Source organism: Tachysurus fulvidraco, chromosome 15 (assembly GCF_022655615.1).
Source record: "Tachysurus fulvidraco isolate hzauxx_2018 chromosome 15, HZAU_PFXX_2.0, whole genome shotgun sequence".
NCBI lineage: Eukaryota > Metazoa > Chordata > Actinopteri > Siluriformes > Bagridae > Tachysurus > Tachysurus fulvidraco.
Window position 1 is genome coordinate 10,808,485 of NC_062532.1, and position 144,179 is coordinate 10,952,663.

A 144,179-nucleotide genomic window follows, 5' to 3' on the forward strand; every position below is an offset into this window, starting at 1 on the left:
ATCATTTGAAATGACACTAATGTGAAAATAATGCAAAAAGCTTTATGTCTCTCTTGCACAATTTACACAATCTGTCTAAAGCAGAAGCACTGTATTAAAATAACGCTGAGGTACAAAACTGGATTGATCTGGTTTTTACAGGCATTTAATCTAAAATAACAGAGCTATACAGTCAGGTCTATATGCGTTTGGACAGACTTTGATCATTTTTCCTCAGTACGCTAACACAATGGATTTGCTTTAACTCAAGATGCTTGAAAAAATATTAGGTTTGTCCTAAATTGCTCTCCTATGCTTATACTATTCTATAATGTTGTAGTATGAATATGAAAATGACTAAAAGTGTGTCATGTAAAAAGTGTAGCAGGAGAATCCGGAATAAATTATATATATACAGCACATGTCTTTGGATCAGAGGAGGAAACTGATGTACCTGGTGAAAAGCCCTGAAGTACAGGGAGAACATGCACAGTCCACATACATAGGACAGAGGTGGAAATCGAACATCCATGCCTGGAAATGGAATATTCACTTAAATTTAGGATTGTAGTACATTGTAGTACAAGAAAGCAGTGCATAATTTAGCAATTAAAATATATCGTATACTTAAAAATGATACTGCACTAACATTAAAGTTCCAGACAGCAATTCAATTCAGTCCAATTCAGCTTATTTGTATAGCCCTTTTAACAATACCCATTGTCTCAAAGCAGCTTTACAGACTTATAGAAATAGAAGAGAGAGAGAAAAGATATGAATATATATAATAATAATAATAAGAAGAAGAAGAAGAAGAAGAAGAAGAAGAAAAAGAAAAAGAAATAAATGAATACATACAATTAAAGTTTAAAATGAATTTAAAAATATGAATTCTAAATTTAAAATACTATATATTTATCCCTATCCCTGATAAGCAACTGATAGACTGAATACACAGCCAAGGATACCGCCAAGCTCATGATGGGAAACTGTTGCTGAAAGGAAGTGCCACAGAGATAAGAAGGTTTAAACTTCCTATTTTCCTTGGGTCTATTTGACCCGGCTGAAAGGTTTAATGAAAGTTTAATGTGACATAACTTGGGTTTTCTTCCACATATTTGCCTGAAATTTACCAGGATTATTCCAAATTATGAACTTTGCATGTAAAATTAATTTGGTCTATTTTCGTTCAACTATGTGTTCAGACCAGTATATACTATGCGTTTTGGATCGTTCTGGGTCATTTTGACCTGGCCACATTTAGTGGGGCAATAGGTCACACTTTTGCCCTTTTCAGCACAATGAACATACAAACAGACACAAAAATGCACACATAAAATGTCCACTAACACACGCACCCAAAACATACACTCACACACCACACACACACACACACACACACACACACACACACACACACACACACACACACACACACACACACACACACACACACACACATTGCATTGCATTTCATTAGGCGTCCAGAAAAAAAAAAGCCAAACATTTGTAAATATTTCACACTTTTGATATGCCTTTGCCTAGCAGAGGGCAAAACATGATCTACTGAAATGATGCTACCCACACACACACACACACACACACACACGACACAAACACATGACACACACACAGACACACACACAGACACACACACACAGACACACACACACACACACACACACACACACACACACACACACACACACACACACACACACACACACACACACACACACACACACACACACACACACACAGCCAAACACTGTTCAAAGAATTGGGCATTGCATTTCAGTTGGCCTCTAGACAAAACAAAGGCTATCAGTCAGTGGTTATCCAAAATAATATTGAATAATTTCTGCTTATTTTTCTCAAAAACATAGCGTAATTTCATAAGGTTTATCGGTCATAAATTAATTATAATAAAAGAGCATATGGAGTGTAAAAGAAGTTTTATTCACATGAAATTATGTCATGTTTGTGTGTGTGTGTGTGTGTGTGTGTGTGTGTGTGTGTGTGTGTGTGTGTGTGTGTGTGTGTGTGTGTGTGTGTGTGTGTGTGTGTGTGTGTGTGTGTGACATCAGGTTGGCAAAATATATATTACAAGTGTAAAATAGATATTACACACAGAATAGTGATAATTGTAGAATTTTTGATTTATATGCATTCAAGTCAATTTAGCCTGGAAAAAAACAGGTTTTATTATTTGCTGACATTAAAAATGGTCAAAACGGTTTCAAAACAATCTCCTGCCTTTGAAATATACCAGCCTGTAATTGTGCATCAACTTTTGTGACTCTATATTGAAAATAATTTAAAAATTCTGTTTTTTTTAACTAAAAAATGAGGCATTTTTGTATATAAATAAGGTTTATCATACCAAATATTTTTTTTTGCAAAATATATGTTAATATGTTGAAAACAAGTTAGACTAAAAAGGTGGAAAAAAAAGTGCCTATCATATATACTTAATTTTTTATAAGCAGTCAAAACAGACAAGGTCAAGTTGACCTAATTTGTATAGGAGGACAATAGGAGGGTTAATAACCTTTAATTTATTCACATTTATGTAAACTTATGTTTGTTAATTAAAATCAAAAGTCCAGGTAAATTGTATCATGTGAACACTTAATTAATTAACTAATTTTAATTAAAATGTGTAAAATTTGCTTGCTATTTACTTATTAACTATAATGCTTAGGGAACCTAGTTCAAAAGATTTGGATAAAAAAAATAGTGTAAATATTGTAAACTGTTTAATGTAAAACAATTGTGTAATTTGTATCTTGAATCACTGGGAGTTGTATTGCACCTGATGCACCCATCAGTATTTGTATTTGCAGTATTTGTACCTCAGACAACTGCAGTGCTACTAAAGTATGACTAAAGTATGCCTTAGGCTGTAAATGCACTCAGGAATATATGGAATGTCATTTGAGGCTGATATCAAATACATAAATGTGACATTACTAATGAATTAATAGTATCATCTCTTCAGACTCCATGGAAGGTTTCCTCCCCTCGTGGTCATTAAAGGAGACAGAAACTTTATTGACAACCTGAGTTTAGAACTTTTACAGTGTGCACGCAATTAAAAAAATACATATTCACGTAAATTTCAAGTTCAAATGCTAAATTAGTTTGTACACCTAGTATAAATAACCTCTAACTCAGCCTTATCTGGGAGTCCACAAATTTCATGTTTCTTTAAACTTTAATCAGTAATCACATCTACTATGTTCACATCAGAGGTACAGTAATCTTAAAATAATTCATTGAATTAGAGACAGATTGATTTCTACTTTGTCTAAGCATGATTCCAAAATCTCTGGTGGGTCACCAGTTTACATACACCAAGTCTTGAATATTCCAGGAATTAATGTGATGAATTTTACAAGCATGTGATTAGTCAACTGGCATAATTGTAAATTAAATAGAAGTGCGACTGTGGCGATATGATTCATATGAAAAAATCCATAAAATTCTTGCATGCATCCACGAGTCCAGTTTCTGCTTGGGAACAAAAAACTAAAGGTACCATAGCATCTGTAAACACAGTTGTATTCAGAATATAATTCCTGACACAAATGAACTCCCAAGGATGTACAAATTTTGGACGAAGAGATTCAAATGAACCCCCATACAAAAACAGCTGATCACCAGCTTGTTCTCTAGGCGTGTACTCTTGTTCTCTGTTCTCAAAAATAAAACTGTTTGTCAAATAATCATCGACTCTGTCAATGGAGCAAAAAGGGTGAGGCTTTAAATATGAAGGACACCATCACCACTGTGGAATGGTAGCATCATACTGTTAGTGCACTTCAGAATATAGTTGACATCATGAGGAAGATAGTTCATTTTGAAATACTGAAATAAAACCTCAAGACATCTGCCAGAATATGAAATGTCTATAGCAACTGGGTCCTCCAGCAGGTTCTGATAAAGATAAAGGTTCAGTAAGCTTAACTGAAATGTGGAAATGTGGTTCACCAGTTACAGTAAATTACACTGTCATGGTGAATGGGCAAAGCAGTGTGAGAAGGCTTCCTCATGCACTCGATTCAAGCTCAAGCAATTAAAGTCAATGTCAAATTTTGACCCATTGAAAACCCGACAAAGTAAATAAAACTTTTGTAGCTGTTATTTTGAAAATGAATACCTCAGCTACCCTAACCTAACCGAGGGAAGATATGGCGACATTAATTGTGTGGAGTTGTGAAGGATTGACTTTAAATGTCTCAATACGTACAAACTTTTAACCTCAACTGAAAGTAACACTTACTTACCTAAACTGATATTGCACAAGAAAAAATATGGAAGTTACATCTGAGGTCAGAAGATTGATGTGTACAATTTCAGTATGAACTCAATACTCCCCTACACTTACTTAACTCAACTCTGAACTCTCCCAAAGTGTACTGAAACCCATGGGCACTTGCTAGATTTATCCAATGAATCATTTTCTTAAATAAGACACCTCAAAACAGTAAATGAAAAGCATAATGGTACAGACGATATTACAAATACGATTTTATTTTTATTTCATTCAGATTTCTCATGCACATTTAGTATCTCGTGGGTTCAGAAATTATGTGATGATAGAAAAGATGATAGAAATAAATAAAATTTAAATAGCATTTTTGTGCTTTATAAGCTAAAGAGTGCTGAATCCATGTTGTTAAATTAAGCCACGTTTGCTGCCTCTGAATAATTTCAGCATCATATATATCAGTATGTCTTGCTGAACCCAGCACTGAATCCCCAGCAAACTATGAATAAGAAACAGATAAATAAATAGAGATGTAAAATAAATGTATATATACAGTATACAGCGGTCAGTTTGTGGTCTCAGACACAGAAAACAGAAGGAAGCAACTCGTCATTGCTCCAGTAGAGGGCTAACCAATCTCACATATCCTGCTTTTGTGTCTTAGCAACAAGCAGTAACAATAAAACACAGACCTGCAATTTTGTATTATAACAATTAATGCAATATTGAAGAGGGCAACCTATAATTTTGACGCATGTAGAACCTCTGTGTTCATTCCTCTCAAGATGTATGAAACATCACTAGTTAATGCCGACCGATGACACACAACCTCAGTGTCATTTCTCAATTATATTGCCACAGTCTTTCAAGATCTTTCATTATTTCCTGAAGTGAGTTCAAATATTAGTAATCGGAATACAGTGCAGTATTTAAAATGTTCATATGCACCCTATATTACTTAGAGAACCATGGTAAAGATGTACATGAGCTACCAGAGTGAAAATAAGTGCTGCCTTCTTAGAAAAAAAAATTTATGCACTAGAAATAAAAATCTGATTCAGTCTAAAAAATCCAATGAAAATATAGATTTAGGTTCATTATTGTCAACAGAAAGATTTATCCTAAAGTGTAATTTGGACCAAAAACACAAGAAACAAAACAAAATATTGCCGTAATAGATTTTACAGCATAGTACAATCAGTGTACTTTTCACTTATCTTTATATCTAAATGTCAATTACTGTGATTTCTGCATCTTTGTCAGGAGCTTTTTTTTTTTTTACAGTTCCCTTTCATACCACTAGAGGGAGCGCTGGCAGGTGTTTCACCATAACCTATTTTTTGTTTAAGCGTTATCCTCGTATTGTTCTGCCTTCCATCATTGTCACCAGTTTCACATTTACCCTAATGTTCTGCCCTGTATATTTTCTGTCCCAGCCCTTTTGTACCTTTCTATGTCAGTCATTGTTTTGTGTTTGTGTGGCACGGTGTGGCTAGTAGTTTGGTGTTTTTCAGGTATCCATGTTGTCCTCATTACTCTTCTTGTTCAAGTCTCGTTGTAGTGTTCGTTTAGTTTTAAGTTAATAAAACTGTAAAGCAGTGTATCAGTTTTTTCAGTATCCGGCATATGGGTCTACTCTACTCTAGAGATCTGAGTTCATTCTTCGAATTTTTCAGTGTTTTCCGACCGTTTAATTAACATTTTTAATCTGGAAAGATACATATTTGAAGAGCTGATCATTAATGAATAAATAAACAAATAAAAAGGAAAGTTGAATGTATAGTATCAAGGTTAGAAGGTATAATGTTTTTGTAAAAAAAAGTTCTGATAGTATAAATACATGAGCAATCCCTACACTGTAAAATCTGATGGGCCCATAATGCTATTCTGATCTTATTTCTTCTCTTTAACTTCATCATTACAAAAATTTTGTATACCAAAGTTTATAGGTTTGGAAAAGAAACTGTAATAATCCTATGTCTTGATACCTTGTGAGTTTAAACAAAGTTTACCTTTTTGTGTTTACACACATTTTTAAGGCAGCAAGTGAGCACACCATCTTGAGATATTGTATTTTTATAGAATAAATGTCAATCACATAACCTTTAATTTGTTTTGGGCTGATATATGTAACACACTGAGGTCAGACAGAGGAAGTGATTCTAAAAGTCAGCAATTTGTGAAAATGAGAACAAACAAGTTCCCAGAATATCTAAGTCTCCTAAAAGTGGTAGAGCATTTTCTTATTTAGCTCCCAAATTTTGGAATAGTCTTCCTGATAGTGTTCAGGGGCTCAGACACACTTTCCCAGTTTAAATGTACATCTCTTTAGACAGGCATACACATAATACATCCCATAATATCATGCACCAGTACATCAGACCTGCACATTTTTTGAACAGCAGATATGTTAATCCCTTTCCACTGCTTCTCTCATTGTACCCATCGCGAGGCATCCAGACACTGTACCAGCTCAGAACGTCCTCTGTGGGATGAAGCCTTTGGACGTCCACTGAGCCGAGGCCGACTCTAAGAATCCTGAGACATCTCCAGTTAGACTCTGTGATACTAAGGAGATCTGAAGTCCATGATCCTTACACCAATACAACATTTGATTGACTGTATATTACAATCACACCCCCAGTGTCACCCATATGAGGATGGGTCCCCCTTGAGTCCGGTTCCTCTTCCTTTACCAATTTAAGGAAGTTTTTCCTTGCCACTGCTGCCTGAGTCACCTCAGACTTGCTCATAGGGGGATAAATACATACAGATTGTGAACTATATATATATCTATATCTAATAATAATCTTGAATTTTTATTCTGCTAATTCTTTTCTTTTATTATTCCTTATTTCTTTTATTATTCCTTATTCCTTATGTTTACCTTCTGCTCTATGTTTATGTTCTGTAAAGCTGCTTTGAGACAATGTCTATTGTAAAAAGTGCTATACAAATAAACTTGAAATGAATTGAATTGAATTGAAAAAATATTAACTAAGAGTGATGACTAGATGAAAATATAAAGACTCATTATTGGATTCATTACCAGAGGTAAAAAATAAACTAAACACAAACAACACAAATTAGGAAACTAGTTGAGGATGTGTCCAGTTTTTCAAATAAATTACAGTATGCGCATATTTATCATATGTACATTTGTACTGTCAGTTCAGTCACATGGTCAGACTTTGTTGTATAATATAAAAAAACATTTAGAACCTTTACAGTTCCTGTGCCATTAGATTGTAGGGATTTTAAAGTAACATTGTATTGAGTGTTAGAAAATAGTACAATTTGACAAAACTATTGTACAATTACTTAATTAACTTAATTACCTAAAACTATTTATAAATTCAGTTAAAAAAGTTCCATATTTAGAGTCGATGTCACTTGGTCATCGCATACCTTGAAGTCAACCTCAGATAATGGACTATTCCATAAGTTACTATAAGTTACGCACGTTATACACTTGGGATGGAGTTTAAATAAACCAGAGATGTCTGGTTTGTGTTTAAAGGTGTTATCTCACTTTGGACACCTGTATTTAATAAATATGTCTGCAGAAATCTGACATACTGTAGGAATTTTTCATCATTTAGATGGTGCACCGAGAGAACTGACATCAGGAGATGTGTAACTGTTTTAACTGAACATGTGTAACCTTTCTTGTGTAAATAATGGGGGATCTTTGGACTTAAGTCACCAGCTATGAACTCCCAAAAATGCTTTAAGTGGACATTTAATATATGTATAACTTTATGTAAACAAAGACTGTATGTAAACGAAGTATTTTCATACTAGTAATGACATAAGAATCAACATCTAGTTTTACAGTGAAGACATTCACAGCGTTTACTACTATAGTTGTGTTAACATAAAGTGTTTGTACAATACTCTGGTATTAAATACACAAATTATGACCATTTTGTTTTTGTTTTATTTTTATTTATTTATTTATTTAAAAAAAAAAGAGAAATAATTAAAACTAAAATAAACCTAATTTTGGGAAAAAATATAATGTGAAATTTCTCAATTATGTGTTATACACTCCTATCAGAGTACAGAAATAATTTAATTTAAGTGCAACTGTCTCTGAAAAGGACAGTCTGTGAAAGTGTTGTGAATTTCAGTTTCTATTTTGACAAGTTGTCCAAGTGTAATGGAAGTTAATGAAATATGGTTCGGTAATCTTTTCAGTAGATCTTAGATATTCATACGTTTGCACACACTTGCTCATTGGCTAATAATATTCTATCAGGAACCACATAAGCTAAAGCAGCCATGCTGGGAAAATGCTTAGTACATCTGTTATTCCCTCTTCTGTTCAAAGTAATCACATAATAAAAGGGACATTTCTGTCTATACAAGGAATTGAAGTAAAGATAATCTATTAAGTTAATTTTAAACAAACTACTAAAGACAAGACAATAAGAACCATAAATTGTGGATACAAAGTAAAGAACATTCAGGCTATAAGTGATACTGCATCACACAACAATAAACAGCAACTACAACTAAAGACACTGAGACTTTTAATAAAGGCTAAATAAGTTCAGCTAAGAAAAGAACCCCTTTAACCAAGCCAGACCAATAAACCTAGGTAATATCTTCACAAACGTACTCACAAAAACTACAAACGTTAGTATGAAATTCTTGTCTAATTCTATGATTAAATCATATAATTTCACAATCTGGGAATGATGTTTTTTAAGTTTTCAAATTTTAAATTAAAATGACTTGTGACAGATTATTTACAAAGAGCTGTATTGCTATATGGCTGAGGATATTTTATGTAATATAGACTAATAACAAAAACAACACTGTTAGCTATGATGTGCAATAAACACTTTTGAAACAGTATTATACAACCACTTGAGCATGAATGAATTACCTACTGTACATTCGTATTCACAGGGGAGAGTATGGTTAATAGAGGAGAGAGCATTGCCTCTCCCAAGCCAGTTTTGGCTCTAGGTCTCCGGGTGGGAGCATCAAGAATTAAACTTGCAATCTTCAGACAGTAGGGTGGTATGTTGTGCAAGTCTTATGATAGCAGTACAATTCATAAAAATCATTTAAACACAGGTCAAGACTGTTAATTAATTAACACCTCAAAATGTGATCTCAGTAACTTTGACTGTGCCTTGTTTCTTGGTGCAAGATGGACTGATTTCAATATTTCAGAAACTGCTGATCTGCAAGGATTTGTGCTGACAGGAAGTCTGTGGTGACCCAATAGCCATAGTTTGTAGCCAGGTTCCACTTCTGTTAGTCTAGAATAGAAATCTTACACAGCAAGTACAGGCTCACTAAACAGAACATCTAATGATTAGAAAAATCCAGCTGGTTTTGTCCAATCAATGAAATGAATGAATAAATAAATGCTATGTAAATGTATGATGGCATAGTAGTCAGCACACTTTCCTCACACCTCCAAGGCTGGGGGTTTAATTCTGTCTGCCTTGTGTGTGGAGTTTGTTGTCCTTGTGCTCTGGGTTCTCTCTGGAGTCCCTCAGTCCAAAGACATGTTGTAGGCTAATTGGCAGCTTAAATTGTCTGTAAAATGAGAATGTGTGATTATGACCTGTGATGATGGTGTTCCTGTCGTGTGCCCCGAGTCCCCTAACCTTGTGTTAGATAAGCAAAACAGAAAATGGGTCTCTGAATGGAAATTCTATATTTTAGATATATGAATAATAACTAAATATAAATTTAATAGTAACTGCTATTTGTTAAATGTTGCACCTCTAGTCATTATTTTTTGAAGTGAGCCGCAGACCACCATTTTCAATATAACCAGGTTGGTTCTCTAAACCATTCCCAGACTCAGAAACAGCATTCACACTTCATCATACAGTACTTAACTCTGGGCGTCAACAGCCCCAAGGGTAAAAACCACATGATAAGTGCTATTGTAATCAGATATATAAACTTTTGATTGAGAAGATGATTTATTTCAAGACTTTTCATAGCACTTTTATAAATAACAAGATTTTATAAATAACAAGAAATTAAAGACCCTGAATATCTACCTAAATCCAAAAGCTGCTGTCTTTCACTCAAAAGAGAGACAATATTTGTCCCATTCCTGTTAATGTAAAATAATGTTTGTATTTATGAACCAAAGTGTTTTAAAAAATGTATGGTTAATTTTGAGAATTTATTTTTCAATATTCTCAGCCACCTTTCCACCTGTTAGACCTGGCTTCCAATTGTTCTTGTTCGGTATATGATCCTAAGGTTTAAAGTTTGTAGTGACCCTCATTTTTGACCTGGAATTCCAACCACATGTCAAAACCTGTCTTATGTATAAGCTCAGTGTTGTTTTTTAATAATTCTTTTTTGTATAGTGTTGTTTAATGTCCTGTTCACTGCATAATATGTTATTTTGTATTATATATTACTTTGTGCATATCAATTTTTGTATAAAACTTAATGGACATCTGTCAATTGGCCAAGTATGTAACAACTCAGTGATTAAAAAACATTAGTCAATCAACTTAGCAATCTTTAATTTTGAACATGTTTATTTTTTTCACAGTGACAGTGGAGAAATGTTTACTGAAAAACGGAAAGAAATCACTATCATTGGCATGACTATAATTTGATAGAAAAGTTAGAACAAAAATGGCAAACAGAGATCCACTAGTGTGCAGGAGAATGTAATCAGATGTACTCTGGACTCACAACAAATTTAAAGCTATAGTCATCAGGGCAGGGATGGGGCAGAACCATACTGCTGTTGGTGGGAAGTACAGCTTTGTCACTTTTAAAATCTTGGACATTGAACACAATGTTTTCAGACTTGCATGAGAGAATCAGCTTGTTGTTGAAGCGAATTGTGTTCTTATAATTACTTAGGCCATATTGGGTATAGAGTCTGGCTAAAGGCAAAGAGTCACAAATGAAACCTTGGTTAGAGCATTCCCAACTATTTTTAAAAATCTGTGCTATCCAACTGATTTTTTGTTCTTTGTAAGTCACACTGTTATGGGCAGGAGTCATAAATGAGACAGAGGGAAAATTACCATAGGGATAATGACGAGAGGGATAGTAAATGTTAGCTTGACTGTTTGAAGTGTAATTGATGACAGTGCTCCATTGCTCAGCAGTGTAAATCCTGGGAAGATATTCCTCAATGTTCTTAAAATGGTCTTTGATCTTTGAGAAAGGCAGTGTATTAAATTGGAAGCCTTTCAGCAAAGCACTGCTGTAAAATGCTTCATTGCTTTGGTACATGCCAGAGCTGAACTGAATATCATAAAGATTTTCAACTGGGATCATAGGGAAGCGAATGGAACTTAGTAGGCTGACCTTGTCTTCTAAACTAACTGTCTCTCCTTTCTCTTTGACTGAAGCTTCCAAGACCTGAAGCACAAAAAACTCATTTTTCACCACTATATCTGAACGAGACAGAAGTTCCTTCATCAAGTGTATGGAGACAGTTTTCCATGCTGGAGAGTCAACAAAAAATTCAAAGTTCCAGGAGAGATACTGAAGAACATTTTCCTGAAGTAGCATGTCCTTCGTACGAACACCATACTCGTACAGGGACACTTGGGTACGGAAACTACCGTCCTGAATTAAGAGCAAAGTAAAGATTTTGCCTATCTCCTCCAAAAGCTGTTGCAACTGATAAATATAAGAAAGCTGGTGTAGGCACTGGGCTGAAGAGAGGGTGATGTCAATCTTGCGTGTGTAAAGATACCTAAAAGGAATTGCATGTCATGAGATCCAAAAATGAAGAATTTTGCTGAATGGGTTAATTCAATCAGTAGAACTTACCTCAAGAAACTAGAGATATGGGGATGGCAGTTTTGGTCAATTTCAACTGTGAGGTCTTTCATGCTATCAGAGATATTAAACTGAGGGTAGAGAGATAATATCAGCCTATGGACACAAACTGTGTTCTGTTCAGCTTGGTCATCACTTGGGTCACGAACCACAATGCTGAAATCACAGTTGTCCCCACTATCAAAAAGTGTCCCAAGATCTTCAGACAGACCCAGGCTGTGGTCCAGTTGGAACTTATAGTTGTCCGTATATTTTGCTATAAATATTTGAAACAATATTAACAGACCTAACATTAATTCAAAAAAGGTTACATAACAGATTTATGGCAAGGGCAAATTTATGACAGAAATGGCTTACCACTTTCACAGACCACCCCTGCATCCTCTTTGTGAGAACAATCAGTAACACCCCAGCCTTTAAACTTACAGCTGGACAAAAAGCTCTCTGATCCCATGCAGCTCAGATCATCAAGCCAAATAGGACCAGAACCTAAACCAAAAGCCATCTAATTAATTATATTAATAATTCAGTAACTGATTTATCCTCACCAGGATCACAGTGAATATTATGTAATGAGCATCTCCACAATCACATTTAGAAACTTGCCTTCTCCATATGTTCCTCCTGAACTAGCTGAGACAGCTCCAGGAAAACCAAGCTGCTGGCACACTACTTGGGCTTCATTCAGGGTCCAATTATCATCACAGACTGTTCCCCACTTGCCATTGTGGTACACCTCCACACGACCTTTATTAGGCTGGTTGCCCCCCACCAACCGCAGTCCACCATCCTGGGGTGGTCCCTTTGTCTTGTTATCTCCAAATTGACATTAACATAGTAGTTCAAATTAAGAAAGTATAAATATTTTCAAAACAAAATTTTAATTTTGATTTGTGGATATGTAAATTGTAACATAATTCAAATGAAAATGCAAAATCACATATTACTCTTTGCATTTGAATACCCCTTCTGTTTCTGATTTACCTCATACGGACAACTTTAACTCCAGTAATTTATGTTAATAAACCTATTTGTTCTTTGTTTCCAAATGATATTGTCTCCACTCCAAATTGCATAGTTTACTAAAATAGAAATATATTGGAAGACAATCTGGACTATCTGGACTTTTTTAAACGTTAAAAGAAAGATATCTATCTATCTATCTATCTATCTATCTATCTATCTATCTATCTATCTATCTATCTATCTATCTATCTATCTATCTATCTATCTATATATATATATATATATATATATATATATATATATATATATATATATATATATATATATATCAAGACTAAAATAAGAAGGCTATTAAGAGAGTATTTGATAGTTCGGCAACAGCAATTGTCTGTTCAGCACATTTCCTTTGCCCTATAGTTTACTCTAAGCCCCAACACTGACTGCACGTTTCTGTACAAGTTATTGGAAATGCAAATGCAAAGGGATTTGTGATTCCATTTGAATTTTACCATACTCAGGAAGTAAAAGAGCAAAATAGGTAACTGCTATTGCTATTTGAACATGACATGGTTATAACTCATAAGATTGGGGAAATGCAATTGCAAAAAGACTTTGTGTTTTCATTTTAAATTTGCAGACATTGTGTGTTTATATAATAAAAAAATGCAAATGATATGCAATTATTTCACAATTCATCTATGCACAAATAGAAAGTACAATTGCAGATACATATCGAAATTCCTTTTGAAAAAAATGTTTTTTTTTAATTTAAAAATGTTTAAAACTGTTTGAAACATACTCACCAAATAGATTCCAGCTCTGTGTAGAGACATGAAGAGACAGCAGAGACCAGATGACAAAGCTAATTCTATATGACACCATTTTAGGAGAATCTGTAAAAACAAATATTAAAATCTCATGCATCTTAAGAACCTAAAAACCTTGTAATAGTACTAAGAAAACTTCAGATGGAACTATTTTTACATGAGCATATTCCTGCAAAAGGGAACTGTAGCTTACCTGTAGAGAAATAAGAAGAAATAATGAAACCTATGCAACAAGATCTCTTTATATAGGACCACTGGTGTTCAGTTAGAGCTCAGTGTTCAGTTCATTCCACAGTTTCATTTCACAGAAAGTCTAAAACGAAGGTGTGGTTAATGAAGAAATCTAGCACACAAAGTCCATTCTCCAAACAAAGTGCTAAGATCATATTACTTCCCTGTGAGTATAGAGGTTGGTGTTGTTCAAAACAGAACATGTTGAGACAGGGAACATTCATATCTTTTAATTTACTTTCAGGTTCTAAGCTTGTACTGAAAACACCTTCTACCCGCACGTTTAGTTTCTTGATTAGCAGTGCAGATATTTTTGTGGCGTTTTTGAAAACCCTTCTCAAATTTAAACAAAACATTTAGCCATATTGTGTCCAGAAATTCAGTTACTCATCATTAATGTCTTGTTTTTAGTACTGTATTGTAAACGCCATATTGTAGTCACAGTCGCATGAGCATGAGCGTGATTATATTCACTATTGGTACGGCTGTGATTTGCTATGGCTCTTGGTTGCAGCCTTGTGCCTACAGCCAAATTACAGATGTGCCAAAATTAGTATAACCACACTCATGCAATATTGGTTAAATATAGTCTCTTGGCTTTATTTATTAATTTATTTTGCATTTCCTAGAAAAATAAAAAAATTCTGTATTCAGTCTGCATTTTCTATCCATGATTTTTTTTCCTGGATTTTTAGAAATTGTTTAGTGAGTGGTTAAAATGCACAGCTCTATACACTACTTAAAAAATCTACAAATTATGTATGTGCAATGCTCTCTGATGGTACAATCCAGAGTATGTTCCTGACTTGATCTTATTTTTTTCTAGCCCAGGCTCCAAATCCACTATAAATTTGGGCAGGAAATTTAATACAATAAATGTTTTGTTTTTTTTTTGTTTTTTTTAATTTAGCCAGGTGAAAAAGCTGTTACTTTCCCTACCATGCAAATGTGTCACTATTACTCATTTTCACAAATTGAACTAGTGTGCACTCTGGTGGAGAAGGAACTGAAATAAAATGTAGCTCCTGCAGAAAGGCAATGGTTCCACCAAGGTTAAAAACATTGTGTTGCAGCACAACTGGCATGGAAAGCCATGGGGCTAAAAAATGGCATGCAAAGCCAAGACACCAGCTGGAATCACAATCCTTCCCCTTGTCAGTGGAAATAATTATCAGCTGCTTCAGTCCCAACTGATGGCTTATAAAGATAACTCATTACCAAGGTGTCCCACAAGAAACATCTTGGGTAAAAGCAAAGAGCTCTCTCAAGACATACTGTAAAAGAATAAAAAGCATGTTGAAGCTTGTTTAAAATTTGCTGCACAGCATTTAAACAACCCTGTGAAATACTGGGAGAATATAGTCTGGTCAGATGAGACTAAAATTTAACTCTTTGGATGCCATAATACACACCATGTTTGGAGGTCAAATGACACTGCACATCACCCCAAAAATTTTGCTCAAGTTTGTGTGTGGGACTGTTGTTCAGCATACTGCACTGGCAAACTTCATATAACTAAAGGAAGGATAATAAAAAAAATTCCGAGACATTCTTGATAAAAATCTGCTGCCATCTACCAGGATGATGAAGATGAAACCAGTGTGTTTGTGTCAAAGAATGGGCCAAAATCACACTTGAGCAATAACTTTTATCTTTTATTTTACGTTCAGTTTCTAAGCTCGTACTGAAAACACCTTCTAGGTCCACGTTCAGTTGCTTGCTTAGCAGTGCAGATATTTTTGTGGTGTTTTAGAAAACCTTCTCAAATTTAAACAAAACATTTAGCCATATTGTGTCCAGAAATTCAATTACTCATTATTAATGTCTTGTTTTTAGTACTGTAGTATAAATTCCATATTGTAGTCACAGTCACATGAGCATGAGCGTGATTATATTCACTATTGGTACAGCTGTGATTAGCTATGGCTCTTGTTTGCAGCCTTGTGCCTACAGCCAAATCTAATATCTCCATATATTTTGGAGAAGGTCAGTTCACTATTAGAGAAAAACTGAATTTTACTTAGACTATGGATTGATTCAGGGACAGAAAACATGTGTCTCTACTGGTTAAGCTAGAGCGCTTGCACTCCGTTTAGCATTTTGTGCATTGTCCTTTCTCTAATGAGATTTATTAAATACCTACTAGCCAGGAGACTTGAGCCTTACAGTGTTTACAGGCCCTGGCTTACAGGGTCACTGAAGGAGGTGGAGAAGGTTATAGTAATCCTGCTTCTGTAGCTTTGGAATTTGGTTTTATTATATTGATTCTATGAGTCATCAAGTCTTGAGATAATAAGGAAGGTGTAGACTGCCCTTGTGGGCCAACAAAATCGACTGTTCAATAGTTTTATAATTACTTCTAGAGAATACTGTAGGTTAAATATGACAAGAAAGAAAAAGTAAAGTCAAGTTTCCATGCAGAATGGGAGATTACATCCAGTAATATGTGCTTTTCATAAATGCATTATTTAAAAAAAAAAATCTTAAAATTATGTATTAAAATTTGAATAGAATGAAAATTTACCAAGCAGTAAATGAACTCAACAAAGAAATAGAAAATAGAGGATGGTGTAAAAAAGTTTATTTACACAGTTATAATAAAGTACATACTTCTTTGTTTTTTGTTTGTTTAATTTTGACATTTACTGAACTCTAAGGAAAAATCCCTGCTTTTTACCAACTACAATTCAAAACAGATGAGTTACAATAATGAACATTCTTCTAAATTGTGGAAGTAATAAATTGACCTAAACCAGTTTAAAGCAGTTGGTTTTTATTCCCAATATAGCAAAAACTGATTTAGCACTTCACCAAATTCTGTAATAGTCCAATATACAGTATGTAGCACAGTTCACAGTGATAACATTATGCACCAAGTTCGGTGATATATAAGTCATTCACAATCCGACTTTAGCCTTATCTCCTTACTCTAATCCATTCACACCTAAATTACATGCAGAGAGTCTACTCTGTATCCAGCACTTTCATCCATGAGTCTACAGACAGAGTCTGGATTCATGAACGTGGAGATGCCCAAGTCTGAACATAAAGCTGGCAACAAGATGGCAACTCGAGCCACAGGGCCTGGATCTCCACACAAGGGTCCACCGCGTTTCAAACAGAGATCCACTAGGCAGTTCAAAAGCAAACCACCCAAGAGAGGAGTCATTGGGTAAAGACATTTTATTACTAATATTAATATTAATACTGTTTAATATGTGGATTTTGTGTAAAGATTTGCAACTGTAACTGACATGTCCTTCTTTGTTTCCTACTTAACTACAACGTGAATCTTGTGAATTCATGCTTCAATAACCACATTAATTACATGTTTATGCATGAATTAAATGAAGCATGCTCTTTAAGAATGAATCTGATTTAATGTATAATTTCTGATTGTTTATATAATTTGTCCTGCACAGCTGTGTACAAATTAATCATCATTGGAAGGTTACTTTCATCATTTATGCTGACTATTTTAAATGCCTTAAAAGTAAACACCAATAATTCAATCTCAAACCGTTTCTTCATCCATTTCTCTTCAAATCCTTCTGCAGTACTAGTACATGCTCTAGGTGACTCAGGGCCAGGGCAATGCTCCTTTCTACATAAGAATGAATTTAATACGGTAACATTTGTTTATTTAATAGCCACTATTATCTTCTATAAGATTCAATACGATTCTATGAATATTTTGTGGTGTTTTAGTCTTTAGTCTTTAATGCTCTTTAATTTCTCTGACAAATATATAATAAAATGTACTTATGGTGATCATCGTTTATAAGCAAATATTAATTTAGGTATTAGGGCATTTGTGATTATTTATGTGTGTATTTTGTGTGTGTGTGTGTGTGTGTGTGTGTGTGTGTGTGTGTGTGTGTGTGTGTGTGTGTGTGTGTGTGTGTGTGTGTGTGTGTGTGTGTGTGTGTGTGTGTGTTTTACAGGTTTGGTGAAGAAATTCCTGGAATGGAAGGCTTGGGAACTGGTACAGTTTACATAAAAAACTCATAACTTCTTAAATCATGCTTCTTAAATCTGAACTTCTTAAATCATGCAACCATGTAAAGATTATAACAGACCTAAAAGTCAATATACAGATGTTGTTCTCTTTTGCAGATATCACTGTGATCTGCCCCTGGGAAGCATTCAGTCATCTGGAGCTGCATGAATTATCTCAGTATGGCATCATCTGAGAAAAAAAACAACCCGCCTTTGCTATGTAGTGTTCCAGCAGTATCTAGCAGTAATCAGACGTTTCTACATGACCTGTTTACCTGTTCATAACGTAGACAATGAAAAGGGTAACAAAGGGTAAAATATAAGTCGGAGAGTAATAAGCATTAAATAAATAAGTTATTATAGTATAATAAGTAGAGTATGTTTATGTTTCTTTTGGTACAGATTTCTTTAGGTACATATTCATGTGTTTTTTGACTACTATTTCGATTCTGAACACAAGAAAATACTTGTAATGGAAATGTTTCTGGTCATGAACATGTTTGATGTTTTAAACAAAGATTTCTTTGTGTTTTACAATCATAGTGTGACTCTCATGTGCCACTCTTGTTTAAAAGAGCAGCTCTGTCAGTAGTGGAAATTGTTCATTTTTTTTAATGTACAGTCCTGATTGAATTTGATTGAGCAGAAATAATTTTGCGTAGAAAATGCTTATTTTTATGTCTTAAGGCAGCCATTTGTGTTTTGTCTAAAATCAGTTGATTGCTGAGGTTGTTTTGTGATTAAACTTACAATCATTAGCAGTACTGAAATGACTTGAACACTGAATAAAGCTTATTTTGTACTTTTTAGGGAAGCCTAAATGTACATTTGTTTGTAACAATTATTGCATGAAGTAACTAATTCAATAGCTATGTGTATTAGGAATGATAGATTTGCACTTTCAAACTGAAACATTGGTGAAAATGAAGAAAAATTTAGAATAGGAAAAACGAAAAGGAGAAACGATTATTCACTTGTAAAACATATGGAACATAATGTGATAAATAGGAGTTATTATACAGGATATTGATACATGTCATATGTAATTTCTTGTACCTTGTGTTACTCAGAGAAGAAAACGTTTGTGCATCATGCATTTCTTTGCCATGCTTGTGTTTTGTTCCATTGGATCCTGTCCAGCAAGCATGTAGTAATGATCAGTGTGAGGATCTGAACTCCGAGCAGGACAGCTGTTACTATGCCAATAACCTCAGAGTGCAGGCTTATCCAGCGTGAAATACTGCCCAGACAACCCCCCAGGAAAATCACACTTTGAGCTGAGAACTCGTCCAGCTGCTGCCCCCTAAGGCCACACTGTGAATTCCACACTGTGCCATTTTCCAGTGGATCCACGCAGCATGAGGGAGGAACGCCACATGCCTGCACGCCAGGAGATGAGCAGTTAAAGTACCTGTAACAAAAAGGGACACAATTTACAAAGATGGAGGGTAGAAGTGGCTTTTAGGTCAGAAGTATGATTCTGTGCATTTATCCAAGTTGCCTTTTATGTACCTGCTTAAAATTAAATATTATTATGCAGCCATTTTCTGTACCACTTATCCTACAAAGAGAGGTGAGGAACCTGCAGCCTATCCTAGGCTAAAGGCAGGGAACAAGGTTGCACAAGGCAAGGGGCTTCCTGAACAGGCACAATCACACACACCCAATTCACAGACTACAGACAATTTGAAGATGACAATCAGCATAGATCGCATGCCTTTCGACCAGGGAGGAAATCTGAGTACTCAGAGGAAGCCCCTGAATTTCAGGGAGAACATGCAAACACTGCTCATACAGGGCAGAGGTGGGAATCAATCCTACAAACCTAGGGGTGCATGGCAACCTTGCTAACCAATGAATTACTATTAGTAGTAGAACTAGTAGTAGTAGCTGCTGTTGTTAGTAGTATTATTGTTGATTAGTATTGATTAATCACTCTAATCCCATTTCTGGTGATTGTGTACTCACTGGTTGACCTCCCAGTCTCGATAGTTATTCACCCCACAGCACTGCAGCCCAACCTGGATCTCATCTGTAATAAACCTCAGGTCCAGGTCGTCCTGGTAGCGTGTCATAGCCATCAGCATGGCTGAGCTCAGCAGTTCGATAATCCAGCCCTGCATGCTGTAGGCCACAATGGCCACCAGGAACTGAGCAGCTACAAGGACTAGAAGCATCGCAGAGAAAGTACGCAGCAGGCAGTAATTCTCCCTTAGTGCTCCCACACAACAAGTAAGACAAAGAAGTGAAAGCAGCACGCCAAGAAAAACTAAGAGCAGCATGGGATCAGTGCCAAGGCCATCCAGCTTCTCCTGAGCGAAGGACTCCTTGTTTGTAAGACCCCAGAAACCAGTTCCTAAGGTGACCAAGCCCAGCACAGAGAAGAAAAAGTTGCTAGTAAACAGCACATATTTCTGCAGAAAGAACGTCAGATCAGAGGGACTTTGGGTCTGTAAATGAAAGGTCCAAGAAGACAGCTTGGTTTGTTCATTATGATTTGATGAGCTTGAAACAGTTTGGCTCTCTGTGCTGATATCTGTGCCCTGGTATTGAGTGCCATTTCTATTGGTTACCTAGGAGATGTAATGGTTGTAAAATGTTAAGTAATGAAAAGTGTGTAATCGTCTTTACTTCATTGTTTGATAATAGATTCTAGGACATCATTTAAGACTAAGCTTCATGCACTGTTTGGTCTATTAAAAATCAATTAAAATCTGTACTAATTAACCTAATTAAGGTAAATAATAATAATAATAATAATAATAATAATAATAATAATAATAATAATAATAATAATAATAATAATAATTCACTGATACAATGTTACCTTTATGAGTGGTCTTGTCACATCATCTTGTATTTTGGACCTCCAGAAAAAAGGAACTCTCTTTAAAAGCCAAAAAGAGCTCATCTCATATTGCTGGTTGGGGACACTGCGCCCACTTGCATGCCGGTCAATACAAAAGAAAGAAGCGTAAAATAAGACCGAGCTGAAAAGAGTGTTTGTGAAAGAGCAGCAGTGTAAATGAGCATCGCTGAGATCTTGTGCATTCCTGCATCATGTGAGAGTCACAGTGCTGGGATTAGAGAAAGAATGAGTGTATGAATGAGATCCTGCTTAATTGCCTGGAGATACAGTAAGAACCACAGAAAACTTGGCCATGCAACTAAAAGGATTTGGGAGATTTAAATAATGCAAAAAGATGATCGAAAATAATCAATTAAATATGTAAATCGATACAAAACGCCTCCTACATTTCATCCCTGTTTCTGAACATACTCAGAACCAACTTCACACTTCAGATCCAACTTGACAGATTATTTTGGCAACAGTAAAGAGCAATATTTCAGTAAGCAGTAAACTGCAAAGCTACCAGTGTTGTAATGTAACGGAGTACAAATACGTCGTTACTGTACTTAAGTATAAATGTCACGTATCTGTACTTTACTTCGCTATTTAAATTTATGTCAACTTTCACTTTTACTCCACTACATTTCCTAGATAAAATGTATACTTTTACTCCGTTATATTCCCACTAAGCGTCTACGTTACTTGTTACTACAAAATAAAATCAGCAGAAATGTGTGTGACTGTAATAAGGGAGGTTTTGGCGAATCACTGCTCCTAGATTACATTACGCAGCTCCGCACGCTCTACGGAGAAGCACAGGCACGCGCAGCGTGCACGCGCAGTCAGAGCTGGAGGCGTTTATCTATAAAGCGGCAACCAAAAGCAGTGAAATGTCACTATTCATATTACCAGAGTTGTAGCACAAACAAAATATTAATGCAATATCAATACTAAATAAAAATAACATTTACTGATTTGGTCTTTGTCTTGTGAATATTTGTTTATTAATGACTGCATTAATTGGACACACTGTTTGTAGAGAATGCACATGAACTGATTTGATTCAAGACTGACATCATTACATCATGCATAACATTTTGGTGTCCACTTTTGCCATTTAATAATAGCATAACTTTTGGCTTACTATGTAGTCATATAATATATAATATAAGACACTTCTTGTTTTAAATTCTCACTGAGGGCTAAACCCCCTAAAGATGAAATCCTAGAACTGCCCCTGCTCTTATGCCTACCGAAAATCCCTTAAATTTTACTTTTTACTTTTACTTCAAATACTTAAGTACATTAAATATCAGAAAATTACTTTTGATACTTAAGTACAGTAAATATCAGATACTTTAATTTCTCACTCATCAGTATGCTGTAAAATCAGCTGTGACTCTTGTACAGAACATACACATTCACATAGTTAAGAAGAAAACCTCCAGGAAGAATCAGCTATTGTTCCACATACACTATATATGAGGTATAAATGAAAACTCAAAGCCCAGCTGTATAGATCACACTGTATAAATATAATATACTCTAATTTAATGTTTCATATTAACTGTATAAATTAATTTAAGCGAACTATTCTGAATGAGATCAATTTAGGTAATAGACCACAACGAGCCAACTTTATACAATACATGAAACGTGACAACTGAAACGATGCATGGATATTAAAAAAATGGTCAAAAACAAAATACGACACAAATTACAATATTAAACAGTGCTTTGGCATAAACAATTAGAGTCATAACATAATTAATTCATTAAATACTTTCTTACTATATGTAACATCCCTGTTCTTTTTTAATTTCAATCCATAGCTGTCTGCTTTCCTAAAATGTAATAAAAATGATCTGCATTTAATATATCTCACTCCGGACCTTCTAAGGTGCCAACTTTTTGCAGCTCCTATAAAAGGGAAAACATTCCACAGACGTCTCTCTGAAATGTATTTTATGAGCATTATTCAATACTAGGCACATTAGACAAATGTGTGAAATCATATTCGTTTACTGGAGCCGCTGGAGCTTTTAATTCCTAAACCTCCTGCCCACAAAAGCCAAATCAGATATATTGTGTTAAAAACACACTGGAAATATTTTGTATCGCATTATTTACATGGTCTTCAATAAAGCTTTTTTTTTACTTAGGCTTATAAAAACCTACTAAGAACTATAACAACTAAAACAACTTTGATAGTAAAAAGTGCATATTTCAGCAGAAAGACAGTCACATAAGAGGAACTGCAGGTCTGTAAATAGTGAAAGGTCCTGGATGACCGTTTGGTTCTGTGCTGATATCTGTGCCATAGTATTGAATGCCATTCCCAGTGGTTACCTAAAAGATGTAATGGTTGATGGTTTAATATTCAACATATTAAATAAATTTACAGAATGCCATGCAGTCGTGACTTATATCAGCACATGTGCCTTTTTCTTTGGCTAAATGTCCAGGCAGACAGGCAGGCTTTCCAGAGGAATCCAGGTCTTGGCCGTAGCCTCATATTGCACATATTTTGAAAAGGATAGATTCAGCATATTTAAGGAATAAGATGAACAAATGTTCCTAACTTCTAGTTCCAAATTTCTCAATCAATTTGATTGATTTATCATATTAAATGAATTCAGTGGATTAAGGTCAATGTTTCACAGTATAATCTATAGGATCTGATATCTTCAGTATTAAATTCCTTTCATAATTACATAATGCTAATTTTCTTTAGTGAAGTTTTTCCCGCTTGCAGACTAAATGGACGGTCCACTGGCAGGGTCCAATGCTCTCAATGCACTGGCCTAAGTTTGATTCCCAGGCAGGGAACTACCCAGCCACTGAAGAGCTAACACTCAGCGTCGGTCCGAAGCCTGGATAAAATGGAAGGAAGGGCATCCGGTGTAAAATCTGCACCAAATCCTAATGTTGCATCCCTAACATTTGGTCATGTACCATCTACTGTACCTTCAAGAAAGAAAGATCCATCAGACATCAGTAAATAGAGAACAATATCACTTTTCTCTTTTCTTTCAAAAATTCTTGAACGCATTATAAACTGTCTATCTATCTATCGCAGAACAGTCTGGCTTTAAAGCAGCACGTTCCACAGAGACTGCCCTTTTGGCTGTTTCTGAGAGACTACATGCTGCTAGATAAGCCAATGTGTCAGATGTCATCTGTTCTCATCCTCCTCAACCTTTCCGCAACGTTTGATACGGTGAAACACAATACTCACTTGTCCACCCTTAGGAGTCTTGAAATTGAGGGATGTGACAGGGGGAGTGACATCTACTCCAAGCAGACTCTCCACTGGTGTCCCACAGGGCTCAGTACTTGGACCTCTCCTTTTCTTCCTGTATACTCATGATCTTTGTAAAGCTATTTCCTCACATTGGTTCTCATACCACTGCTATGCTGATGACACTCAGCTTTTCTTCTCCTTCCCTCTATCACATACCATGGTTTAGCATGTTTGGGGGACATAACCAGGGATGACAGCTCATTAAACTCAATCCCAGTAAAACATCCCAAGTGATTCATCCCCAGGTCAGTATCTTGCAATGTGCAAAACTGTTCTTTTCCTGGCATGTTGCTAATGTGACACTCTTGTGTTGGTTTCTTCTCTACAACATCAGAAGGATTTGACCATTTTTATCCACACAGGCTACTCAGGCTCTTGTCATTTTAAAACTAGACTACTGCGACACACTGCTTGCAGGTTTACTTATGAACACAATTCAACCTCTGCAAATGATCCAAAATGCAGCTGCACAACTTGTTTTCAACCTGCCTAAGTTCTTACATACAACCCCACTGCTGCACTCCCTCCACAGTCTTCTGGTAGCTGAATCAAAACAGATTCAAAACACTGATGCTTGCCTAAAAAGCCAAAAATGGACCAGCTCCCTCCTACCTCAAAGCCCTTATCACTCCTCACACTCCACCTCGATGTCTCAGATCTACAGCACTGAACGATTTGTCCATTTCTCAGGGTAAGAAGTAGGTATACAGCAAGACTCGTTTTTGTTCTGGCATCGAGGTGGTGGAATGAACTTCCCCTAGATGCCCAAACAAACAAGTCATCTTCAAATGATGGATGAAGACCTACCTCTTTATGAAACACTTAAACTAGAACTGTTTCCTTTGTTTGTTCTATGTTTTTATTTTAAAAAAAAATCCCTGAACAGACATTAGGTTGATGGTGCCCTATGTCTGTGACCTAGTGAACCAGTGTTAATGTATTCATTAATGAAGACTTATAAGCACTTTTGTACATCGCTCTGGATAAAGGCGTGTGCTAAACGCTGTAAATGTAAATGTAAATCAAATGCAGATGATTTCCTGCGGTGATTCCGAACAGGGAGCAGATGAAAGAACAACAGATTATAAATAGACAGTGCACCAGATGTTTTTTGCTCTTACATGACATCTAGTGTAAGACTAGGTAAACCACAGAATAATAAATAAATCTTTATTGAACCACCCACGGCTGAATTATTACAACTGATGCAGAAGAAACCTTTGAAAGGAATCCACCCATCATTAATACATTAGTACAAAGCACAATTTTATTACATTTAAATGTACATTTAAATATTTATTACAATTAAATGCTGCTTTAAACTACTGATGTCATATGTCTACATAGGTTTACAAAACAATCCTGGAGGGACTGGAGAGGGGTTTGCGGTATCAAACATCACAGTTTAGCAAAACATAATGTGTCCAAACTGCCAGATCTACACCTACCAAACAGATTTATTACACAAAATCCCTAACAAAATAAATACAAAAATTATTATGCACAAGAATATACATACTTTGACTCCAGAAAGTCTTAACTGGTAAATAATTAAATATATAATTCAATTAATTTAAATATTTTTATTCAATTAAATACATTTGATTTTTATTCAATTAAATACATTTTACATTGACTATACTTTGGATAGTCCTTGACAGTAGAATCCTGAGAAACATAATTTCTTTTTAGAGTAGCTTTTATAGATGAAGCTTTCAAGAAGTGAAGATCCTTTAATTGTACAAAGAACCCTTCAGTTCCTAGTGGTCCTATTTATTTAGGTTCTTTCAAATGGCCCAATAGCTTCTTTTCATTAGCTTTCTTTTTAAAAGTTTGTAGGGCAGATTGTGCATTATTATATCTTGTAGGTTTGGAAATGTACCCTCTTCTATTTTTTTCATTCACAGTTAAACCCATCTGCTGAAGCTGTTGAATGTGTCAAAGTTGGTGCACAAATTCTAATACATTAACCTAGTTTTAATTCATTAATACACCACCTGAAATAACAGAAATAGAAGACAGAAGTTAAACTTTTATTGGCAGATCAGAAATAAATGTATTTACATATATGGATCCACATATAACAGATGGAGAGCAGATAATTGATTTGGCAGTAATTACTTCACCTGGATCTCTGTTATGGAGTTCAGAGATCTGGAAAATTGATTGTCCCAATAGAGTTTATAGAGCTTTTTATGTCATATTTTGGCATTTAATCCAAAATTTCCACTTCTGTCTTTGACGCGCATGCACTCATTTTTTCAGAAGGCATTTTCCAGTGTGGACTCTAATATTGTATTATATTATTAACTATAGTATATTTAGTTTTTCATGATCTACAATATTATAAAAGCTTCCAGAAAACTGCACACTGAATGTCATTGCTAAATGAAAGTACAAATATTAGTCACAAGAATCAAACTTCAAACTACTCCAACATGTGAACAATAACTGGCAGTAAAACTGTAGGCACACATGATGAATGCAACAAAATGAATGTTGAGATGCAGTCTAAAATGTTTTTAAAGCATTCCTGAAATTTGAAAGTCAGATTTTTTTGCTGCTTATCAAATAAAATGTGGCAAACATACAGTATATGACTGAAATTAAATATCTCTATTTGCTGCACTTATGCCTCATCTCAATGCTTCTACTCAGTGCTAAGATTCAAACTGATAAAATTAAGAATAAAAATAAAACAAGAACAAAAATAGTGTGTGAGTCTGCATTGACTTCGTGATGAGGTCATTCTTCCTCAAAGTTCAGGTTAGACTGGGTTATTTAATCTGTGCTTGTGTTAATGTGAAGGGTCACAACATAGAATTTCACATGAATCTGGAAGCAGTGTTACCCCTGGCAAAATCTTAGGAACAGTCTTGGTGCTTTGCTTCAGATTATTCATCATTCATTCTTCTCTCTCTGGAACAGGCTGTTAATCAGGAAAAATCAGAACTTAACTATTATAGCAGTTGGAATGTTAAAGTGTTTAGTTGCTTTGAGAACTGTTTTTTGAGTGAAGTTGCCCGAATGCGTGCTAGAATGCGTGCTGGTTGCTCTATAAATTAAATATACAGGAAGCTTTTGTTTGTCCTCATGTGTATCATGTAGGTTGCTCAATTGTGCTTAAGAGGTATTTACTTATTTATATAGCTAAAGGACAGGCCAGAGAATAAGAACTAGGAAAAAGGAAGCAGAGGACTTGCAGTCAGAAATTAGCTCTGCTGAATTCTGATTATTCATTTCCTGTGTTAGTGGACACATGGTGATGCAGAGAAAATGGTGCACAAACATGATGAAAAATATTATTTTAGTGGGAGAGGGGGACATAGCATTAAGCCAACAAATAACTGTACTTATGGTTTAAATTAAACATTAGAATTTAACATACTGAAGCCTAAAACAAACAAAATAAAATAATAATAATATAATGTCAAGTGTGAAAACTTCACTGAAGACATACTGTAGGAGAGAAGCAGTGATGAATTAATCATCCACATTAAGTGGGAAAATAGACTCAATTGTGTAATTGAAAGTGAAACACGGTCATTCTAAAGATTATCACAAGGAAATGTATTTATTAATACAAACAGATGTTGCCTCATTATAAGGCTGCTCTATTTGTCATGGGATATGATGCTGTGATCAGACATTTCCAGTAAAACTGAGCTGACAGAGTGCATACTGAATACTCTGCTGTTTGCATGGCTACCAGAATCATTTTCCATTACTTTTAAACTATTAAGTGTGTTTAAAAACAATTTGCCAGTCAGTTTAAGACAGTAAACCTTGGCTTAAACAGAGAAGCTGTAGAGTAACTCTAGATTAACTCTAGATTTTTTTGCAAAATGGATACCAGACTTGACAGAATGGCTGCGACTTGCTGAGGTGGCATGTGAAGAGAGTGACCTGTAACTTTATTTATCTTGCTGTTGTCTTTTTACTTTGACTAGTATTGTTCATAGCCTGGTCAAATTCTGTATGTTTGCACTTGTAAAAAAGAATTAGATCAAATAATGTGTAGATGATAGTGAGCAATGATTCATTTACAGGCACAGAAATAAACAGTAAATGTAAATATGTGGATCTGAATAATATTAAGGATAAACATAAATTAAGTAACTAAGCAACAAAACAAAACTAAGCATAATAAGAACTTGACAATGATAGAATGCCTGCAGTGGTGTTACCACAAGTCAACGCAAGTAGATGCATGACTTCATGAATAGAGTTGCTAGCTTTGTTCTAACCCTGCCTTTCTAGTGAAGTCACCCTGCTTTTTTGCTGCCATTTTAAAAGCCAAATAGGAAACTGACTGCATCAATGTGCTTGTGTCTATGCTTTATTATGAATAGTGCGGTGAATAAATAATAGTATGCTGCCTTGTACCTATGTTAGATAGCTAGCTTTATGGGATAACTGGTAAGCTTATCTTAACAGCTAAAATTAGCAAAAGTTAGTTAGATATCAATTTATCCTCCCTAATGACTGTTTTATCTCCTCATGACAAAACACCCTTACTAAAGTAAGGTGAATAAATAAATTAAAATAAACATCCATGATGCCACAAATCCAGGTTTGGCAGCAAAAGATAAAAATGTGACTAAAACTTAAATGTAGTCTGTTAGACGCATGTGTCTTTACTCAGGGTGTTGATTTGTGCAGTTAGGTTGAATAACTTACTGATCCATGATATAACCTCTTCTGAATGCAAGTGTCTCTCGGTGTGATTTTCTATATAATAGAACTGATACAGCTACATATTTTCTCCTGCTGGTCAATTTAAGGTCACATTTACCTCCTGCAAGTGTTTACAGATTTACTCATACACACGTTTTCTTTTTTACCTCAGCCTCATCTGCGGGATCACATGGTTATCTAAAAGCAAAATTACGAGGACAGAAATCCATTCCCTTTCCAATAGTACTACAAGCTTTTATTTGTTTCCACACTCCAGCCTTCATCCAAGTCCAACTCCTTTGAGAACATTATCCAAAACAACTTACCACACATTCACAATATTGTCATTACGTAATTCAAGCACAAAAGTTTACATCTGCATGAGAACAAGAACGTTTCAGAGCAAAACACTGGTTTCTATTTTGGTTTCACTCTTTAAAACACAGAGGTTTGTAAGTATCCATTCATCATGTCAACACTCTTGTTTGATGGAACATGTTCTTAAAAAGCTAGCCATAACTTTGTCAAAATATCATGTGCTAGGCATAATTTGGGATGCATTAAAAAAAAATCTTCTCTTTCTGTTAAGTTTACTAAAGAATAGAAAAAAATTGGAAACAATGTTAGAAAAGTAGAAAAGGGGAAACTCTAAAGAAATCCTTCAGATCACTATGTGGGTCTGAATGGTATGAATATTGATATAACGAACACACAACTCTTCTGCTATTCAGTCTCTCACACTGCCTTCAGACTCCAGTCACTCTCATGAACATTTTAATCAGACAATAAAATATTCAAATGGGGTTTTTCATGAAGTTTGTCAGTTACTAAGCTCTAGGTCTGCTTCTGTCATCTTTCCTGTTTCAGGCTGCTTGAACTCACCAGTAAGGCCCAGATGTTCAACAGACCATTACAATGAGACGCAGGAATGCAGGACTGGAATGATGCCCTTACATGAAGTTTTTCTGTACGAGAGCCGAGCATGACCTCTGCCAGGACTGATTTTTTAATCGCACCTCTGGATTGAGTCAATGCAACAGAAAATGGCTGTGGGTGGGATACGGATCGCTTTTGATTGTAGTGAGAATAGGGTGAGGCTACTAACTTAATGTCACAGAATCTTCCTCAGCTCCTGTTCCAACCCTACCACTGCTGTCAAATCCTTATCATATTAAGGACTGTTTCCAGGCTTTGACAAGCTTGTTATATGACACCTTTGAGACCTTTCATTTTAGAAGGAGAATTATCCAAATTTCACTGTTTGCCCAAATTAATACAAAAAAAGTAATATTTTCTTAATATACTTTCATGTACTAGTCATTTAACAGAACAACTGGTTAATCACATTTACATATTATTTGGGAACATATTTAAGGACATTGTGGGTGGTGCCAAGAGAAAAATCCACCTGATCTACATTTTTCCTACTGGATGAAGGAAAGGAATTAAAATCGTATTGGAAAGTAAAGCTGGTCTTTTGTTTTGACCTGTTTCTGGAAACGATTATACTTTTGGCTGTAATGGCTATTCTAACTGTGGTCTGACTCCTACATTGGATTAGACATAACTCGAAAAAAGATCAATTAAACCTTTATTTTTCTTTTTTGGTGAAAGGGGAAAGCCATGTGGACACAGGAAGAGTATTAAAAAACCCACAGAGACATTAGCCTGAGCTGAACATCAATCCAGAGGCCCTGGAGCTGTGCGGCAGCAATGTATAGTCAGATATGAGCTAGGCACCACTGTGTTTGCTAAGCAAATGCTATGTATTAAAACGTGCTATGCATAACATCTTCAAAAATAACAGGTAATATAAAAAGGAGAGAGGAATCAACTATATGGGTAAATGTGCCATTAGCCACTGTGAGTAACTATGGTGTGGTGCAATGATTCTTTAATATTATATTGTTCTCTCTCTTGAACTATTGCCGTGCAGTTCTGGAGGCGGGAGCAGAGGGATGGCTTTTAGGCTTTCGATGCTAATATAAGAGAGCAACTCAAGACATGTTGCTTCATCGTCAGCACACACAGTTGTATTAATCTAAACCTCGGATATCACTGACCACAAGAGCACAGTCATCACTCTAAGGTATTTGACTATGACCCAATCGTTTGCTTCTAGCATTATCATAACATTTATTATGTTAGTATATATATATAAACTGTTTAACAAATGCTTATTACATGCCTGGTGAGGTCAAAGAGAGGAGCACATGTAGGCTTTACACTATGAGACAGTGATACATCTGGTGTGTAGTTTTGTTAATTACTCAGCATATGATCTTTATGTTAGCAAACAGAATTGATTTATGTTGTTCACCGCATATCAATGACATACATTTATGCGGTTATAATACAGCTCTAAACCTCTGTGCCAGACTCCGCCTAACATTGTTTTGTCGAGGGGATTTTTTTTTTTAAATGTGTGAAACATATGCTATTGTTGAATGATCTGAAAGCAGATGAATCAAGGATGTTGAGGGTCATGTGTTATATTCGTACTGGCTGCATATCAAACGATTACACATTTTTAACCACATCAGTGTTGTGCTTCTAAGGATGATGAGATCGAAGAGGGATCTGATTCTGCTGATGCTCCTCTCTTTATGCGGTGCTCAGAAGAAGGGCACGCAGGAAACATGGGAGCACAGAGGTAACAGCTTTCTTTACTAGTTTATCAGTTCAGTAGAATAAACATGGATTCTGCAAACATGACATCATTCTGTGTTGTTCTCTAGTCCTTGTTCTGCATCACTGCAGAAAAATGCTGATTATAATGTTTCATCTTCCTAGTGTTTTAATTTCAGGGACTTTCTTTTTTAAACTTCTCAGCAAAAAAAAAAAAGTTTTCCGGTTTATACAGAAAAGCAAAGCTAGAAAAAAAGGACCAAATTACCAAATGTTGCCAATTATATGGGCACATACCACTCAATTGATTTATTTGGTATAATCTGTAAATGGTTTGTATAACTGCTTACTTCATAGACAAAACAAATGGCAAAAGCTGCTCAAACCTGACCCAAGTGCTGGACAACTGGAAATATGCCATCATGTATCAGGTGAAGGATCTGCTGGTCAATAATCATGCTTCAGTCTTACCTGAATATGTGAGGTGAGTAAATGGCTGAGCAGAATGCATATTTATTACAGAATATCATTGAAAGTAAGCTGACCAGTCAAGAACAGCATCAGAAATGTTACTTGATAATTGTATGTATTAAGTGAAATCAGGGCTACACTTTTTCTTGAGTCAATTTGTATAGATTACGAGGAGCCATGTGAGATCTATCTGAGCCATTACTTCTGCAAAAACAATTACTTTTAATGTGTGTGCTTGCTGTTTGGAATAACTATAATTTAATCTTACTACCTAACTTAACAAGGCAATTTTATTAGTTTGTGCAGACATGTGTTAAGTCGTTAATTTCTGCAGGCGCAGCTACCACTGGAATTGATTCAGTCAATATTAAAAAAGTGCCATGACTTGACTTCCATTACCTCATACAATCCCATATGAAAATACTGAAATGGCAAGGCCAATTCTTTTGTTTTTTTCTCTACACCAAAGACATTTGGGTTTGAGCTCAAAAGATGAATATGAGATGATAGATCAGAATTTCAAAGTTAATTTCCTGATATTTACATTTAGATGTGCTAAGCAAGTTAGAGCAGGGCACACAAATTGTTTTTACACTTTATGCAGTACTCAAAAAAAATAAAAATAAAAATTAAGGTAATGCATAAAACAATTAAATTAAACAATTAAATTAAAAAGTATTTACTTATGTACATTGTGTAATTTGTTGAGAACAAAATGATATAACAATGGAATCAATAGAAACCAAAATCATCAGTAAACTGAGGGCTGGATTAAAAATCACACCAAAAATCACAATAAAATTACAGACTGGTGAATGTCAAAAAAGTATCCATTTTTACCATAGCAGCTGTGTATGGCCCCCATGTGCCTGTATGCACTCCTGAAAATGCCTGATGTCTCATTCTCCTAAGAATAAGATAAGATGGCAGATGCTGTCCTGGGGGATCTCCTCCCAGGCCTGGTTCAGGGCATCAATGAGCTCGTTGGAGGTCTGTGCAATCTTCCAAATATATTCCTCCAAACACCATCGCTGATCATCATGATGGATAATATTCCCCAATGCATCTCCAGACGCTTTGAAGTCTGTCACAAGGAACAGAAACCAATTCTACTGCTCATTTGTTGCCATCTATGGCCCTGTGCAGCTCTCCTAGTGTAACAGCTCATCTCCTGGTATCTCCTCCATACCAAGAGACAACTTCATTGCAATTTTCCATATGGAGTAAACCTCCTTGCTACGACACATATGTACGTGGCATTCTGAAGGAGCTTGTTGTAGGTACTGCCTTATACTACAAGGAACCTAACAAAACACAAAACTAGAGACAAATCAGTCAGGAAGGATAAAGAGAGAGCTTTTCTGACCACATTTCTGTGGCCACCATCTGCAAAGCCATTTCCTTTTTGGGGGTTATCTTGACTAGCCTCTCCAGTGCACCTGCTGTCACTTTCATTTTCACCAGAACAGGTAAAACTGATTATAATCACTTAGGTTTCCTAAGCAGACAGACTGATATCCCTCAAGTTTAACTGACCTGGTATTATACAGTGATGAATAGGTCATCCCTTAAGTTTTTTGAGCAGTGTATTTGGTTGCATACATCCAAACTAATTGGGAAGAACTTAATCATGCAGCAAGACAATCTAAAACACACTGCCAAAACAACAAGAGTAAAAATTAAGAGCTATGAACTGTTTAAACAATAAACCTAATAGATCACACCACATCAAGAATGGTATTTACCTTCCAGTTCCAGGACTTTCAGAGGAGACTGTACATCTTAACACTTGCTGTGAAATTAATGAGATCTTTAATCCAAAATATCTTTTCTGTACTTCTCTTAAATTGTTCACAGGATCAAGTCTCTGTCTGATGCAGCAGATGACCTCTACAAGCAATTCAACACTCTGAAAGACAGCCTGGGCAAACTCACCAGTAAATTTGACAAGGTGGAGGATTTTGTTGATGAGCTACAGGCAGGAAAAATACCCAAAGGCTGGATGTGGAAAGCACTAAAGCGTCCACCAGTGAGCATGCCGACTCAGACACCAGTAAGGGCCTCTGGTAGAGGACAGTGGGTTCGGAGGGCAAGAGCCAATAGAGGCCCTGGTACTTAGTGGACATTAGTGGGACATTTAGTAGGATATTGAGGGGGGGGGGGGGGGGTATTTTATACACTATTAGTAAAAAGGTTCTTTAAATGTTCATTGGATAATAATGGTCCTTAGAATCCTAAAAGAATTCTACTCTGAAATATTCTATATTGATCTTTAAGGGGTTCTTCTTTGGTACGACCAAAGAGCCCATAAGGGTTTTAAATGCATTTGAATGTTTTTTTTTTTTTTACATTATACAGTACAAATGAGAATTATATAACTTTATATGCATCACCCAAAGATCGTAAAACAAATGACAAATGCCATTGGCATTATTTTACACTATAAGAACATAATCATTTCAGGTGACATTTTATTTTATTAAAATGCAAAGCTTTGCCTATGATATCTAGTTTTAGAATTAGCAGCTAAATCAGCAGGGCTGATTACACTTGCTTTGGCAAATGTATAAATAAATTTGGCTGTTTTTATCAGATACCAGATATATTTTTATCATATATTTTGTTAAATGTGTGCTACTTTAATAAAATTTACACATGGATTTAAATGTTTTCTTTTACTCGAGACTCTTGGTAATAATATGTATATAAGAAATATGGAAAGGTCACAAAATTATTTAATTCACTATTTTATCAATCTAGGAAAATGCTGTTTAATGCCTTTACTATAGCAGCAAGCAAAAAAAACAACAAAAAACATGATAATAATCCAGGATTATCCATCCATCCATCCATCTGCTACCAGGCCAGGTCGCGGGGGCAGCAGACTAAGCAGGGATGCCCAGACTTCCCTCTCCCCAGACACTTCCTCCAGCTCTTCTGGGGGAATACCAAGGCGTTCCCAGGCCAGCCGAGAGACATAGTCCCTCCAGCGTGTCCTAGGTCTTCCCCTGGGCCCCCTCCCAGAGCCAGATTACGTGTCCGAGGATTGGGTTCCCGAGGCCCCTGCCTTCGACTGCCACCCAATCCACAATGCACCGACCCCTTACGGTTCCTCCTGCAGGTGGTGGGCCCACGGGAGATACAGGATTATTTTAATCTTTATTAACAGATGAATGAAAAGGATGTCAAGATAACATAAGATAAAAGTTAATGGGTTTTTCTAAGCTTATTAAGCTGACTCATTCATATATACATATTTTTGTGGTCATGATATGGGAGTACTCTTATTTAGCCTATGTGTTCATTTGTAAATTAAGTATCTGTAATGCGTGAAAAAACAATGGTCAAAGATTCAGTGACTATAGCCTTAATGTTAGAAAAGTTCTTTAATAAGGACTGTAGATCATTTGGCTGTCTATGACATTACTCTTCAATATGCACCTGGTAGCCATGTTGAGGATTTTCTTCAACATATTTCTTAATATACCAACAAGATATGCTTGCTTTTAATTTTTCTTCAACCACAAAGTCCAGTGCAGCCTGTAGAGAAAAAAACAACAACCACATGATTAAAATTAAACTTTGGTAGATATACAAGATATAAAAGATATACATGCTTAGCTCAATTTGTTAATAATACTTTTGATAAATGTGACTGAGCCGGACTTCTTCTGTGAGATTTGGTATGCTGTTTATCAAGCTGTTATCTCAGGTTAGCTGGGAAAGCTTGATTGATATAATTCTTTAGCTTCTATGAAAGCATGTGTCGATTCTAAGGAGAAATATTGCATGAACACTTATTGTAACCTGAAGTAATGGTAACTGATAAACAGAACTATAAGCAATGTACAAGCCTTTTTCCATTGTGCATTTCCAGGTCATTAGCCATTTCTCATCCCCCTGCTCCTAAAAGATTCTGACTAATCCCACCCATTTTCCCAGTTATTATCCTTGTTTGTATATATAGATAAATCTACATCTATGTTATAGTATAGTATCTATATTTTTATGCTATTTATTTTAATATTTGTTTCTGACTACACAGGTAATGAGATCTCTAATACAATCTCTCCTTAAATCCAAAATGTTGGAAATGCTAGTTTTCCTGTATTAAACCATTAAACTAGAATTAAAACTAAAACTAAAAATTAAATGTGATGTGCAATAAGGGTTTGTATATGGATTTGTTAAAATCATATCTTTATGAGGTAAAAAGCAGAAAGTGATCTATCATTAACACATTGTGAATGTTTCTACCTGTATTTAGACCTATAATTTCTAGTAGATAATTGCCAGCATAGGGAAATTCAAGTGGGGTCACTGGCTTAAGAAGGTTGAGAACCCCAGCTATAATACATAAAGGGAAGCCATAAAACGCCTATGGATTTACTGCAGTACATCAGGATAACTATTATACTACTGTGGTGTTACTGTGGTACTTCAGGGTAACTATTATACTACTGTGATGTTACTGTGGTACTTCAAGGTAGCTATGATACTACTGTGGTGTTACTGTGGTACTTCAGGGTAACTGATACTACTGTGGTTTTACTGTGGTACTTCAGGGTAAACTTGATGCTAATGTGGTGTTACTGTGGTACTTCAAGTTAACCTTGATACTACTGTGGTTTTACTGTGGTACTTCAAGTTAACCTTGATACTACTGTGGTTTTACTGTGATACTTCAAGGTAACACTGATGCAACTATGGTGTTACTGTGGTATTTATGGTAACTATTATACTACTGTGGAGTTACTGTGGTACTTCAGGGTAACTGATACTACTGTGGTGTTGCTGAGGTACTTCAATGTAACAATGATACAACTATGGTTTTACTGTGGTACTATAGAGTAACTGATACTACTGTGGTGTTACTGAGGTACTTCATGGTAGCTAAGATACTACTGTTGTTTTACTGTGGTACTTCATGGCAACTATGATACTACTGTGGTGTTACTGTGGTACTTCAGGGTAACTATTATACTACTGTGGTGTTACTGTGGTACTTCAGGGTAACTATGATAATACTTGTGGTGTTACTGTGGTACTTCTTGGTAACCATAATACTACTTTGGTGTTACTGTGGTACTTCAGGGTAACTGATGCTACTGTGGTGTTACTGTGGTACTTCAGGGTAACTATTATACAGCTATACTTCAGATTTTCCCATGATGTTTTATATTGTACTGTACCTTGGCCAGACTCGCAGCTACCCCTTTACCTCTGAAAGACTCAGGTACTTCTGTTGATAACAAACGCACGTGCCCGTCAGTCCCATGTGAATACTCCAGTACCGCGTTTTGCACGTTACCTTCAACAGTACAAACGACAAAAGCACACAAATATAATTGTCCATGTGATTTATTTGGCATATATTACATATATAAATAAACATATTCGATATGAAATGGGCCACACGTCACCTCCGTTGTCCAGTCTCACAGTAAAGCGACGTTGATTCCTGTCATGAATCACTCTGTATGTCTCGCTGCTCAAAACACAAAATGGAGACGTATTTATTTTGATTTTAGTTAGCGTCCGTGCTCGAAAGAGCACTGTGTGCAGTCCCATGGCTCATTGCTCGGTGTTATTCATGATAATGTTACCGACTTGTCCTTGCTTTCAGCCTTGTTTACGGAAGGAGCAGACGACAGCAAAAGACGATTCGTCAGTGGTACACAAGATGGCGCTGATACTTCACTAACGTGCCACAAAGGCTCTCACAAGCATGCACAATAATGCTTTTCAACGCTAATTTACTCTAATTTATCAGCCTCACAAATATCCCTTATTAATGACTCCTTTCCTTGACAGAATTGTCTATGTTTAATGTTATGTTTTTATCTGAATTCACAGTAGATTAAGCTGAATTGATAAATTGATCCGTTCAGAGTCTCAAACCGACCAATGTTCATTTATTCATTTACCAGGTTTATTTGATCCTTCCATCTTCAGTAAATGTTTTATCTCTGTCAGGGTTGTGGTGGATCCACATCCAGGGAGTGAGGAGAGAATAAACCCTGGATGAGACAACAGTTCATCACAGAGTTACACACACTCACACACACACACACACACACACACACACACACACACACACACACACACACACACACACACACACACACACACACACACACACACACACACAGTTAGGAGCAATTTGGTATAGCCGTCCATCCACTAGCAGGCTTCTGGGAGGTGGGAAGAATCTGGAGAACCTGGTGGAAACCAATGTGTACAACTGAAGAGAAGATGTATAAAACCACATACGGCATTAACCTGAGCTCAGGATCGACAGTGAGACAGCAACTTTATCTGCTACAACATTGCGTCACAGTATATGGTGCCTTGATAAATACATACACTTAATTTTTTTAGTGTGTCACATAAACTTTACCAACAATTATTTAGAAACACTGACTCCAAAACACTGGAAGGAAAAAATAACTTGGAGAAATCCCTAGAAAATAGAGATAGGTCTTAAGAAGGGTCCTTGGAAGGAAAATGTGGAAAAAGGTCACATTTACTGTACAACACATTCAGGAACATAAATCTATTTGTTTAACTACAAATACTTCAACATTGACAATTTGTAACATTGACATTTCACCAAGTGAAGAGTAAAATTCTGAAAAGATTTTGAATACTCAATGATGTCACATTTCACTGCACTGGCTCCACACTTGCAGCTTTTCTCACTCCTGCTGCCATTACAGCGAAGAAGAAGTTGGGAAAGAGAGAGCGGGTATAGATAGCTGCTTTTGAGATGGAGTGGGCCATGATGATTTCCTTCTTCTTACTACTCAGAGCTTGTAGTATTGCATTTGCCATCTCTTTTGTTGAAATGCCACGAGTTTTCTGTCCTGTTAGCGCTGCAGATTTCAATGTGCAAGAAAAAATTGTACAAAAGTTAATATGGAGTGTGTGTTAGCTTGGTTTATGATGCACTTGGTTTGGGATGTATTTGATAGAGAGGTGGATTTACCTGACATGATGGAATTGCTCACGGTGGTGTGCTGGGTCGTGTTACCGGCGTTTATGAAGGTATGACTGATGGTGCTAACATAGATGCCGCACTCCTGCACCTCAGCTCTTAGGCAGTCGAAGAAGGCTTGTACTGCATGTTTGGAGGCAGCATCTAAAATAACATTATAATAAGATATTGGAGAAATTATTTGATATTAGTTCTGCTTTTTTTCAAGCATCAAAATGCATAGGCATATACAGTATATCAGTACTGTAATTCAGGGGTGAAGATTAAAAAAACAAAACAAAACAAAACAAAAAAGCACCTGACTATGACATGGCCCAGCACAAGGCAGAAACATCTTGATGTGTTTTACTCATCTTATACCTTTTTTCCCCCAACCTATCTTATTTTTACTTCTTAAAGCATAAGGCATTGTTGTTTTTATTTTATAGTTAATTTTGTGTTCATGAAACAAGTTTGTTCCTCTTAATAAACAGTCATTTCTGCTCAGTTATTAAAAAATGCAGCAACGCATGTACCACGAAAAGTGAAGCCGTCTTTCAAAAAGACGTTCCCATGTTGGAAAACCTATGGTTTTACTCTAACTTTTACGAAGCACAGGTATTGGTAACTCCTTCCATAAAAACTACATAAATGCTAAAAATTCACCTATAAACATTAAAATAAAATAAAAAACATTATATATTTTTTGTTTAATTTGTTTATTTGGATTACATATTATAATGAGTGGTTTAATATAAACCCATTAATTGTCTTGCAGCTAGCACTGCTCATAGCAAACAAAAAAAAACATAAACAAACAAATGAAACACGTTCTGACCAATCGGAATTGAGAATTCGTAGGCAGTGGGGTATCACTTGGTGAGAGTTAGTTAAGTAAGTAGTTAAATATAACTAGCTGTTTATTTGCCATATTTTTATGTTGTCCATCATTATTGCTGACCTTTAATCAGTTTAAAGGTCACTGATCCTTAAAAATAAATAGAGGCATTTAGGATTTAGTCACTGTGACAACATGAATGTGAAGCCCTCATTTCAGTGTCCTCTAACCAAACTCACAAGTTGTGCGGAAGGGAACGGTCAGTTTTCCCTGAATGCTGTTGACCAGGAGAATATGACCAGACCTTCTGGAGATCATTGAGGGCAGAACACCTGCAATCATAAAACATCATTTCAACACCTCATGCCACTATTTCAAAAGCAAGGTGATGAAGTAGATTATACCTTTGGTCAGTGTGATCGGTCCAAAATAGTTGACATCCATAACAGTCTTGTCCATTTCCAGAGACAGAGACTGTGCAGGTGCTTTCACTTTTATGCTGCTGTTGATGATGAGCATGTCCAGGTAGCCGTAACAGTCAAGTACATCTGAAAGCACATCTGGCATCATGTCCATGTCTGTGAAATCCATCTCTATTAACTTTGGTGGGAATGTCTGGAAAATTGTAAATTAAACATGTAGTGAATTGGAGGTATTTACATTTAAACTGGATTGTTAACAATTACATTCGTAAATAGTCAGTGTAGTACCAGAAAAAGCTCTTTAAATTAATCCCATTGAAGAACAATTTTGATTCTATTTTCAATTTTACTTGTTACAACAATAACGGAATAATCAATTTCCAACACATCCTTTCACATAATGGTAAAATTTATGGTGAGAGATTTGTTTGGAGTTATCCATGGCTCTAACAGTATATCTATCTAAAGGGTGTTAAAGAAACCAAGGACCATCTGAGATGATTGTTCAACCTAAAGAAAAATGAATCGTTTGATAATGGCGAATACAGTATTTACCAAATAATTAATTAAATTCTGTGTGTGTGTGTGTGTGTGTGTGTGTGTGTGTGTGTGTGTGTGTGTGTGTGTGTGTGTGTGTGTGTGTGTGTGTGTGATTGACAGGATCTTCCCAGCAGATGAATTTTATTTTCAGAAGTTCTTTAGATATAAATATAGGAGTGTAGTTTGTTGTTATTTTCCCTTCCTGACTAAATAAATGTGTGAAAGCCTACCCAATATATATCACAAGTTTACATATTTTTATAGCATGTTGTATAATTAAAGGGTCTTCACATGACAATTTACATGATAAATTCACAATTTATACAACCTATCTGTCTCCTCATCAATATATTAATATATTAATCCACTTATGGCGTTGGATCATATAATAGGAATCGATATTTAGATGTTTTTCTGAATGATGTCATGAACACAAGTAAGCAATGTTATATTAACATGTCCATTGGCTCAGTGCAGTTCTGTAGTGTAAAAAAAAAAAAAATATATATATATATATAAAAAGGTCATGCAATTAAATATGTCTATATCTAGGATCTCTAGGAAAACTTGCCATAATACTTCTAAACGATGTTAACTGTCTCACTTGCTCTTGTCTTTAAAGCTCCCTATTTTATTCTATAATACTGTCATTTACTTTGTATGTTTGGAAAATATCCAGCCGATGTCACATCATACAATATAAAATATTTGTATATTGGGTTGTAAGATTAAAATGAAGTTCATGGTGGCTGTTTTGGGATTTGTTTGTGAGCTGTGTGTGTTTTTTTTGTCTCTACTCACTATAATAGGATCCGATTCATTGACCAGCTGCTGTGCAAGAGCTTCAAGCTTTTCCCAGTTCTTGCCACAAAGGATCAGACGGGCTCCCCGCTTGTGGAAGAGTTTTGCACACTCTTAAATAACAGAGGAGCATAATCAGAACTGAAGGACAGTAATTAGCGAAATACATAATTAAATACATCAAATAATAAGATACCTTTTCCCAGGGCTGACAATGAATCGGTTATTAGCACTACTTTGTTTTGCACGGGTGTTTTGTGCAGCATTTGCATTATCACACTGTACAGATAGAATATTCCTGCTGCCACAGTTACCACAACAGACAGCAGCAAAGCCGTGGTCAACTGTGACTCCTGAAAGACAAAACAAGATAAAAGACCTCCTGTTTTATGTGAAAAAAAAATGCAAATTAACAAAAAAAAGAGTAGTCCGCAATATTTAATTTCTTTTCCATGTATTTACTTACTGCACTGTTGTGTTTCTCCATGGTGGTTTTAAAATTCCTTTCAGGTATCTCTGAATACAAAAGCAAGTCGTGTGATTCTGAAAGATCACAAACAAGAAAGCAAGAAATTTTCCAACAGAATACATTTCAATTTAGGTGAATTCAGATGGAAAGTTACAAATGCTGTAAGAAGGTTAATTCAGACATTTAAGTCATGGACGCCATTTTCCATAACACACCACCTCCTATAAACATGGCCTCCCTAGACTACTCACCAGAATTCTCGCACCTTCACACGTTCACAGTTACCAGACTTTTAATGAAGTACACTTCGCTAAACACGCATGCTTTAAAAACAGGTTCTCACTCAGCAGCACTCATCTTAACTGTGTTTCTGATGCTACCAAGCATGTTTCTATCTACTATAAATATACACATTCGACCTTGAATTTGTTCTCTGGATTTAGCATTTTTAGCCTTGTACCTCCTGTTATCTGATCGCCTGACCCAAGCCTGTTTTTGGCTTGAGCTTCTGCCTAGTGTTTTGGATTGTTGTCATTAAATTTGTGTCTCCTGCAGTTGCATCTGTCTCAGTCTCCATTGCATGACAAAATCATAGAAACTCTTTCCCTAGATTTACAATCTAAACTGAAGAGTTGAGAATTCCCATCGGTCTTCATGCTTCAATCGCGTCAATGTGTACAGCATCTGTGTTTAGAAAAGGCCTAAATATAATCCCCATCCCTAAAAATACTCCAAGCACAAATTCCACTCATGCAAATGACCACCACTGAGGAAAACGTTTATACATTTACAAGTACAGTTATGTAAAATGGGCAGGTAAATGATTTTGCCTACTATTACTGATGCACTTGGATTCCATGTGATAACAAATCGTGACAGCGATACGTCAGTACAGTACAATCCAACATTCAGGATCTTCAATACATGTATAGACACACATACAAACATTTTTAAGTTATTTCATTGTGTGACTTACCAAATCCTCCAGAGGTTTGAGAAGCTTGTCCTAGTTTAGTTTATTAGTATCTATAAACTTTTCCCATATCTCTACTAACAGCTTAGCTCTGAAACTCTGAACAGCAGCTCCACCGACAAGAGCTTTGGGACTTCTGTGCTTTTAATAGCACACAGCTGAAGCTGTCTGTCTGTGAAGGTTTTCAGGCATCCGAGTAATTTCTGAATTTATAGTAATAGTAAAAGTAATACTGTTTGTCTAGGAGACAAAATTTGATAGATTTACTGATCACTTATCTGCATGGTTTAAGTGACTACAGAGATGAAGCTAGAGCAGAGCAGCACTGAGCATTGTGCTATTTCAAGCAAGGAGATGGGATTCGAGCAAGGAGATGCTTTCGAACGGATTCTGTGGTCGGATTGGTTAGATTTTGATAATTGATTTTTCTGTAACAGCAGCTCTAAGCGTTCAAATATACGGCCAGTATAACAAAACCAAACCACTGACTGCCACGTTTTAGTGAAGTGGGAGGAAACCAGAGAAACCAGAGGAAACCCAAGTGGACAACTGGAAGCACTTGTAACAGATAGTAATCTGAGCATAGGATTTAACCTGGTTCTAGGAGCTGGGAGATTGCAGTGCTACCCATTACGCTTGATTATTAGGGCGAGCACCACAACACAACAGTCACAACAGTTGCATGTGGTGAACTTTTAAATACTCCTCCTAGGACATTCATGCGATTGACACCAAACGTGGTGAACATGATGCCGAGACATTGCACTTGCTAAATTGCGAAGGAATTTTTGATATCTCGAACGGTGCTGCCATGGCGAGGCGACTAAGTTATGGCGAATTCAGAGAAACAGGAAGTGTCTTCTATCTAAGGCAAAAAATGTCTTATTGTGATGACACACGGTGTGTATGTTCGGCCAAGGATTCTGATCGCATCGATGTGCTTATTGTGAGTCCCGAGTATAGCACCACCAACAGGCCCCAGGAAGTGTGTCAGTCACAAAGGTGGATTTTTTTCACAGTTGCATGCAATGAACTTTTAAATACTCCTCCAAGAGGATTTATGTGATTGAATCTAATGCAAAATTGCGAACGGATTTTTGATATCTCAAACACCGTTGCCATGGCATCGTGTCAAAGTTTACTTTTATTTCAGGCATATTTAAGGCTTTTGGCATGCTTAGATTAACTTGAAATTTGACACATACATCACATTTACAGTGTCAAACAAAGGTCAAAAAAGGTCAAACAAAGGTGTGTCTCTTAAGTGGCTCACTAGCGCCCCGTTTGTCTAAAATGTGGGGTTTCATTTACCTACAGTACAGTCCCCAAATGGGTCAGTAACAACCTGAAATAGTCCACTGATATTTACCCACTTGATGCACTTGCCCACCATGCATTGTTTTCTGAGAGGCACCGTATAGCGATAAGAAACTTGCGAGGGCCCGCCATCGCTGCTTGTATTACTTTATTTCTGTAGTGTTTAATAATGTATGTTGATAAAAGTTAGATTTTTATCCTTTCTTAAAATAAACATTGCATTTAACACACACACACACACACACACACACACACACACACACACACACACACACACACACACGCCATCAGACTCCTTAATAACTGAACTGAACTGTACTGAGCACAACACACGCAAATCAACAGTATGGACTGCACAGACCCACTCTTCAAATATACATCCTTCAAACTGTTTACATGCTGTTTTGCACACTGTTTTTGCTCTTTGTACATGCTGTCACACATTTCAGTTGATTGCTGTTTTGCACAATACTTTACAATACCTCATGTAACTGCTATTATAATACTAATGTGTTCATTTCAGTATTTCTGCACATGCAATATTGACTGAACATACAGTATTTACAATGGTCGGCACTGTTTCTGTTTATTGTCTTTTGTGTAATGTCTTTTGTGTGATGTTTTGTGTTTTTTGTTTGCACTGTCTTTTGTCCTGTCCTACACTGCTTTTTGTCTTGTCCTGCACTGTTTGCACCAGGTTGCACAGATGCACTTTATGTATCTAGGACTAACTTGCTAAGTCCTTATCTTTGTCTTTGTATTTTGTAGCACCATGATCCTGGAGAAACGTTGTCTCATTTCAATGTGTACTGCAACAGCTATATATGGTTGAAATGACAATAAAAGCTTCTTGAATTGACTTGACTTGTCTTGCACACACACACACACACACACATACACACACACACACACACACACACACACACACAACTAAACATTACACCACATGAGGCGCTATAGAGCAGAGTCTGGACACTGCACAACCTCCTCCTGTAAGCCTGTTCCACTTAATCCATCTGCACCTTCATCTCCTGATTAACTGCAGCTTTTCCTGCTGTAGCTGTTGAACAGTTCTGCGGTGAAAAATGTCCGAATTTGAAGAGTTCGAGAAACAGCTGAGCGAAAACAGACAAGGTAAAATGTTTCCCTGCGTTATTTAATACGTGTCCTTTCATAATTTGCTCTCGTGTTGTTAAAACCTAGAACATTGCAAGTTGTCATCAGTAGTTACACCAATATCCTACACGTTAGCTTGTTCGCTAGGTAGTTTACTACCACACTGTAACTGAACGCAACAGGGCTGTGTCTCAATCCACCGTTTGCTGCCTCAATAGATGCACTACATTGCCTCTAAATGAACACGACTCGCCCTATATCTAGTGCACTATCTGCAGAACACAGCGCCGTTTGGGATGTAGCCATGGCAACCTGATAGTCTGTGCTGGGTCGTGACGTCACTAGCAATGTTTATATTGAATAATCTTTAGTTAGCTTTAAAGTATAAATGCAATAAACACCCGAACATCTCAAAACTCACGTGTTATCATGACATGTTTGTCTGTGTAATGTTGAAATGTTGCCGAAAGACAACATTAGAAAAGTGCAATACTTACAACACTAACCTCGTTATCGTTAATGCACAGTTTAGCTGATTGTAAGTCACGTGACCGTAACACGTGTATATGGGTATAGGAACGTATCTAAAACCTCCAGAAGCATCACATTACATCATCGCTTAATTATCACTCACAATTCCACGGCATACAGTGTTTATAGAACATAATATATATATTAGTAATTGCTTAGATTAATAATTTGAAGAACTGTATATGTGGAAAACCACCCACTATGTCACTTTTTCATTTCAAATGCAGAGAGAGAGAAGGAGAGGCACAGGAAAAGGAGCTGGAGTGGGGACAAACATCACAGCAGAGAAAAACGCAAAAGCCGTGATCGCAGGAGCAGCTCCAGAGATCATAAAAAACACAGGTGACTGTAAAAGATTTATTAAAAAACTCGGGTTTTGTTCAATATTTGGCTCAGAGGATCTGGTGAACTCATGCAAGACTAATTTAAGAAGCAAGTTCATATCAAATGGATAATTAAAACTCCAGATCGATACATTTACGTTTCCAGCAGACACCCTTTTATCCAGAGCAACTTACATTCTCATGTTTATACAAGTGAGCAATTGAGGGTTAAAGGCCTTGCTCAGGAGCCCAACAGTGACAGCTCGGTGGACCTGGGATTCGAACTTACAGCCTTCCAATTGGTAGCCCGACACCTTAAACACTAGGCTACCACACGCCTCAATACAGGGAATAGTTTCAATGGTGATAGTATGTGAATTGGTGTAAGTGTGTGTTTGTTTGTGCCCTGCAGTGGGTTGGCACTCTGTCCAGTGTGACCTGAGTCCCCTGGGAGTGGCTCCAGGGTCCCTTTTTTTAGGATAAGCAGAATGAATGGATGGATAGTATAATAACACATTTTCATCAGTGTAGCATGAACATGTTGCTTTTAAGATCAGAAATTGCAATGTCAATGCACTATGATGAAATTCAAGTCTATTTTTATTTACAATTATAATTTGTATTGATGTTTCCTTTTGTGTCATTCACTTTATTAATGTAAATAGTGAAATGTTAATTAGACCTGTGTAGGCTGGAGAAAGTATGAATCAGTTTCTGGCCAACACTGTGTTTTTTTTCTTCAGTCATTCTCCACGGAGAACAAAAAAGAAAAAAGCATTCAAATACTGGGATGTTCCAGCACCAGGATTTGAACACATCACACCGCTGCAATACAAAGCTATGCAAGGTACAGCAAATTTCCTTCTGAAGTCCGTGTATCATATAACGAGAGCTTTGAGATTTAAAGATAAGATAGGATAAGATAAGATAAGATATACCTTTATTCGTCCCACAATGGGGAAATTTCACTGTTACAGCAGCCAAGAGTAATAAAATGAAAATATATAAAAAAGAATGGCGACATAATATACAGTATGTACAAAACAAAATATATATTGCACATAGGTGATATTGCACGTTTTTAAAAAATTTTTAAAACAGAAATTTTGAAAAACGTGCAATATCACCTATGTGCAATATACATCTATTATTTATTTATTTATTTTAATAATTTGTGTTTTTTTAAAAAACATTTTGTTTTGTTGATACTGTATATTATTGTCTCCATTCTTTTTTTATATATTCTTTTTTATATATATTTGCATTTTATTACTGCATTTTCAACTTTCAGTTGTTTTTCTGTTAAATATAATAATTATCACTTTTTTTTGGTAGAAAGAAGATAATCAGTATTTGCTTCACTATAAGACTGTACTGTATATGATAGTATGACATTAAAATAGTAAAGACTCCATGCTGATGACTTTGATGTTCCTCTGATGAGAGAGATTGCAGAATTATCTTGTTTCATTATTATTGGATCATGTTGTAATGATCTTAAATTTTTTACATTTTATACAGAAAAAATGCACATTGTTTTGCTTTTTTTCTTTTACATTTTATTCTGTAAAAAGGTTTTGAAAATTGAATTGAATCATGAACACAGTTTCAATTGAATCGCATCATGACTGGAGCATATTGTTACACCCCTAGTATTTAATGTATGCTTAATCTTAGTCTACAAAAATCTAAACAAAAAAAAAAGGTTGTTTCAGCAGTGGCGCAGTGCTTCGTCCCTGACTGCAGTCATCATTAAAGAAGAGAATGTTGCTAAATCACACACCATGGTTGCTAACAAGACACTAAGACACTTATTAATTAGCATATTAGAATATACAGGGTGTTAGAATGTTGTTATTTTAACACTAGGAGCTAAAATGTTACTTTTCTTTGTGATATACCGTGCATGAAAGGTAAAAAAAATCTTTTTAATTTTTTAATTATTTATTTTGGGTATAAAATACTGAAAGCTAAAAATTTGCCTCACAAAATGATTTTAATTTATTTACTTTTCCATTTGATGGGCAAATTCTCAACTTTGTCCCATACTGATGATGAATATCAGGCTACACAGAACAGACACTGGTTTTGTTTCTTCTCCATTGTCAGACTGTTCAGTCTATGGCATCACTGTTCTCACTCAAAGCATTACATACAGTATCTTAGACCTGGGGAAGGGATACCAGCTGATTTGCAAGGCATATTTATATCCAGATTTCATGTATGTGTGTAGTTACATTATATTTCATCAGTGTTGCAACCTCTTTTCAGGGGAAAGTAGCTAGAGCATGCACAAAGTTAGCAGATGATGACATTTTGTTTCAGAGCAGAAAAGAATAGATTATAACCCTATTGTTTAAATAGGAAGAAGTAGTCTTTGGTGATGGTGTGTGAGGGTGTGTGTGAGTGTGTGTGTGTATGTGTGTGTGTGTGTGTTGATTATTGTAAAGTACTGTATTTTACACACTGCTTACGAGGTAAACTCGTACTTCTTTGTAATGTAGTGTTTTTATCCACTGTTTTAAATAGAGTGCACAAATATATTTAAAATAAAACCTATTTTTTATTAATAATCTTTCTATTAAAGAACCAATGTTTGGAGTCCCACCAAACAAAGTCTGTAATGTAGCATTTATCCTATTCTTGTAGCTGCTGGCCAGATCCCCACCATAGCTCTGCTGGCTACGTCCAGTATAGCAGGAATGGCTGTGACAGCAGCACACGTGCCTGCTGTTGGCAGCCAAATGACCCGACAAGCGAGACGTCTGTATGTTGGCAACATACCATTTGGAGTCACAGAGGTGAGCATCCTAAATTAGCAGGATGAAAATGGATGTGTCAAATTTTGCTTCCTAAAAATTCCCACAACACTAATACACACTATATTCCCTTACTGGAAATGGTGTCTATTTACTAAAAGCCTCTCATCTTGGAAAAAAATTGCCGGAAAATTCTACTGAATGTTGTATTTTTGCTAGGTTTGCTTAAGTCTAATGACTTGTAAGTGTTCTCTCGCTAGCTTACAATCCTGCTTGAAGTTCCATATGTTGAAATTGGAAATATGGGAAATTCAAGAATAAGCTAACAAATATACAGGATATATAAAACCTACAAACTTTATATATTTGTTTTTTTTTACACTGACTGAAAATTGATTCACCAGCGTCCCAATGTGTTGTGAGCCAAATTTCGTACCAGTGGCAAACTTTGTGTACATAATATAACATAATATATATAATATATAATAATAAGGTATGGATGCAAATGGGAAATGAAGCCACTGTTTGTTGTGATTCTGCAATTTAAGACATACAGGTGTAATTTTTGTTCAGCACTCAGCTCTCAGATTCATAACTAAATATTCATCCCTGACATTTTGTTGTATACAGAAAAGTAGGACAGTCGTCTTCCATGTTTAGTAACTTGCCACCGTTGTAAATGAGCGCTTGCCCTTAAATCGCTTCCTAAAATGAAACAAATTTTATTATTATCCAAGACATTAATACTGATGACATTCAAGCACTTAAGCTGATCCCAAACAGAAGAAGAATACAAGCTTCAAATCTTAACAACAAACCACTTTCTCTCATATTTCTATTTAGGAATCAATGGCAGAGTTCTTTAATACTCAGATGAGATTTGTTGGACTTTCCCAAACACCTAGCAACCCTGTGCTTGCAGTGCAGATCAATCAGGATAAGAACTTTGCCTTCCTTGAGGTAAGAATACTTTCATACCGAGTTGCATGAATAAACACAACAAATCAAAGTGCACGATGAATAAAAGAATGCGTGAAATTTTTGGATGGATCTCAGTCAGGCGTAGCTGCAATGAACTAGTGTTTGCTACACATTACAGTTTTGAACAGGTCCAAGTTATGAAGATATTAAATCATTTTAAATACAAACTGACATTTTTATTTTATTTTTATCTTAAAGCTTAGGTTTAAGGTTACTTAACAATTTTTGGGTCTGTAGAGTTCTAAGATGAGGTTTCCCAAATGAAATTAATGTAGTTTGACAGTTAGTGAGTGCTTTGCCTAAGTATTCTTGAAAATTACAAGAACACTACAACCGTTTTTAGCCACTATGTCCTTTTACTCCAGCAGACTACATTTTCCCCCCCAAACGCAGGTTGTTTTTTTTTTTAAACCCATCTCTTTCCCCCATTTGTTAAGCATTTTAAATTGAATGAGGTATTTTTACACATTGTTATTATGTGCTCATATATTAGGTTGCGGAGGTACCGGATTGGTCTCTGGTGTAGAAGATTTTTGATACTCAATTAGAGTTCAATCCAGTCTCATTGGTGTTGGGAGTACCAAGCCGAGACATTAAAACATCCACTAATAGAAAATTATATCATATTTGTTTCTTTGCAGCCTTTTCTTTTTTTTTTATTGATTCCACTAGAATGAGAACGTTTACATGTACATTTGACATACGCTCTTATCCAGAGAGATGTGCTTTAAAGACACTGCTTCACTAGGTCACAGGATTAGAATACACAAGCTTAGAAAAATTCTTTTTAGGGTTTTTATGCATAAAACAACCAGGGAAAAAGTGCTAGTTCAAGTGTTTTGGGAAGTGATAGGTCTTCACCTGTTGCTTGAAGGTAGCCAGTGACTCAGCCTTTTGGACATCTTGGGGAAGTTCATACCACCATCTTTGTGCTAGAGCAGAAAGGAGTATTTATTTATACCTACCTCTTACTCTGAGAGATGGTGGGATCAGTCCAGCAGTCGGGAACACAATTCTGTACATTTTGGATCCTTTATCAGGACTATTTAAAACTCTTTTTTGGTTTATATTATATTATATTACAAGGAATATTGTCATTTTAACTTTTTTCTCTCTATTTTTTTTTCTCTTTTTTTGTGAAAATTTTATATTTCTATGTTTTTACAATTATTATTAAGCAAACCTGTTTGCAAACATTTTTTTAATCATTGTTCTTATTGTTTCTTTTTTGTTTTCCGTCTAAAACCGTGAAAAACTCAATAAATGTGATTATTAAACTATGAATAAACCATGTAAATCACCTTTTATTCTATAATTCTGTGTCCTGATATTTCACCCACTTAATGATAACTGTTTGTAAATGTCAATAATAAGTCAAAAAGTCTCAAATGAGAGATCTACATCTGAAAGAGATGAGATCTACATCTGAAAGTCACATCGGCCTTATTGGTTTATGATTTGCATGTGGACGTGCACGTTAAATTGTTTTCCTTCAGTTTCGATCTGTAGAGGAAACCACACAGGCCATGGCGTTTGACGGAATCAACTTTCAGGGGCAGGCACTGAAGATCCGGCGACCTCATGACTATCGACCTCTGCCTGGCATTTCTGAGCAGCCTGCTTTTCATGTACCAGGTAAGTAAATGAGCTTCTATTAGATTAGCTTGAACGGCATACAATTAGTAATTAGCACACAATTCGGTCAGTGAAATGTAATCACTGATAATAATGATCAGTAATCATCAGTGAGATGAACAAAATGTAATTTGATGTAAAATAAGTACCTCCTGTGCACCTGAATACATATACTTTAATTGTTAAATGTTTTCTCCTCTACCACCAGGGGTTGTATCCACAGTTGTACCAGATTCTCCCAATAAACTCTTCATTGGAGGTTTGCCGAACTATCTTAATGACGATCAGGTGCATATTTTTTTTACCTTTTTGCACTAATGCAAAAAGCAGTTTTTTTTTGTCTCACTCCATCCATCTTAGAATAGCAGTAAATAGCATGCATTTTCCAGTTGTCTTGCTTATTTAGCTTGCACAGATTGGCAGTTGTTCAGTAATAAGTGCAATAAAGCTAGTGATGTTATAAAAGTATAAGATTTATCTTACAATGATGGTAAGATTAAAAAGTAAATTGAGAGCTTTTCCATCTTGGAGCATTATATCACCCGATTGAACAATAGTTTAATTAGCTGTGGAAAAAATATAAGGGTCATTTCTAAATAGAAAATTAAACTATGACTTTAGATAATGAAGTAATATAAAACAGAACTCTACACAAGGTCAATATATATATCCTAAAAAAATTTAGCTTTAGCTTGTCCAGCCTTTCTTATTCTTTGCATTTGATTATTTGTTATATATACAGTACTGTGCAACAGTCCTCAGCTTTCAGAAATAATAAAACATTCATCTTTAGTCTTGCTTTGGATTGCTTGGTGTAAATTGGAGAAGCATTGATTCACACCTCAGGACAATTTTGCCTAAACAGTCCACCTGATGATGTTTTTTTGGGTGGTACAAGGCAAAACAGAGAAAGCAAAAGAAACCCACACAGACACGAGAAGAACATGCGTTGAAACTTCACCTACACAGTAATCTGAGCTCAGTCAGCAATCACTCTCAGAGCTGCTTTACTAGAGAAGCACTGCTATATAATATCGGATATATTTCTTGTATATTACAATATATAAACATGCGTACTGTATGTCAGGAACAAGTGTTTGGAAACTGAACATTTGCGCAGATTAAACGTTGAAAAAATAAACACCTAGGAATGTTTGTCTTAGATGTAATGTATTAAAAAATATAAGGGTGCGTAAGACTGCACAGCACTGTATATGTACCGATTATATTGCTAGTGAAATATGTCATTATTCATGAACATGTAACTGATTCTTCAACTGTCCTTCCCATTGTAATTAGGTTACTTGCTATAACATTTAATTCTCAAATAGATAATAAGAAATGGCGTAACAGTAAATGCTTGTTGGTTTCTATACTGGGTAGGTCAATTACATAAATACTCTCTCATACATACTGACAACTTCTGTTTGTAATTTTGGATGAATTACTTTTCATTAGACATTTCATAAAGACTAATGATACAGTAAGCTCTCTTTCTAACATAACATAACATAACATAACAGCCAATGCAAACTACTAGGCTCAAATGGAGATTTATGTACTCTTTTTCTTCTTATATTTAAAAAAAAAAATTGCAGTCACTGTTACTGCCCTGAAACTCACAGCTTTTTTGTTTTTGTTCCCCCCACTTTGTCCCCAGCTAGGGGCCTGTAAGATCGTTAAGTCTGCGCTCATAATTTGTTCACTATTACTGATCTACTGCTGCCCATGTCAACATGTAATACAAGGCAAGTAAGACGTTCCGTACTTCACACGGATCAACTTCCTGCCAGAAGGGGTATTCCCCCACGGCTGCCACTCCTTCTTCTCCCATCACTCCTTTTGGAGAGCGCAAAACCCAATCAGGGGTTTCTTGGGGGGTGGGGCAGGGTGGTTCAGGGTGGGGTGGTGGCAGGGCAGGGTTTGGAAGATGGCTAGTTTTGGTGGGTTGATTTTAAAGGCACAAATGTCTGCTCATAAACCTGTAAACTAGTTTGTTTTAGTAAACACAGCATTATTTCACACTATTGGTGGTATTTAATTTCACTCCTTTATGTATATAATGTGCATATTATATCTATCATTTTCTATCATACAACACCCATTTTCTATCATTAAAACATACTCTCAGATTTGCTTGTCCTTTGAACATAAGTTTTTTTTTGTTTTTTTTTAACTTAACATATTAAAAACCACTGCTCTTTAATTATGTATTCACAAGTCACTTTAATACTACATCACAAGTAATAGTGTAAAGACTAGAGGGATGTGCCAAGGTTTGGGATTTTTTGCTGTCATCTCATTGTACCAGTTAATTTCTTTCTTTATTACTCAGTAAGTTTTTATTTATTCTCCTCTTGTCCTATCCATTGCTGTTATGGAAATTGTGGATATTCTTATCTCTTGCGCAGGTTAAGGAGCTTTTGACATCATTCGGACCACTCAAAGCCTTCAACCTTGTCAAAGACAGTGCTACATCACTGTCCAAAGGCTATGCTTTCTGTGAATATGTGGAGATTGGTGCCACTGACCAGGTATAGACATGATATACAGAGCAAAATCAGTAAATACTGCTGTTTGTTGATGATCAGAGGATTTATAGGTAAATGATTGATTGCCCTGTCAAAAATACCAGTGGGTATATACTATGAATTTTAATGTAACGCTGCTTTATGAACACAGCATACTATTGTTATATTAATATAAAAGGCATGACTTATATGTTGGATTTAGGCAGTGGCAGGGCTGAATGGAATGCAGCTTGGTGATAAAAAGCTCATCGTCCAGCGTGCCAGTGTCGGAGCAAAAAATGCTAATTCAGTAAGTACCAGTGACATGGCTTCATAAGCACTATGGGCTCTTTTTTCTATTGTCTTTGCTTACCAATAAACTGTTTGCTTCTCTTCTTCTTCTACAGGTAACCTTTAAATTTAAGTAAATTCTGGTTTGTCAGTCAATGTTAAATGTTTGGATCTTTCTGTTTATGAATTTTAAAATGGAAAAAAAAATCCAGGTTCTTAAAAAGGTCTCTATAATACATTCAAACTTTAATGTCTTGAAAATAATTTCCATTTGTATGTGTGTTCTACAATGAAGGAACTTGTCATAAATCAAATGGATTTTTGTTAACGCTTTTTTCCCTATAGACTGTGATCACAGAGAGTCCGGTGAGCCTGCAGGTTCCAGGGTTGCAGAGGCTGCAGAACTCTGCCATGCCCACCGCAGTGCTCTGCCTCCTCAACATGGTGCTCCCCGAAGAGCTCCTTGATGATGATGACTATGAAGAGATCCTGGAGGATGTCAGGGAGGAGTGCTGTAAATACGGCAGTGTGCGTTCCATTGAGATCCCTCGACCTGTCCATGGAGTGGAAGTGCCTGGCTGTGGGAAGGTCTGTCCACACCAAGTGTGCATGTGTGCCTGTTTATGGCTGAGTGGCTGCAAGAAGAGCTTTTTGTAGCCGAAGGTAGAAGTCCAATTGTACATGAAAAGCTTACCGTCATGATAATGCTATAATAATATGGAAGATAACATCACAGGACTATATTCCATTAAGTAGCAACATCCCTTTAACCCTTTAAATATCTCTTTAAACACACTATATAAATAGATACATTCTGTGTACAACAGTGACCGCTTCATGTTTTCACCTAAAAATACACTAAAATGGCCCTTTTCCCCTATAAAATACCTAATAAGACAATCATCATGTGAATCTAGAATGAATGGAAGTTGCTTACATAAAGTGTTTTTGACACCCTGGAAGCCACAACACATTGGTGAGATGTCATCTCCTCTTGATTTTCCTGCTTGAAAGATGCTCTTAAGCAACATCCTTGATTTCTGACCAATAAATTTAGAATATTTAAAGCTTATTAATAAAATAAAAATAAAAAATCAGTGGGAATGATTACAGGCACCGCATGGTGACTAATACGCTATATCAGTGGTCTCCAACCCCCAGGCCGCGGACCGGGACCGGTCCGTGTACCAAATGGTACCGGGCCACCCAAGGAACATTACATTATTTCCATTTTATTTACTATGGTGTATTTCTCTCGGGTTTGTGTGACTTTCCATGAGCGGTTAACCGGGAGCTTAGAGACGTCAACTAAAGCCGCACCAATACCGCGCATGCGCAAAATATCATTATATCGGGCCGGTGTGACATTACATACTACATTTTTTTAGTCTTAATTAATAAATGACTTTCAGGGTAGTTAAAAAAAAGCAATCATGAAAACAGAGAATGCAAAAGCATTTGAATAGCTTTGTTTTTTTAAGTACTGTAAATGAGTCTTTAGTTCAATGCGCATGCAACTGTTTCTTTGCAGCACGACGGCACGCGCGTTGAATGTAACGTTCACGGCGCTTGGCGCGTTCTCGCAACAAGATTTACGCAAGATTTTGCATTTACTCTGTTTAGGGAGGCAGAGAGTAAGAGGTAAAATATTATGGAATGAGTGCAATAAGTGGATCGTCTTCATTGTCAGAAGCAGGACACCAAGCCAACCTTGACGTGTTGCCCACGTAGCGAACGTCTCTAGACGACCTATTTTAAGCTGCATTTTAGCAACAGCGCCCTCTAAGGTCACAACATACGATAGGTCACAGATTTCGGTGTCACACCTGGTTTAGGTGACTTCTGGAGCTGAGCGGCTGCAAGCGGCGGTAGTGATGTTGTAGCTTTGGTGGAGAGAAGGTGTGTATCACTCTTCTCTCTGTTCACCGGTGCTTTGTCATGTTTAACAGTTCTTGGTGTACGTGTATATTGTGTTTGCTCAAATTTAACCCACAAATTAGCAAAAATGAGCACGAAACAGACGTCGTTAGAAAGTTAGAAACTCTGCCGGTGTTCTGTATTAAAGTCATGGCGGATTATCCTGATATTGTCACCACAGCATTTAAATCCCTATTGCCATTTCCGACATGCTATCTGTGTGAAGCGGGGTTTTCTGCAGTGACGGCAACCAAAACAAAACAACGGAATAAACTGGACATAAGCAACACACTTCGGGTGTCATTGTCTCCTATTACTCCAGATGGAACCGTCTCGTTGCAAAGAAACAAGCTCAGGGTTCTCATTGATTTTAGCGTTGTAGTGAGTTAAAAAGGCATGATTAAATACAATTAAATTTAAATTATTCCTGTTGTTGCATCAGTCTGGAGTTGTGAGGGGTCGTGAGAGCTACTTGTTATATTTCATTTTAACAATATTCTTGTTAAGACTCACCATTGGTGTTTCTGTCATGTAGTAATAACCAGTAGATCATTAAACAATGCATAAAACACCCCTGTTAAAATAGAAGCTTTTTGTAATGTACAAAATTTAAACCAAGAGAAATAACATCAGAACTTACATGAACTTCCAAGGTCCAAAAAAAGTATATATATATATATTTTGGGGAAAATAGAAGGAAAAAACTTACAATAACCAAATTAACGTAAATGTGTGCACTTTGCTGAATCACCTCTTGATTTTATTACACCGCTCAATTTTTATTACAGAATTTTTGGGTAAGAGTCTATCAGCATGACACACCTTTTTTTTTTTTTTTTTTTTTTTTTAAATTGTATTTTCTTTTAATTGTATTACTTTTTTGTTTTCAAGAATTATCGAATTGCATGGCCGTCATCTGTGCACAGCCCGCTTCAGGTCATCCCACGGATATTTAGTTCTGGCCAGGCCTTTCAGAAACCTTCATCGGTCATTGTCATGAAGAAAGGTTAAATTAGTTTTCGTCTTCAGATCATGAGCAGACACCTGAGGGGTTTACACTTCAACTGGTATTGGTAGCTATTCATGATTTCTTCATTAAGAGGGAAGATCTTAAGAAAAGCCACATTTATATATAAATTGTATATTAATTAAAGCAGATCCTGACAGGAGCACATGACCTAAATGAACTACAGGTCACATAGAGATGTCAGTTGATGGACAGGTCCAAATGGAGGAATTTTTAATGATTTTGAAGCGACTAATAATTTGGACATGGGAAAGATATGGTCAGATTTTTATCATTAAGCAATAGATATTAATATTTTATATATATATATATATATATATATATATATATATATATATATATATATATATATATATATATATAATGCTAACATTTTCCTGGGGATTAGTTTTGTTCACACATTAATTACTGAAGCACATACAGCCTCTTCTAATTTTGAACATCTCTGTTGCAGATATTTGTGGAGTACGGATCAGCAGCAGATTGTCAGAAGGCCATGCAGGCTCTTACTGGACGGAAATTTGCTAATCGTGTCGTAGTCACCAAGTACTACGATCCAGACTTGTACCACAGACATGAATTCTGAAAGATGCCAGGAAGACAAGCTGAATGTTCAAATTATAGTTTCTGACAAACGGGATGAAGAAGACAGTTTTTACTTTCACACATTTTTTATTACGTACAGGGTTGATGTGAGTAGAACAGTGCGAAAATATTTTAGCAACATGACATCATAAATAACAAATTTCACAAAAAATGTTTTAGACTTCATTTAACAAGATTAAATGTGTCAGAATGTATAGTTTATGTTAAAACAGAAACCTAGCTGGTTTTTCTATCTTTATTTACACTGAACTAATTTTACTTACAGAAGACAAATAATAAAATGGTTAACTTATATGTATTGTCTTATTCAGGCCCATATTCTTCAAGCCTCACAGAATCACTCTTAAAGTGTATTTATTGTGATGAAATAAATGTGGGAATGATGTGAAATACTGTAGGTACTTAAAAGAATTTAATTGTTCTAAATTTATTGTTACGTGATGCTACAGATTGTCCTATCTTCTCTCATCCTAACAACCCAACATGGCAAAGATTTTAAGCTCTAGTGATGTACATAGCACTTAAAATTCAAGATCGGTCAAAACAGCTTTAACCCACTCATTAACCAAATTTAGGCAGACTGGAACATTTCTCTGAAGCTGAAAGATATGTGTTTTGTGTCTGAATGCACTCAAACATTATCCCAGACTTGAGAGACCACAAACATTAGTAATTGTGGTGGACATTTTATTCTAAGTAGGAGTAGAAGTACGTAGATGTGATTTTATGATGCTTGATGAATATCGGCTCAGATCTCTAATGCAGTAAATTCATTGTGTTTTGTTGCAGATTAAAACCTGGTATGATTCATTTGTAAAAGTCAAAATGCCAACGATGCTGTTATATGTTAAGAAAAATAGATAAAATATTTGCTGCTTCTTATATTTATTGCAAGGCAAAAAGAAGTGTGTTAATATGTGTATTTAAAATCTACTAAGAGTGTAAATATTGAATTACAGGAAGATTCACAAGTATATATGTGTGAGAAACAATAATTATATATAATTGTATTTATACTCTTGGTCAGCATTTATTATGAGTATTTTGCACCTCAAGTTTAAATCAGATTCCAGATATTGTCATGCTTCATTGAGGTAGATTTGAGTTGGTTGAAGTAAGCACTAATAGAAGTTGCAACGGAGAAACCCAATTTCCTCTATTCAAATCACATTCGTGTTATACATGATGTTTGAACTATGATACACTCGCACTAAACAGGCTACACAAATAAACTGAAAATCTGCAAAGCTTAACCGTGTTACAACAAAACTGTTCCAAAATTAAACAGTGAATAGTTTTGCAAAGTGAAACTTGGCAAATGGCTGGAAAAAGGTTGTATTCTGTGATACAGTATTCAGTCTTCTAATTTAATTCATTAATTATAGTTTAAAATATGTATATTGTATGTGTGTGTGATTTCTAAAAGCATCACTGCAACAAAATTCCTAGCAAGGTAAAATATTTTGAATATGCACAAAGGATGAATGTGTGTTGTGATGTCGCTCATGTCCAAATCTGCTGAAAATCTATAGTAATTTTAAAAAAATACAAAAAGATCACTGAGTTGATTTGCAATAATTTCTGTGATGGCAAAATCCTGCTTTTGACCAATTTATAGTTTCATAGAATAAATGTATTCATCAGCCTGGTGTAAAATCAGAACTCCGTCAGACTGCTTGGTTAAGCCATGGACCCCTTTAATTCAGATTTTATTAGTCACATATATAATTATACACAGTATGACCTGTAGTGAAATGTGTTTGTTCCTTATTGAAGTAAGTAAGATTATAAGCAATAATTGTAAAATGCGTACAGATAAAATGTATAAAAGTACAGATACAATAAAAAAAATAAAATGAAATAAAAATAGATCTGTACAGTGAGCAGTGAATGGGATGGAATGTGGATGAGTATGTTGTATATATAATTTAGATATATACAAAGCAGATATAGCTGTAAAAGTCACTCACCCCCTTATTTTATGAACATTATGCAACGATTTAAATATTAGACTTCCACCTTGAGAACTGCTGCTCTGGTATTGACCATCTGTTTCACTGTCATTTTGACTTTATGTTTCACTTTTTTCACCCTGTCTAGGATAGGGTTAGGATTATCAATTTTGCTCTGGGAGAACATAATGGCAGATTGATCCTCCACATGGAGAACGTCTAAGTCTAGGTCACTAGCCCTTAGTGAATCACCACAATACAGATGTTGGTTTAAGTCCTATATATCTATACAATTGAGTTGAACCAGAACAACACGGCTGCAGTATTTTATGCATCAAATCATTGGTGGTACAATGACAAAGTAAGTAATGTTGCCTTATTAAAGCTAAAGGGTTCCTTGTTTGATCCTGAAGTTAGGTTTTATATCTGTGGAGTTTTGCATGTTCTCATGTTCTGTCCACGGCTCTTGTCCTTGTTCTCTTGTTTTCTTCCTTTTTTTAAAAAAAAAAAAAAAACATGGTAATTTCTCATTCTAAATTACTCCTTAGTGTGATTGCACAGTGCCAGGTGACTGGTGTCCCATCCAGGGTTCAGGTCTATTCCCACCTCATGCCCAGTTTCAGGCTGTTGAATGTGAATGAATAAAAAATTTAATGAAGTGTGTAAATGAAATATTAATATAATAATATATATTTTTAAACATATATTTAAAAAAATCTTAACATTTATCATAATTTTTTTATAAATATATTATGATTTAGATTTTTTAAAAGTAAATCAGAATACAATTCTGTGATAAAAAATGTTTAGTAGCTTATAAGCGCTTTTATTGTTATATACATTTTTAATTGCCATATATTTTATTTACTTGAATTTTCTTTTGCCAAACATTATGCTGTTTTTTCTACACAGTAAAAAAAAATAAGGTAAAAAATATAAATGAAGTAATATATATATATATATATATATATATATATATATATATATATATATATATATATATATATATATATATATATATATATATATAAACTAGGTCATGTGTTTTCATGCCCCTTGTTGGTGAGCTGTTGTTGACTCTTCAGTGTCGCCTCCCACTGTCAAGGTGAGGAAACTACTTTTTCTCCTCCCGATTTAAATGGATGTAACATGGGCAGGGAGACAAACATCTTGTTAACTAAATAGACTAAGCGAGAAGAAATATGTCGCTGTTAAAAATGGAGGTTTCGTGTAATAAGTTCCAGGCTAACGTGTTTGACCAAAGCAGATGCCAGAACTGTTTCAAGTCCCGCGTGGGGCACGTGCTGACGCGCGAGGAAATGGAGCAGGTAAAATAATGACCGTTTTAGCAGCATGCTAATTAATTTACCTCACTTTCAAACCACTATGTATCAGAACTCGAGCTTTTACTGTAGATTTGTGTAATGTGATTATGATTCAAATGTCATTTCACCTAAATATTTCGAAAAACAAACAGAGTTTTACTTGAAAAATATTTACAACGTCGAAAATGTTTGTTTTTTATTTTACACAGGTGCTCAATTTTTATCGTCTTTTTTTTGTCCTCGTGCGAAAATACACTTGTATACCAGAGTTTTCTGTACGCTCCTAATTTTAGAGAAATAACATCATAGATACTGTATTTCTAATGAATATTCTGCATTTTTTTAATGCTCCCATTCATCTTCTGTAGTCTGGAGAAAACCTATGGAAATGAAACATAAAGGCAAAACTAAACTCAACACAATGCATCATATTATAGGATAGAAGTCAGTTTATTTATAATTTAATAAATATCAGTTAAAGATTCTTAAAATGGAGGCTGTGAAGTTTAGAGACACTTTAGGGTTCTAAATTGTACTTATGACTCCTAATTATTTTGCTTTTGGAAAAAAGTTGTGTGTTTTAACTGTAAATAATCTGTAAAGCTTTAGACTAAGGTAAATTAGGCCCAATTACAATCTTAAATCTTTTTTTTCACCATCAACCACACTATATCCACATTTTAAATGTAAAATTTTACAAAAGAGATGAGTATTTCAGTTAAAGTTTTTTTTATAGCGCTTTTAACAATTGGCAATGTCTCAAAGCAGCTTTACAGAACATAAACATAGAAAAAAAGGTTATTATAAAGAATAATATAGAGATTAATAGAATACAAAATTCAAGATTAATATTAGATATATTTTAATGTGTTTTGTATTTATTCCCAATGAGCAAGTCTGAGGTGACTCTGGTACAACCCCAGTGTAAAGGAAATATACAGTTTACTACCTTTTGTTACACTCGTATGCATATATTTACCTTGTATTCATCTTAAGAGTTCTCTATACATTGCTAACAGGTGAAACCTATCTATGCCAGCTGGCTCTGCCTTGCCCCAGAAGGGTTGGACTTCAACAATCCAATGCAGCGATCCAGGGTACCAAAGCATAATTATTCAGTCGCTGAATGTAGATAAAACAGCATAGAACTGAGTTTATTTGTTTTATTTGGTTTAGTATCTCAGCAGTCTGCTAACAAATTGTGTTTATTATATTTGTTTGCTTTCAGAAGTGGCAGCGTCGTTTTTTCATCCTGTACGAGCACGGCTGTCTAGAGTTTGCTCTGGATGACTTGGTGAGGGACTCGTGCAAACAAACCAACCAACCAGATGAGCTAGAATACATCTGACTGTGTTATTCTAAGAATCTTGTGCATGTTGTAGCCAGATGTGCAACTTCTATGCTTAGTGCTCAATCCCACACTCATGTGTGTGGTCTCTGCCACATATTATACCCATATTTCAAGCATAGATGTATTGGCTACCTGACTTGGGTTCAGCTGGACACTTACTTATTGGAGTGGCCTGTTTTGCCATCAATAAATATTTCATATACTTTAGTTCTGTTCAAAATATACTTTAGTTCTGTTCAAATTAGAGAAATGTCTGTAAGCAGTTGTGTCCCTGTCAGCTCAAAAGCATGCATTGTATTCAGGATCATATTGAAGTTGCTTTGTTTGCTAAGTGAAGGCCTGTAAATGTACAATATACTTGTTTCAGCCAAGTACAATTCCCCAAGGAACCGTGAACTTGCATCATTGCAGTGATGTGATTGACGCAGAGGGCAGAACAGGACAGAAAAACACACTGTGCATCAGTACTCCATACCAAGATATTTACATCCGTGGAGACAGCAAAGAGATCGTCAATGGGTTAGTGATGGGTCTCAGACAAACAATACAGAAAGAGCTTTTGTACTCGTTTCATTCAGAAAAAAAAATTAAATATTTAAATGGAAGTGATAATCTGATAACAAAAAGTCACACAAAGCAAATGGCTAATGACAAATGCTAATTTGACTAATAACAATTTTTGTAATTTTTTTTATTTTGTATATTTATTCCAGTTATCCTTTAATTATTGAATTCTTTTGATTATATACATGTTTTAATGACATTTTGTCTCATAGTGCATGTGTGTTGTGGGCAACAAAAGTGTCAATGAAAAGAAACAACTTTTTTTTTTTTTACTGCACATTGACATTTTTGTCACCTACACTGTAGTAATTGTGGCCTCAGAAGCAAATGAAGGATGAATGTAGCACACTTTGGGTTAATGTGGATGAATTGATTAATTGTTAAATAGCACATTATAGCTATCTGATACTGAGAGATTTAAGAAGTTACCTTTGTTAGACTGGCATTATGAAGGGTTAAATAATGGTTGTATGTGTGAAACCTGTAGATCAGTATCATCGTTACAGTTGTAATTTTTATGAAGTCATACCATGGGTTTGATTCTTTTTACAGTTGGTGTGAGCAGCTTCTAGTTTTCCGACAGACCAATGAACAAAGACGAAGGAAAAAAGGAAGCAGGATGCCTGTTCCCTCACAGGTGAACCAGTTGTTCTGTATGTCCGTGTATAATGCTACACATAAAACTCCTATATACTTACCTGTGTGTAAAATCATGAGGAAATTATACACACCTGGCCATGGGGAATCTGAGCGATCACTTGTTTAATGTCTCTTGATAAGTGGGAGACCACAAAAGCAAAGTGCTGTAATTGCTACAGTTCACTCATGTGCAATTTGAGCTTGTACTAGTCATTAAATGTAAACAGCAATATACTGTGGTAGACATCTAAAACAATAATAACTTCATCAGTATGTATGGCTCTGATCGTTATAGATTAGCTACCTCAAGTTGAGCAACACTGTTTCAGCAATTATTGGTTGAGCAACTGTTTCAGCAATTATTGGTTTCAATAAAGTATTATTTTCATTTTATTTGTTTCAGTTAGATGTCAGTGTGACTTCTGATCTATTTGCAATGTATCTGCTTCTTAGGAGATAGCATCTACAAGGAAATCGGCGTGTAAAGTTGGAGCTGCAAAGACAGAAGCAGTAGAAGATGAACTGTGTAATTCAGGGGAGGAAAAAGATCCAAGTAAGGAAACTGAGGAAGTGAACATAGCCTGTGATGTGAATGTCACCCCTGCTGATGCTGATTCCCCCATCTCAAGCAAGTGCACTAAAGAAAGATTTGGTAAGTAGTCTCTCTCTCTCTCTCTCTCTCTTTATTTTATTTAAATTTATTTATTTATTGATTATTTCTCGTGTTTTTTTTATTTCTCTTGTTACTTGCTACCTTTTATTTCATTCTTCGCTTTTTACATAAATTCAATGGTGCTTACAAAGTAATGCAGTTTATAGGATATATATATATATAGAATATAGTTTCCTTTCAGTCCTCATTATTGTAAATCAAGTAGTCTTTTTTAAGTAACCATCATGGTTTGAACATTATTTAACAAAACACTACCAGATAGCACTTCCCACTCATCGTCAAGTCAGTCTCCTAAAAAGCCAGACAGGATGTGATCTGGACAAGAAGAACGCCTTCTTGTGTAGATTTTCCTCCAGGGCTACTCATAAGAAAACTGCAGTGCCAGGTCTGCATCTGAGGATCTTTATGGAGTTGTGGCATATAGGAAACACCTGTAATGGACTGCTCTTTACAGATGCTGTTTTGATTGTGGGTAAAGGATTGGCTCTTCCCTTCCATGATATACAACACCGTTTTTATCTAATACATAAACCTGATAAAGTGTATATTGTACTTGTATAAAGGGATCATTACATACTAACTGTCATGTGTTGCATGGTCAATATGTACATTTCCTTTTTACATGATACGAGTCCAAGTCTTCTTTCTTTGTAGAAAAGGACATTAAAAAGGAGATCGACAATGTAGTCACACACCAAGCTGAGGGTGGATCAGTCCTTCAGTTGCCCTTTGAGCATCATTCGACCTCTCTCCACAGCCCTGAGCCAAGGAAAGCTGTGACTGGTGACCTGTCTCCATCTGATTTGCCTCTCAACAGAAGTGCTTTACATGCTCTCTGTTGGCAAGAGGATGATACAGAGAGCTGTGCTAAAGAACATCCTAAGGCTTCATCATTAGCAAAGCATATGACACGAGATGATGAAAATATTGAAAAACTCCAGATGGGGTCACAACAAGATAAGAAGGGCAGGGATTCTTGTTTGATCGAGAGCAGGTAAGGTTCCATAATGCAGCGATGCCTGCAACTTTATGCAGAGCTATCTAAGCTATTTACAAGTAATTGGAAATTAGAAAAGAAGGGGTTTTCTCTGTTAAGTGACAGGTTGCCGCTATGGTCTGGTGTAAAATTTTGCTAATTTAAAATTAGATGCTGCACATTAAATTAATAGTCTGAGCCCATGAATCATAAGTCATGTTATAAACATTGTCAATAACTATATTAAAAAATTTCATATGTCAAATAATTATTTATGTGCCTATTTGTAGCTCAGGAGCTACTAGGTTCAGAGTTTACATATTTACATATTTTAATCTAATGTGTCAAACCCATATTTTACTGTGACATGCTTCACCAACCAGAGCATATTGTGTTTCATTTCTTCAAAAGATATTCTATGAAATATGTTTTGAGTCTTTGAAGTCACATAGTCACATAGTCACAAACATATAAACCTTACTTCATGAATAGGTCTACAGTACTTCTGTAAACGGAACATTTTTTTTTAGGGACCTGATAAAGCAGTTTGGTCACATGATTAATGAGGAGTTTTCATGAAGCTTGTAATCAGAGTGACCTAGATGTAAAGCTTTTGTGTTTATGTTTTCCTTGTCTCTTTCTTGCTATCTATCTCCTTTTTTCTGTTTCTCACAGCATGACTGATGATGATTTCTGGCATAATGAAAATGAGAATTGGTGTAAAACGTGTACACAGCGCAGCAGCAGCAGAAGTCACACTGGCCACATCCAGAACACGGTAATGTGTTGTGTTTAAATTCAAGTCTCTATTGTTTGGACCAGTGACTGATATGTTTTTAATATTTTAATACTACAAAAACTACAAAATTTCGAGTCCAACCCTATTATTAATACTACGCCCCACCATATGATTACTGTTAATCAGGAAGCGTAAATTAAACACAGGGGAACAGCATATTAGTTATGAGCTCAATTTTCACAACCTTGTATTTTGTATTGTCGTGTGGCACCTTAACACAAATTGGTTACAAACTATTCTTGTAAAAGAGAAAAGTTTAACATTTCATGACTAAAGTCAGCTTACCTGAAGAACGTATGAATCACGGTTTAGTGAAAATTATTTTTTTTTTATGTTGTTATTTGTGTTAGAAAAATCTGTAAACTGTTGCCCAAAAACCAGTTAAACATGGGAGTCCCCGCTGTACACACCCTGTATTCACATGTCAATATCAAATCATCACTTTTTCAGTCTAGCTGAACTTGAGTCATCTTGCTTTGCAGTGCTGAAACCGAAGCACAGCTGTTTTGAGCCGTTTATCCTGGGGCAATGACTAACAAGACCAGGTGTTTATATGGAGGAAGCATACTGTGATTTAATAGTAGGAAGCCACTGTCATGTATTTACTGTTGTCAATTGCTAGCGTCAGTCGCACCAACAGACCCTGAATTACCCTGGCATGTATTTTGTAAGACTCAGATGAGTCATCTTGCCTTAGGCAGTGTCGATACTCAAACACCTTTTGTTGTCTTTGAGCAGAAGATAAGTCACTTTGCACCGTTATACATGGGAATTCCTGGCATTTCACCATGCTTTAGAATATCTTCTGGAATATTTTGTCTTCACCATTGCTCATATGCCTCCTGTTTTATTAATGTTGGTTTTCCCAGCAAGGTCCTACTCAGAGTGGCATCTTCACGTAACACCAGCGATATCATATTTATTTATATGTGTGAAAAAAGGAAAACGGAAAATATCAGCATATCATATAAATATCAGAGGTCTGAAACAAACACTAACATTAATGAAATTACTAGCATTAAAAACTTTAGTACAGTTTTGACATTGTATCTTATGCCTTTTAACTTGTTATTAAAAAATACAATCCCATTCTTTTTTTTATTACAGTGTTTCTGGATAGTTTCAATATAGTGTTGTAGTTGCTCCTTACTTTGCATCAGTTTTTATTAGTTGTGTTAAAACAGACAATGAATTTGTTGCATATTCTTAAGTATACTTAAAGCTGGGTAGGCAATTTGTGTTATATAGATAAGGAAACTGTAACTGAAAGGAAATAATTTAAGGGCTGGACCACTTGAGGAAAAAAAAAAGGTTCAAGGCTAACTGAACTAGGAAAAACAATCCATACTGTTTTGTTATTGTATCATGACGCATTCAATTCACGATTGACATAACTGTTTTTTGAATGTATCTGAATATATTTGTTGTGTTAATGTGCAGGAGAAGTCCGTAGGACTGCTGGAAGCACCACAATGCAACAGTCTTTCTCTGAGAAGACTGCAGACGGTAGAAGTCAAATCTTCAGAGTCTACCATGACGGTGAGTGAGTGTATTGATATAGACATATGGGGACAATGAAACTGAAACGCTTGGTTTTAGACCACAATAATTTATTAGTATGGTGTAGGGTCTACTTTTGTAGCCAGTAGGGAACAGTGTCATATTTCAGCCCAAACTGTCACTGATCTAATTTCATGTTTTACTAGTATGTGGTTCATACTTTGTGGTGGTATGCGGACATTACCCTAGATACTGTGGCTCTGGACACACCCCTAACAGTTGCTGTCCTTGTCAAAGATGCTCCATTGAGATGCACATCAACAACTCATCTTCTTTCGAACTCTGATATGTCTCCCATTATATTGTGTGGATTGCAATATTTTATGTACAGCTGTGCAACTGCACCTCTATTCAAGCTTGTTCCCTACAGTATGTTCCCACTTCTGCACTGTGAAATCTGTGAAGATTAGTCAGCGTTTCAGCTTCATTGACCAACCTCTGTAAATGATTCATTTTGAACCTGAAGTATAGTGATTTTCAACCAGATAAATGATCATGTATAATGTAACTAAATTATTATATAATGTAATTAAATTAATTGTTTTATAGCCAGACCTTTTGAACTTCAAAAAAGGGTGGCTCTTCATGGATAACCACGATCAGGTGAGCACTTGGTATTTTGGCCTTTTGTGTGATTCCAAAGTACTCTCCCAGTCCTAGTTTCACTGGATTTATTTTATATGAGGAAGTAGGGTTATGCAGTGAATGCCATTATATTGTTGGGATTTTTGTAAAATCTGAAAACATTTCAAGGACAATTTTGTACCTGTAGAAATTCCAGGTAAATTATGTTGTTTTCTATTGTGCTGGAAAAACAAAAACATGCATTGGTTTCATAATCTTAAACAAATCTGATCTGGACTCGACATTACTATAATGTGTGATGCTATATTTGTTTCCACTCATTAACTGACAATTATTCATATACTATTATAGTACAGTAATCCCTCGCCACATTGCGGTTCAAGTTTCGTGGCCTCAGTGCATCAGTGATTTTTTTAAAGATTATTCATCGGAAAATAAAAATAAGAACGGTTTCCCAGGATGCCAGACAAAGAGAGAAACTCTTTCAGAGGCTTTGTATATACCCACGGGCACTCAGACAAGGCACGTGATTGGTTCCCGGGGCGAGATCGACGAATGAGAGCACGAGTGGATATATCCTGTGAGCTGATTGGCTGCGCATGATCGCATCCTCTCCCAGCTTCTTCCCAGTATCTCACCACTCTCGTTCACGCTGTTAGCTGTGTCTCACGTATCTTAGTGTTGTGTTCGAAATTAACTTTTCATTAAGCCCTTACAATGACTCCTAAGCGCTGTGTATAATATTAAGGTTTTATAATTAAATAGATTTAAGTAAAATAAATATATAATATATATTATATATATATATATATAAAGTATAAATATACATATTTTAAACATTCTGGTACCCACACACGTACGGAAATTCCTAAGGGGGGCACTCCTACTTCGTGGATTTATCGCGAGGGGTTCCGGTCCCCATTAACCGCGATAAACGAGGGATCATTGTAGTGCTATTTTGGGGAAATAATATAAATATATGTAATAATGTAATTATATAAATAATAGTATGTTTATATGATGATACTATCACCTAAACCTCTCTGCTGATGTCTGTTTTCTTCAGTGGAGGAAGTACTGGTTCATCCTGTCTGCTCATAGCCTACATTATTACTTTGACTCTGGAGCAGAGGAGGCAGGTTTACAGATTTTCCTTTCTGTCACATCACAACAAATTCACCATGTATGCTTAGTAGTTTTAGAATATTTAGAGATTTTTTCTTAATAATATTGTTTTTCTTCAATATTTCCTCAGTTGGTAGGAGAAATTGACCTGACTTCTTGTCACAGAGTGACTGAGCTTCATGATCAGAGGAACTTTGGCTTTGAAATAAGGGTGTGCTTAATCATTTCTAAATAGCCATTTTACATTACTAGATGAAACTATTTATTGTAGATGATTTAAATAATAATTGATCCACCTAGACTCATAGAATGGTCTACAAGTTCTACAGTACGACTGCCGGGATGCGACAAAACTGGATCCAGGCTATTACAAAGAACATTCAGGATCAGAATGCCCCAGATGTTGCCAGGTAAACACACAAACAAGTCAAAGAGAACATCTGCTAAATTGCAGACTTTAGCACTAAAAAGAGTTCAATCCACTTTAATTGTGTTTAGCATTCCAGATAACTGGCTGTCTAGAGTGGGCTCTCGCTCTGGGCCAGATGTTACTCAAGAATCCATGTCTGAGTACTACAGGTGCCAAAGCCACCCTAAAACCTCCAACTGGACTGACACGTTAACCCAGCCGGGGACTAGAGGACAAGAGCGGGAGGTACATTATGCAGAGCAGGGTATCAACAGGCGAAGGGGAAGAGAGGAGCGCAGGCAAAAGTATGCCATCGTGATGGGGTCTTCAGCATGCAACTTGGATGAGAGGAACTGCTCCACACTGGAGAATCAGCAGCAAGAGAGAATGAGGCAGATTGAAGAATATTGGCTGCAGGTGGAGCAGATGGCTATCAGAGAGGGGAGGAAGGTGCTACTTTACCCAGAATGCCAGAGCGAGGACTGTTTTGAAAAGAAGAAACTTCTAGAACATTACAGGAAGAGGGTGAGTGGAGATATGTTTTATTGGGGGACTGTGCTGAGGCCTTGAATTATGTTCAATATATAATTTTTAATAATATATTTATTTGTGATGCCTAATAACTCGAGCTCTCCTTTTTGCTGCATATCTTGATATTGCAGTAATTTTATGTAACATGTAATCTGCTTAGTGTGTACTTTTTCAAAACAGAAACAAAAACATGCATTTGCTCAAATCAGGGTGAAGAATCGACTATCCAGTCAGAGTCACCAAATGAGGGCCGCTCAGAAAATCCTGGACATGGCACAGACTGGAGTTTGGTGGTAAATACAGTATTACAGTTCAATATTGTGAAATTCCTGGTATTTACAAACACAATATAGCCAAAGTATTTTCGAAACTTTTTTTTGCAGTTAAAATAAAATACACTCTTTGGAGAAGGACTAAATGGAGCATAGCTGTGGGGATGTGCCCTTTCATACACAATAGCTTTAGTGAGCTAAGGCACGGATGCCAGGCAAGGCATTCGTCCCAAATTTGTTTTGTGGGGTTGAGATCAATGCTTTGTGCCGGCCACTTAAGTGCTTCTACTTCGGTAAACCAGGGACAGTACTTATGAAAATTCTTAATGTAAAGTGTTTCCCATTAAAATGAAAGAGAAGATCCTAGTAAAGATAAGTTATTCACAAAGCATCTTAACCATTAATGGACCCTTAAGGTCAAAAAGTGTTCGGAGTTGGAAAGAGGACATTTTAAGAGAGAGTTTCTTTAGCAAAGGAGAAAATTGCCGAAAGGTGAAGCGGAAGAAGAAATGGGATTAATTTTGTAACCAGTCATATTAGAGATGAAATCGCCAACAGAGCGCAGAAATGTCATATATATTTTGCTGCAATGGCATTTAGAGAAACGCTAAAACCTCCGAAACAGCACCAAATGATATCATTTCAGCCGATATGGAATTCATGCTCTGACATTTCTGCGTTGTCGGAGATGTTCACATTTACATTATATTTATTAAATTTGCAGTATACAGATTGGCACATCTCTAATATGATCGGTCACAAAAGTAATCCCTACACGATTCAGCCTCAAATTGAGACAAATGAAGGATTATAATATACCAGATTTTAAAAGCGTTCCTATTTTTTTTTAATTATTGGACAACCAATCACAGTCTATTAAAAAAAAATGTGACACCTAATAACAGCCCCACCTCCTCTCCTCTCTTTTTGCAAGAACCATGTTGTCATGATGGAACATGTTTGAAGTAGTTCCAGAGACTGGAAGTTGTAATGCATAATACAGCATACAACTACATCCTTAACAACTGAGTAGCAAAACATTTGGGAACATATGGGTGTGATGGTCAGGTGTTTAAACTCTTAATATTTGTAGATTGTTAAAGTTAATATCCTTGAAACTGAAGAATATATTTTGAAGTTGTTAAATGAAATTCATTATTAAGATGAACTGACCCGACCAATTATTTTATTCTTTATTGAAGCAGGAGCTAACATGTGACCTGGGAACAGAATGGGATAGTGAGAAGATAAACAAAACCTCAAATAAACAGAACCTCACTCTGTCAAACAAGTACCAAGGCACCACAGGGCTGGACCTGAGACAAGAACAAATCAGTGACCTGCTGGACCTTCAACCTTTATCCCAGTCGAGGACTGAATTCGCAAATGAACCTAAAACAGAGGGAGAACCCAATCTGCTGCATGACAGTATTACTTCTGACGAACCTATTAAGAGTCTCCGATCACTTGCTTTGTGCCAGGCAAGCAGAGATTTAGGGACTTATCCTCCTTGGCCCAGAATATTCAGTGAAAGTACTTCGCTAATGATAAGTGAAGATAAATATTCAGATCAAGCCATGGTGAAGCTGTTCTCTCAGGAAGTTGAGTTACTAAACAAACAAAACCAGGACCTTAACCAGCGGAATCAAGAACTGTTAAACCAGCTAGCTGAAGCAGACCGAGAGATAGACAGGCTTAAGTCAGAACTTTTCCACCAGCTAGAACTGGAGTCCATTGTGGAGTGTTTGGAATCAGACTTGGCCAGGAGCTGTGGGAAACTCCAGGAAGCAAAGGCCCAGCTAGCAGAAATGGAGGACAATCTGAAAGCCTCTCATCAAACTCTACAGTTGAAAGAGGCTTCGCTAAGAGATCTGGGATTCTTATCCATTGACAGTGAAAACAAAATAGCATTTCCAGAAATAATTGATAGACTCCGCCAGTGTGTGCAGGTGCTGGAGTTCAAAGTCTCTGAGCTGGTGAGCCAACAATGGCTGTCAACTCTGACATGCAACGACCTGCAGACGCAGAAAACCTTTCTTGTGAAATCGGATGTTGAGTATGGTCAGAAGGTAACGGAGTGTGACGAGATGTTGGAAAATGTGTTAGAATCTAACGTACCTCTGTCTGAAGGATTGCCACATATTAAAGACCAGCTGCATCAGAACAGAATAGAGTTAAAAAAGAGGTCCAATTTGTTTAGTTTGTTACTAGAAGTGATCAGTCAACTTGCTGGAAATGAGATGACTGATTCTGTCTTAGAGTATGACGTTAGAGAGATAAACCCCAAAGTGTTAAGGAGACTACAGTTGGAAAATAACATTTGGAAAAGCTTTGTGAACACCTTAAAAAACATTACCTCTTATAACCCGCAGAACGAGGAAGCTGCCTGTCTACTACAGAGTACCGAGATGAAACTACAGGAAGTTAAAATGTACCTCAGCCTTTACAAAAGTAACAGTAGTAACCCTCTAAGCAGCAATTCAGGACTAGATAATACATCTTCAACTAGCCCTGAAATTGTTAGTATAAATAATGGAATAATGGAAAAGGAGCAAAAGGATGTAATGTGGAAAGATCTGAAAGAGCACATGGAGCAGAGATTGATCCTGATTGATCATGTAACCAATAATGAACAGTTTTCGGAGATGATAAAATCATATCTAAAAAATCATGTTTGGAATAAAACAAATATGTTTTATCCGATGATCAGTGTACTCCTGGACATCCTGGCTGCTTATTTGGTAGAGAAGCTTAGTCGGTCTGTAATAACGCAAAAATCTGTAGAGATACAAACTGAAAACCAAGAGATGAGGCTGGAACAGAACAACATGGCTGTGGTCAGTGAAGGTTCTGGGAACGAAACAATTACCAGTTTGAAAAATCATATTAAGGAGCTGGAGCACACGCTATCTGAAAGACTGATGTCTCTACAACAGCAACATGCGAAGGACAAGGAGAGACTGAAGGTGGACATAAAGGTTGCACTACCATTTTTATATATTACTTAAAAAAAATGCCACTTTTCTTTTAATGGAAAGCCCTCCCTACTAACCAAATCATTAATATTTTGCACATCTCATCTTATTTAACTAATGTGTTATTTTACTCTTTCTTTTAAGGCTGCATTTGAGCAGAACATTACCTTGTTGAAGAAGTCTCATAGGAAAGCCACAGAAGTCCTTTTGCTCAAGCACCAGCGAGAGCAGGAATTGTTACAGAAGGAGAAAGACAGACTTCTAACTGAAGACTTGTCTGACTGTCTCACTGGTGTGTACTATTATTTGTTTAGACATGGTCTTTACTAAATCTGATTTTGTGAGTAACTGATCTTTTGACCGTCTTCAGTTATTGAAGCCATGAAGAGAGCCCATAGAGCTGAGCTGGAGAAAATGCTACAGGAGAAGACCTATAATGGTGATGCGAATATTGATATGATATCAAAAAATCACAGGTAAAAGAACAAAGGTCAAATGTGATGCATAAATTTGGTAGCAGACAGAAATACTATATAACACTATGCTGGGTCAAAATGCTGTTTTCCTCTATGCACATATGTGTATTTGTAACAACCACAATAATGCAATTACAATATCTTGTAAGCACATACATTTTGTAACAAAAACTAAACTAGTAAAAAATAATAATAATAATAACACATCACATAACTAACAGATTAAAAAAATAAATGTTTTAGACTTTGCTATGATACTAAATTGGGCTTAGGATCATTGTGTTTGTTTGATCATTCTCAAAATATGATCCTTAAAGGTAGGCAGGCAGAACACACTTTCACGGTTATATAACAGGTGAGAGATGATGATGATAAACCCAATATTTACTATGATAGCAGTCCAGGAGGCTTCTGTGGTGATAAAAAAAAAATCTCTGTAATACTTCAACATTTAGACTTCTTAATATTAGTTAGACAGTAGGCATTAATTTTATAGTCTGATGAAACAGAGATTTAATTATTTTTCTAAAATGCCAAGCTTTACTTCAAGAGAAAACCAGACCCTGCTCATTACCTGAAAAATTCCAATCTCAATGGTCTCAATGGTGAAGCACTCATGTGGCAGCATCATGCTTTTGCAACAGGAACATGGAGAATCATACGAACGAGTGCAAACCCCCCCCCACCCACCCACACACACACATGCATACACTGTACAAAAACAGTTTTATTGCATTTTGCCCCAAAATATAAACACGTAAATGTTCGTTTTAGTACTAGGCCAAATGATCCTACCTAACAATTCTGTGGATGTGTTTGTTAGTGAGGAGTTGTCAGCAGTTCAGAGGGAGTTGGATGCATTGTCTGAACAGTATACACAAACATGTCTGGACAATGTGCACCTGGCTGAAGCTCTGCAAGCAGAGAGAAATTCTCTACAGCAGTATCAGTATGAAACCCTAGCACTTAGTGTTTACAATCAGGTAATGCAGAATAATCCAAAATGTTTTTGCTTGCTTGAAATGAAAGCTAGTAAGATTTTATGCAAATAAAAATCACTGATACGTGTGTGTGTGGGGGGGGGGTGGGGGGGTGGGTATTATTTATATATATGTGTATAATTACATGCAAACACATTCGCAGATTGTTCAATATGCATTTTTGCCCTTTGTATAGGAACTAAAAAATCACCTTGCTGAGGAGATGATGAGATTGTCAACAGTGGCACAGGATGGTTGTATTCAGTTGGTTCATGATAGAGACCAATATGAACTGATGGTTAGTGCACTGTTGTTTGTTTATTTATTTATTTATTTATTTATTTATTAACTCCTATAACTTGTTAATCGGTGAGCTTGATGTCACTCTTTTTTTTAACTGGTATCTATAACATTTATCTGTCTATTTTCAGATCAAGCTCCAGGTAAAAGAGTCCTGTCAGGAGCTGGAAATTGACACTTTAAAAAACGAACTCTATGCTTCCAAAATGGTAAGTACAATAAGGGTTTTATCATGAATATTCAAATGATAGGTGATTGTACTGAATTACTGTGAATGTGCTTTTATTCATTTATCTTCAGTAACTGCTTTATTCTTCAGTGGTGAGAGTCGATTTTCAATTTGTTTCTCATTTATTTCATATTACTACTTTTGCAGGATCAAAAGGTTGCATCAGAGAGATTACATGAAATACAGACAGAACTCCGCTTGGTCAAGGAGACGGCAGAACTACAAATTTCACAACTTAAGGAGAATCTGAGACTAGTTTATGAAGCATTAGAAGAGTCTTTAAAGAAAATGATGCCAACAATGCCAATGGCTGGCTCCTCCTAGCCTGCACTATTTAAAAGCTGACAAATGTTTCTGTACCTTTTCCATAACTGATATTTGTAATTCACTAGATTTTAATAGGATACCAATGAAGTTGTTTGTGTAGCATATCAGTGCAAACGATGAGATCCGACAGCCTTTAATTGGTGTAAAACTAATCAATGGGTACATACAAAATGTTTCCATGAACACGTCCACTCTATCCTCTAAAAGAAACGAATGTTTCTTTGGATAATGGGTTCTACAGTCTTTGAAAGATGCAGGTCCAATACATGTGTAAAATATTTTAAGGGCAAGCCAACAAATACATTTACCAAGAATCTTAATCATGCTGTTGATTCTGTTTGTATCTTTGTATTGTACAAAGCTTTAAAGATCGTAACTTAGTTCATTGTTGCTGTCAAAATCTTGCAATTTCTTTTTGATTGGATTCACCTCTCATTAAGACACTCCAGCTTTTTCACTCCCGCTTAATATCAAACACCTGAAGGTTTTGCACTTTAAATGGTATTTGTAGCTATTCGTGCTTCTCTCCACTTTGATCAAATTCCCATCATTCCCATGATGCTGCTAACACCAAGCTGTCTCATTAGATGATAACATTTTGGGGTGGTTGGCCGCCCAGACGTTAATTCAGTAAGAGATGTCACGTGCACTATAGTAATCATTCAGTTATTGCTATATGTTTATAATGCATTATAATGTTGCTGTACTGTAGGTCTCCTGGCAGCCACCCTGGTATGTTTATCTTGTCCTTTTAGAAATTATGGAGGGATGCCCATGATGGCCATTACAGTGTTCCATGGTAATGCTGTGGAAATGTTCTACCCTTCTTCTGATCAATAACTTTCAATAAGTAAGACATCATACATGCTTTCTAAGCTCTGGGGACCATGGCTTCAGTAGTCAAATGAAACCAACAAGATAAGAAAAAACTATCTTTATTCAGGATTAATCAGAGTAATTAATTTGTGACTAGTATAACAGCTGTAGGAGTAATTTTGAACATGAGATCAGTTCATTCTGAACGTCGCATTCCTAATTTATTCTTATGCAACCAGGTTCGAAGTTTTTTCTATATTCACCTCAATTTTTTTTTTATATATATATATGTTGTAATTTCAAAAAGTAGAAAAGGTTGATTGATCTTTTTTCATGTTTGCACAACAAAATCCTGAAAATTTAACAGGAGATGGGAAAACTTTTATACCAGTTGTATTGTCTCTACTAAGGTGTGCTGTACATCCAAATATGTATTGTATATTTCTACATTTTGTTTTGTTTTTGTAGTGTTGTACAATTTGTTTTGCCACATGAGTGGTTTTGTACAGTGAGAGGTGGTGGGCATGGGCAAAAACCATTCATCCGGGAAAACATTGGTTTAATCGTAAATTAAAAAAAAATATCTCAGTAAGCTGTATATAGATTTATTTAATTATTTTGTTTCTGTTTATAGAGCTATCTGAAATTTTGCTAAAGAATACAATTTAAATTTCACATGTATTTATCACTTTATTTATTTCATATAAATTGGAAATACAAAATAGATGAGCCATCCATCCATCCATTTTCTACCGCTTATCCGGGGCCGGGTCGTGGGTGCAGCAGTCTAAGCAGGGACATACAGACTTCCCTCTCCCCAGACACTTCCTCCAGCTCTTCCGCGGGAATACCGAGGCGTTCCCAGGCCAGCCGAGATACATAGTCCCTCCAGCGTGGCCTAGGTCTTCCCCGGGGCCTCCTCCCGGTTGGACATGCCCGGAACACATCCCCAGGAGGCATCCGAAACAGATGCCCGAGCCACCTCAGCTGACTCCTCTCGATGTGGAGGAGCAGCGGCTCTACTCTGAGCTCCTCCCGAGTGACTGAGCTCCTCACCCTATCTCTAAGGGAGCGCCCAGCCACCCTGCGGAGGAAACTTATTTCGGCCGTCTGTATCCGGGATCTTGTCCTTTCGGTCATGACCCAAAGCTCATGACCATAGGTGAGGGTATTAACGTAGATCGACTGGTAAATAGAGAGCTTCGCCTTGCGGCTCAGCTCTTTCTTAACCACAATAGATTGGTATATCGACCGCATCACTGCAGAAGATATACCAATCCGCCTGTCGATCTCCCGTTCCATCCTTCCCTCACTCGTGAACAGGACCCCAAGATACTTAAACTCCTCCACTTGAGGCAGGAGCTCTCCACCAACCTGAAGGGGGCAAGCCACCCTTTTCCGTCTGAGAACCATGGCCTCGGACTTGGAGGTGCTGATTCTCATCCCCGCCGCTTCACACTCTGCTGCAAACCGTCCCAGTGCATGCTGAAGGTCCTGATTTGAAGAATGAATGAAGAAAGAAAGAAAGAAAAAGAAAGGGGAAAAAATAGATGAGCGTTGATATTTAATTCGTATGACAATACTTTTTATTACTGCTTTGGTTTCTATCATTCTATTCATATATTTGAATGATCTAAACAAAATCAGTGGCATTGTTCATTTCTTTGATTTAAATAAAGGAGACTTTCTAGTCCAGCTGTTTCAAGTCCATGTCTGTTCTCTATCTTCTATTTCACAGTCCTAAACCACTGGCTTTTCAAATAGGTATTTGGCTTCACATGTCTTCAGTGAAGTGACCTAATTCCAATACATTTTCAATACTTCTGGAGGGGACTAAACTAAATGAAATGCTGGCTGAGGGATGTGTGGGGCTGTAAACAAACAAAGTGCATGTAGAAATTACCTGGGGTGGCTTAGAAGATTTTAGACAGGTTCTGGTATTATAAAACATACCAGAAAGGATAAAAATGCATGTGTGTGTGCACAACCTCATCCTGATTCCATGATTACATCTTATAGGACATATGCTGCAATAGGCTATATTTTGACACTCCCAAAGGACATCTAGTTCATCTTATGTCATGCCTGTGTGATAAGCAAATAACATTCAGCATGTGAGAACCTACAGTATAATCACCCTTTCTATGGCCAGATGGGGTAAAAAGGGATGACAAATTTACTTGACTACATATGACATCGGCCTTTTGTGTCTTCCGTGCCATGAAGATTTTGGACCTCCACTGAGAGGAGGCTGACTCTATGAGGATCCTGAGGCATCTAGAGATTTACCAGCTCTAGTTGGACTAAAGAGGAGATGCCAACTCCATTTGGTCTTGAGGACAACAATCTCATTCATTCATGCATTCATTCATTCATTCATTTTCTACCACTTATCCGAACTTCTTGGGTCACGGGGAGCCTGTGCCTATCTCAGGCGTCATCGGGCATCAAGGCAGGATAGGACAACAATCTCCTAAGCAAGAAATTTGTCAGACTGTATATTTATAATCACACCCTCCAGTGTCACCCAAATGAGGACGGGTTCCCCTTTAAGTCTGGTTCCTCTCAGGGAACAGTTTCTTTCCCTAGGCAATCACCCTGATTAACAACTCGCCATAATTATATTCCCTGCTTCATAGCATAGGTACTGCATTATCAGAACTGTCAGTCATCACATCATCCATGTATGTTACACACACTACTGCTGCTGCATATTGTACAAAAAGCACAATATTGCACAATATTGTTATTTGCATTTACATATCTGATCAGTCATATATTCTGTATTCATATTTAATACTCATACTGTCTATTGTATCACATCTGCATTGCCTTGTATAGTCTGTATTGTCTTGTATAGTGTTATATATATATCTGTACTTCTGAGAGTCACAAACAGCTGGAACCAAATTCCTTGTGTGTGTCAACACACGTGGCAAATAAACCTGATTCTGATTGAATTGAATTGAATTGAATTGTTGTATTCACAGCCACTTTCTGTGGCGCCAACTCGATCACAGCCAATCAGAATCCAGTCCCGCACACACGGAGAGCAGGACTGGATTCTGATTGGCTGTGATCGAGTTGGTGCCAACTCGATCACAGCCAATCAGAATCCAGTCCTGCTCTCTCTGTATGTGCGGTTCTCCAAACCTCCCGGCGGCAGTAAAGGCGATTTTTGTCTCAAGTAGCAGCATAAACCTGTGGTAAAAAAAAGAGAAGAAAACGATAAAATATCTTACAGTCTAAAGTTTATATTGTTAGAATTTGTTTACTTTTATTCACAATGAACGTGCCGAAAAGCGGTTATCGTGTCTTCTCTGCTAACTCCACTGCAGCATGCACCGAGCTTGCTAAGAAGATTACAGAGTATGTATGCTGTTCATACACACAAACTCAATACACACACTGATTAGTTCATTAGCTAACTAAGCTTGTCAGTGAGCTAGCTAGGCCGTTATGAACAGTTAATAACCTGTCGGCTAAGTAGCTCGTCGTCGTAAAATTACTAGCCGAATAGCTAATTAGTTTAAAAGCAACAGAAGCTAGTCAAGTGTATGTTTTTATTTATTTATTTATTTATCTGTTCAGTTAAACCCTTCGTCATTCCACATTACAAAGCTAACTGCTTAAGCTAGCTAACCATTCAGCTAGGTGTCATGTTTGTTTTTATACAACACTGTGAGCTAAACAAAATATTAATGTCAGAATCAGAATTAGAATCAGGTTTTATTGGTCAAGTGTGTTGACACACAAGAAATTTGGTTCCAGCTGTTTGTGACCCTCTCAAAAGTACAGCCATAAATAACACTATGCTATACAAGACAATGCAGATGTGATACAATAGATATTATGAGTATTAAATATGAATACAGAATATATGACTGATCAGTTATGTAGATAAAGTGTGGAAAGTGCAAATAACGATATTGTGCAATATTATGCTTTTTGTACAATATGCAGCAGCAGTAGTGTGTGTAACTCAGATTAATAACTCAGATTATTTGGTTGAATGCAAACCTCCTGAATGACATTGCAGAGACACGGTACTACCATCGTCATGGTAGTGTGTGTCAGCAAGGCTTCTGTGGATCCTTTCCAACTAATGGACAACATTTGCATTGCACAAAATGTTGTACAGGGAATAATTACCTTTTAAAGTGAAGGTGTGTGCATGCGACTCATGCAAGCTCAGGAAGAAATCTGGAAGGTTTTAGCAATCTTCCCCACTCAGAGATTTTGATTGATTGATTTATTTTTTAGAAGCCTTTATTTTGTCCAATATACATTATGTGAAATTTTTACTTCGCATATCCCAAGTTTGCAGTCTGGGGCCAGAGCATAGTGTCAGCAATGATACAGCACTCCTGGAGCAGAGAGGGTTAAGGGCCTTGCTCAAGGGCCCAACAGTAGCAGCTTGGCAGTGCTGGGACTTAAACACTGATCCTTCGATTAACAACCCAGAACCGTAACTGGTTGAGACACCGCTGTTACATTGTTTGCAAATAATGCTTTTCCTAATGTTTTGAGATGAATTTAGTTGATCCTATTTGTCTAAATATAAACAGAACAGTCAATTAATCCATGACCTGATTCAGGATAAAGTAGTTAATGGTGATGAGGAATGAATGAATGAATGAAAGAATTAAATCAACAAATGCATCACACAGTGGCACACAAGCTCTCCTTTTAGTGATTATCTTAAAAATGAAACCACTTTATTCTCTTATTCTGGTTGCTGATTTTTACATTCAAATACAACAGGTGCAAATGCAGTGTGTATGCAATGCATGGTCCTCTGCAATGCCTGCACATCTCATCCTGAATATATTCCTGCCATAAAGCAGTTAATGAAGACGATAATGGAGATGCCTACGAAAGAATAAATGATCTTTTCAGGAAGATCTCAGGAATATGCTTTACAGAAAAAGCAAAATAAAATTCTCCTAACCTGCAGACCCACATGCTTGTGGATAGTATGCTTTCTTCTGATCGTGCTAGTACATCGTACATCTCCTATTCAATGATACTCAGATATTAAGACAGAGTACTGTATATAGAAATATGTATTCATCCCTAATGTATCTGTTGTAACAAACTAGTTTTCCTCTAGCCATGCTGATTTCCATGTAATTATATACAGACTATAAAATTGTACTTGATTTCTTTTTGACTCCGTAGGCGTCTTGGCGTGGAGTTGGGCAAGTCTGTTGTGTACCAGGAGGCAAATAGAGGTGAAGCCAACTCTCATTATCATACGATTTACGTATACAGGGCTTTGGCAGGTTGCCAATTTAAAAATGAATTAAGCTTTCTTCTTATTCTTAGAAATCCTTACAAAATCTGCACAATGGTATTAATTAACAAAATTTACATTACACGTTCATCCTGTTCAAAAGTTTACACCTCCTGGTCGTTAACGTTGTGTGTTGCTTTCTTAAGCATCAGTGAATGTTTGCACAATGTTTGAAAAGTGAGAATTTTATGAGGCCTCTTGTAAGGTGTATGTCAGCTCATAATACCACCTGTAAATCTAACAGTACTGAAAGGTTTTGACATTTCAGTTTCTCTTTCTGTCACAGAGACTAGAGTTGATGTAAAAGAGTCTGTTCGAGGCCAAACCATCTTTATTATCCAGACCATTCCCAGGTAAGGCACATTTTTGAGAGTCAGACATAATTCTCAAGGACTAAATGGCTGTGTAATCTGAATAAATTGTCTATTGATGTTTCGAAATGATTCATCTGTAGCATTTAGCTCTTTTACAAATAGCAGTTACGGTGAACTACTTTGATTTTATGCACCAATTTTAACTTGTACAATAGGATGAGTTCTTTACTTCACTAGGAATATAATTTGATTTATCAGTTTGTACATACGTGTGTGTTTGTGTGTTTTGCAGAGATGTTAACACCGCGATCATGGAGCTGCTCATCATGGCATATGCACTGAAGACCTCCTGCGCCAAAAACATTATTGGAGTTATCCCTTATTTTCCGTATAGCAAGCAGTGCAAGATGAGGAAGAGAGGATCCATAGTATGCAAACTTTTGGCGTCCATGCTCGCCAAAGCAGGTATCAAATAGATGTAGTGGTTACAGCTTTGTTAATAGAACCCAATGCAGTCCACAATTACATTGCAATGTTTGTTTTTCATTAGAATTACTCAGACTTTTCTCTGTTGTTTGGTCGAATCCCAAATCCTTCATCTATATCTCTATATCTACAAACCCGATTCCAAAAAAGTTGGGACACTGTACAAATTGTGAATAAAAAAGGAATGCAATAATTTACAAATCTCATAAACTTATATTTTATTCACAATAGAATATAGATAACATATCAAATGTTGAAAGTGAGATATTTTGAAATGTCATGCCAAATATCAGCTCATTTTGAATGTCATAAGAGCTACACATTCCAAAAAAGTTGGGACAGCAATAAGAGGCCGGAAAAGTTAAATGTACATATAAGGAACAGCTGGAGGACCAATTTGCAAATTATTAGGTCATTTGGGTCATGATTGGGTATAAAATGAGCTTCTCATTGTGGCAATGTCTCTCAGAAGACAAGACGGGCAGAGGATCACCAATTCCCCCATTGCTGAGGTGAAAAATAGTGGAGCAATATCAGAAAGGAGTTTCTCAGAGAAAAACTGCAAAGAGTTGGAAGTTATCATCTACAGTGCATAATATCATCCACAGAGTCAGAGAATCTGGAACAATCTTTGTGCGTAAGGGTTAAGGCTGAAAACCATACTGGATGGCCGTGATCTTCGGGCCCTTAGACGGCACTGTATCACATACAGGAATGCTACTGTTATGGAAATCACAACATAGGCTCAGGAATACTTCCAGAAAACATTGTCGGTGAACACGATCTAATGTGCCATTTGCCATTGCTGGCTAAAACTCTATAGTTCAAAAAAGAAGCCATATCTAAACACAATCCAGAAGTGAAGCCGTTTTCTCTGGGCCAAGGCAAATTTAAAACAGACTGTATTACAAAGTAAAATACACTGTGGCAAAGTGGAAAACTGTTCTGTGGTCAGACGAATCAAAATTTAATGTTCTTTTTGGAAAACTGGGACTATGTCATCCGGACTAAAGAGGACAGGGAAAACCCAAGTTGTTATAAGCGCTCAGTTCAGAAGTCTGCATCTCTGATGGTATGGGGTTGCATGAGTGCGTGTGGCATGGGCAACTTACACATCTGGAAAAGCACCATCAATGCTGAAAGGTATATCCAAGTTCTAGAACAACATACTGTATGCTCCCATCCAGACGTCGTCTCTTTCAGGGAAGACCTTGCATTTTCCAACATGACAATGCCAGACCACATACTGCATCAATTACATCATCATGGCTGCATAGAAGAAGGATCCAGGTACTGAAATGGCAGCCTGCAGTCCACATCTTTCACTCATAGAAAACATTTGGCACATCATAAAAAGGAAGATGTGACAAAGAAGACCTGAAACAGTTGAGCAACTAAAAGCCTGTATTAGACAAGAATGGGACAACGTTTCTATTCCTAAACTTGAGCAACTTGTCTCCTCAGTCCCCAGATGTTTGCAGACTGTTATAAAAAGAAGAGGGGATGCCACACAGTGGTAAACATGGACTTGTCCCAACTTTTTCGAGATGTTTTGAGGCCATGAAATTTAAAATTTCCCTTAAACTGTTACATTTCCTCAGTTTAAACATTTGATATGTCATCTATGTTGTATTCTGAATAAAATATTGACATTTGAAACTTCCACATCATTGCATTCTGTTTTTATTCACAATTCGTACAGTGTCCCAACTTTTTTGCAATCGGGTTTGAATATAGGATGCAGTATACAGTGCACTACAGTATATAGTGTAGGAAATAAGTCTTGTATACTTGAAGTCAAATAAATGTAGAGGAAACCTTTTTGTTTTAGCCTTTGGGAACGTGTGATTTGGTACTTATGTGACATTGATAACTTAAAGAGCTGAACACTCCAAAAATGGCTTGTGGTGCTCAGTGTATTATTTATTTTGTCTGCCAAAGGATTAAGGGGTTCTAGTACAAGGAATGCTAAGTTGCAACTCTAGTACTGATGTGGATAATAACAGAATTGCTGTGTAGTAACAAAATCATGCATACTAGTTTTCAGATTGAATGTATTCCTCTTTTTATTCTTATGTCGTCGTTAATCAGGTTTAACACACATCATCACTATGGACCTGCATCAGAAGGAGATCCAGGGTTTCTTCACTTTCCCTGTGGATAACCTGCGTGCTTCTCCGTTCCTATTACAGTACATTCAAGAAGAGGTAAATTCACTTTAGGGCTTTTATCACTTGAAATCCTTAACCCTGGCTTATTCTAAACCTAGGGTTAACTATTTCACTATAAAGTTTCACACTGCTTATACTTTACCCAGGTTAACAATTAATCCTGCGTATTCGTAATCTGACCTACATTCCCAAACTCCGTGTTAATATCCTTGTTTGCATATGTGCTGTGTCAGCAAGCATGATTAGACCGATACAGCACATGACCAGTTTAAATAACGGCATATAACCACTTATGCTTTCCCCCAGTGAGTAGAAAAATATCGCCACCTCAATTCTCTTATATCTGTAATATCTTAACACTGCATTGTTTCCACACTGTACAATGCAGGGTTCACTACGCACAAGCCGTGCTAACTCTGCTTCTGATCAGGGTTTCATAAACCTGCATACAAAGTGGTGCTTCAAACCCAGGGTTAAGTGCAGTGTGAAAAGTGCTTTTGAGTGTAATTCCTCATACCAGCCAACGTGCACCTAAATAAGCCATGGCTATTTTAAAAAATTGATGATATATGTATTTTCCTTCAGGTCCCTGATTACAGAAATGCCATTATTGTTGCAAAGTCTCCATCTGCTGCAAAAAGGTATCTTTACTGTCTCTAGTCCGACCTGTAAATGATCAAAATGTATTTGTAATATGTGTTGCATGCCGTTTATTCTGTTTGAATGTCTTTGTTTTATCACACACAACTTTATTTTCATGTACAATCAGCCATAACATAAAAACCACTGACAGCTGAAGTGACTAACCTCGATTATCTCGTTACACCTGAGAAGGAGCGGGGTATAATATTAGTCAGCAACTGAACAGTCTGTTCTCAAAGTTGTGTCGGAAGCAGGAAAAATGGGCAAGCATAATGATATAAGCCACTGTGACAAGGGCTGAAGTTTGATTACGAGATAAAGTTCAGCAATGGCTTGAGGAACATGGTGAAGAGTTCAAATCATGTTAACTCAGCCTCTATATTCCCCAAACCAAAAATTAAGCCTCTGTGGGATGAGCTGGACAAACAAGTCTGATCTATGGAGGCTTATAGATCTGCTGCTAACTTTTTTGTCCCAGATACAACAGCACACCTTCAGAGGTCTTGTGGAATTCATGGCTTGACATATTCAAGCTGATTTGGTTTCATCAAAAATATACACAGTACTAATCAGGCGGTTTTAATGTTATGGCTGTTTGCTGTATGTTACAGACATCATTGTCTGCATTGTTGTCTTTTTTTATTTTTTTTTACCTAAAACCTGTATGCAAACATCTGGAACCTGAGTGATACTTAAAGATGCAGTCTTATTTATATCTGTACTAAACAAGATAAACATACTTGGCTACCTGGAAGCAAATTATATTGCTGTAAATTCAAGCCTGTGTGGATGGATGTCCAGTGTTACTGCTTAAGATGAACGTGTGCTTGAACAGCCAAGCCTTTTAATGATGTTTGTTCATGGACTTTGAGATGTCTTTAGAGTCCCAATAGGATCTACAATAATTTAGGTTTTCTCGTATTATAACCAATATTCTGTGTCTTTTTGTCAGTTCAACAGTTTCTGTGCTAATATGAACAGAAAAAAACAGGTTTAATTGATATTTGTAAAATAATAGCACATTATATTAGGAAACCTTGAAGGAATGCCATTAGGTTTTCTTTTAATTATTGAATTTTCTTTTAATTATTGCATAAGGGTGGTTCAAAGCTCTTTATGCTCAAGTACATTTAAATTGAACATTTCGCTTTTCCAGAACTGTTATTATCTGCACATTTGTTCAGAGATCTTTCTTTCTGTATGTCATGGTCACAGGGCTCAATCATATGCGGAGAGGCTGCGTCTGGGCCTGGCTGTAATTCACGGAGAGCCTCAGTGCTCCGAATCGGACATGGCAGACGGACGACACTCTCCTCCTTGTGTGCGCAACACTTCAGGCCACCCAGGCCTTGAGCTGCCATGTAAGACTCACCAGTACAGACAAATAAACCCTCTCAGAGCAACACAATTATTCAAGGCCTTAGCACAGATGGCTTTGCCCAAAAGACTATTAGCAGAGCCGCCACTTAAATATATAGATGCTTTCTCTGCAGTAAGGGAGGAGGGGTGGTAATAAGGGCCAAATCTTCATACTAACTTCTAAAGCACTCTCCCGCACGGCTTTGCATTATTTAAATTTAAAGCACATGTCATCATCTAATTCCTTTCAATGATTGGAAATGTTCAAAACTGAGTGTTGTAACTGGTTGACAGTCTTTTGGGACTACTGTTTTGTCAGTTTTGTACAATTATTATTTCTTAACAGTTAATTCTGTTTCATTTGTGCTTGTTGTATATATGTCATGTGGACTTGGACAATTCTCAGAGGGACCTCTAAGAGATACTCTGTCAGCATTTATAGATGTTTTGCACTAGTCCATATAACATACAATTTATGAAAGAAGGAAAAGAGAATGCTGTATTCTGATGACTTAGTCAGAAAACATTCAAATTTACACCAACAGCAGTGAATAATACCGATCTAAAGTAGCCTAGCTCATTTCTGAGTGGTTTCTGAGGATTTTTGAAGTCTCGCTTTCATCTTTCTGTGTTTTATGAGCTGTCTGTGTGGACATTATTTAATGTGGTGTTTATTTGTTGATAATAGGCAAGCAACAAGCTCCGTTCCCAGGCATAGAGCTTCCAAGTACGATGGTTAACTCTCTCTTGCTTCTGATCACAACAGTGACCACACTGAAATGGTTCCTCTGTGCATGCATGCAGTAACTGAGGGCTCTCAATACCTGCAGCCAAAAGCATTCTGTGCTCTTTCCATGCATAGCTATGATAATGATCAATTTCCATCATTGTATTAAGAACGATCAAGGTTTCTTAGCTATTCAGATCTCTTTGATGTTGCATTGTCTCATGCACCATTTTTGTAGTCAGTTCCATGCACCATTTTGCCCAGTCATCACAAATCTCACAGTTTGAGTTGATGTGTAATGTGCTGACTTTATTTTTGCACTTATTTCTGAATACTGTAAGTAGAAACAGGTGTATACATTTCAGAGTGCTTCCTGTCAGGATTGAGAAACCTCAAATGAAGTGATTCATTTAAAAATCTTTCGGAATCATCATCCCTTTGAACGACTGGAACCATTTAATGCTTGATACATATATCGGGCATTAAAATCTTTGGGTTTGATTTGGCCTAAATATTGCTAATCAACACGTCATGCCTGCTTGTGGAGAACTCTGTAGTTTAGATGTTTAGACTAGTTGTTTTCTAGCTGCTTGAAACCAAGACCTCTGCAAGGCCTTGGAAACACATGACCTTGAGGAAAAGAACGACAGATAACAAATAGTCTGATAGTACAAATAAAAGGCTATGGTTAAGGTTCTGAATTTTTATAAGGAAGGACATAAAATTCTATAAAATTTTATATAGAGAATAAGTACAAGTAACTGATCTTTATTTATTTTTTTCCTAGATGATCTGACAATAGCATGGCTGCATGGATTAAAATTAGAGCACTTTACATTTAACTGTTAAAGAAAAGGCTATTTTCTTCTTTACAGACTCACAAATTAATATAGCTTTAAGTAAATGACTGTATTTTGCCTTGCTAGTTTAAAGGCATGTGTTGATGGCATGTTTAACCTTTTTTTTACTCGCTCCACTCCATGCAGACTGTCCCTGTGTGTTGAACCTAATTGAGGTGTGCAAGTGTGTTTGTTTGTTGTCTTTTCTTATGCCTTTTCTCTGACAGAAGGCTTGAATATACATAATAACGGCCCTGCAGTATTGACCGGCCCTTGAATTTCAGTAGTCCCAGCCAGGTGTGCTGGCTTTGAGTAACAAATTCTAGGTGTTTCTATTGCAACTGATATGCACAGACTTTTGTGTATAAGTCTCTTGGACAAATTCTTCTTCATGATTGGACAAAAAAACATTTGTTTTTGATTTCTGCATGGCATGTGCTGCAATGAGTTTGCGGTTACTATTGTAGCCAGAATTGTAGGTGGGGTAAAATGGGACCCATCAAAGAAAAAAAACCAGTAGTGAGGCACTATGAGCTAACTAAGGTTTGCATAGTTCCTCACACGAAGTTGATTATTCGACGACAGCAACACGTACTGAAGCATTTAATTCTTTTTTATACCACAGCAATTTGAATTTGAACAATTACAAAATGATTATTCTTTAATTCATGTTTTTTCTTTACATTTATAGTTGTGGAACATCCATGAGATGAGTTAGTACATTATAGTAGCTATAGATTATAAATTTATTGTCATTAATAAGACCAGAAAAGACAAAATGTGATACTGTTTGTAATGTTGCTGTGAAACTACACATCGGTGTCTTCTGTTTTTAAGATGTTCCTGAGGCAGAAAACTGCTGACTCACAAGACTCCTTTGCTGAATACTAACTGAAGGTCTTCTTAAAGCAACTTGTTTATTATTAGCCTTTATAATAGAATATGTGGAGCAACCTCACATACAAGTCCCTGTGAATGAACTGTTTCTATCCTTGTATTTCAGTCACTGTTATTCTGTTGCCCTTGTCATTTTGGGACTGAATTTCTGGCTTTGCTGTACAAGAAAAACACTCACCTTAAAGTCGGGCATCAACCACAATTTGACTTTCCTCCGTGGGGGTTACCACTGTCAAGGCATACACAAATTTACATGTAAATCCTGTTCACAAAATGACCGCAAGGTGGCGCAAAGGGACACACTGCTTCATACAGATGCTGTGTTCATTAAACCACAATTAAATCCATGCTGACTGAACTGCATTTGAGCAACAATTCAATCTGATTTTCACACTGTTTGTCAGATTCATAAACCCACCATTTTACCTGAAATCCATGTCCATGCCTAAGCCGCAGTACTTCATAACAAATGTCATTAACTAAAACAATGAGGAGTTCAAATCACCATGTAATCAGGCATTAACCTTCTAAGCTCTTTCCAGCTCCTTAAATAATTAACTATTGTTATATTTATGCAAATGTGTTCTTTTAAGGCTGTCAAAAAAAAATTGTATAAAAGTAAAACAAAAAAGAAATCCCTGAAATGTTATGAATTTCTTTCCCTCAAAACATAATAAAATGAACTAAATTCAGTGGAACACCCAGTTTTTGCTGAGAGCTTCTAGGAGGCATTTTCTGATGTTGTTCATCTCGTACTGTCACTTGCTGAACTGGCTTTGAGTTCAACTCCCATTTATGGAAATTCTACCATTATGGATGAGTAGCTACTGTATGATGGAAGAGAATCAGTGGTTGATTGAAGCAAACTGTGCTCTTCTCCTTGAAATGCTGATTGCAATTAAACCGGGTTCCTTATATGTTTGTCTCATACACAACTCGCTCGCTCGCTCGCTGTTCCAGAGAGCACAGTACCTTAAAGCCTTTATTAAGTAAAGTACCCTAGAATGTTTCAGCAGGAGGATGTTGATAAGACAGGATCTGCTGCACTGCTGCTTGTTGATGTATGTAGTCAGTTTTATTGGGAAAGTATAAATGAAGATAAAATGAAATCTAATCCTCTTATCGAAGCGCACACACAATAACATTGGTGTCGTCAGTTCCGTATTCGGTCCTCAAAATGGCAGGAATTATACAGTGCGACATCATATGAAATGCAAGGATAGAAATTTGAGAAGAATGAAAATTAACATGAGCCTAACCTTGAATAATATTTATAAGGAATACCTTCTGAACGAACAGATTCAGAGATCAACAGCTCTGTGGTATAAGAAGGGCTAGTGGTAGTTAATTATAGTTTAGGCATTAGTTATGTTAGAATATTACATATGCTTGGATCCATCTTACCCGATCTACACTGACACTGAAGCCTTTTTCTTATAACGTTTAACCTCCTGTTTTAAGAATGAAAATGTAAACCTGTTGAAATCTCTTTTTCTAGTGATGATGGCCAAGGAGAAACCTCCCATCACAGTGGTGGGTGATGTTGGAGGACGCATCGCCATCATAATCGTAAGATGCACCTTTCCTTTCTCTATTATTCTTCAGAGAATTTGCTGTACTAGTGATATCAGGTGAACGCAGTATCATCAGTTGATTTTATTTCATGACCAAAGCTGAGGTGTCCGCTTTAAATATTTACAAGACAGAGCTGCCAGTTTAATAGCTACAACCACTGCACCTCTTCACATAAATGATACTTTCCTGTTAGTTGTTTGCCACATGATAGGTGTGTGGTCTTCATGAGGCAGACCAGTTCTTCGAGTATTAGTGTTTATTTTATTGTTTGAATACAATGTGCAAAACAAGTGACCGTTGAGAGATGTTATTTATGACCTGGCCTGCTACCTGTTTCTAGTTATCTTCCTGAATTTTACCCACAGTAGTTTCGGTGGTTAACCAAGATGAGTGCAGATACCCCTGCCATATATTACATGCCCATTATAAGAGCTTTTACAGTTTGTATCTGAACATTGTAGAAACTCATTGGTGCATCTCAGTCAGCTCCATATTTCAGTGTATAGATCCTGTGTTTGTGTGTGTGAAATATATTGCACTTATTATAAACCCTTATCTAGGATGACATCATAGATGATGTGGAAGACTTTGTGGCATCGGCTGAGATCCTGAAGGAGAGAGGAGCCTATAAGATTTACATCATGGCCACCCATGGCCTGCTGTCAGCCGATGCTCCACGCCTCATCGAGGAGTCTGCCATAGATGAGGTCATTTTCCTTTTTTTTTTTTAAAAAAAAAAATGGAATATATATAAACACGTTCACTTTCTCCATATAACCAAGATGCATGCTGTGTGAAGCTAAATGTAGTAACAACTAATGAACGCTATGTCCATGTCAGTTTTGGCATGGCTGTCACAGACTACCAGTTAGAGAAAATCCACCAGCGGATGCAAACTGACTAAAAACATTTCTATAAGTGTTTGTTTATATTTAGAAGCTGTTCTCGGTTCATTTTAGGTAGTTTGGGTAGTACACATTTTATTATTTTTTTTTTTTAAGTTGGTCCTAAAAGCACACCCCTTGGTTTTCCCATAATTTATTATTAAATCACAAGTAGCTAAATAGGTAGACAGGGTGATGCCAGTATCAGGATTTTGTCAGTGTCAGGATTCTAAAAGATAAAATATATCAGTATTACAGAAATCCCATTATGTTTTTGAAATGTTTTACTTTACATTTAAAATACATTTCACTAGGCCTCCACATTCATTGCCATTCTTTTACAAATTCACTGAAAATAATTAAGCACACGACACACATGAATTCAGATTGTTCACTCAAACAATGAGAAATCATTTTCTTTGTCTTGTGTTTGTTAGAACTACTTATAATGGCCAACATCCCTTTTCACACTGTCACCTCACACATTAAAGAATGAGGTGGGGGAAAGTGCCCAGGATCACAGTTTTTAACTGTAAAATTTACAGAATCACTTTCATATTATCAAGCAGCTGTTTGGAAAAATTGCAAGAAAGAAGTTTGTAAAAGTGCAGCAGCTGAACCAAGCACCATTAGAACTAAAGTTAGCATCGTGCCTTATGCTCAGATGAGACTAAAAAAAAACTAGCTGGGCATGCAGACCAAAAACAAAGTTTTTTTTCAGCATGTTTGGCCGAAAAAGCACCTGTAAAATTTGGAATTGTGTTTTTTTCTTTTCTTTTTGCTTCTTTGGGGCTGTTTTGTGCCTTGTGGTTTACTGGCTCTTGTGAAGATCACTGGTATCATTATTTCTGCTAAGTACCAGAATAGAAACCTAGTTGCTTCTAACAAGAGGTTCAAACATAACAATAGATAGTGAGCAAAACTTACTTTCAAACGAACACAGAAATTAATAAAGGAATACAAGAAAATGTACCAAATCTGTGGTCTGAATTGAAGGGAAATCCACAAACCTAAGAATATAAACAAACTTAACACATTCTGCATACAAGGCTGGACAGACCAAGAGCCTTCTCCAAGAGTCTGCAACCTTGTTAGACATTTACAGGAAGAGACTTGGCATTGTTACTTGAATCAGAATAGTCATCACAACACAACTGCTTGGTTCTGTAGGTTTGAGGTCCTGTATACGAGTTTATACACTTATAACGCAATTTTCCATGAAGGATGGTAATAATCCTGTGGACTGCTACTTTATTTACAGGTGGTGGTGACGAATACCGTCCCACACGAGGTGCAGAAGCTGCAGTGCCCCAAGATCAAGACTGTGGATGTGAGCATGATCCTTGCCGAAGCCATTCGTCGCATTCACAACGGCGAGTCCATGGCTTACCTGTTCCGCAACATCACTGTAGACGATTAGACTGAGCTGTGACCTCACTGCGGAAGGAACGTCTATACTTTCTCCTGGAAGTGGCAGGTTTTCTTTAAAAACAATAATTTAATCCAAGAATATTATTTTATTTAAATCTATATGAAACTAATCGTTTAAGGCAAGGTTAAATACAACCATTAAGTTACGTTCATTTTAGGAACTGACAGTAACTGTTGCTGTTATACATTTGCACTATTAGAAGTGATACTACAGCACCTGATACATATGCATACGAGTTTTAAAGCTTACTGAAGTAGCCTGCCAGCTAAAGGCATTCAGTCAGAACTGATTACAGAACTGATAACAAACAAATTTTGTTTCAGAAAGTAAAAAAAAAAGAATGCTTGAGCCAATATGACTTAAAAAATGTAAACCTAAAACTTGCATGTCTTTGTGTCTAAGCCATGCGGTTTCCGTCATGTCATTGTTGTGTACTGTACCTATACTTTGCGACTTGTGCACATTTTTCATTTGACTGATTACAGAGTTGCTACGGTTCATTTCTCTACCGTTCAGCTCTTTCCACGCATTTACTTTTCACAGTGTTCTTTGCAACATCTCCCCATCACTTCCACTTCCTGTTCGTAGCTTATTCCTGTTGTGTGGCATTCAGACAGGTGGTGAGTGAGTGTGACTCTGTGAGAGCGACAGCAGTTGCTTTGGCAACCATATTCAAAGTTATTTCCTTGTTATTCTTTTGTATCTGCTGGCTTTCAGCTCATCTGGGCTGCAGTCCAACTATTCAAAATGGATTTCTTTTTTCCTTTTTCTTTTTGTGAAATTATTTCACTGAAGTTGATTTATTACCATATTTTTGTAAATAAAGAAAAGGGTTGAATTTTTAGAGCTTCACTGTGTCTTTATTGATATAAATATGAATCATAAACATAAAATCATGAATGATTACTTTGAAATACAAGATCTGCTACAAGATCTGCTATAAAATATACTCAACCCACAAAGAAATCATATACCGGTACAAAATAATCAGTCACCATGAACAGATTCACAGATCACATTCCTCATTCATTCTGTCTCCAGTACTGCATCAATAGCTTAGTATAAAATACTGATTTTTTTTGTTGTGTAAACTGGCCACTAAAAGGATCTCGTTATATGATTTAGTCACGGACCCTTTACTTGCTCAAAACTCCTCAGGGTAACTCTGGGGACACTGAGGAGCTTAGACCAAGTCAAGGGGCAAAGACATCAGCTGGGATATATTTTTCAGGATGAATCTCTTTTTAACTCTTCATTCCTTAACACATAGTTAGGCTCAGCATGCAGTTATAAAAGTCTGATGTATTAGGTAAGAAGTGGTCAAGCTTTACAACAGTCCTGTTTTTCATAAAAGCTCCTTAAAAGTATTAAAGAGTTACAACAAAACGTTCATATTCTCGCTAAACCCTTACCTGCGTGTGGTAGGCTCAAGCAGTCTGGGTGTCAAATGCAAAAACTGACCCAGGTGAACCAGATACGGAGCTGTGTGTGTGTTTTAACCAGACTTTTAAGAGGAAGTACAGCGCTGACATTAATATTACTTCCCGTTTCAGCTCAGGGGAACAATACACCTTGTCTCAGAAAGAGGAAATGTGTGGATGCGTGTAACTGTCTGTGCTGTATGAACTAGGTGTAGGTGTAAAGAATGATATGACAATACATAGTGTGGAAAGACTTCTCGGTCAGTCTGTGTGTATTTCTGGGTCCGACTGCTTAGTCACGGACGTGATATAGTGCTGCTTTAGTGAGCACATGAAAGCAGTAGTGTATACTATCTCCACGTTGCTAAGGAAACTGGTATATGAATAACAATGACATAGACGTACTAAATCTATCGGTCTGACTTGTTTGTGAGTCTGAATTCATTTAACATGATTAAACTTTACAGAGTCTGGTGTAAAAAAAGAAATTCAGGACAACAGGAATTCACTGACATTATTATTGTTATTATTATTATTTTTTATTTTCTTCCAAAAGACCATTCTGTATAAGGGGCAGTAGGAACCAAGTAACATCAAAATACAAATAGGAGAACAGAAAGTTGGCATTTGGTTAACAAACTATGCCCTTCCCTGTCATTTTATTTCTGCTTTGACTAAATAATCAGGGCCTAATGCTTATGTCTTTTCTACTCCACTAGATGGTAGTAGATTGCTAGATGATCCCTTCTCTAAAGCTTTCACTATTCAACAACTATGAAAATCTCTGTTATCACTAGAACTTTCTCCCCTTTCTGTTATAAATATGATAACGACATGTAGAGACTTTAAATGTGAAATCTCTACATGTTTAGTGTTTGGAGTGATTTCAGACAGTCAGTCTGTTTATTTGGTTATAATGTCGATGTACGATACTTTGGTAATGCTAAAATTTTTTTTAACATTGCTATTAAATATATACACATTTATGGATGCATTCTATCGAATTGAGAGAATAAACTCTCCCGTAAGTACATATACATTGTTAGTATGAAGTGTTTTCAGTGGTGCTTCATTGTTTAAGTCATCAGTCATACAGCTGAGCATTTAAATATTTATTTTTTATACTGTAACAAAACATAAAAAAAAAAAAAATGTGTGACATAATTAACTAGGATATCAAAACTACACAGGTTTTGTTACATTCATTATTTTTTCTTTTCTTACAAGAACCGATTCTCAGTACTGTTGCAATGATAAATTAATACACACTTTAAACAAGCAACCTGCAAAACAAAATGGATTCAAATGGATTTTATGTTTACAGTCCACATAACTTGGTTCTAGTCTTTTACTGTCTTGTCTGCCACTGTCTTGTCTTGAGTTTGACAGTGAGCTTTCATCAGAGTTCAGTGCAACTTAGGGTTGGAAAGATTTCATCCCTATTTCCATATTCTATTCATAATTTGAGGATTGAGTTTTTTTCTTTATTTCCCCTTCCCTTCTTATCAGCACTTTCCATCTTTGTTCATGGTCAGTACTGAGATGATCACAATGTTTAAAAGGGTTAAAATGCTGCAGAGAGTTTCCTGTGAACTTTAGGACATGGTGCAGCTGTTGGTCTTGTTCATGGGTGGACGTGCTCCTGCGTTCTTGGGGAAGGTCTCTCGGCGACGCCTCAGTGCGGGGCTCAGTCGGCTTGGCACGTTGGCCTGTTGCAGCAGCTCTCTGAACACCTCCAGCACGTTGTCGTTCTCTTTTGCCGAGGCTTCCAGGAAGCAGTTGTTCCAATCCAGCTCCATGGTGGCAGCAACGTCCTCTGAGTTTACCCTTCTGTCACCTTTACAGTCTGTTTTGTTCCCCACCACCACCACTGGTGTGAACTTGTCCTCCTTGATCTCCAGGATCTCCTTGTGCAGACTCTTGACGGCTTCCAGTGACTCGGGGTCATCCACGGAATATACCAGAGCGAAGACATCACCGGTCTGAATGGAGAGCTTGCGCATAGCTGGGAACGAGTAGCTGCCGCTCGTATCCATGATGTGCACAGTCACCTTGATGCCAGCCACCTCGTACTCCATGCTGTGGAGTTCCTCCACGGTGCGCCGGTGCTTCGGTTCGAACCGATCCTGCAAAAAGCGCTGGATTAGAGCTGTTTTTCCCACGCCGGCGGCTCCCATGAACACCAGACGTACTTCTTTCTTTTCCTTTACGTCCAGAGACATGCTTTCTGAATTCTGCTCTGATCTTAACGGACTGGATAGTTCCTGTAAGAATTTAGTTTGAACCTCATCAACGTTGAAATAAGCTTTAGAACCTTTTAGAGCTCTTCACAAAACTCAGTTTAGCAGGTGCTGCTAAATGAAACACACACTGAGATGTGCTGCAGAAATGCATGGCATACAGCTGACAGGTGCTTCTGTGTCTGTGGGTGTCTGTGTGGTCTATTTATAGGTTTTCTCAATCACGGTTTTCTGCTCCTCCTGAGCTCTCCTCCAATTGCTTTACAGCAGTCGTCCGTATCATTTACTCTGTGACCAATTGAGGAGAAGTATGCAAATGAGAAATGTTATGAATATGATCAAATCAGAAGTGGTTGGAGTGAAAAGCTCTAGATTTTCTGTTTTGGTGCTTCAGATTCTGTATTTAATGAAGTGCCTGTGCCATTATATACGATTTGAAGAAAACATTTTAGTTACACTTTACTTATTATTGTGTATATGGATATCTTCTTTTTGAATTTGCACATGACAATCTGTTAGGTCCTGATAGGTACTTTAAAAAAAAAAAAAGATAATTACATAGTTTTGGATTACCTTTGATTAAAAATAAAAGTTAAAAGTGAGCGTATTCGAGCCTAGGGTTTGTGTCACAGAATATCAGGTTTTAATCTACCAGGTTCAAGATGAATGAGAGTTGAACCATTTGAACTAGAAGCTACATTTCATAAAATGACTGACAGTATTATGACAAAAAAAGACAGTATCCTCCTTGAAAATTTAGAAAGAGTGAGGAATTATGGCATGACGACACTAAAGGTAGCTGCATTTGATAGAAATTAATGGGCTTCAATAGATTACAATAGTTAACTAGATTCATGTAATTCTTATATAATATGTTCTGTAGAGCTTAAAAGAACCATTTAAGCTTTATACTTGAGACTAACGTACGTGTGTGTGTGTGTGTGTGTGTGTGTGTGTGTGTGTGTGTGTGTGTGTGTGTGTGTGAGAGAGAGAGAGAGAGAGAGAGAGAGAGAGAGAGAGAGAGAGAGAGAGAGAGAGAGAGAGAGAGAGAGAGAGAGCGAACAGTCTTATTTGGAAAAGTAAGTTTTTACTGGAATATTTTAGTTCATATTTAAATTTATTGTACCTTAAAGATCACCACTTGGAAATTTAGCTCTCAAACATTCAAGCTCAAAAAGTTTAGGATCAATTGAATGGGACTCACACTTTGTCTGACCCTGATGCTTTTTTTTTTTTTGTAAAGCACTGGCATAGTTTTAAAGAAAACACATCTCTTGTCCACTTGAATGAGTTTTTTGGAGGAAACTCAGAAATGGTCTTGATCTCCTTCTGGCATTTGGCCTCAAATAAAATCTTGTCATGTAAGTTCCTGTTTGAAGCATCACAGTGTACGGAAGATAGAAGAACCGATTCAGAAGATATTTTTTTTCATATTTGTTTTCATGTTGAAGAGTTTTTTATTCATTCTCTAATTAGGTCAGCTCATTAGTAAACAATTGTAAGCAAACGTGTTGTTGTTGTTGTGGAACGTGTATCCACTGGATTCCTAGTCAGATGTATTTTTTAAGCCAGGCTTACATTATGATGAGAGAAATCTGACTTGTCCAGGTCAAATACTGATGAGATACTTGTTGGTAAGTGATTCTTGGTGGTGGTTTTAGTGTTTTGTTTAGACTGGACAATATGATGGAAAAGACAGTTGAGAGCAATTATTGAAAATGACAGCAGTGGAGCATTGCTTGTTAGCAGTGTTTTTCACACAGCCAGATTCTTGTGTGAGTCATTGCTAAAGTAGGCTCTATACCGCCTTACACACACACACACACACACACACACACACACACACACACACACACACACACACACACACACACACACACACACACACACACTCTGTACTGTCTCTGAATACTTCAATCATATCTGGTCAGAAAGCTTTAACTGAATTGATAATAAGCCCTTTTCTCTTGCCAAAAGCCAGGTTGCCCATTTTCCTGCATTTCTCTTCCTTTGACTCAGTTTCTCTTTGGTCTCTGAAGCGAAATTAAATTTAAAATTATTTTTATATATGTTTTTTAATAATGTTTGTTTCTCTAGGGATGCCTAGATGCTTGTATTGGGTATCTGTCCAATTCCCTTCTTACTTATCCATACACATACTGGTTTAAAAAAACAACAACACTCGGATAAAACTATAATAATATGACACATCATTTGGGGTGGTTTCACTTTATATGATGGCCAAAAAGGTAATCCAAAACTCTAATATGACATTATGATCTGCAGGAAGGTTTAGCAAAGGAATTAGCTTAGGAATGTCGGTGATTGAATGGAAGGATAGCTTGCTCTAAAATGATCTGCATGGAAATGTCATCAGAAGGAAACTTTAATGATTTCAACCAAAAAAATCAGCATCTTCTGTATGCAAAACAATATCTCTATAAGCCAGATGCATTTTAAAAACAAGTGCTGTGAAGTCATTAAAAAAAAAATCTTATAAATAGCATAGAGATCAATTTCTGTGATTTATTTTTTTTTTGGCAGGGAAGTGGATCTATTATGCTTTGGCCTTTAATTGGCAGACACTGGTACAGGAACCATTGCACACACAGACAGAATAAAGGATCCCATTTAATATGAGCAAATTTCTGGAAGCAAATATGCTTTTGTAATGGCTCTTACAGACCACTGACTTAAACATTATTTGTTCTTGTGGGTGCATATGCAAGATGGCCCTTGAATATCTCAGTACTAAAAAGACTCACTGGCTTCAAAAACCTTTAAAAACCATGATATCTTTCCAAAAGTGCTGTTACTTAGTACTGGCTTTAGTAGGGAGTCCAAATATTTGCACATGCCACAATATATTTTTTTTGTAATTGCATGAAATACAAAAGTGACTGCGTTACTTTTTGAACATTTTATATGTTTTCTTTCTTTTCATACGGGTGTCTAATGAACAGAAAATGTTGTTTGGTGCTTTATTTAAATGTTGTTCGGTTAGCTTTATTTATTTAGCTTTATTTATGTATGATGGAACAGAAACACATCCTTTTTTTTACCAGGATATAACAGACCCTGAATTCTGAAAACAGAATTATCTTCCTATAACGTAATAGTCTTTAACTGAGAGCCATATGGACATCCTTCCTATTCAGTTTAAAGCGTTTATAATGTGTAGGGAATATTTAATAATGATGTCATTATATTAATACTAGTAAAAAAGAAAAACAGATTAGATTAATATGAGGTATTAAATGAATTAGAATACGTAATAGTATAAAAAGAGGTAGAACAGTTCATCTCTAGGCTCTGATCTGTAGCTGTGGTTATTTTCTGTGCAGTTTTCATTTTCCTTTGGGTTCACTGGTATCCTTTTACCTTCCAAAAACATGCCAGTGGTCTAAATGGTAAATGATTGTGCGAATATCTTAGTAGGAACAAAATGTTCCCATGTGAATAAGAGTATGTGGCAATTTTGACATTGTGGGGATATTTGGCTGGTTCCCAAATGCAAACTGCCTTTTGTACATAAACTGCTGCAAGAAACTATTCAATGAAACTAGGTCATGCCACTAGATTAGCCAGTCTTTCATCATTCTCCATCCTTCTCCTCCTTGCAGCAACTTTTGACACAGTCACCCACAAGATTCTTTCCTCTTCTGTGCTCTTTCTATACAGACTATCTTTTGAGGTGATATCTGACCTGCGTTTTCATACCACTGCTATGTACAGTAGATGACGATCATCTTAACCTCTCCTTTTCTCCCTCAGACAATCTGTTTCTTCATGGCTCTCAGTCATCTCAAAATCTCTTCATCCCAGCAAAACTGAGCTTCAGTTCATATCTGGACATGAATCTTCACATCAGTATCTTGTGATACTCGGACAATCTCTCCACGGTCCTTGTCTCCTCCCAAAACTGACGCTCTCGGTTCCTTCTTTACAAAATTAAAAGGATTTGTCCTTTTAGTTTCCTTCCACTGAGATACTTGTTCAGTCCCTTATAATTTTGAGACTAAACTACTGCACCTAACTCCTGGTCTGTTTGCCACTGTGTTGCCACTGTGTTGCCACTGTGTTTCTCATTTCTCCCGCACCAGCCCATTGATATGCTTCATCCACCGGTTTTCTGTAGCTGTCCACATCTGATTTAAAACATTAAACAATTTGCTTGCTAATATAATCTGGAAATGGATCAACACCCACATACCTTAAAGCACACATCACACCCTGCCCTGCATCACACTCCCCTTGTTCTGCATTAATTCATTAACATTTACATTTACATATCTAGTGCGATGTACAAATGTGCTTTGAATTCTCTATCAGTGAATACATTAACACTGGTTCACTAGGGGACGGACTTAGGATATCATCAATCTAAAAGTCTTTTCAGAGCTTTTTTAAGTACATAATACAAACAGGTAAAATATGCATTTCACTCGTTATTTGAAGATAGCCAGTGACACAGCTGTTCGGACATCTCGGGGATGTTCTTTCCACCACCTCGGGGCCAGAACAGAAAAGAGTCTTGATAGTCTTGATGTATACTGTACCTACCTCTTACCCTGAGAGATGGTGGGACCATTCGAGCAGTACTATAAGGTTTGAGGAACTGTGGGGCAGTGCGAGGAGTGACAAGAGCTTTGAGGTAAGAGGGAGATGGTCCATTTTTGGCTTTGTAGGCAAGCATCAGTGTTTTGAATCTGATGCATCCAGCTACCAGATGCCAGTGGAGAGAGTGAGTATAGAGGGAGAAAAGGAGAGGGCCAAGTACTGAGCCCTGAGCAACACCAGTGGAGAGTCTGCATGAAGCCGATGTCATTCTCCTCTATGTTACCTGAGAGTATATGAATAATTGTCTATGAATTATCCATACAAGAATAGTAAGGCAAACTGTGTGTGTGTGTGTGTGTGTGTGTGTGTGTGTGTGTGTGTGTGTGTGTGTGTGTGTGAGGGAGAGAGAGATACACACTTTAGGGTCTACAGTGTCCCTGCCCAGGATAAAGTGATTTCTATAACAATTCAAAGCAAAACAGGCTATGCAGAGCTCTTGCAGTTATATCCTAGATCCTAGATCAATTCTCCTGAGAGAAGCACAGCCGAGGTGGTTGTTTCTAATAATAAGATTGATTTTCTTGATCGTTTAAACTCCACCTACTGTATATAGAGATCCAGCTAGTGCTGACTCCTGATCTGCCTTATGATGAGACATCACAAATCATTTCAAATGCTAGCATAAGTTCTCTTTTTTGCAATGACCCAGTTTGGGATCTTACAAAAGAACATGCTAAAATTGGATTTCTGACTTTTACAGATCACATTCGTGATTGTAGAAACTTGAAAGTCCATCTATTGATTTTTTCCTCCAGCCAGAAATAGACCATGAAAGAGCCCTGAGTCCAAATCCTTATGTTTTTGTAACAGTGATGAAGAAGAGAAAACTATTATTTTGACTTACAGATGATGGAAAATGTAAAATTAATTTAGTCCTCTTTAGTAACCATGTAACGCTAGGTTACGATGGATCTAGGGAGCATCTCAGGAACCCTTGGTATGACTGAGAAATACACCACAAATCGGATGTCTTCCATTCAGGCACAAAACTATTCACACACTCATTCATATGGTTTTGGAACATGAAGTAACTAATTTACTTACCAATGGTTTGGTGGTTGACTCAAAAACAGAGATCCTAAGATTAGGATAAAGTGGAAAATGTTATAAGGCTGTTTTGTGAATAAGGTAGAATACAGTTATTGTGAGATTTGTGTCTTGCCTAGAGTATAAACTGTACTGTACAGTATTAATCATTTTGCAACAAGTGTAAATTTAGCATGCGAAAGTAAAACATATGTGAAAGTAAAGTTCATTTGATTTCCTTATATTTGACTTAAAAACATAATGCTGTTCATATCATTTCTATGACCTTTTGACTCATGGTCTTAATGCTACCCTTATTTTTGTTAGTGGGTAAACATTGGTTTGATTTGTTGGAGTGTGAGCCAAGTTTTTCCTGGTGAGTGGGTTCAGTTGATGTCTCTGATTTGATTTAGTTGTGTTGAGAAAAGCCACATCTGGTCAGCAGCTTTACTGTAATAGCTGGCTGGGTCATAATGGCTGTGTTTACTTCCCCTCCACTCATCCCTATATGCTCCATCACCATGGAGACCACAGATAGATCTTTTCTTATCTAATTTATTGACAGAGCAAGAGTCACTTGGACACTAATGTGTGATCACCCACACACACTCATTCAGTCTCTCTCTCTCTCTCTCTCTCTCTCTCTCTCTCTCTCTCTCTCTCTCTCTCACACACACACACACACACACACACACACACACACACACACATGCAGTGTCTTTACTGTGGTATGCAATTCACTCAATACAAACTTTCACGCTGATTTGTATGATTAGATGCTCCTGATAGCTACAATAACAATTAATAATAATAATCATTTTACAATATTAATTTCAAATTTTCTAAACATTTTTTGTATTGCAGAAGACCTGTATTTCAATGTAATTCTGTAATTCTTTTCTGTAATTCAACATTCTGTAAAAAACTAGATTTGTAGCATTTTTAAATGTCGCAGTATGATTGTATTATATTTCATGTAGTATAGATTCTTGTCTGTTTATTGTAATATTATTGCATAATTATGCAGAAATTTGTTTCAACCATTTTAAGAAAATCAGCCTTCATTTGTGTAGTTCTTTTTTTTATATTACAGAGTTACTAATAAAGACCCTTTGAAACAGTTGAACACAGAGTCAGTATCAGATAGTAAATCCACCTGACTGACCCACATGGTGTGTGTAAAGTACCAAAGCAAACAGATACTCTGGCTGAAGAGGAGGTTCCCATTACCCTGCTTTTGCGTCATTGCAAACATGCAGTTGTAGACAGTGTTGCTGCTGTGTTTGGGTTTGAGAATCCATGATGTGTTTGACCGTGTAATGTGCTGGAAAAGTGGGCCATGTGTAAGCCATAACACCAACCCTTGAGCTTAAAAATGAGGCTTACTCTTTACACTTAGGAGTGTGACCAACACTGATGAGATTATAGTTTCAAAACAGATACATCACAGCAAATAAGAAAAAGCAAAAAAAAACAAAAAAAAAAACAAAAAAAGAACAAACTAACAAATTAAAACCCAAATGTATCACCAGCAAATCAGAAAAGAAAAACAACAAAAACAAGCAAAGAAACAACAACAAATAATGCATAACATTCAAAAACTAAACAAGCAAAAACTCAATACATAAAAAAATACAAATAAAAAAAATAAAACAACAAAAACAACAAAAATATAATAATAATAATAATAATAATAATTATAATAATAATAATAATGAAAACAATAGGCCACAGCTAATTAGAAAATCCTAGTAAATACCAAAAAACAAACAAACAAAACAAACCCCAGCAAATCATAAAATGCAAACAATGACAATTCCGGACAATTTTTTATTTACTTTAGGTTTTGGATTTTCTTAGTCTGTCTTGATCATTTTCTAAAATGAATGCTAAACATGAACTAAATGAACTGCAAATAGAAAAGTTCTATTTTCCATTTCTAGCTTGAAATGAGTAAAAATGGCTAATACGTTTGATTAGCTTATATTTGGTGTATTGTAATTTTTCTATAATTGGAAATATAGCCTACATATTGTTGTGGATTTTCTGATATTTTGCAGTAAAGGGAGCACTTTTCTGAATAACACTGAGGTGTTTACTACTTATCCTTAGATGTAGGAGATTTTTCTACATATTTGTCACACTTTCAGTTTGACATTTTGTTTCAGATCTTCAACCAAGACTGATCAGAAGACAAGGATAACCTGAGTAAACACATAATGACATTTTAAAATGATATTTTTATTCTTTGAAAGAAAAACGGTATCCAACCCTAACTGGCCATCTGTGAAAACATAATTGCCTACTTAGCTTCTTGATAAAACAATTAACCAAATTTATTTGACTGGTTTCAGTTAGAATAGACACACTCAGGCTTGATTACTTCCAGTTCTGTTGAATCAAACATCACTTACAAAAAACCTTTCCAGCAGTGTGAAATAATCTAAAAGGCAACAAACAGCACAGTATTAAAAGAAATTCCAAGAGAGATGAAAACTATATTTATTGAAATGTATCAGAAACAGGGTTACAAAGCCATTTCTGCAACTCTGGGAGTCCATGAAACCACACTGAGAGTCATTATATCCAAATGGAGCAAACAAGAAAAATGGTGAATCTCCTCAGAAGTGGCCATCCTACAGTACCACAATTTCTTCCAAGAGTGCATCAAAAGCTCATTCAGGAAGTCACTAAAGAATCCAGATGAATGTCTAAAGAACTGCATGTTTTGTTTGATTCAGCTCACACCAGATGTGATCCTTCCATTAGAAAGAGGCGAGGCAAAAAGAAAATGGTATCCAAAACTTATGGAACATTTTGGAGGACCATCTGGTGGAACATCTGGTGTAAAGCTATCACACCACTGTGCAGTCTAGAACATCATGTTAACAGGGACTGGATTGAGGGATTTTCCATAATTAATATAACAATGAATTCTGCTTCAGAAAAGAGGAATTTATGGTCATCACTCTATGTAACTCCAGCACAACTGGGTTATGCATTAAAACATCCATATTATTAAAGCAGGTTTGCACATAAACATGGTCCCCCATAAGGTGACGACTGATCTCCAGTTATAGGAAGTGTTTGTTTTTCATGGCACTGTATGATTATTTATGCTGCCTTCAAATGCTACTGAAATGATTATAAGTCACACGTTAATAACCCCTCAAGTCGACTGGGAAACACTGACATCATTTTAAAGTTACATAAACTGACATAAACTTTCAACATAGTGGGGATTACAGTTTTTGTACTGAAGGACTTTCTAAACACAACTAATTGTTATAACTGTCATGTTCATTCGACAAAAATTCCATTATCATTAGCAAACAAGAAACAGTAATATGTGTCCTGGTGTCAATGTAAAGAAAACTAAAAAAAAAAAGAAGGCAGGAAGGCAACATTGGTGGAAATAATCTCTATCTTATCAGTAATTATTTAATTATTATATTATTAGATATATTATTCTTATTTTTATGTCAGGATTACAGTGTTAGCTAGTCTGTTGTAAGTGACACAGATAAAGCTTGTTTGTGTGTTTTTTTTAAACGACAAGGATTTTCCGGATCTATGTAAAGAGAGATGTGCTAGTCTACTGTTCGGGAGAGAATAAAGCTCCTCTGCTAAGTTTCTAGGTTATATTTTCAGACACCAGACACATAAAACATGGTTATAATAATTCAAGCCAAACATGGGTGGAAAATCTGCAGGGAATCAATATTTTACATGAGACGGTGGTGAAAAAAATTGCATTACTTAAATTACAATCCTATATTCGGCACATATTTGGTCCAAAAATACAAAGCTTCAGATGCACTTTCACCTGTGAGCTGAAGGATTAGAGGTCACTTTTAGTAGAAGTGGTTTTCTAATCCTTTAATCAAAATACCAGTGTCAGTAGAGGGTTTTCATGCATATGAGCCTAAATCTATTAAACGCTGCCATCCAGAAGGACTAATTAGGTACTTCCAGATGTGTCAAACATGCACATTTAATCATTGTTTTTAAATCAGTTTTTATCATTTTTATTTGTGTTTGTTAATATAAAATATAATATTTTTGTAGATTGAACTAAAAACTAACAATCGTGTGATTTTGTTCTTTCATATACTGTAGTGTTTGATCATTTAAACAATTATGTCACTAAAACATATTTTAAACACAAACACAAAATGTTTAACACTGGTATGTTGGATTATATGATTAATGACCTTATGTTTTGTACAAAATGACAAATCTCTGCACGTCTTTGGTTAAATAAATAAATAAATAAATAAATAAATAAATAAATAAATAAATAACAAACAAAAACCAGCTGAATCACCTTTGACATTTCATATTTGATTTGATTTGATTTGAATTTTTTCTTGTCATCCTCTACCCTTTATTTGTGTAATGGACAGGATATAATAGGACATAAAGATAATTATGCAGAGTTTAGAATGCAGAATGAGTCACAAAAAAGTCAATGGTCAAACACTGTTGACATCAATCATCGAAAGCAGAAATGGTCATTTAGGGAATAGACAAACTTGCTATGGTAAAGGTCAAAACACATAACCCCGTGTCGCAAGACTAACTGGAATAACAGATGTGCTTATAAACTTGAAAGTAAACAGAAAACAGGAAATGCGTTGGAAGCACAAAATAGTGAGAAGTATATAGTCCTGGTCTGCAGGGACAACAACTACTTACATAACAGTGTTTAAAACCCCCAAAACACAATGGCGCATAATACATTCATACCACCGTGATGCACAGTAACATGCCACTACCAATGTTGTGCTAAGAATGTGACCAGTGCTGTAATATGTAATATATATATATATATATATATTAGATTTTTTTTTTTGTTCTGTAAAGCTGTTTTGAGACAATTTCCATTGTTAAAAACGCTTTACAAATAAAATCGAATTGAATTGAATATGTGGTCAGTGGTAGTCCTTTGGTGGTACCTGACTACTGATGAATGTCGTAGAGAGGACAAACACATTATGGATGTTCTGCACTCAGTAACTTTAAACTTTTATGATAGATGACTTGTAGAAATGGCCAATAGATGTAGATATATCTGATCAGGGGCTGCTGAGTATACACTTTTTTAGCCTGCTTCAATCACAAAAAAAACCCTTAATCGTTTAAATCTCTATTTCAGAGAAGCTTTAGTACAAGCACCGCTGCACTGAACACTGGAGCTTTGTAACCATTATCTGTCTCCACAGATGTGAAGAAAACAGCTGTGATTTTTGTGCTGTTTTTCACAGCCACGTCTCACTAATTAGTGTGCGTTTAGAAAGAATAGAGTAACTCAAGCTAATCAGCCTTACTGTGAAGCAGGCACACATATCCACAGGACCCCATTATATACACACACACGCACACGCACACACACACACACACACACACACACACACACACACACACACACACACACACACACACACACACACACACACACACACACACACACACACACACACACACTCACACACCACCTTTTCACCATTTCCATGTGAGTGAGAGGCTTTGGCAGCCATGGCAACATGGGTTCAGTAGGCAGAAGCGCAATCTTTCTAGACACACTCCTTTATCTCCATGTTGTTGTTTCCTATCAAATTATTTTCCTCTATAAATGTGTTCTGCAGTTCGAATGTGTCAGTATTTACGTCTGCATCTCATGCATACTGTAGGATTTTTGACTCGTATATGCAAAGTGCAAAGCTTCTTGTCATAATGACTTGCATTGTATCCACTGCAAAAATGATATGCATAATGCCATGGCTGTTGTAACAAATAACAAAGCTGCGCCTAGCAATAAGGGCTGAATAAGTTAGTACTATTTTGGTACTGCTTTCATTATACAAGTTGTTCCCTAGACAGGGTGGAGTGGAAATAAAAAGCAGATATTTTTTGAACATACAAATCATATACAGCTTAAAGGGTGATACGGATACGGTGAAGTCCGGATCTCAGAGTCTGCAGTGAAGATGTTTCTATTTTGCATGCATTGCTAATTTAATACACAAGACGAATTATATTATCATGTTAGATTCATGTTAGATCAAATCCATTGCTTCAACAGAAGAGAGATGATTCAAGGTAAATCTTTGAATAAAGAAAAAGGTGCTAACATGGGCACTATCACAAATTCTATAATGTTCTGATTTCAGTGTGATCTCCCATTGTGGACCCAACTGTACATTTTCATGATCTGAAACACCTACACTATGTGTCCCTGTCCTTGGCTGATTATCTTGCCTGGAGGTTAGATGTTTCTGGTGATTTATTCAATTGAGAATCCCTACTTTCTCTGTCAGGCTTTGCCATTAAACTTGTGCTTTAGAATTCTAATGAAATGTATCCTCTAATATCCTCCATTCACCTGAACACATGAAGCTCAGGCGGACTCAAACTGTCTTCCAAACACTTCTCATTTTCCTGAAAGTATCTATTTAAAAAAAGAAAAAAGAAAATCAAAAAATGGCATTATGTGAAATAGATAAATAAATCAGTTATTTTGTCTGCAATTTAATGTGATTAAATGTCTTATATTGTCTTTTGGATTTTGAGATTTTTTTGTTTTAAATATTTTTCCAATTTCAATGATTCATTCGATTTGGATAATTATGTATATTTGGATTATATTTGGATTATATTATGATAATTATTTGTTATTCCATGTACAAATTTATGAGAACAAATTCATCCAATCTTTTGTGCATTTACCGTAGAGCTGAATGGCTTTCTTAATATAGCTCGCTTCTGCCTCCTTCTGTAGCCATGCTGAATTACACCATAAAGACGGAATGACTGTATAGGTTGCATAATATACCCGTTTTTACTCAAAATAATAATAATAATAATAATAATAATAATAATAATAATAATAATAATAATAAAAGCAATAATAATAAAAATAATTGTTAATAATAATAATAATAATAATAATAATAATAATAATAATAATATAACCAATCCATTTTCTGTATTGCTTTTACTACTATTATTAGTACTACTACTAATAATAGAAGAAGTAGTAGAAGAGGAAGTAGAAGAATTTGCAGGTTTGTTTATGCTTTGTATTGTTTTATCATAAAGGGAATTTGTGCAGGTTTCTTATATTTCAAATTTCCAGGTTGAATATTTTACAATAGCTATTTAGATGTACTAGAGTACTTAGTGTACTTCTTGTATACCATTTGTATTCTGTCTTGCTTACAACTTAACAATGTGTGTGAGGCTGTGTGTAGAGTGTGTGTGTGTGTGTGTGTGTGTGTGTGTGTGTGTGTGTGTGTGTGTGTGTGTGTGTGTGTGTGTGTGTGTTCAAAGTGAGAGATTGTTGGAATACAAGTCCGTTTTGTGTTTGCCCACTATGTCATGGAGACATGTTTTCAGACTCCCAATGAACTCAGTGTTCTGGAAAGAAACAATGTGTTATCCATTAAACAGTTTTATTCTTGGCATTATTTCAATGAAATTTTTAAGAACGTTTTTAAACGTACTTAACAGTTTCTATAAAGGTTCAGCGGTAATCCTGAATTCCCTATTAAACTTCAAAAAGCTCATAATGTTTGCTTGTTCAACATTAGCAGCTAATACACATGTAACAGAAAAGAAAATTTTAGGTGTGCCCCCCCCTCAAAAAAATAAAAATAAAAATAAAAATCTTAATCTCAAACGATCAATTTCATCTTCTTCAGTTGTTATTTGTTTCTCAAGAACATCTTTACAGTTACAGTTTTAGTCACCCTAATGTAACCCTAACTAGATAAAATAGCTATCACAATATAGAAAACAAAAGGTCCTTTGGCATAAAAGTTGTATTTTCCATCTGCACAGTGAAACTAATAGACAAAAAAATCATGCATAATGAGTTTAAAATTCTAATAACCACAGGCAAGGCCATTAAAAATGATAAAAACTGCAAGGTTGACTTCTTTTACTCTCAAATGCACATTTGAAGAAAAGACAGAAAGAGTTCCTCAGGAGCATTTTCTACAGAAAATCTTTTGACTCTTGAACCAAAGAAAAGTACACTCCTGTGAGACATGCATCAATGCCAAGGCACTCGACAAAGCCAGAAAAAAGAAAAATGAAATGTGGACAAAATACAGAAAAGGTTAAAAAAGAATCTATTTTCTATATTTTTTAAACTGTAGATTGAAGTTGGCACACAAGTAAGAATCAATCAATCAATCAATCAATCAATCAATCAATCAATCAATCAATCAATCAATCAATCAATCAATCAAACAGTAATTCCAAAGATTATATCTAAACTTTTATAGTACAATAAAAAGTAAAAGTTGACATATTTTAATCACGATTGATAATATATACATTTATCACAAGCAATCTAACATCACATCCTGTACAATACAAATATCATGAATATCGTTTAAGATCTGATCAGATTTCAAGCCTGCCTTATCAGTTATTCTTATCAAGACTCACAAGAATAAGTTTACAACATGAGATCAGAAACTAATGCCATGTAGCTGTGGGTAGAAAAGTGAGAGCTGTTGGTGCTCTTTGTGCTCATGTGTAGATAACATGTGTATTATATCCTAGTACTGAGGAAACACTTTACATTTACACTTACAGCACTTGGCAGACGTTGTTTCCCAGAACGACATAAAAAAGTGCTTTGAACTCTCTATCAATGAATAAATCAATACCAGTTCGCTAGGTCACAGACTAATAATACTACACCGTACCTCTGGTGGGAGGAAGTATAGCATGATTTGTTAAGGAAGATGTACTGTAGATCTTCATGCGTTGTTTAAGGACACTCATTGAAACAGCTGTATGGAACATGTAGAGAAGCATCTTGATGAGTATCTACCTTGTATCCTGAGAGATGGTGGGACCATTTGAGCAGTGCTCGACGATCTGGCCGAGTGTAGTGCAGTCAGTGGGGTGATAAGAGCGTTGAGGTAAGAGGGAGCTGGTCCATTTTTGGCTTTGTAAGCAAGCATCAATGTTTTATTTACTCTTAGAAGTGGGATGATGTGGAGAACTTACTGTAGGATGGCTGAAAACAAGTCATGCAGCTGCATTTTGGATCATTTGTAGAGATCAAATTTAGATCAGATGAGCAGTAGTCCAGTCTCAAAATGAGAGAGCCTGAACAAGCTCCTGAGCAGCCTGTGTGGATAAAAATGGCCAAATTATTTGATGTTGTAAAGAAAAAAGATCTGGCAAATTAGTAATGTGTAAGGAAATGGACAGTTGATTATCCATGGTTACTCCAAGGTTGCAGGCAGTGGTCAAGGGGAGATCAGCAAGTCATACTGGGTAATCTTAAGATCCTGACCTGGGGATGAATCATCTGGGATAAACAGCAGTTCATTTTTGCTGGGATTGAGTTTATTTTATAAGCTGTCATCCATGATAATATATCATCCGAGCTTGATAGGAAGCAGTCAGTCATTAAAAGTATGAAATTTCCTGCTCTCATCTTTGTTATATCTCTCAAAATGCAAACTATATCTTTACAGAGAAGGCAGAACAAAGTAACAAAGCACTCACAACCTTACAAACTTAAGGCTAGCATGTCTTCATGTCTTCTAGATTTGATGACTGTTTCTGACCTGTGTGTGTAGAATTTGCATGTTCTTCCTGTGCTCTTCCTGTTCTTCCAGGGGTTTCATCTGGGTTCTCCCATTTATTTCCCCAAGTCTGTGTTGTATATTGATCGGCATCTCTAAATAGTCCATGGTGTGAATGGGTCTGTGTGTGTGTATATGTGAGTTTGGGTGTGTGTCCTGTAGTGGGTTGCTACCCATTCCAATGTATTCTCTGCCTTGTCCCTTGAGTCCCCTGAGATATACTTCAGGTTACCCATGAACCTGCTTTGGATAAACACTACAGAATATGGATGTGTGTATATGTAGTTTGTGTATATACTGTATATCGCAACAAATTTAAATTTATGTTCACCAGAGTGACTCAGAAAAATAGCTTGCAATCCTTTCATCCAATCAAATCTTGGCACCTACCCACAAATACTAAGGAATTCTGGTGGAAATTCACCTGTAAAATTAGGTTACACTTATTTATACACACAAACAAACATATTCACACCCAGGGTTGATTTAGTATAGTCAAGGATCGTATCCTCCGTGCAATTTTTACGAGGAAATCATAGGTAAAATTCTGTACTGGAAAATATCATGGCCTCAAGACTAAACCCAAAACCTTGGAACTGAGCAGCAGCAGTACTTTAAAATCATTTTTCCAGCAGGATCAACAGCTTTGTAGATGAACTCCATTGAGTCTATGTACACTTTGAAATTAATGTGTGTCTTTTATTGAATCTGTTTTCTGATGTACTGTGGTTTTGTTGTATACTTTTAAGTCATCAAATAAATAGAGTGCCTTGATTTATTCTGTTTTGAAAAGGGTTAGTGAAAGGAGCCCACAACTGATGTTCTGCTGCTGTTTCCTCCCATGGGAAAGCTTTTGAAGGTTCATAAAAAAAAAATAAAAAAAACACTGAAAGATCAAGCTCTGAAGCTAGCAGAGGGCACTTTCCCTGAGTGAAGACAAGGCTGGAAAAGGGTTCTTGAGGACTGTAAGAGTGTATGCTCTTTCAGATAAGAAGATGAGAGCTAAGATATACTGTCTAAGATAAGACAGGACTGAAGAGCAGTAGAATCTCTGATCTTTAAGTCAGAGATAATTAACTAAATAGATGGAGTTGAAAAAAAAATCTGCATGGAATTAGATTTTAAAATGGACATATACAGAATAGGAAAAGATGCTAAAGATTTTAGGAATAAATAATTTATTTTGTGTACCGTCTGCAGGTGTTTGGAGTGTACATAGACCGAGCATGGTGTTTGGCTTCAGTATTTATCCATGCACACCAGAATTTATTACACTAAATTGTTTCTCTCATTTTAAACTTTTGGTGTAGGTGCCTTCAAATAACCTAGAGGAGATATGAAAGAAATCTCATATTAATACTGAATATCAGCTATTCTAGTTTGCATTCCCCACTATCCTCCATCTCCTACACAACTCATCATACTCTAATATACAGTATTATTGCGACTTGCAATAGTTTTATTGCACTGTTTTGAGAAGGTTTGGCAATTTTATGCTGCTGAAAAAGAAATTGTGAAATGTCTTTTTCTGATTGTAAAATCCCACATGATCTTTCACACCGGGTATTTCATTTGATTCCCCGCACACACAAACACTGAACGAGGATGACCACTTTTGATGATATTTTCCACAAAGGACCAACAACACCAATCATCAAAATCAAGCCCATGTCAGTAAACCTCATCAACCAAGTATAAATACACAACATGGATATTAGCCAGCAGGTGGCAGTGTTGTTGTTTTTATTTACTTTTGTTCTATTTATTTATTTATTTATTTATTTATTTATTTATTTATTTATTTATTTATTTTTGTGAAGAAGGAGAAGAACAAATGTTTGTGATCTAGTCAACTGGACCACTGAGATGAATGGCTTCTAGAACCTAATGTATATGTAAGTGATTGTTTTATATTGGACTGGGACTACATTCACGTACACGTATAACAGACTTACAGCTTTGCTTCCTCAAAATAATAACTTTACTATCCCCCCCTCTTTATCTCTATGTCTTGGATATCTGCTCAACATCTCATGAAATATCGATGTGAAGGTTAATTACAGTACTGTTTTTCTCCTATAAACATAGTGTGGGCTTGATTAACTGAGGCAGAGGAAGAGTCATTCTTTTTCATGAACTGCTTTATACAGGTCATCTTCGCTGTGTATCAGGAGCCTATCCTTGGAGCACTAGGTGTCTGGCAGAATTGCATCCTGAATAGGAAGATAGTCCATCACAGAGGGTATACATGCGAACATGGGGAGAACATTCACAGAAGCCCCACACAAACACTAACCTGAGCTGGAGCTGTGATTCAGTAACGTTATCCACTGCACTATAGTACCTGGTTATCTTAAAGCTTGTCTGACTGCATGACACAATGGCTTACTGCATAACATATCTGGTTGGATTTGGATATGTCTATTTGTCCTGGTCTATAGGCAGAGATGTAATCTTGTGATTTTTACATACTTGTGTGATTTACCTCAGCTTCCGTGCTGCTTCTTCTCTCAGCAGGCTACAAAGGTACACAGGTGTGTTTAAAATACAATGCTGTATGGGTGCCTCAGGAAAGTCATGTTTTAAGCTATAGACACATCACGGTTGGTTGTCTTTGTATGGTTGTTTCTCTTATTTATTGCAACACTTCAACATTCATTGCTGTTCCCTGGAAACCAGTTAAAATCCCATTGAAATTTGTTCTCCTCCTTATACAGAATTATCAAGCCCTTAAGGATAATCCTAAAAGGTGTTCGTGTTTGATGAGCCTAAAAACAGAATGCAGTATGGATTTCATCTAAAATGCAGGTTTTCACAAGAACAAATTGAAAAATAAGCAGCTCTGAGATGGAGGATAACTAAAGAAGACATATTTGAAAAGAGATCATTTTCAGTTGTAGAAGTAAACAGACAAAGCTTCTCTGTCAGCTCAAAAGTAAGGACTTTTTACATGTACTGTATGGTAGATGATTTATAGTTACCTTTTTTGTGCCAGTTAAGTCTTGCTGTTCTCTAAAAATTGCTGTTCTCTAGCTACGATTTGCCTATGGTACAGGTGCCGATCTGGGAAGATGAACTCTTAAATGTTATTCATACCACTTTCAGAAATCCATTTTGCAGTTCAGAAAACTCCATCTATTCAAAAGAGACGTTAAAACATGCTGAAGTCCTCTGCAGCATTTGGCCAATACAGGAACGTTGACTGTTTGATATATCGTGCAGTGTGAAGTATGAAAAGATTTTACTGAATGCATAGCAGGGAGTTGAACATGACATTGTTTCATTTTTAATCAGCAGTTTATTTAGAACACACTTGAACAATCCGTATAATAATGCTTCTCTGTGGCACCGCCTTGCTCATTTATTTGACTAGGTAACAAATGACCTGGTAATTAGACTACAGTGCATGTTTTTGGACCAAGGGAGGAAACTACAGAGCCACTGGGAGAACACGCAAACTCTATGCACATACAGTAGCAGAGGAGAAAATTTAGTCCCCAACTGTACACATGTAAGGCAAACATACTAACCATTAAGCCACTGTGCCTCCCCATTTCTCTTCCATAATCATCATTTCAATTCATTCATTTTTAGAGTTGACATTGCCATTAAATCTACAATAATATGGTTAGACTTACTGTATACATGGTCAGTTTTGTTGGCGTAGGTGAACCATTAACTAGTGAATGATGGCAATCTAATGATGTCTGTAATTTAAGTATCAGCATAATGGGCAAATCACCTTGAAAGTGAATTATTTACATATCTGTTACTATTTAGACTCCTGTGTCTACCCGTACTTAAAATAAGCTATTTCTAATAAGTCATAAGTCATGATACATACATTTTAATACATTCATAATAAATATATATATATATATATATATATATATATATATATATATATATATATATATATATATATATATATAGTCAATTTATAATTATTGGCGAATTAATTTTAAACATTTCACCACTAGCATCGCTGCACAGACAAAGAATGGAAGGTCATTGGTTTAATCCAGTGCTCAGGGCTGTTTAACCTAACGCATGGCTGTGGCATCTTCAGGGCTGAATCTTCCTATCTCCTAATGATTGGATAAAATCTTATACATTTGCTTTCTCCAGAACATTCTGCAACCTTTTTTTTTATTTTGTGGTTGAATAGATTACATCAGGACAGAGGGGTTTTTCAGGAGCCCCTACTTTTGCTGAAATGAAGGCAAAATCAGAACAGATATATAAATATATATATATTATATAAATATAAGCAGGCTGAGATAAATCCACACACTCACATAAGCATTCACATGGTACATTACAGTATATGCATGTGAAGAAGAAAATACACACCCAAATGAGACGTATTGTCACATAGGAAGAGGCTGGGAACATGCAAGTGAAAATAAAGCAGTTTGAATGAAGCCAAAGCAAAGAGATCCAAAACGTGAGTCAAAATCAATGTCAAAGGCAGGCAGAGGTCAGGGGATGAGCAAACAGCAGTAAGAGGATTAGGGAAAGCACAGGAATCAGGAGACACAGAAACAAAGTCAAACTGGGGAATCAAACAATACAAAGGCTGGTTACATCAGAAGAGAGTGAAACTGAGTGTAAAAAACAACCCTTTTAATATGGGTCTGTGAGTGCAAATGGGAGCAGGTGTGTGTGTGTGTGTGTGTGTGTGTGTGTGTGTGTGTGTGTGTGTGTGTGTGTGTGTGTGTGTGTGTGTGTGTGTGTGTGTGTGTGTGTGTTTGATCAGTAGGCAGGTGACTGAATGGCGAAGTGAATGTTTGCCCTGGGAAGGGGAATCCGATTTGGCCAATTTTCTTCTCGCTGTAGGCTACAATGACACCCAGGTGTTTTATAATCCTATGCTCTATAAGTGCAAGGAAGTCAGGCTTTAGCCTATAGAATCATCTCTACTATTTAAGGTTGTTTCTCTTATTTATTTGGACATCAACTGCTCTTTGCTTCAGTGCAGTAAACTGGAAGCCTGTTAAATTCCAATTGAAATGTGTTCCCTTCCTGATACAGAACTAATAATCCCTTAAGGATTGTGTTTGTATTTGATGAGCTTAAAAGCAGAAAGCGGTATTGATTTTATATCAATTGCAAGTTTTCACAAGTACAAATTGAAAAATAAGCAGCTCTGAGATCCCTAGACACATTACAAGATGTTTCAAAACATGTTCTATACTGTTAGAAATCAGATATACAGTAGAGTAACGTAATTCTACATTTCATATATAGTGTCATATGATAACTTGTGTTCTTATAAGACCCTTTCAAAGAAAAAAGATCAGGTTAACTCAAAAAAGATTAACTCAAAGAAGATAAACACTATATTGTCTTTACAGTTAAATTAAATGTGCCCATTTATATTTTCACACACCAAGAACAGACAAATTTACATATTTATGGCATTCAGAACATGCCTTTATCCAGAGCGACGTATAAAAGTGCTTACTAGGTTTACTAGGTTACGGACTTACTGTAGTATTACCATCAACCTAAACTGTTCAGGGGTGTTTTTTTTTTAAACTTTTTTTGGACCCTTGGAAGGTAGCCAGTGACTCAGCTGTTTGGACATCTTGGGGAGGTTCATTCCACCACCTCGATGCCAGAACAGAAGAGACACTTGCTGTATGGATATGTCTTACCCTGAGAGATTGGTGGGACGAGTCGAGCAGTGCTGGTAGCTCTGAGGGAGAGGAGTGACAAGAGCTTTGAGGTAAGAGGAAGCTGGGCTGTTTTTGGCTTTGTAAGAAAGCATCAGTGTTTTAAAACTGATGTGTGCAGCTACCGGAAGGCTGTGGAGGCTCAAGTTCACTAGAATCACACTATCTGTCTGTCTGTCTTGCTTCATCTATTCTTCCTGAATGATTAAGTTATCAGACACCAGAGTCTACCATCAGACACAATCATTATTCTCTGGCTGTGGGGCATTCTGGATTGGTTCATGTTACATATATCTATACATCTAGTAGTAGTAGTAGTAGTAGTAGTAGTAGTAGTAGTAGTAGTAGATCACTACACTACAGATCACAGTGAGTCGGTCACTTCCATTTAAAAATAATCTAATAGGTAGATAGATAGATAGATAGATAGATAGATAGATAGATAGATAGATAGATAGATAGATAGATAGATAGATAGATAGATAGATAGATAGATAGATAGAATACTGTTTATAGTAATAGCCATATATTTTGTTACGTCACATATCCTTCTGTAAATTTCAGTTTATAGTTATAGCCATCCGTATATTATGTTCATAGTACATATACATCTGTAAATTACTTCTATATTACCATTTATTTAACTTATTTATTGTAAACATATCCTGTATATCCTGCACTTGCTGCTATTGCACTCTGGTTAGACCTAAACTGCATTTTGTTGCCTTGTACTTGTACATGTGTAATGACAATAAAGTTGAATCTAATTTAATCTAATCTAATCTCATCTAATCTAATCTAATCTAATCTAATCTAATCTAATCTAATCTAATCTAATCTCTCATCATGAAACCAGAAGCAATAACAGTAGTGCTAACAATTCTGGTTATCCGATGATCTGTAAAGAATTAATGATTGCTGGGAAGAATTGCAGCATCATTCAGAATGTATTCAGAATTGAATTGTATGAGAATGTTGAACAGAGATAAATTCATGTTTTATCAGAATAAAACATGTTTTTGAGAGAGAGAGAGAGAGAGAGAGAGAGAGAGAGAGAGAGAGAGGATAAGCAGACGAGCCAGATTTTTTGTGTGTATGTATCTCGTATAGAATAAAACATGAAAGCTCTGCAGTTAGTTGCTTTATCGTTAAAAGCAGGAACAGCATACCATTATTTCAAAAGAATATTCTTGAACAAGAAAGACTGTATACAAACATAGATAAGAAAAATAGATCGACCAAATTTGTTGCAGTTGGAAATTTATTTTGCTAGAAGCCTTAGGAATTATTCATACCCAGTGTTTCTATCTTATCTAGGCAGCCAGGTTTTTGAGCACAGCTAAAGCCAAGTCTTACACTGAGACTCATCAAGTATGTTGTAACCAATTAATGACGTTAGCCTGAACTGATTAAACATGTATTTAAGATATAGCCTTATTAAAAATTACATTTTACTTTTTTACTTTTACATTTACTTTTACTCATACATTTTTAAAAGGCTATTGTAGGACAGATATGCACAATGTTACATTAGTTGATGGTGAGTGCATCTTTTTAAATCTGTTGCAAAATGCATTCTTTTTTTTTTTTTTTTTTTTTCTACATATTTTGTTTGGCAGCTATGAATGGACCATTTGTGCAGGATTTGTTTGTGAATGCACCAAGTGTTTTGGCTCAGTTGCATAAGTGATGGAAATGCTTTGTGAGATGTAATAGACCATACGAAGCGTTTGTGCAGCCAGAGGGGTTAATTAATGAAGCGCTCACAATTTTTACTGCTGCCCAACACTTGCTCATTAAACATTGCTTAACGTCTAGAGATGGAGGAGTTTGATAATGCCTTGTCTTAAACGAACACTCACACGCGCACACACACACACACACACACACACACACACACACACACACACACACACACACACACACACACACACACACACACACACACACACACACACACACACACACACATGCATCCCTGTCTCATGCAACATATGTTTTATATAGAGCAGGTTCAACTGTCCTTCTTCTTTAAATGAGCTGTCTTCTGCTCTTCTCTACATGTACGAGTTCTTTTCAGTATAGTCTATAGAGCTGATTTTTTTTTAAACTGTAAATGCAGCAGTGACATGGGGTTCACAGGCTTCCCCAGGCAATTTAAGTGTGTGTGTGTTTAGATAGACCAGATCTTTCTCCGTTTCCCTGAAAATGAGACTTTGTGTTCCAGTGTTTGGATGCAGGTTTAAAGTCAAAAAAAAAAAAAAAAAAAATTCAATTCAATTCAATACAATTTTTTTTGTATAATGCTTTTAACAATGGACATTGTCTCAAAGCAGGTTTAAAGAACATACGAAATATAGTACAAAAGGTTTACTATTATACAAAAATCCTCATTTATATATACACCTCATTTGGGTGACAGTGGAGGGTGTGATTGTAAATATACAGTCTGAAATATCGTGTTTTGATTAGGAGGTTGTTGTCCTCAAACACCACATGTAGTTGGCATTTTCTGTTTGAATGTCAGGATACTGCATGAAGTGGAATCCACCTGAAGCTGGTACATCTCTAGATGTCTCAGGGTCCTCACAGGATTGGCATCTTCTCTCCGAAGGTCCGTAGTCTTCATGAAGTGGAACACAAGCTGGTACAGTCTCTGGATGCCTCAGAATGGGTAGAATAGAAAAGGAAGTGGAGAGGAATTAGCATAGAGGCTGTTCATTAGATTAAGCAGCACTAGATAATAATGTGCATTTGATCAGATGTACTGGAGCACAAGATTATGGGATGTATTCTGTGCACGCCTGACTAAAGACATAATTCTTTACATTTAGACTGGGAGAATGTGTCTGAGCAGTCAGGAAGCCTATTCAAAAGTTTGGGGGCTAAATACGAAAACGCTCTACCGCCTTTAGTAGACTTTGATATTCTGCGAACAACCAGAAGTCCTGAGTTTTGTGATCTTGGCGAGTGTAATGGTTTGTAGTGTGTTTGAAGACTGGTTAGATAAATGGGAGCTAAAACATTTAGAGACTTGTATGCAGTTTGTAATCAATTCAAAACTTAACAGGTAGCCAGTGTAGAGCTGATAAAATTGTGGTTATATGATCATATTTTCTTGTCCTGGTATGAACTCTGGCAGCTGCATTTTGGACTAACTGTAGTCTATTTATTGAAGATGCAGGACAACCACCTACCCTCCAAATGGAAGATGAATTGTGAGAGCTTCTGTGTAGTGGTTTTTGGACCAATAAGTAATATTTCTGTCTTATCAGAGTTTAACAACAAAAAATTACAGGTAATCTAGTCATTTATATCTTTCAGTTAACAGAAAATTTAGATATTTCACCTGGTTTTGATGAGATATATGACTTGGTATAGTCATCATGACAATAGAAATTAAATCCCATGCCTTCTAATGATGTTTCCCAAGGGAAGCATGTATATTGAGAAAAACAGAGGTTCTAAAACTGATCCTTGAGGGACCTCATATTTAAGCTTTCATCTGTAAAAGAGTATATGATATATAAAATAAATAAAACCATATAAAAATAACCACAGTAACTGAGTCAGCAAAATTGACAGTGACTCTGACTTTATATAGCCTGATAGATTATCTAACCTGTATTTAATGAGTATAATGATATTGACAAAAATGTACACCGATCAGCCATAACATTAAAACAACACCTGCATAGTAATGAGTAGGTTCTGCTTGCTCCAAGTCCACGTGATGATACTATTACACTTTCCCACATAGCCGTAAATGGACATTTGGTTAACCAGCAGTGTTATATTGAAAAAAAAAATTAAAAATAAATAAATGTGTAAGCTGTATGTAAGCTGAATGTGCTTATATATTTTATCTATAGTACTTAATAGTCTATGCATTTCTCTTTATGTAGACAAATACATTTTGTTTTTGTGGTTATAGGCACATTTGTAACTATATCAGCCTACAGTATGTTTTTGTGGTTATAGGCACATTTGTAACTATATCAGCCTATAGTATGTACTGTATGTTTTCATTCATTTGAGGCCTAAACTTAAATTCAAACTTAGATTAAATAAATTCAGTATAGTATAATGTAGGCTGTAGGACAGAGGTGTCATGTTGATGCCAGGGTCTGCATTTAGCAATACTTCCAAGATTTCAGCATGTCATACACACATGGCTGCTGAAGACTACAATACCAAAAACTCTCTCACGGTCACACACACCAAATTACTGACTACACATACCGGGACTCAGTGACCTTCACAACAGTCTCTCATAGTATATAATGACAAACAAAACACACAAATGTACCACAAAATGCACTGTTTGTGTCTCTTTGTACCTTTACAGTACCAAGCTGGTTCTTCCGTTGATTGTTTCATTGGTTTTGACCTTGTTTGGCTATTCATGATTCTGACCTTGCCTGCCCTTTATGCACTGTGCTCATCGCCTGATCCTTGCCTGTTTTATGACCATGATTTTCAAATACCTCTCTGTCTTCTTTGCCTCAATCATAAAGATCATTGAGCATCGTTGCTTGCAACCTCAAGGTCCAGTGATATAAATTTGCTTGATTACAAAGATCAGGATAAGCAACTAACATGACAGAATTGCAATAATTTTTACCATTTAATGCTTAAGCATTAATGATCAGTCGACTATGAGTTATCTATAACTATAAACTATAAACTCAAATAAAGTCAAATTTAATTCGATTTGTTTTGTTTCACAGTGGTGCTTCATTTTACTACTTTAACTAGATTCATAGAAATAAAGGTTTGTGCTCACTCGTTGTTGCTTGCACAAAAAATATGACCTTTTCACCTGCTCATACAATTATTTCTGACATTCTAGTTCCCAAAACATAAACAAAATAATGAAATAACTTAAACCACTGTATACCTGATGAGGATGAAGCAGTTCCCTATTATTAATGAATAAACAAAGTAAATGTGTCAAATTGAGCATAATAAACAACCTAATGTTTTTAATGTTGATATAATAAATGGACAAAAAGGCCATTTTTGTCAATGCCTTCAGCTAAATATGTTATATAAATGCATGTGATTAGATTGCAACAGATTAGACTGCAACAGATGCTGAATTCACACCTGATTCTCTGCTCACTTATGGAAGCGACTTGTGATAACAGATTTGCTTTCACATAGAGAAATTTCTTCTCAACTCGGTGATTGAACCATAGCTCACTGGGCAATGAGCCATATAATTCCATATGTCAGGTTTGCAAAACAGTAGGCAGTAAATTTATCATGGGGTAATTTATTGAGGTTGTATTTAGAATGATTTTCCATTGGTATCAACATTCAAGCTGTGAAGAATGAATAAAACCAAAATAACCCTGGCATCACAAGAGACGAATAGGAAGTAATTCAATAAGCAAAACCAATCCCATAATTTAACACCTGCTGTTAGATTCTACACATGATGGAGCCAACATCATGGTTCATTTGATGTAAACCTCTTGACCACTAGTTTGAGAAGTACCAGGGATCAGTTCTTTGGATCATTAGGGTAGAATGGACCGATTTTCGCTATGGAAGTGTTAAGTTCTCCCTTTATAGTGAGTAATTGTTGCTGTAAGATGTCTAGTAAGATGTAGTAAAATGTCTTTTTTGGAAAACTGTTCTCATTTCTCTTGAGAGTGTCTTTGATCAGGTTTTAATTTGGTGCCGGGACATGCATTGTTCTGTCAGGAGCATTTATGAATAATGAAGCAAAAAGGGAAATTATACCTCAAACTGTGAAATAAATGCCCTTTCCAACCGCAAAAGACTCAGCCCTGTATCATCTCAAAGAACTAAAGATAAGGCATAATATTTTAGCTTATTAATCCAATGTTCCCAACAGCAACAAACCAAAAACAAAAATCAGTACTTTCCAAAGAAGATAAAGTTATATGCTTCTGACCAAGAAAAGTTGATTGGAGGATCCTGTATCTTGGCTGACCCTGTGTCCTGACCCCCATTGACCTGAAATTTAACCCCTCATAACCCCGACTCCACATACTGCCCACTGAATGCCGTTTTTGGACAGTGGACACAAATATTTGTGTGCTTGTGTGTGTGTGTGAGAGAGAGAGTCTGTGTGTGTGTGTGTGTGTGTGTGTGTGTGTGTGTGTGTGTGTGTGTGTGTGTGTGTGTGTGTGTGTGTGTGTGTGTGTGAGAGAGAGAGAGAGAGAGAGAGAGAGAGAGAGAGAGAGAGAGAGAGAGAGAGAGAGAGAGAGAGAGAGAGAGAGAGAGATGGATTTCTGTAGCACAAGCACAAATTAACTGAATATACTGGGCAGATGTCTCTGATTGCTTCTGGCTAAAAATCTGGAGAAATGTACGGTGTGTTACATCAGAAGATTTCTTGCAGCTGCTCAGGTGTTAGGAGTCACACACACACACACACACACACACACACACACACACACACACACACACACACACACACACACACACACACACACACACACACACACACACACACACACACACACACACACACATTAAGATTGTATAATGTCTTCCCTTCCTGGGTTTATCACACATTAATATTCTAATGGATTAAACAGTTTAAATCCTACATTCTGCATTCTTATACATAATTAAAGCCTAAATTTAAATATTCTGTACCTTCAAAAGGTGAAACAGATCTAAAGACAATCAAGTACAATAAACATATGCCTTGCTCTCAATTTTAGTCACAGATCATCTCTATATATATTGTTGACATTACAGTAAAACTGACTAAAAAAGTGGAATGAAGTGTAACCTAATGAAGTGGACCTGACTGTAAGGAGCATGACCCAACCATGTGCAGAAGAATTATTAACAAATTCAAGCATTTAATCCAAATTGTGAAAAGCTCAAACACAGTAACAGCAATCAATCCAGGTCTTCTGATGTGTAGTGTGAAACCCCTTGGCAAACGTCAGGACATGACAATAGGTACAAGATACAATGCTCAGAGCTAAAGTTAAAAAGAATGGGATAGTATTTTTGCCACAATGCTAGCACTCCGCTTGCCTGTATGCGATTAGGCATGAGGGCATGAGGTATAAAAAAAAATAAAAAAGATGTTACTTGCCATTGCATTTAATGATTACAGTAATACCTTAAAAGCACAACATTTTAATAGCAAACTCATTGTTTACTTGATCTCTCTCAGAGTCTTACAGCTAGACAAGTACTGCATTGAGCTGTCTACAAGACTTCAAGGTACCAAGTATTTTTCTTCGTACAATTTCACACATATATATATATTCAGCCTTTAAGGATGTACTGTAACTGCTAACAAGGTTCAAATTCTCATTCTTTATTCACAACTCTGTATTCACAACCGGAAGCCTCAGTCTTGGTGCAACTAAGAGACTTTCAGACTGATTTGTGAATTAAATTGATGCAGAGATTATGTCAGTGGTGTTACATCTAACTGTGAGGTTTTAGCATGCAAAAGATTAGGGCTGGATGGAGTTTGGGATTCATGGAAGCATTGAACATGGACCTGCCTCTACACTGAGTGTAAATGTTCTCATTACCAATGTTGCCCTTTGGCACACCGTATTGCTTTTCCTCGGATGTTACTTGAAAAAGTTCCAATGCCTGCCATTGGAAGGTAGCTTACCATGACGTGTTAGCATCAGCCTGGGTTTCGGCACTACTAGTATATGTTCCTGGTCCACCACAATTAAGCGGTTAATGAAAATGAATGAATGATCCAGTGTAGGATTTATGTAACATTTAGTTAGTTTCTAGCTCTTGATGCTGACTACTGTATCAGCAAATCAAGCTTTAAATTTGCTCCAGACTTTATTCATACATTTATAGACTTTTTAAATACGGAATAAAACAAACTGTAATGTTATAGAAAACATAGCATGCAAGGGTGGTGTAACTCCACTCAAACATGGATTTTTTTGTATAACAGCCCAGTCTAAAGTGTGTTTTTCCAGTATGTCACATAACTGTATAAATGAAGATATCTTCACCATATCAACAATTTATTGTATCTATTTATTTTCAGACTTATTATGCAGAGCATCCATAATGTAAGTCAGTGATAAAGTCTGCATTATTAGAGGTATATATATACACACCTAATTATGTTACAGCTAAAGCTACTGTCAGATGCTTGCTGAAAGTTAATGAGAAATGTGAAAACAATCTGTTGCTCAGAATCAATCACCAGGCTGCTTAAACAGTTTGAAGTGTTAATTCTTTTTATTTATCCAAATTAATTTCCTATGAAGGCCAGATACTTTATTCTTTTCATTATTTGGGTTACCATGGACGATTATATCGCGGATGCTCCTTGAGTCTTGATGTGCCGTGACTCACAAATGAGACTAAGAGTAGAAACAAAATATATCTCCTTTAATAGCTTAAATCTCTCCCAGTCTGCCATTATGAGTGCAGAGAGACAGCTTTGCAGCGCTGTCTAATCTCATTCAGTGTTAATGTGCTAATGAATTTGTCTAGAGAGCTGCTTAGGGAGAGGAACGCAAGGCGAGGTGACAGATGTTAGCGTGTTAAGTGCAACCAAAGGGAGGAGATGCCGCCAAGAGTGTTTCCAGGGTAGAAGCACTGGATAGATACAAAGTGAATGTTGTACTAAAGAAGCAATGGAAGCTGAAAGGAGATTCAAAGTTTAGTGAAACTGTGAACATCTTTATTTTGCTTCCTAATTTTCTATGGTTTATCACATTAAATTATGCAAAATCACGTCTATACTCCACATCCAAATAATATGAAAACATTATCTGTTTTCTAAAGAGCAGACAGTGTTCTTTTTTAATACCATCCGAATTAAATATATGTAAACAATGCTGTTTTCTCCTTTCTGCCTTCAGTTTTTCTCCTTTCTGCCTTCAGTGCTTTTAGCTAAGGGAAAATAAATTAATTCTTACCTTCTTACAAGCCTCATAATTTAATGTATTACTTACTTTTGGAATAAGTGCTTATTGATTACATTGTAATCAATGGCTGACATCATGCAATGGACCTTTATACTAGAATTAAGCTGGGATGGTTATTTCGATCTTTTAGAGATAGCTAAAATAAAACTATGAATACTATGATACACAAACAAGTTCTGAGTCCAAGGTAGCAGAGATGTTTTATGTTAGAATGTATATATTTTTTTGTCTCAGTATTTGTTCTTGGACTACTTTTTTCTGAAATATTTAAGTTTTCTAGTTAACCTCAGGGGAAAAAACCTGACAAATACCTTACAAATTTCAAACATTAATCATGTTGACTGCAAATAATTTAGCTGCACATTTTTAATTATTGAGTAAATCAGCATTATTGATTACATGTGTATTTAGTTATCTTTTCTTTAAAAAAAATAAAAGGAAAAATGATTACAGAGGGAGAGATAAGATACATCAGAAAAAACAAACAAACTCATAAGCTACTGTCAAATTCTCTACTAATCCTGTATGAGTAATCCGTAGTCTGTTCTGTGTCGGTCAGGATTGTTAGGTTACAACTAGGAAATTTTTATACATATGCTATATTCCAGTCCTGATACTTTATCCTGTCCCAACTTCAGACAAAAAAATGTCCAGCTACACACTGATTAACAGGAATGTGAACGTGTGTGTGTGTGTGTGTGTGTGTGTGTGTGTGTGTGTGTGTGTGTGTGTGTGTGTGTGTGTGTGTGTGTGTGTGTGTGAGAGAGAGAGAGAGAGAGAGAGAGATCTTTTTTGTCTGAACAGTTAAGGCATTTATTTTTGTTTTCTAATTTACATCACTCTCTCACTCTCACTCAATTTTTCCAGAGATGCCAATCAACCTACCATGCATGTCTTTGGACCGGGGGAAAAAACCGGAGTACCCAGAGGAAACCCCCGAGGCACGGGGATAACATGCAAAATCCACATACACCAGGCGGAGGCGGGAATCGAACCCTGACCCTGGAGGTCTGAGGTGAACGTGCTAGCCACCATGCCCCCCTAATTTACATCATTTTTTTTTGTAGGTGGAATACAGAGGTTTCTGAGCTAGAGAATTCATCATGCATGGATGTATGTTGGTGAAAAACAATTGATACATGGCTAGTGAAGACCTGCTTTTCTTTTTATAGCTAGAGAAGATAAACACATATTGCGTTGGAAAGAAATTTTGTATCTGTCAGCCCCAAAGATGTTCAGAGACTTGGGGAAAGCCCCTACATTTCATCTGCTGTCTGGTGCATGCTGCTTGCTGTGAGATGGAGCAACTCTTTTTACTTTAAACAAAATTAATATTTAATTGAGCTAGCTACTGTAACACTAAGTGTCTAGTTTATTCTGTTGTACTCTATGCACTGTTTCTGTAAGCATTGACCCTTAGAGAAAGCTGTTGTTAAGATGTTTTGCTCTTTATTCTAGTCCTCATGAATAATACACTGATCTGCAAAATAAAGCACAATTTATTTTCTAGCTTTCCTGTGGCTGAAATTATTTCACAGATTCTTATTCAAATTCCACCTACAAATTAACACATTAACAATACAGGTTGCATTTTTATAAAATCTATCTAACATACTTGTAAGTTTGATGCCATACAGTCCCTCCTTAACAAAGTGCAATGCAGTCAGAACCTCCCTGTCATCATGCTTCATACACACAACCAACCAAGAGACAAACCTACTGTATATCTCACCATTAACACCAACGATCAGCACAGAAAAGAGTTTCCATGGAAACAGGGACATAGTAGGTATAACTGCTGTTGGTTTATCTACTATGTCTGTGATAGACAGTTAGCCAGAATGCAGTCTAACAATTCTGACACATTACTGAATGATGTTTGATGGAATTTGACATCAAGAAGATTTGACATTTGAGCATAATGTAAAACAATTAACCTTTTCTAAAGTCTGCTGAGATGTCTGTTTAGATACCGATTCCACTTACAGTATGTTCAATTAAAAATCTTGTATCAGGAAAAGTCTGTATGTATGTTGTTATGTCCTAAATGAAGCTGCCACACTCATGACCTAATCCAGGCCAGACTCCAGACTCCAGACTCCAGAGTGTGTGTAGCACCATGACACTGCAGCATCTGGAGGTTTTAAAACTGGGGAAACACAGCTGTCTTTTATCGAATGAATGTGGTGAAGTTTCTAATAAAGTGGAAGGTGAGTGCAGACTCATTTTTAGGGGAGTAGTTTTTGCTAATATAATTCTATTGATGTAGATACAGTACATTTCTAACCTTGTCTGGACATCTACTCACAAAGTTCACAGTCTTTGTGAACAGTCTGCCTGCCTACTGTAAGGACGTCCAAAACTCTTTTTCAAAATTGTATCAGATTGAAGTAACATATCAGATTGAAGCAGAATAAATTCAGTTTGTGACTAGATAGTGGCTCGTCAGTGGATAGATCATGGATAGATTGATGCTTACAAATGGCTTGTGACCATAGATTTTCAGGGCAGGACCACGTAATTAAGGACATCACTTGAGTCAAAATAAAGTCAAGTGGCTATTACACTCATGCTATAGACTAGATGATAGGTCTTGTGATAGGCACATCAAAGTTTGTATGTAATTACACAGCATGTACTTTAGCCACTTGTTATGAACGTCTTGATTTTCTCGGCTATGTTTTATAAGTTCAGCTGTTTTTGACCTGATGCAATTAAGTAAGGATTAGAGATTTTCCGAAAAAAGTCCAGCCTGTCGAAATCTCAAAAACATGCATAGATAGTTCTTCATTTTCTGAGCCTTTGTTTGGCAAAAAAGTATTTTACACATTTTCATGCATGGACATGATTATCTCCAGACTCTCCCAATCTTAGTTATATATATTTCCATATATATATATATATATATATATATATATATATATATATATATATATATATATATATATATATATATGTGTGTGTGTGTGTGTGTGTGTGTGTGTGTGTGTGTGTGTGTGTGTGTGTGTGTGTGTGTGTGTGTATTAGAGAAATAGTTCAGAATGACATATAGCACTGGAGGGACAAAAAGTTTGGCTTTTTTCTGCAAATGTATTAGTCAAGTCAAGTTAATTCAAGAAGCTTTTATTGTCATTCCAGCCATATGTTGCTGATTCAGTACATAGTGAAATAAGACAACATTTATAAAGTATCATATCATATCATATCATATATCATATCATATCATATCATATCATATCATATCATATCATATCATAATTTCTCCAGGACCGTGGTGCTACACAGAACAACACAGAGCTAAGGACGTAGCTCAATGTAAGTTAGTCCTAGCCACATAAAGTACATACTAGTAATGCAAACTAGTGCAAACAGTGTGATTACACAAAAGCAGCGCTGACCAGGATACATACTGTGTATTCTATAGTAGTTAGATTGACAAACTGCAGAGTGATTCTCTATGTATTACTTTTTGCTGCATGTATCACTTTTTGACCACTAGACACAATAAGCACTCTTGTGCAGTGTGTGTTGCTTTTTTGATTTTGCTTCTTTCTTTCTAGAAATTGCTTAAAATTCTAAGAAACACTTATAATGATCAAAATAACACAAGAACACTTAAAGTAAAAAAAAGTAAAATGTGTTTAGAAGCAATCTTAATAATCATAGATTTTGTTTATTGTAATCAAATAATATGAAATATAAATAAATCTGACTAGATTAAAGATATTTTAACTTGCTAAGATGCCATTGTTTGCAGTGTGTATTTTTGCCTGCTCTGTATCAATGTGTTTCTCCATGTTTTTCTCCAAGTCTGCTCACTGATTGTGTTTTGTCTGACCTTCGTACTTCTGATTGCCTGTGTTTTGACTGCTGATTCTATGTTTCCGCTTTCAGTAAATTTGCGTGTGTGTCCTAAAAACATTTGGCTCTATTGTGTCTTTCTGAACAAATGAATTAATAAATGTGCCCGCTTAAATGTAATAGGTATTCAGGTGCTCTTTTTCTGAGAAACTCCATTTATTTCTCTGCTAATGCTGTTTAATTGCATTCACCCACAACCTCTTGGAAAAAATATTTTGTGCAGTCCTATTGAAAAAATGGGACAGGAAATTGCACAGAATAAAAAACAATGATGTGACCTTTCGTAAATTGTACCTGATAAAATTGTGTTAGTCTGTTCGATTTAAATATGTTTTTGGCTCAACAAAATAATAATAATTTGCAGTTTGCTTTAAATAGCTTATAAATAGCATATTCTAATTAATTACAGTCAATTATAAATAATTAAGCCTACGTTGCTTGAGGTTCTAACTGCATGTGCCCAGTATTGTTTGAATAGTGCTTCTTGCAAGGCTTAGGGCTATTCTGTTTTGAAATGTCTCAACATTGGCAGAATATTCTTCATTCGTTTTCTTTGTTTCTCAGTGTTTCTCAGGTGAGGATGAATCAGGGATGTCCATATGTACACACAAACACACACAATTAAATACATACAAAAATACATATATTTATCCCTAATGAGCAAGTCAGAGGCAACAGAAGCAATGAAAATGTCTGAACCGTACACTATTTAGTCAGGTTCAAGTGTGTAACAGGGAGCTTTTAAGCAACTTACTGTATAATTATGAGCATCAGCATAATTTGTGAATACATTATAGTTTTAATGTAGATTCCTTTTTGCTGAAGGAATCAAATGTGCAGTGATGGAGACCTGATCGCAAACATCGACTGTGGCAACAGCAGTTTAAAACCACTGCTTCAAGTTATGTTATCCACAGCAGTCCCATGTATCTCCAGGTAGTCCAGGTTGAGGAATCCTCAGCAGCAAGCAGCTTCCACATGTGATGAGATTCCAACCAGATGTCAAGAATCAAAATATAAACATAACATTTAGCAGTAGATCTAACAGACACCTTCTTTGACTGTCACATAATATGACCATGAATCACAAATTATAGAATGAGAGGCCTATTAGAATTAGAACACCCAGTCTGGGTTATGTAGGCGTGTTGGGTTTTGTCCAGTCTTTATGAAGACTAAGTGAAAATGAAAGTGACGTGACATACGGCTAAGTACGGTGAGCCATACTCAGAATTCGTTCTTGGCATTTAACCCATCCAAAGTGCACACACACAGCAGTGAACACACACACTGTGAACACACACCCGGAGCAGTGGGCAGCCATTTATGCTGCGGCGCCCATGGAGCAGTTGTGGGGGTTCGGTGCCTTGCTCAAGGGCACCTCAGTCGTGAATTAGATTTTTCTGAACTAATAACACCTCATATTTACTTATGCATGGGAAGTCGTGGCCTAATGGTTAGAGAGTCTGATTTTTAAGAACTTTGAAAACTTTGTGTTTAGATTTACATAATTTATTGAAAATCTCATGCATGAAATAAATAACATTTACACAAAATAAGGGAAAAAAGAGAATGGATGAATGAACAACATGATTGCATGTCATAAAATTCTTACTCAAATAACTTTTTTTCCAGAATTGTTTTTCTTTAGAAGCTGTGCAACTCAGTTTTAATAATTAGTAATTATATCAATTTACATCAAGGTTCATTGATATTCAAATGATATTCAAATGCGATATTCTAAGACTTTACTTTGTGACACGCTTGGCTGATGGCATCGATTAAGCAAAGTGACAGCTCCAGGCCAGAACAATTCAGCTGTCGAGCAAATACAAAACGCAAGCTGTTTTTCGTTACACAATCTGAGTGACATAATCCATGTTCTGTTCTCGCATGTGTACATTACTCTACTGTTGATGTAGTATGCTACTGTACCTCAATGGGAGGCAAGTTTTTATTTATGAAAGCTCCTTTAATTATGACATGTGGTAATATCATAGTAATTCTTGTGTTAAAACTTTTACCTAGATAAATCAGATCAGGATCCATGTCCTCAAATAACTTACTGTTGCTTAAAATGAAAAAAAAAAAAAAAACATCTAGAAATATCCTAGATACATAATTTAGCCTAGACATTTGACATTTAGTAAACCACTTTTTATAGTACATGGCTAAATAAAGTCTACAAGCAGATGATGTATGAGTATACAGTAGCACTTGAGGAGACCTGAAAAACTTTTAACTCTGTCTAGGTGCCATTTAATTGGCCGGGTGAAGAACTGCTTCCCCCTGCAGCTTCTCAGCTTATAGCAAATTGTAGTGGTTAAAAATCCATTTTCAAACTCATTTGTCTCCCTATTGCTTTTTTTTTCTTTTTGCAAATTCTGGTTTATACCATATCTTTTTCTACTGTAATGACAGATAAAATATGTGTGTGGAAAGGTAGAAAAATGAAATAAAACAAAAACAAACAAACAAATAAATAAAGCTTGGAATGACTTGTACTACACTGAAGTGCTACTATTATACAACAACTGCTATTGATTGTTTCCTTCTGGACCACATGTTGCATTTCTTTATTTGTCTGAAGAGACAAAAAGAAAATGTCATGCAATCCTAGCTCAGAAGCAGATTGCCTCCTTCCTTTTACTTTACATTGTCTGATTCATTTGTTATCTGTTCAAGTTCATCCTCCACTTTGTGGATCGTATTATTATTATCTGAGCATGCAAATTGCCCTGGATGAAAAACTTTGATTTTGGGAAGTGGAACGAATTAAGAGAACTGAGAGGTAACTCAGGCAAACATGAAAAACATGCACCACCATGTCATCCCTTCATGATTTATTATTTATTATTGTTCATCAGTTCCAATGATGACAGTTTGGGAGCAGTTAGGAACATACTCTTTGTACCATCCCTTCAGTAATATTATTGAAACAGCAAGGCAAATTTTTTATTTTTTTTAAAATATATATACTGTATATACAAGAAATAAATGTGGTTTTAAGATTAAAAAATGAATATTTCAGCTTTCATTTTTTGATCTAGATGTGTTAATTTAGAAAAAGGCACTTTTTGTTTGAACTCACCTATTTTTCAAGTGATCAGAAGCGGTGTTCGACTTAAAGGGGTTTCTTTCTAGATTGGTTTAAACAATTAATAACTCTCAATGAGCTCTTATTTCTACTCTACTCTTGAGCATTGAGTATCTAAGCTGAATAAAGGCATTGGACATAGCCAATAGAACAATTTGTAGATATCTTTAAAAAATAAACAAACCATTGGTGTGGTAACAATTAGGCAACAACAGCTGATGATGAAACATTGTGAGAGCTGTGAAGAAAAAAAATTCAAAAATAACAATCAGTGACATCACCAGCGTCAGGTGAAGGGGTGAAGGTGTCACAATCCACCATTCAAGAAAGGCTTTGAGAGCAGAAATACTGATCCCATAATTATACCACAAGATGCAAAACACTCATCATCAGTAAGAATCAGATGGCAAAAGGAAATGGCAAAAAAATATACAGAACAAAAGTTCTGAAACCAAAACCAATATCTATCAAAGTGATGGAAAGGCTGAAGTGTGGGGAATGAAAGGATATGCTCATGATTCAAAACATACAAGCTCACTGGTCAAACAGTGGTGGTAGTGATATGGCTCGGGCTTGCATGGCTGCTTTGGGAACAGGCTCAATATTCTTTATTGATGATGTAACTCATGATGGTAGCTGCAGAGTGATTTCAGAAGTCTACAGAAACATTCTGACTACCAATTTATACAGAAATGCATCCAATTTCACTGGGAGTAACTTCATCATGCAGCAAGACAATGACCCAAAACACACTGCCAACACAATAAATGACCTCATCGGGGGGAAAAATTGGAAGGTTGACTGGCCAAGTTAATCTCCAGACCTTAAACCAATTGAGCATGCATTTTATGTGGTACAAGCATGAAAAAGGATCACAATAGTAGGAACATGATGCAGTTAATGCACACAAGGGATATGCAACCAAATACAGGAGTATGTTATGTTGTTTAAGACTTTTTGTTCCAATGTAAACTGAGTAGTGGACTACTAAAAGTGCCATATTATAAAATTGTTAAAACATCTAGATGTAAATAGCAGGAACTGAAAGCTGAAATTTTGATCTTACGTCTCATATTCATCTTTTGATTTCAAACGCAAATGTACAAAACATATTGCTCCAATACTTTCAGAGGGTACTGTAATTGTGTTACATGTGAGACACTGAAGCAAATGCACAAAACGAGGAAGACACATTAACCGCTGGTGATGGAAAACCAAACTCATTTCCTGAGCCCATCAAACATTACTGAAAAAATGAGAAACATTTGCTACTCAATATCAGTTTTCAATGTTTAATACAAATAAGTGTGTTTCCTAAAACGCATTATTTATAATATTATGCACTTATTATATAAGCATCAGAATAAATTACAGGACATTAATAAACATTTATCATTTTTGTAATAAACAATAATGTTTGAGAATTCTGTATTAATAAAAACTTGGTTTAACAAGACCGTAGTGAGTTTGTGTAGAAAGATCAATCTGATGACTCTGAAGTCTCTCAAGACATCTCAGTAGATTATACATGATCAAGCAGTTTGTCATTGGTTCTGTTACCAAGTGAGCCATACAGTACCTAAGTGCCCATGCTAAATTAGTGTAAAGGCTGTGTTCACCTGGACATTCTCCTGTTTCATACCAGTGGGAAAGTATGCACACTGAATGCATCTTAAAATGGTCATATCAAATGCTACCTCGAAGTGGTTATTAAAGTGACGTGACATATGGTGACTCATACTCAGAATTTGTTCTCTGCGTTTAACCCATTCAAAGTGCGCACACACAGCAGTGAACACACACACAGACCCACACCCAGAGCAGCTGGGGGGTTCGGTGCCTTGCTCAAGGGCACCTCAGTCGTGGCCGGCCCTAGACACGAACCCACAACCTTAGGGTTGAGAGTCAGACTCTCTAACCATTAGGCCACGACTTCCCCCAAAATTATTGCATAAAAGGCTAAACTGTAGTTATGTAATAATCACATATATTGATTTGAACATTAGGATTTTTAAACTACCTATTTTTTTTAGAAGATTCTAGCTGCTCTTTATTATTATTATTATTATTATTATTATTATTATTATTATTATTATTATTATTATTATTATTATTTTATTTTTATTGTATTTTTATTGTATTTTTTTTTCTGTCACACCTAAAGTGAGCTCTATTATGCTACACTTTTTCTTTTGGTGTAATTCATTTAAAAAGGAGAGACTGGCTCAAACATGAGAATTCACTAAAGAATTACAGTTAATAGCAACTTGTTATGAAATTTTGGTAATGTTAGCTGTCTTGGTTTTATGCTGTCACTTAATTCACAGACATTGTTTTTGGTAATTATAATATCAGCATAAAGCTGATATTATAACTGCCACACTGAGGGTAATTTACAAGATTTACTAGACACCCTTATCCACAGTAACTTACATGTACATTTCTCTCATTTTTATACAGCTGAGCAGAGGGTTAAGGGCCTTGCTCAAGGGCCCATCAATGGCCTGGTTGTCCTGGGATTTCACTTCTGGTAATGACAGACACAGAGCATAAACTGAGCTAATATTCATAATGAACAGAATGAATGAAAGTCCTTTTAACTGTGAGGTGTGTGAGTGAGGCAGAATGAATGCAGGCTGATTGAACACAATCAGTAGCTCAGTGACTGAGAGCGGGGAAGTATGTACGCGTGTGTGATCTCTGGACTGTAGTTCTGGGTGGCCATTACTATACAGTATGTGTAGGGTGCAGTGTTTTGTGGATAACTGTGACGTAACATGTTTAAGTAAATCAGTTTGAACATTTCAAATATATTGCTTGGCTTTACTTCAATAAAGCACTGATATCAATACAGCACTTTCCACTTGATACTGTATCACTCTTGTAGATAATGATTTAACAGCAGTTTCAACAGCCTGAAACTAATCCCCCATTTTGTATCACCTGTCACTATAGACCCTTTTCTCTAATGAAAACAACTCATTATGCAGAACAGCTTCTTTCTTTTAACGGATTATCTTTTGTCCATATTTTCTGTTGTACACGAACCTTTTAGCAGAGGTGATAAGTATTGTTTTAGAATATGACGGAACAAGAAGTGTGTTTAAGATTTTTTTCTTTGTCTGTACACACTAGCAAGTTGAGGTGGATCAGTAGTTAAAAGGATAATCCAGAATGTTTATAATCCAAATGCAAATAACACATTCCTCGTATGGGATAAATAAAAGTGAATTTAATAATCGTAACCACCAGAGTTTTGGATATTGGATTTTTCCAGTCACAACAGTGTTCATTCTCTGATTCAGTGACTCACTAATCTCATAGTCAGTCATGTTGCACCAATAAACTTATATGCCCAACCAACAGAGGTCACTCTCATGAAAATATTGCTATCTCTGCACATGATTATCAGACATATTTATTTTTGACTAGCTAATTTAGTGAAATAAATACACCTCAGCAGTTTCATAACTCTTCCAGAGCATGTCACTAAGCCATTAGATACTTGATTACTAGTCAGAATCTTACCAGAGCCTGTAGACTTCAAAGGTTCTTTCTGCAACAACAAAACAATAACATACAACAACAACAACAACAACTACTACTACTACTACTACTACTACTACTACTACTACTACTACTTCTACTACTACTACTACTACTACTACTACTGCTGCTGCTACTGCTGCTGCTGCTACTGCTAATAATATTAATAAAAACAAGAACATGCACTTATCCAATCAGCCAATGCAGCAGCAGCTTAATCCAGAAAATCATGCAGATATAAATCATGAGCTTAACATCAAACATCAGAATAGGGGAAAAAAATAACTTTGACAGTGGTCTGTTTGTTGGTGCCAGATGACTGGTTTTACTATTTCAGAAACCGCTGATCTCCTGAGGTTTTTATGCAGAATAGAGTCTAGCATATATACTGTAGGCTACATGAAAAATGAAATATCAAGTGAGCAGCTGTTCTGCAGACAGAAATGTCTTGCTGATGAGCAAGGTCAGTGGAGAATACATAGACTGGTTCAAGCTGACAGGAAGGCTACAGAAGCGTCCACTCTTGTCAGCCAAGAACAGGAATCTGAGGACAGGACACAGTGGTCACTGGCTGAAATTTGAAAAAAGAAGAAGAAAAAAAATAATCTGCTCATATGAACCTCAATTCCTTTTATGGCATGATACAGAATTTGGTATCATCATGAATCCATAAACACAACCTGACATGTGTAAACAGTTCAGGCTGGAGGTGGTGGTATAATGGTGAGAGGACACATCGTTGTTGGCACAAATTGGACCCAGCAAACTTGTTCGGCTCTTTTTTGGCAACAATTCATCAACCATAACATTCTCATGCTACATAATGCAGTTAAGACTATAGTTATCTGTGTGTGTTTAAATTTGAGTAAACCACCAGACAGTGGCTTTGAACCGATTGCCGAAGCACCTATTGCCCTACTTTAGTAAATTGCTTCAATATGCTAGAGAAAGAAAACATATATATAAATGTTTCTTTCTTTCTATAGAATGCATAGACTCCAACTAATTTGGAAGAAAAATAAGTTTGGGTAAGCTTAGACCATGCTAGCTTAGTTTGCTAAATTTATCTACGGTTACTTGTTTTGAACTAGCAAACTAGCATTGATTGTTGTAGCTAACATTACTGGCTAAGCGACTAGCAATGTGACCTTCAAGCAAGATTTATTTTAGATAAAATTAAGTAGCTGTTTTTAAACAACTTCAAACATTTTTAAATAAGTAATAGAAAGTGGAAATAAATAATTTTGGAAGCGATATGCAATTTAGAATTACTTTAACTTAAGATCAACACTGATTTAGTGTTTATTCATTTCTAGCCATTTAGTCTGGAGTTAATCACTTTCTATGTTCACTGAAACACTATTTAAATGTTGAGTTAATAACTTTACTGTCATCATTATTCCTCCAAAAATAGTCAGTATCTACAGCTGGATGAACGTGTTTGGAGATGTCAAAATGCCTAAGAGCAATGTAGTTATTTTAGATCATTTCGACCGACACTTTAAATATCCCAAATAAAACTTTAATCATAATTTTTATAGTCTTATTCAGTAGGTTGTTTGAGTGAATCAGTTCATTCGGTTCAGTTCACGGTTCATTGGTATTTTTTCCTAAACCAGACATATTATGATTTTTTTTTTTTTTAACTATGGCTCAAATCAACTAGCAAAAACTTTCCCTCCCCTTCATGTTTCCTCATACACACAGATGAGTGTAAAATAGACTGACCATTCACACGAACAAAAGTTTATCTGGATGAATTTTACTCAATTGCCTTCATGTACAAAAACAAACAAATTTAAAACAACGCAGCTTATATATGCAAGTCGTGTCTTAACCTCATCTAACAGAGTTTGCTCCCTGAGGGAGCAACACATCACTAATATTCATACATTTTTTAATGCTAGAGACAACATTGTGGTGAAATGAATTATGGAATCATTGCCCTATAAACTCAAAAAGGACTATAAAGATTGTGTTAAATTTTAATGGTGTTACATTGTGGTAAGATAATGAGGCCATGGTGCTTGGTCTAGAACGGATGTCAGAACTTTAGAAGGTCAGATGCTACATAAATAATTCTCTAACAATAGACCAGTCCACAAATGGAAACGTAATTCCTGTGTATGTCCGGTGCATATTTTGAAATGTGTAAACAAAATGGAAGTAAAATGATGGTACGTAATTAGGTTGAAAAACGCTTGATAAACATAATGAATATTGACTTTTTTAGTTTTGACTCTTAAAGTGATCAACACAAAATGAATATGAATTTTGTACACAGCATTAAATATACAGAGAACTTCTCCTCCCTTCTTTCTTGGAAAAATAAAAACTAAAATAAATCAATATTTTGTGCAGTTAATTGGAAGCAAAATCGTTTTTTGGCTGCAATGGCCTTAAAGGGGTGAAAAAAAAAACAGTCTAATGGAATAGAGTGTATATGAGGATAATATAAATCATATTAATCAGTGACAAATCTTGACATTTTACTATATATGATTTCTATGCAAGCAGGGTCTACTGTATGTGTAAGAAAAACTGCACAAAATGAGAAAAAAAGAAGCAAGAAAAAAAAAGTTCTCTCACTGTGTGAGGCATTAGTGAAGTATTGATATTGTTCAGCACACAATGTGAGTCACTGAGGCTTCAGGACATCTTGCTTTTCACATGTCAGTATAGCTTGTGTTTCATTAAAGTACCCCAACACACACACAGTGTTTCTTTGTTCTCATCGGGTAGCTGTGATGTTGAAGGACCATTACTGATGCATGATAATTGGATCTAAAATGATTTTCCTCAACCGTGTAAAAATTGAGACTGACTGAAGCTGACTCTGGTGGCCTCTGTTCAATTTCATCTTTTCAATGCCTACAGCAATACAACTGCCCATTTATTTTGTCCCAACCCTAGGGGAAGTTTTTAGGCTGAAAGCTTGTCACAGGAGTGAGCACCAATGCAAATATTAATACAAATTGCACTTTTTTTATAGAAAGCTTGTCAGAACAGTTCACAGGGAATCTGGTTGAGACTAGTGATGTGTATTAGGACAAGGTGACCAAAAAATGGAATGTTTTTCATTTTGATTTCAGACATGACAAGCTGTCAGATCAGTAAGGACCTTGCTTATTAGTGCGTCCTTAGTGTGTGCCTAGTTGGTGCTGCTGTACAACAAAACAAAACAAAACTTTTAATATAATAATATAATAAAATTTGAATTTAATTTATATTGCTTTTATATGGTATTTGAAACCCAAAGCACAGGGAGAACACGTAAACTTCACACACAGGACAAAAGTAAGAATCAAACATCAAGTCCCGGAGATGGGAGACAACCATGCTAACCACTTAACTACCATTTCCCCCGTGTTCTCATTTCAATTACTTGAAACACTATAGTATTTTCTGACCACTTTGTTAAACAGATGTCAGTTAGCCTTTATTTCATAGCATCATTCACAAAGCCTTTCGAAGTTCTTTCTCTTGAAAAGATCCTGTATTTTGATAGTGTTTCTAAAAGCTCAAGAAAAATATTAGCCTTAGTTGCTTTACAACTGAGAAAGTGTGCATGTAATTACAAATAGTAACACACATATTACATTTGTAAAAGAAAAATAGCTGGTTAATGCATTCAATATTATTCTCTTATGCACAGAAAAGACTTTTTTGAAAATAATTTTGAAGGACATTTTTGGACTTCTTAGCCTGGTTGAACAACTTTCTTCTTCTTTTGGAACCCAGTTCAGAGAAACAGCCTTGTTCAGGCAAGTATTACCTTCATAAAGTTCAGTTCTACAGCCTTCTCATCTTCTACTTGACAACTGCATGGTATTTAATAGCACTATAGTTTCCTTTACAACTCAGTCTTAGAACAATATAAACAGTACAATATATGACCAAAAGTATGTGGACATCTGAGTATTGCACATTCTATTACAAAAAAGTGTATTAATATTGAGTTATTAACCCCTTGCTGCAACAAATACGTCCATTAGAATGTGGCCGTGGGTTTTGTTGGGTACTGATGTTTTACAAGAAGGTCTGGCATAAAGTCACTGTTCTACTTTGTGATAAATGTTTTCAGTGGGGTTGAGGTCAGGGCCACTCATGGTCTTTTGCAGGCCACTCATGTTTTTCCACCTTAAACCATGTCTTTATGGACCTCACTGTCTATACACGGTCTTTTTTTTTTATTTGGAATCAGTAGTTCCAGTGAAAAGTCTTCTTAATGTTACAACATACAAAGACCTTTTACTTTTTCCCCTCCAGCTCATTGGTTTGGAAGAGTAAGTATGTGGTTTGTGCCAAATACAATAGACATCAGACAGATTATGGCCATATTCCTCAGTTAGAGAAGCTGCAAAATTAGCCTAAGCTATGCTTAAACAAAATTTTCTCCTGAACGAAAGAAGCAGGGCATCAGGAAGCATTGCCTTACAGCTCCAGCTTCAGTTTGATCCTAAGCTCGGGTTAATATCTGTGTGGAGCTATCCTGGGCTAGGATCTGGATCTGCCTTGAAAATGATGGGAATAAGCACTCGGATGGCAACATCACTTCTTTTACATTGCTATATCATTGTTTATTCAGATTATTACATCATCCTGATTATATAGATTCTAATAAATTCTAGATCAGGTAGTAGTATATTGTTAAAACTTTATCTTCTATTTTATGAGGAATGGTTCTCCAATTCCAACTAAGTGGAACCAACTCAGCCAAACACATCTTGACTGCATCTGAATACATTTTCATGTATAAATCTGTCTTACTTTTTCTCACACCTCCATGGCTAGAACGCATTCTCTATACATTTTATAAAGTCTTGTCAATTTTACATAATCCTGGGAGATGTCTGCTGTTATAGTTATTTCTGTCCGTGGACAGCATATGGTACACCTTGCCTTCTAATTACCAGACAGATCCTTTTGACTGTTTTGAGGGTTTAGATCAGTTTCAGCTAATTATGTAGGCTTGTATGAAGCAGGTGTATTATATATTTTTATAATCTATAAAAAGAATAAAAGAAAAGAAAATTGAGAAGCTTCTTAAGGTCATGATATATGAACAGATATAGAGGTTCAGCAGTTAGAAGTAAAGATGTAGTGCCTGTAATTAGTTCTCTTTTTGCTGTATTACAATGTAATATACAAAGTATATTTTGAATATATTTTGAAGTGATTTGTTAAAGAGATACTAGATGTATTAGAGTATATACAATTGATGATACCCTTATAATTATTATTAAAAAAGTCTAAAAACTACATTGTTGACTCATGCACTATAAATGTTACCAATGCTCCATTACTGCTTACATTATAAATATCTCGATCTTGTTTTCACAGGATTCATAGGTAAAACACAGATCAGTCCTGCTCTCCTATAGGCCAATATAAAGCTTTGTTCCAATATGAAGCTGTTAGGAGTAACAATATATAAAATATGTGTTCATTATAATAAAAGAAAAGAAAAAAATATTACAACCCAGATGCTTAAGAGATCAGGCCAATTGGCATGCTTGGGCAAGAAGGACGACTGTTAGAGAAGTGTCCAAGAGCCCAATCATGACACTCAGGGAGTTCACTGGCTGAAATAGGAAAATCTGTGCAGACCTCAACAATATCATTAGCTCTTCAGATCTAGACTCTTTTGGAAGCATGGCCATATTTGAAGATATGTAAGAAATTTGAAATAGATTTGTTGTGTGATGAGACTAAAGTTGAGCCATTTGGTATAAAGCCAAAGCATAGTTTTGGCAGAAACCTAATATGGCCCAACACCCAGGTTGCTTTTCAGCAGGAAGAATTGGACAGCTTGTTGCAATCTCAGGCAACATGGATGGGAAAAAGTTCTTCTCAAATTGCTGGAGAGTCTGTTCTAGTCAGTCAGACCACTGTATTTAAGGTGTAATATATGTTCCAACAGGACACTGAACCAAAGTAACATATAAGCTAAAGAACTAAATACCAACTACAAAGGAATCGCTATACAGATGGTTGAATGGTTGAATCAAACTGAACGGCTAAATCAAAGCCCAATCTTATATCCAGTTAAAATATTATGGCATAACCTGAAAATTTCTGTCCACAAACTTTGTCCATATAATTTGGCAGATTTGGAGAAAATTTACTGTGAGGAACAGAAGATCATACAAAAGTCAAAAAAAGTTTATGAATACTCATTCGGATAACTTAACTATTCAATATAACATAATTCGTATATAATGGCTGGATACATTTTACGCCTGGCTAAATAATTTAAGCAATTTTTATATTTTTATAGATGTCCTTCGTCAGGTGCTTACTATTGAAGTTTTTAAATATTTATTGCAGAAACAAGCACAGATAATTGAATAGGCACAAAGGGTCTCAAATAAGGACTCAATTCAAACAAACTCATCTTAACAAAACTCAGTTCATCTTATTAGCCTTTAAATACCTTCATGTTGTTGGCTGCCTGGTGTATGAAAGATTGATGAAGTTCAGCTAAAGACTTTGGGATGAAAAATGAAATGAAAGATGCCCTTCTCTGATCCATCAATCAAAATGATTAATGCCTTCTATTTCATATTACCCTTTCTAATGAATCAAGAGGGTAGGACTCGCAGAGCTCAGTGTGCCAAAGTACAGTCTCACAGGG

At 36.2% G+C, this 144,179-nt stretch overlaps 10 protein-coding genes across 17 annotated transcripts; 5 read left to right on the top strand and 5 right to left on the bottom strand.

Annotated features, from left to right (window-relative positions):
• Positions 1 to 10,746: 10,746 nt before the first annotated feature.
• Positions 10,747 to 14,182, bottom strand: LOC113639691 (galectin-3-binding protein A). Of its 2 annotated transcripts, none has more exons than XM_047801238.1 (6): positions 14,036 to 14,182; positions 13,819 to 13,908; positions 12,656 to 12,862; positions 12,407 to 12,538; positions 12,041 to 12,305; positions 10,747 to 11,963 (listed from the first exon to the last, which is right to left on the bottom strand). In XM_047801238.1, exons 2-6 carry the CDS (start codon positions 13,895 to 13,897, stop codon positions 10,922 to 10,924), a joined length of 1,725 nt encoding a protein of 574 aa, XP_047657194.1. In that variant the 5' UTR covers positions 13,898 to 13,908; positions 14,036 to 14,182; the 3' UTR covers positions 10,747 to 10,921. The 2 variants fall into 2 exon arrangements, with proteins under 2 accessions (XP_047657194.1, XP_026997541.1); XM_027141740.2 differs by having other exon boundaries at positions 12,656 to 12,865.
• A 2,881-nt stretch (positions 14,183 to 17,063) lies between these two features.
• On the top strand, positions 17,064 to 18,266 carry LOC113639637 (retinal rod rhodopsin-sensitive cGMP 3',5'-cyclic phosphodiesterase subunit gamma-like). The gene is made up of 3 exons (XM_027141652.2): positions 17,064 to 17,245; positions 18,018 to 18,058; positions 18,190 to 18,266. The coding sequence occupies exons 1-3, from the start codon at positions 17,064 to 17,066 to the stop codon at positions 18,264 to 18,266; spliced, it is 300 nt and encodes a 99-aa protein (XP_026997453.1).
• On the bottom strand, positions 17,924 to 21,104 carry LOC113639669 (tetraspanin-10). The gene is made up of 3 exons (XM_027141683.2): positions 20,900 to 21,104; positions 20,041 to 20,645; positions 17,924 to 19,483 (listed from the first exon to the last, which is right to left on the bottom strand). Exons 1-3 carry the CDS (start codon positions 20,981 to 20,983, stop codon positions 19,162 to 19,164), a joined length of 1,011 nt encoding a protein of 336 aa, XP_026997484.1. The 5' UTR covers positions 20,984 to 21,104; the 3' UTR covers positions 17,924 to 19,161.
• Positions 21,105 to 30,863: 9,759 nt separating this feature from the next.
• Positions 30,864 to 34,156, top strand: si:dkey-282h22.5 (uncharacterized protein LOC107988040 homolog). Its single transcript, XM_047801123.1, has 4 exons — positions 30,864 to 30,993; positions 31,463 to 31,557; positions 31,890 to 32,016; positions 33,861 to 34,156. Exons 2-4 carry the CDS (start codon positions 31,464 to 31,466, stop codon positions 34,120 to 34,122), a joined length of 483 nt encoding a protein of 160 aa, XP_047657079.1. The 5' UTR covers positions 30,864 to 30,993; position 31,463; the 3' UTR covers positions 34,123 to 34,156.
• A 1,214-nt stretch (positions 34,157 to 35,370) lies between these two features.
• Positions 35,371 to 45,942, bottom strand: dhrs7ca (dehydrogenase/reductase (SDR family) member 7Ca). Its single transcript, XM_027141614.2, has 11 exons — positions 45,877 to 45,942; positions 42,047 to 42,123; positions 41,777 to 41,933; positions 41,581 to 41,693; positions 40,222 to 40,432; positions 40,057 to 40,149; positions 38,992 to 39,144; positions 37,931 to 38,878; positions 37,427 to 37,491; positions 37,196 to 37,314; positions 35,371 to 35,543 (listed from the first exon to the last, which is right to left on the bottom strand). Exons 1-8 carry the CDS (start codon positions 45,884 to 45,886, stop codon positions 38,670 to 38,672), a joined length of 1,023 nt encoding a protein of 340 aa, XP_026997415.2. The 5' UTR covers positions 45,887 to 45,942; the 3' UTR covers positions 35,371 to 35,543; positions 37,196 to 37,314; positions 37,427 to 37,491; positions 37,931 to 38,669.
• Positions 35,427 to 37,574, bottom strand: LOC125138866 (protein NATD1-like). The gene is made up of 3 exons (XM_047801137.1): positions 37,427 to 37,574; positions 37,196 to 37,314; positions 35,427 to 35,543 (listed from the first exon to the last, which is right to left on the bottom strand). Exons 1-3 carry the CDS (start codon positions 37,572 to 37,574, stop codon positions 35,427 to 35,429), a joined length of 384 nt encoding a protein of 127 aa, XP_047657093.1.
• Positions 45,270 to 59,818, top strand: LOC113639625 (splicing factor U2AF 65 kDa subunit-like). Its single transcript, XM_027141612.2, has 11 exons — positions 45,270 to 45,473; positions 46,214 to 46,328; positions 47,053 to 47,156; positions 48,959 to 49,110; positions 49,912 to 50,028; positions 51,546 to 51,684; positions 51,893 to 51,972; positions 54,096 to 54,218; positions 54,418 to 54,504; positions 54,831 to 55,073; positions 57,884 to 59,818. Exons 1-11 carry the CDS (start codon positions 45,425 to 45,427, stop codon positions 58,013 to 58,015), a joined length of 1,341 nt encoding a protein of 446 aa, XP_026997413.1. The 5' UTR covers positions 45,270 to 45,424; the 3' UTR covers positions 58,016 to 59,818.
• A 1,212-nt stretch (positions 59,819 to 61,030) lies between these two features.
• Positions 61,031 to 77,574, top strand: LOC113639687 (myosin phosphatase Rho-interacting protein-like). Of its 6 annotated transcripts, none has more exons than XM_027141729.2 (22): positions 61,031 to 61,092; positions 62,332 to 62,409; positions 62,541 to 62,606; positions 63,031 to 63,182; positions 63,780 to 63,864; positions 64,320 to 64,518; positions 65,194 to 65,533; positions 66,191 to 66,293; positions 67,755 to 67,853; positions 68,424 to 68,477; positions 69,526 to 69,594; positions 69,715 to 69,795; positions 69,885 to 69,994; positions 70,083 to 70,518; positions 70,734 to 70,817; positions 71,999 to 73,774; positions 73,916 to 74,063; positions 74,142 to 74,247; positions 75,071 to 75,230; positions 75,424 to 75,525; positions 75,659 to 75,736; positions 75,904 to 77,574. In XM_027141729.2, the coding sequence occupies exons 2-22, from the start codon at positions 62,395 to 62,397 to the stop codon at positions 76,078 to 76,080; spliced, it is 4,440 nt and encodes a 1,479-aa protein (XP_026997530.2). In that variant the 5' UTR covers positions 61,031 to 61,092; positions 62,332 to 62,394; the 3' UTR covers positions 76,081 to 77,574. The 6 variants fall into 6 exon arrangements, with proteins under 6 accessions (XP_026997530.2, XP_026997525.2, XP_026997528.2 ...); XM_027141724.2 differs by lacking the exon at positions 61,031 to 61,092 and adding an exon at positions 61,101 to 61,315; XM_027141727.2 differs by lacking the exon at positions 61,031 to 61,092 and adding an exon at positions 61,101 to 61,315 and having other exon boundaries at positions 71,999 to 73,762.
• Positions 77,575 to 80,009: 2,435 nt separating this feature from the next.
• Positions 80,010 to 94,363, top strand: prpsap1 (phosphoribosyl pyrophosphate synthetase-associated protein 1). 2 transcript variants are annotated; one of them, XM_047800777.1, is made up of 11 exons: positions 80,010 to 80,268; positions 82,081 to 82,133; positions 82,482 to 82,548; positions 82,802 to 82,974; positions 85,087 to 85,202; positions 85,752 to 85,807; positions 87,024 to 87,169; positions 87,856 to 87,894; positions 91,129 to 91,199; positions 91,766 to 91,912; positions 93,351 to 94,363. In XM_047800777.1, the coding sequence occupies exons 1-11, from the start codon at positions 80,186 to 80,188 to the stop codon at positions 93,507 to 93,509; spliced, it is 1,110 nt and encodes a 369-aa protein (XP_047656733.1). In that variant the 5' UTR covers positions 80,010 to 80,185; the 3' UTR covers positions 93,510 to 94,363. The 2 variants fall into 2 exon arrangements, with proteins under 2 accessions (XP_047656733.1, XP_026997288.1); XM_027141487.2 differs by lacking the exon at positions 87,856 to 87,894 and having other exon boundaries at positions 80,011 to 80,268.
• A 1,676-nt stretch (positions 94,364 to 96,039) lies between these two features.
• rasd4 (rasd family member 4) lies at positions 96,040 to 97,365 on the bottom strand. Its single transcript, XM_047800778.1, has one exon. It carries the CDS (start codon positions 97,162 to 97,164, stop codon positions 96,538 to 96,540), a length of 627 nt encoding a protein of 208 aa, XP_047656734.1. The 5' UTR covers positions 97,165 to 97,365; the 3' UTR covers positions 96,040 to 96,537.
• Positions 97,366 to 144,179: the final 46,814 nt, after the last annotated feature.

Coding starts and splice junctions, on each gene's coding strand:
- LOC113639691 (XM_027141740.2), bottom strand. CDS start 13,897: ATGGTGTCATATAGAATTAGCTTTGTCATCTGGTCTCTGCTGTCTCTT. Junction 12,866..13,818: donor ACAGAGCTGGAATCTATTTG/GTGAGTATGTTT, acceptor GTCAATTTGGAG/ATAACAAGACAAAGGGACCA. Junction 12,306..12,406: donor AGGGGTGGTCTGTGAAAGTG/GTAAGCCATTTC, acceptor AAATATTTATAG/CAAAATATACGGACAACTAT.
- LOC113639637 (XM_027141652.2), top strand. CDS start 17,064: ATGAGTCTACAGACAGAGTCTGGATTCATGAACGTGGAGATGCCCAAG. Junction 17,246..18,017: donor CCCAAGAGAGGAGTCATTGG/GTAAAGACATTT, acceptor TGTGTTTTACAG/GTTTGGTGAAGAAATTCCTG. Junction 18,059..18,189: donor AATGGAAGGCTTGGGAACTG/GTACAGTTTACA, acceptor TCTCTTTTGCAG/ATATCACTGTGATCTGCCCC.
- LOC113639669 (XM_027141683.2), bottom strand. CDS start 20,983: ATGAGCTCTTTTTGGCTTTTAAAGAGAGTTCCTTTTTTCTGGAGGTCC. Junction 20,646..20,899: donor TGACAAGACCACTCATAAAG/GTAACATTGTAT, acceptor TACATCTCCTAG/GTAACCAATAGAAATGGCAC. Junction 19,484..20,040: donor CGAGACTGGGAGGTCAACCA/GTGAGTACACAA, acceptor TTTTTGTTACAG/GTACTTTAACTGCTCATCTC.
- si:dkey-282h22.5 (XM_047801123.1), top strand. CDS start 31,464: ATGATGAGATCGAAGAGGGATCTGATTCTGCTGATGCTCCTCTCTTTA. Junction 31,558..31,889: donor GGAAACATGGGAGCACAGAG/GTAACAGCTTTC, acceptor CTTACTTCATAG/ACAAAACAAATGGCAAAAGC. Junction 32,017..33,860: donor GTCTTACCTGAATATGTGAG/GTGAGTAAATGG, acceptor AATTGTTCACAG/GATCAAGTCTCTGTCTGATG.
- LOC125138866 (XM_047801137.1), bottom strand. CDS start 37,574: ATGGGACTGCACACAGTGCTCTTTCGAGCACGGACGCTAACTAAAATC. Junction 37,315..37,426: donor TGTGAGACTGGACAACGGAG/GTGACGTGTGGC, acceptor GTACTGTTGAAG/GTAACGTGCAAAACGCGGTA. Junction 35,544..37,195: donor TAGCTGCGAGTCTGGCCAAG/GTACAGTACAAT, acceptor TTTTCTCTACAG/GCTGCACTGGACTTTGTGGT.
- LOC113639625 (XM_027141612.2), top strand. CDS start 45,425: ATGTCCGAATTTGAAGAGTTCGAGAAACAGCTGAGCGAAAACAGACAA. Junction 50,029..51,545: donor AGAACTTTGCCTTCCTTGAG/GTAAGAATACTT, acceptor GTTTTCCTTCAG/TTTCGATCTGTAGAGGAAAC. Junction 54,505..54,830: donor GAGCAAAAAATGCTAATTCA/GTAAGTACCAGT, acceptor TTTTCCCTATAG/ACTGTGATCACAGAGAGTCC.
- dhrs7ca (XM_027141614.2), bottom strand. Junction 40,150..40,221: donor ACCGATCACACTGACCAAAG/GTATAATCTACT, acceptor TTATGATTGCAG/GTGTTCTGCCCTCAATGATC. Junction 39,145..40,056: donor CGTTCCCTTCCGCACAACTT/GTGAGTTTGGTT, acceptor ATGTTATTTTAG/ATGCTGCCTCCAAACATGCA.
- LOC113639687 (XM_027141724.2), top strand. CDS start 61,190: ATGTCGCTGTTAAAAATGGAGGTTTCGTGTAATAAGTTCCAGGCTAAC. Junction 64,519..65,193: donor GTGCACTAAAGAAAGATTTG/GTAAGTAGTCTC, acceptor CTTTCTTTGTAG/AAAAGGACATTAAAAAGGAG. Junction 75,737..75,903: donor AACTCTATGCTTCCAAAATG/GTAAGTACAATA, acceptor CTACTTTTGCAG/GATCAAAAGGTTGCATCAGA.
- prpsap1 (XM_047800777.1), top strand. CDS start 80,186: ATGAACGTGCCGAAAAGCGGTTATCGTGTCTTCTCTGCTAACTCCACT. Junction 87,895..91,128: donor CCCAGGCATAGAGCTTCCAA/GTACGATGGTTA, acceptor CTCTTTTTCTAG/TGATGATGGCCAAGGAGAAA. Junction 91,913..93,350: donor AGGAGTCTGCCATAGATGAG/GTCATTTTCCTT, acceptor CTTTATTTACAG/GTGGTGGTGACGAATACCGT.
- rasd4 (XM_047800778.1), bottom strand. CDS start 97,164: ATGTCTCTGGACGTAAAGGAAAAGAAAGAAGTACGTCTGGTGTTCATG.